The sequence below is a fragment of the Amblyomma americanum genome, chromosome 4, assembly GCF_052857255.1.
Source record: "Amblyomma americanum isolate KBUSLIRL-KWMA chromosome 4, ASM5285725v1, whole genome shotgun sequence".
NCBI classification, from domain to species: domain Eukaryota; kingdom Metazoa; phylum Arthropoda; class Arachnida; order Ixodida; family Ixodidae; genus Amblyomma; species Amblyomma americanum.
In genome coordinates, this window is record NC_135500.1 from 78,059,659 (window position 1) to 78,201,093 (window position 141,435).

Below are 141,435 nucleotides of genomic sequence, written 5' to 3' on the forward strand. Positions count from 1 at the left end.
GTCCTTCGAGTAGGCCAGGTAGAGCAGGAGCCTGGGCTGGAGGCCGGGAGTCCCCGGAGGGGAAAAAGGCATCAGCCAGCCGTTCTGCTAGCTCTTGGCAGGTGATTCCCAGGGAGACAGCAATGGCCAAGTGGGGCTTGAGTTGGATCCGAGGAGCCAGGAGGGAGCGGAAGAGCCGCCAAGCCCTGGCTGGGCTACGGGCAGTGATGAAGGAGGCACAGATGCCTTTCCAGGATTCGTTGCGGCGCCTGTTGTGTTCGCGTCTTCAGATGGCATCAAGACGGTTGTATGCCGTCCAGTCTTCGGCTCTGTCAGTGCCGAGGGCCCTTCTCTCTATCTGCCGTCGTTGGGCCCTTAGGTGCAGTAACTTGAGGTCAGGAATGGGCTGGACAGGGGGACTTCGCATGTGATGGTGGCTGCTGCCGCGCACCTTGCCACATGGGCCAAGACATCGCCCTGGAGCGGGAGGCTGCCGAGAAGGTCCCGGAAGCGGTCCCAATGGACAATTTTGTAGATGCGCCCATCCACCCTTCTTCCAGGCTTGGGACTGCGAGAGATGGGGTAGTGGTCAGATCCCCATGTATCAGGGGAGGGGCACCACTCGTAGACGCACCGTTGAGACACGATGCTCAGATCAATGCACGTGCGGACACCTCCCCTCCGGACAAACGTGGGAACGCCAGTGTTGAGGACGTGGAGAGAAGTGCCACGCAGGGCAGCGATGAGGTCACGGCCGTGGCGATCCGCTCTACGGGAGCCCCACTTCGGATGAGCAGCGTTGAACTCACCGCAGAGCAGGCAGTCACCACCTATAAGGCTGACCTATAAGGCAGATGATGTGGCAAGGAGTAGGCGTCCCATGGGGTTACGGGGCGCACATAGATACTTACAACAGCAGTGTCAACACCCCTGTGCCGAACTGACGCAGACGCACTCCATAGGCGCCACTATAGCATCGTCGACATTAATTTCTGCCTGGGGGGGGGCAGAGCGGACGAAGAGCTCTGGATCTTCCTGGTGGGTGTTGACGGTCGAGGCAGGGGTCAGCCGAGCACGTGGTCAGGAGGCATGTCGATCTGCTGTTGTATGGCACGTAGCCAGGAATGCCAATTTCCCCGGGGCAGAGGTAGGCCTCTTGAAGAGCCAGGACATCTGGGGGTGAGGGGTGAAGGACATCAAGGCGGCTGATGAGTTCCGCTCTGCGTGGTCGCAGGGCACGGCAATTCCACTGGAGAACCCCTGGACGAGGAGTCACCGATGGAGATCTAGCCATGATGAACTGGCTGTGGATGCTGTCCCTGAGCCACATTAGGTGGCGACTGGGACGCCGCGGGGAGGAGCAGCGTAATTAATGGCTTGGAGAGTAGCGGCCAAGGTCCGCGTCAGATGCTCGAGTTGCCCTCCTAGCTGGGCAGGGGGAATGTTGCTCAGAGGATAGGCAGGTCCGGAGAAGCTTTGGGGAGCTGCGGGCTGTTCTGCCGGTGGGGGTGGCAGGGGGGAAAAGCAGGAGTTGGCCGGGTTTTGAGAGCCTGGGCATAGGACCTCTCCCCTGTCTGGAGGTTGGCTCTGATGGCTCTCCGGGAGACAGGTTCTGTTGCTGCGTTGATGGCTGCTGCCACCCGTCGCTCTTCCTGCCAGCGGAGGCATGCTGGATAGTCAGCAGGATGGGCCCCTCCGCAGTTAATGCAGCGGGGTGCAGGGGAGTCACAGGGATGCCAACCATGTTGGCGTCCACAGCGGCGGCAGCGTTGGTTTAGGGTGCAGCTGTCCGTGACATGGTCGAGGTGGCCGCATCGACCTCACTGGATGGGGCGAGGAAGGGCCGGCGGACAGGCAGGCGAAGCTTGAATATTGCCACGTGGGGTGGCGGCTGTGGAGCCCCGAAGCGGATCTGGATGGCGCTGGGCGGGCCTCGACGTACACCCAGAATAGGCACGGAGGCCTCGATGGCTGCAGGGAGGTCAGAATCCCCAACATCAGCAGGAATGCCATGGACGAATCCCATGGAGGTGCCCTTGTCCGCGGCAGGTCGTGGGCGCACTGGTATACCGACGAGGCTGCGGGTGTGCAGAATGGCCTCCATTGCCTGAGTGGTGAGCACATCCACAGCGACTATATTACGTGCGGGGTTTACCCTCACGGAGGAGACTCCCGGGGTAGTGGAGAGTTCGGCGGCTATGCGGAACTTGCAGAGTTGCTGGAACGAGGAGCCCTTGTTTTGGGGGCGGAAGAGGATGACAGTCCCCACAAGGCCGTCCACTTTCTCGGGGGGAACGGGAGGGCGGCGAGGACGACGATGGCGCCCTCGCGGTACCTTCAAAATCCAACCCTCCTCAGTGTCCCCCTCTGGTGGGGGAGGGGGTACCTCAGATGTGGGACGGCTCGGCGATGGGTCCAGGGTGGGGTCCGCTGGTTGGTCCCCTGCTTGGTGTGCCAAGACCTCACAGCTCTCCTACGTGGCGTTGGGCGAACCGGAGTCCTGGGACTCGGTGAGCACAGGAGTAGATGGTAGCTGCGAGGAGGTGGAAGACTCCTCCAGGGAAGCGGAAGTCTCCTGAAGAGGCCTAGGAGTTGGGAGCTGACTGCCGGGCTGGGGCTCTGTTGGGGAAGAAGGGGGCTCGTGTCCCTCTAGCCTTTCTCCTTCTTGCGCTGCGGAACCGGGGCCGGCTCCGCAGTCCTCAGGTAGGCAGCTGCCGCCCTCGAGCGCAGTCTGGTCAGCGCTGCCCATGTAACGCAAAAAGAACTAGGTGAGGTCTAATAAACCTCTCAGCAAGACCACGCCCAAGTCTTTTAGACGTCTAGTTGTAGATGTTATCTAGCTGTGGAAAGCCTGAAGCCTTCCTGTAGCTGTGCTAACGTGACGCTAAAAGTTGGCTAATAAACATCTTGCAAGAACATTTCAAGCCCTGCCCTAGAATTCGTTTTTTTGTTATACATACATTATTTGGTGCATTCTTGCAACCAAGCAAGGTTTGATCCTGACCATATTGGCCATTCAGGCATATATGACAAATTTAGTCACGCGTACAGCCACCCACATCTCTAACGTGCACGATCGCTATTTTCCTTGCCGTAGCTGCGCCTTTGCATGAATCAAACTTGTGGATAGGTCAAGATTAGGCAAGGGCTTGGTGAGCCTCTGATTAGTCTTAATCTCTTCACAGGTGAACTGTTTTGTAACATGCAGGAGCGCAGAAAAATGGCCATCACACTAGCTAGTTAACGATTTGAGTGGCTGTACAATATCGGCACTTGTAAAAAATCCCAATTAAAATCATTTTGCATAAGAGCTTTTGAATACGCTATCCTGAAAAATAGTGTTGTCATAAGGGCTCCTGGCAAAGGTAGAACAGCTTTAGTCACAACTTATGTAGACATGCAAAGTAACTGAAAACTAACCAATACATGGCAAATTAATGACTTGACCTCTACAACCAGTGGAGCCATTGCTCTATGTGTGACTGATGGTAAGAAGACTATCACATCGCATTAACTTGTGTGAACAAAGATTTTATTGCCTAAAAGACTAGGCAAGAAGAAGTTCTAGACTTAATTAAAAGCACTGATGCAGAATTAGCAAGCTTGAACACAATAGATGCAGACTCCCACTTAATGCGAGATGCTCGTATCTTGGGCACCTCAGCAGTCCACAATGCAACAGACTTGCACTGGAGGCTTGCACTGCATGGTCCTAAGCAGGCACTGCCTTGGAAGAATCGGAATACCTGCATTAAAAAATGGGCACAATATAGTCATAGACAACAGTCTCACAGTAACGAGGTGCAACCCAAACAGGTGGAACAAAAAGCTGAAGCATATATTCCCTGATGGAATCTGCCTTTTTCACAAGGCCGATCTGTGCATGTGCTCCTGTCCTCCTCCAGCTCCCACTGGTTGAAAATGAACCACTGGCTCCTATCATGCACGAACAGTTTATGTTAGTGACAGGCATAGGCGACAGCTGTCAAGCACACTCATGCCACTCAGGTGCAGTTGGCACCTGGTGGAACCAGATCGCGGCTTCTCCAACGTGCGTTTGTTCTCAACCACTAGCAAATTTTTGCCACTTTCCAGAGGGTGCCACATCTTGTGAAAAAGGCAGATTGATCTATGCCTACTCCCCTGGCCTTTGTCTGTCTTGAAGAACATGAAGCTTGCTTCTGTTATATCTCTACCATCAGCCCATTTTCTACAATGCCCTTTCAATACATGGTATCTAAGGCTAGTAGCGGTTAAAAGGCCCAATTATTTTTCTTCTACTCTTTCCAAAACAATCTCAAGCAGAACTTTTAAGAATAGTGAGAGTAATACGCCATGGTCCTCAAGCCGATGGCATTAAAGTTCAAACTGCCAATCCCTTTCAGTAACATGTAAAACACAGCACCATAAATTACTTACAGAAATGTTTTTTATTCTCACTTCAGTACGAAGACTGCTGACTATACAACCAAGTTTTATGACAGCAAAAAAGCACTATTACAGAATAAACGAAGCCGACAAGCACTATTCTAAAAGACCTTAAAACACCACATGGAAAACCATCTGTTGTTGAGAGAGCAGAAAAATAGTTTTAGCAAGTATATGCATACTGTATGCTTATAAAAGCACTCTGGAACAGCCACTAGGCCACTCAAAAGATATTTACACACAGCAAATATCAAAGTGGCAAAAAAAGCTATCGTTTTGCGCATTCACTGCTGGATCGTTATAAAATGCTCATTAGAATTAGCAGGCAACTCTCCTCATTACAGCAGCACAATGGTGCAGGCCACTATTAGCCACAAGGAAATGAAGGCACAGAGCCGACAATACAACCCGATGCCTGCCTAGATGCGGAAGAGTGTGAATAAATAAAAATGACATGCATTTGAACCAGCTTACCAGAGAAATATTGACCGCGACTGCCATTCGTGAAAGACTTTTCTTGTTATTGTGTCCCTAGGAAGGCAACTTGCACGCATTTCAACAAAGCGATGTTTAGTATGCACAGCCCACAGGCAGATGCTACAAAGCACCAAGCATCACAGGTAGCCAGGTTTCATCATCATTTATTTATTGACCCTTAAAGACCCCTGGAAGGGGCATTACATAAGGGGGGGGGGGGGGCAGAACATCGAAAATACCAGGTCTTGACTATAGCTAATCATAAACACACAAACTGCTCTCTGCTGTTAACTGGAACTCGAGACAAGCATCTTGCTTTGCTGACATCCTGTTTAAATGGCTGAAACGACTACACTGGATGCAATATTCTTTTTATTTCATTTTCATTTTACACTGAGCAATTTTTTTAGATATTTCTTTTGTTTAAGTCAGCAATAACTAAAATGAACAAAACCAGGACACGTTTTAATTCTCTTCAATAAACTCTCACTATATCAAAACAAAAAAGAAACATATTTGAAGAAGCAAACCTGCCTTTTGTTCTACTTCATCGGAATGTAGTACAGCACACAACTGGATGTGACGCAGAGCTATCGGAAGTCACCAATTTGTCTGGAAATTTTTTTGAGAATTGCTTAAATTGCGAAGAACAGTATTAACCCAGTTCTTATGCAGTAGCAAATGGCAGTTAATTATGTGCTCTGTGGTACCCTACGTTCAGTTTTTTTCCATTTAGAAATTTAAAATCCCACTAAAACAATGCCTATTTTTCCAATGAACATGCACATGAGCCATGTTTGGTTTATTCCCCTTTTTACCCATGTAATTGCTTTAAATATTTTTTTTTCCAAGCACAGTAAAAGAGTGCAATTGGCTTACTAACGACAAAATTTTACAGCAATCTCTGGCGTCACTGACTAGAAGTCTAAGTTTTGCTAATAACTACTTCGTTGCTGTATTACGTTATATTTTTCCATTTGGTTTAAAACGCATTTGATACTGACTGGTTGAAGCTGTATGTTTCTTTATATTATTATTTTATTTTTTACTTCCAATGAGTGGTTGTTTATTATTGTTGCTTCTGATTATTGTCTGAACATTTGACACCTGTACTTCTATTCTTTTTCTCCTTACGTGCATTACGTGCAGACGTGCAAATTCGTGCTGTCTTTTCAGGAGGCGGCAGCGCGCCAGCAACTCAACTCACAGACGAGTTGGAGCGAGTTGGCGCTGCCGCGTCGCATATGTCGACGCGGGTGGAAAACCCCTTCGACAGTGACCGTGGGCGCCACGCAGTCACCCCCCCTATCAAAGAGCACCCCGAGCGTCGTCTCGTTGCTCCAGCCGATGCAAGTTGAGTCACTTGAACCGTCCAATGGTATGTACCTTGCAAGGGCAGCTTTTTTCTTTTTCGGGGGGGCATGTGGTGGATCGTAATGTGCTGGGCAAGCATAGTTGAGCAAAGGAGTTGTACCAACATCTCTCATCCAGAGAGGAAACCCTGTAAACATTAACAGCTTGCATAAGGTCTCCTCCAGATACAAGAAGATATCACCAAACAACCCAGCAACTCCCAACTTAAAGCAATCTTGGCCATAGATTTGAAGGAAGCCTTTGACAACGTGGCCCACGAGGCCATGTTTGTGGCGCTTTCTTCCACCAACTGTGGCATCAAGATATACAACTACATGTGGGTCTTTTTCCATCACCGTACGTACATTCTCAAATTCGCGATATGACGTACCCACGCCCGCAAATGGGCATACCGCAAGGAACAGTGCTCTCACCAACACTGTTCAACTTAGCAATGTGTCGCATACACAGAGCTTTACTCCTCATAGCAGATGTTCATTACACACTGTACGCCGACGACATAACCATACGGATCAACTACGGCTCTCCGGGGAAAATAGAGGACACCGTGCAACGTGCACTATAGATGAAGCCCAAGCAGCAGCTGCGAGCATCGTCTTGGAGTGCTCCCAGGAAAAGTTGGAGCTGCTTGTGCCCACCACATGCTGGAGACCCCCACCCATCAACCTACAGAACACAGGAGAATATATAATATAAAAGTACTGGGCCTACGCATGCAGCGAGATGGAGTGTGTGCGGCCACTGTTCAGCACTTGCTAAAGGTCTTGCTACAGGTCTTGAACATGGTGCGGCACATTTCTAATCGCCACTGAGGGCTTCATGAGACAGACATGCTGCGGCTGCGTGTTGCCTTACTCTTGTTGCCCCTTTGCTATCACGCACCAGACATTAACCTCTCAAAGGCACAGCACAACAAGCTCAACACCCTCATTCGCAAGACACCAAACTTGCAGTGGGAGTGCCAATCAACACAAGTACAGAGCTGCTAGACAAGGAACCATAACACTCTAGAAAAGCTTATCAGCACAAAGAAACGCACGCAGCAAATTAGACTGAACAGTACTGCACCAGGCAGAAGAATCCTGCAAACGCTGGGTTTCCAAGCCAACGACATTCCACTGCCTGCTACAAGCACGCTCAGCAAAAATGCCCGAGCACTACTCACAATAGCCCTCATAGCATGGCACGTGGACCCCCAACGAAACAAAAAACGCAGAGAACAGCGCATCGTGTACAACAGCAAGTACATTCAACAAGCCAACACATGTACACTAATGCTAATACTGTACATCAGTGTACATACCTGTACACCGATGCTGCCATCAACAGCGCAGCAGCAATACCCATTACCGATCACCACTGTACAATCACTCACACGCAAACTATCAAAAAGACGGAACCACAGTGGGTGGAGCTTGCCACCATCGTCAAGGCAATTCCCAACGCATAGCTCACACGCTCATCTCTCTGCACGAACCATGAGCACATCGATATGGATCTCGAAGACAACACTTCACTGCTATATCATCAAAAAAAAAGTACAAGGTGGCTTCGCGCATATTTTGCACTAGTTAATGTATGCGAATGTTGATGTTTTGATTTTGTGATAACTTGATTCTCTGCTGCATAGGCTTGAACACTGGCACAACGTCGTCAATCTCGATATTTTTTTTTTGCTGCTCGAGTGCTGTAACCTCTGCCTTTCTGCTCATGCAGGGATCATATCTGCATGGTTATGCTCACGGTGTCACACATGCTTTCATCGCAGTCTGTTTATAGCAGACAAAATAAATTTGCAGGTTTACTGCTTACATTTAGCCGTACAAGTGGCTCACAACACTTGTATGCACACTGTCCAAACATTTGACGTGTTGACAATGATTGCTCCCTCCTGGTAGCTTCTGTTTCATTATTGCACTGTGAAAACCACGAGGCGTGCACTTAAAATGCACATAATCCTTCCACTAGTATAGCATATGTGTCACCTGCTCCGCACTGTGCAAGTCGCTGTGGAAAACAAAGCTGTCACTAGACAGCAGCGCTTCATACATCAGGGTACCGAGCTCAAATTGGCAAATGGGTGCACTGTTGTTGGCAGCAGTGCCCTGTGCAATGCAGTATCAATACCACCAGCCAACTTTACCTATCAGGTAACTAGCAAAGGAGCCAGCTTAAGGAAATCCCAGAAATGTACTCCCATTCCTGCTGTGTGTTTACGGATTTCAACAGGGGTAGCCAGTGAATTGCTTCAACAGGATTACCATTGTATGAGTAAAAAATACAAAAAGAGAAATAGATGGGCTGTAAAGTGAAATATTTATTGCATTTAATAAAGCATATACATATTCACCAATTCCGCACAGTCCTTGATACTGTGTACTAGACAAGGTAAAGTGTTGCAAGTGCTTGTAGTTGCCCACTGTAGTGCAAGCATAGTTTGTGTTCACGCGTCTTCATGCATATGGTGATCACGAGTTGTGTTCAAAGCTAACAATTGCAAATGTTTTTGCAGATAGCATCTATCAGTGGGATAACCCGGCAAGTCCCAATAATGAAAGCAGCCAGGTGGCGTGCATTCAAGAACTACAAAATGAAGCCACCGCAGCTGAGGTCGAGTTATCAGCAGAAAGAGAACCAGCTGACCTGCAACCTGCTGTCCCGCAACTGGCTTCCCCATTACAGGCTGCCCCGTTGCAGGAAACCGCACAACACCCAGCTCCTGCACAACGCAGAATGCTTACAAAGAGGGCAGCTGTTGAAGAAGAGCTTAGCGCCCGCCTTTGCAGTGTCGATGAAGACAGGAAACGAAAGAGGAGGGAGCACCTGCTCAAGATGAAGCTCATGCGAGCTGAACATGCGCTTCATATGAAGCACTCAAAACAATTGCACGAGCTTGAATGTGCAACCAAAAAGGCTAAGCTCGAGCTACTAATGCTGAAAATAGCTGCCGTGAAAAAAGCCAGTAAGTAAAATGGCACAAATTTTTTATTTTCCATATGCATGCCGTGTTTGCTCTGCCACATTTTACGAAAAATGTTGCTGAATAATGCGTGAACGAGTTCTGAAGCCACTCGCCGAGTCAACGGGCTGTGGTCCTTGAGCTTGGGAAGCTGGGGAGGGCTGCTGAACATTGCATGTGCTGGGAGGCAATTCCTCACTTGGACGGCTGGTCAACGCTGGTCAAACTGGTTTTTCCTCCCGACCCATGACTGTGTGATGAATGGTGCAGGTGCGGCCCTTTGTCCGATTCATCAATGGCCTGGGCAGTCTTGCTAGCCCCAGGCCAGCCCTTTGAGCTTAGAGCAAACTACACGCTCTGCGCTGCTCAGAATGCACGTGGACAGGAAGCGGCGTTTGGCTGCGGTGGCTCTCGCTATTGTCATAGATGAAGTCGATGACGAGCACTCCACCTCCAGCACCTTCTTGCGGCTCTATCGCCTTTTTGTTGAAAACGATCTTGATTTAATTGCCATCCTGGAAACTACGATTGAGAGCGAAGAGCAAACTGATCGCATGGGGTCTTCATTTCGCACTTTGTACGACATATGTGTTTGCCATTCTATCGGCGCGTCGGGAGGCTGCGCTCTTTATATTCGAAAAAGTTTGGGTATTAATGTTGTTTCTGTTGCTGCTTTCGAAAGTGGTCGCCTACTTGTTGTTGATTTTTGTTTTTCGAATCTAAGTTGGCGTGTTGTTTGTGCTTATGCTCCGAATGCCGAGACTGAGCGCAGAACCTTTTTTGAAGGCCTTGAACCGCATCTAAATCGCGACAAGATTTTAATTCAGCTAGGCGACTTCAACTGCGTTTGTTTTCCTCAGGACCGAGCAAAAGCTTCGCGGATGAGGGATAAAAGTGCTCAGGTCCTTAATTCTTTTGTCGGTGACTGTAACCTTGAAGAAATCGGTAATTTCTACGCTTGCAATGCTCGCCCCAGATATACTAATTTTCAACGCGATAGCCACGCCAGACTGGACCGAATGTATATCTCTCTTGAACTTGTTCCACTGTGCTCTGGCGATGACGTTAAGCCCGTAAGTTTCAGTGACCATTGTTTAGTTATTGCAACTTTCGGCACCAAACAAAGAAGGTTACAATTTAAATGGCATGTGTGGAAATTCAACGCGAAACTTTTAGAAAAGGAAAATTTTGTAAAAGTGACACAAAAGAACTTGAAAAACTACTTTCAGCGCAGCCCTCCAGCTGTGCAGTTGAGTGGGAGGAGCTGAAGCAGCGAGGAAACGTTATGGCGATCGTAAATGCCAGTACACTTCGATATGCTGAGAAGCAAAAGGAGAAAGATATGCACAAAGAGGTTGATTTTTTGCTTAGCATGGATAGCTTTCATCCAGGTATGTACACGAGAGAAATAAAAGACGTGAAACGGCAGATTGAATGCCTTGACACTGAAAGGTACAAGGCAGCACTGATCCGGGCGAGGTCTGAAAAACTCTGGGCTGGAGAGACGCCAACAAAAAGAGCGCTGTCCGACGAGAAAAGAGGAGAAAGAAAAGCCCCGCCGTGGTGGCTCAGTGGTTAGGGCGCTCGACTACTGATCCGGAGTTCCCGGGTTCGAGCCCGACCGCGGCGGCTGCGTTTTTATGGAGGAAAAACGCTAAGGCGCATTGTGCTGTGCGATGTCAGCGCACGTTAAAGATCCCCAGGTGGTCGAAATTATTCCGGAGCCCTCCACTGCGGCACCTCTCTTCCTTTCTTCTTTCACTCCCTTCTTTACCCTTCCCTTACGGTGCGGTTCAGGTGTCCAACGATATATGAGACAGATACTGCGCCATTTCCTTTCCCCCAAAAACCAATTATTATTAAATTAATAACGGAGGCATCGTCACTAGTGAACCCGCTGAGATCAAAAACGTGATTGTAGAACATTACAAGGAATTGCTTGGCTAGAGACGCGAAGTGAAAGACGACTTCCTGACAGAGTTTTTGCACCAAATGCCAAAACTCAATGAGGAAGCCAGAACACGTCTCGAACAAGCAATAGACGAACTATCAATAGGAAGGTCGCCAGGACCTGATGGCCTAGGCGCTGCATTCCACAAAGCATTTAAGCTCCCTGTCGCCCACATTCTGCTCAGAGTGCTTGTCGAAACATATGAGAGTAAGCAAGTTCTACTATTATTTACCAGCTCGCACGTCGTTTTAATTTCAAAGTCGGAGGATCCAGAAAAACGCTTGTTGGTGGGGTATTGTCGCCGGATAAGCCTCACCAACGTGGATTACAAAATATACATGAAAGTACTGGCCAGAAGACTACAAAGTCTGATGACAAATCTAATTGGGCCACACCAGACGTGCGGCATTAAAGGCCGTAGCATCGCAACCGACGTACACGTTGTACGGACAGTTTTGGAATGCTGTGACGTGCTTTGTGCCCGTATGGCAATGATGTAACTGGACCTCGCCAAAGCCTTCGACCAGGTTTCGCATGATGCCCTGTTTCTTTTATTGCAACACTCAAACGTTGGCCGCGTCATTTTGGATGGCGTTAGAATGGCGTATGCGAAATGCACGGCGAGAATAATGGTTAATGGGGAGGTCACTGATAGTATTTGCGTGAGATCGTCAGTAAGACAAGGCTGCCCTCTGTCGTCCTTATTGTTTGCAGCCTATCTCGAGCCTCTCTGTTTGACGATCATAAATAACGACCGTATAAGTGGTTTTAGGCTACAGTCAGCGCATGTGAAAATACTAGCTTACGCAGATGACATTGCGGTTCGAAAAGAGAGTGTCCAAGAAGCTACAACTGTTGTGGAAAAATTTTGTCAACAGACAGGCTGCAAAGTGAACTGGGAGAAGAGTGCTGGGTTTTGGCACGGCGAATGGGACGTCACGCCTCAGCACTTTTCTCGTTTGCAATGGTCGAACTGGCCGACTCAGTATATAGGCGTGCCACTCGATTCATACCGTGATCCCACCGACTGGGGCGACGAAGCGGAGAGGGCACGAGAGAAGGCAAATGGGTGGCAAGGCAAGCCACTGTCAATGTTTTCACGTGCTTATGTGTGTAATGTGTTCCTTGTTGCCAAGGTATGGTATGTTATGAATGTGCTTTCCGCTGCTCGGGCTAGCATCCAGAAAATCAATCGCGTCTTTGCAGTTTTCACGAGGTCATCAACGTGGGAAAAATGTTGCAGAACAAATTTGTTTCTTCCAGTTAAGGCTGCATGGTGGGTTGGGGCTTGTGCATTTATTTTTGCGAGAGGTTGTTTCACGGTATTTTTTTCTTCGCGACCAGAGAGACGCCTTCTTGCGGACAGTCATCCAGACACGACTGCGGTGTCCTCCAGTGAGAATATGGGTGGCGCAGTAACAGGTTACATGCGCGAAGTTATCCTGTCGTACAGAATCTTGCACACGTGTTTTTCAATGGGCTACTTGAGCAATGTGTGTAAACAGAAATTCTATAAGGACCTTGTGGATGTGATGACTCCATTGCCAATGTACCGTTTACCACACCGTGGAGGCCCTGGATGTCTTAAAGCGTGTGAAAAAGATGCCAGTTAGACCCTCAGTTAAAACTTTCTTCTTTAATACTCTAGTTACACGGCCGACTTAACCGCGGTTAAGTTTGCCTCAGTTAATTATTAACCACAGTTGTGCGCTGTTAGACGGAGAGCCTAACCGCAGTTATGCCATTAACCATGGTTATCGGTAACTGAGGTTGGCTACCTCAGTAACGCGGCTAACTGACAAAATGGCTGCCACCATGTCGGCTGAGCTCGCAATGCCCGCTGCCACATCAAGTGAGCAGAAGCGTGTGAACTGGTCTGTTGCCACGACAGAAGCACTCATACGCATCTGGGAGGACAATCTCTCGGCTCTGCGGTCAAATACGCGCAATGCGAGACTCCCTGAACGAAGGCCTGCCGGTAGGCGAAGGGCCGTATTCAGGAAAACAGATCCGGCAGAAGCTGGAAAATCTCAATAAGCACTACCGGTAAGGACGAAAGCCATTTCATATAATGGTGTAGTTTACAGGCTATTTTAGTGCTTTTTAACGCTGGTATCCGGTGCGCTGCACGTACGCACAAACATTCGCCGTGCTGCACGGTGCTTCGTCCAGCATGACAGCTACTTTGCTGTAGAATACATAACTCTTTTTCTGGCTGACCTGTGATGTGCGCGGATCGTTACTGCCCTGAACTCGGCTCATTTGAACTGACCACTTGTATGTCTACTAACGGTAACCGCGTCAAGTGCATTGTTTTTCGGCAGCGTCTCCTGAATTGACTCCTATATCGTCCAATGTGATGTGCGCCAGCAGCACGTAGGTGTTTCGTTCTTGATGCTTTTTGGAGCGCATAGCATCGCATGCACCCGCCTGGCAGTGCGAACGTCGCTGACGTAGTTTGCACGCGCCGTATAATGACGATAAACGGGGTTAATGGTGAGAGTTTGCGCAACAGTAGAAGGTCCTGCCTCGAGCTAGCTTAGCTTGCTACGTTTTTCGCAGCCTGTCGGCGGTCGCGCGGTATTAGTCAATGCTCCGAGGCTGTATAGAACTGGTAGTCACTTTATATTTTCCGTCCCAAATTAACCGTAGCAACAGCAAAGTGGTCTCGACGTTAAATCAGGTACCTGCGCTAGCACGGTTGACACTTGAGATGTACTACTTGACCTGCTGAATGTGCTGACCAGCATGCTTGTCCTCCGATTCTGCAGCCTTTCAGTCTATACAAAGACAGGCGGGATATGTACTTCTTCCATATGGGTAGCTGATTCTTTCCTGTTTGTCTTTAAATGAAACACTACCCGCCTATAAATTTTCTGACGCAAAGTTTCATGGAATAAAACTACCTTTGTTTCTAGGAAGCTGAGGAGATCTAGCTCACGCACTGGATCAAAAGGCATTGAATGGCCATTTTACTGGCTGCTTCACTCTTTTCATGGAGCGCTGCTAGTGAACGACAGTAGCCTGGAGCAAGAAAGTGTAGAGGTAATCACTGCTTCAGAAAAACTCAGTCTGACAGTGCCTGCAAGCATGTGTATTTTCTTCACAAGTATTGTAATCCATCATGACTAGCAACGCTGCAACAAGGAAATGGTTTTTTTTCCTCGGCAAGATGACGTAGTATAGCCATCACAGCTATGTAGTTCGAAAACACTACACAACACAAATCAAGTGACTAAAACATTCAAAGGACATGTCTCATTCACTTTGTTTTATTACAGACAACAGAATAAACTCATCTTATTATGTATGCACTTTGCTCCAAAGCAGGCAGTGAAAAGAGAACATGAAAGAATTTAAACATGTTCAAGAGCCAACAAGCAAAGATTAGTTAGTTAGTTATATTGATTTTAATGGCGCAAAAGCAACTGAGGCTATGATGCGCCAAACACACGGTTAGAGCTTTTGTTAAAGGTTACGCTTTTTATATCTAAAGTTTGTATAAAACATTGGCTTCTCTGAGAAATTTAAAAATGCTGGAAAAATCAACCAGTGCTTGATCTCCTAAAAGTAACATGGGGTGTAGTGGGATGTATTCATTGTACAATGTTGTGAAATATTTTTTCCTCAGTTGTTCCAGTTCTTTGCATACAATTAAAATGTGGTTTACCGTGAGTTCATCGCCACACATTTCGCAGAGAGGTTTGCCTTTTTTTGTCAGTAAGAAGTTGTGAGTAAGGTGTGTGTGTCCAATGCGTAGTCGACACAAAATAACTTCTATGAAACGCTCCTGATGTGTACATGATCTCCATTCTCCCAAAACAGGTTTTATAGAATGTAGTTTGTTGTTTGTTTGTTCGTCCCATGCAATCTGCCACTTATTCCTGAGTTTACTGTGCAGTAATTTAGAAAAATCCCTCTGTGGTATGTTAACTTGTTTTATACGGCCAATTCTAGCTTGTGCTGCGCAAGCATCTGCTCTCTCATTAGCTAAAATTCCAACATGGCTAGGGACCCAGCAGAATATGATATGTTTTTGCTTTGTAATTTTAACTATGTTATGTATGATTTTTCCTATTATGGGTTCAGCAGCGTTTGTAGAATGCAGCGCTTTTAGCATACTCAGTGAATCGGTGTAAATGATGCTATTTTTTGTGTTTTGTTTTACTATTTGTTCTACAGCTACAAAGATGGCATAACACTCCGCAGTAAATACCGATGCATACTGTGGCAATCGTATCATTTTTTCTTTTGTTCCTTGAATTACTGCACTTCCGACATGACTTTCTGTTTTTGAGCCATCAGTGTAAAATTCGGTGTAAGTGTCATATTTTTCTTGTAATGCATAAACTCTTGCAGTATGTGCTCGTGTGGTATTTTCTCTTTGTTTACGTGTGTCAATGTGAAGTCACACACTGAAGGAAGGCTGTACCATGGTGGTAGATATTCATGTCTTTGTGCAATATTAGGTAGGGCGTCCAGCACTGCTAAGTCTTCACATTTATCTTCAAAGCGCATTATTAGTGGCCTGATAAAATGTGGTTTATTATTGAATAATCTCCTAGATGGGCACTTGGTAACAATGGGATAGCAGAGATGTTTAGGGAGAGAACGGGTTTTTAGGATGTACGTGCATGTTAGTGTGACTCTTCTATCCTCTAGTGTGGGCTCATTAGCTTCAACGTAAAGACTCTTTACCGGGGATGTTCTATAAGCTCCAGTTGATAGTCGTAGACCAAGGTTATGAACAGGGTCCAGTCTTTTCAAGTAGGATGCTCTTGCTGAACCGTATACTATGCACCCATAGTCCAGCTTGGAGCGTACCAGAGAGCGATAAATGTGTAATAGGCATGTTCTATCGGACCCCCACCGTTTTCGCGAGAGCACCTTTAATACATTGAGGGCTTGGGATGCTTTCTTTTTCAGGTTGTTAATGTGTGACAGAAATGTAAGTTTTTTGTCAAAAGTGACGCCTAAAAATTTATGTTCCTGTTTGACTGGCAGTGTGGTTTGATTCAAGCACAGATTGGGATCGACCTGTAGGCCTCGTCGTAATGAGAATAAAACAGCTATTGTTTTCTCAGGGGAGAACTTGAATCCATTTTTCTCTGCCCAAGCAGCCAGTTTATTTAGTGTGATTTGTATTTGTCTCTCGCAGGACAGTATGTTGGATGAAGTGTATGCTATCTGTATGTCATCTACATAAACTGAATACATTACGGACTTAGGTATTACTTTGGACAAAGAATTCATTTTTACTATAAATAGTGTCGTACTTAAAATGCATCCCTGGGGTACGCCATTCTCTTGGGTGAATGTCGTTGATAGAGTTGCTCCCAGACGGACTCTGAATGTGCGGTTAGTCAGGAAGTCGTTCAAGCAGTTCAGCATCCTGCCGCGGATCCCTAGATCTGCTAGGTCATGGAGGATGCCGAACTTCCACGCGGTATCATATGCCTTCTCCAAATCGAAGAAGACACCGATACAGTGTTGTTTGTGGATGAACGCCTCTCGGATGGTGTTTTCTAGGCGGACAAGGTGATCAGTGGTCGAGCATGCTTTCTTAAATCCACATTGATGTAAATCTAAGAGTCGACGAGATTCAAGTGTGAAGGTCAGTCTAATGTTTACTATGCTTTCGAAAGATTTAGCGATGCAGCTGGTGAGGGCTATCGGTCTGTAATTGTTAGGACTTGTTGGTTGTTTTCCGGGTTTCAGAAAAGGTACTATTATTGCTTTCTTCCACTCCTCAGGTATTCTGCCAGTCATCCATATTTTGTTAAAGAAGTTCAACAATGCCTGCACGGCAGCCTCAGAGAGATGGGCAAGCATAGCGTAATGCACATTATCTGGGCCTGTTGCTGTCTTTTTACCAGAAGATAATGCCTTAATCAATTCCTGGAGTGTGATGGGTTGGTTGTAGTCCTCGTTCATACCTGCTGCAAATGGAAGTTTTTGTTTTTCTGCTATTGCTTTGTGCTTCTGGAACGTGTTTGTGTAATTGGACGAACTGGAAACTTCAGCAAAATGCTCACCTAGTATGTTGGCCTGTTCTTCTAATGATGTTTGTGTCCCGGGTGTAGTCAATAGAGGAAGTGTGAAAGGGGTATGGTCACTACTGAATCTTCGAACCTTTTCCCACACTTTTTTTGAGGTTATTGAGCTGTTTATAGAGGACACATATTTCTGCCACGAGGATTTCTCGGCATTTCTCCGAACGAATCGCGCTCTGGCTTTGGCCCTCTTAAAGGAAATCAAGTTCTCCGCTGTGGGATACCGACGCAGAGAGCCCCAAGCTTTATTTTGTTGTTTTTTTGCCAATGTGCATTCTTGTGTCCACCATACTTTATGTTTTTTGTGTACGAGGCCTGTTGTTTGTGGTATGGCTAGTGTAGCGGCCGATATTATGCATGTAGTAAATTTTCCATTAATTTCGTCTATGCTGAGATCTTCACAAAATTCTTTTTCTAGTGTGGCACTTGCTGTAAAAAGTGACCAGTCGGCGAGGTGAAGTTTCCAGCGCCGTGGTCTTGTGGGGATGACTGCAGTAGACGATGAGAGGCTGATGATAATAGGTAGGTGATCACTTCCCAGGGGGTCATTTAAAACATCCCATTTAAAATCGGTAAAAAGCGATGGTGATGCGAAAGCTAAATCGAGAAAGCTCATTTTTGCTGAGCTTGGGCAACAATAAGTTGCTTTTCCTGTATTTAAAAGACAGATGTTATTTGAGAGGTTAAAATCTTCGATTGTTTGCCCCCTAGAGTCGCAGCGCTCGCTTCCCCAAAAAGGGGAGTGAGCGTTAAAATCCCCAACTACCAGATATGGCTCTGGAAGTTCATCTATCAATTCTTCTAGATCATGGACTGTTAATGCAAAATGTGGAGGAATGTATACGGAACAGATTGTTAGTGTTTTATAGGTGACGATGCTGACTGCAACCGCCTCAAGTTTTGTATTGAGCTTGATTTCTCGAGCAGGGACGCCGCTTTGGACGACAATTGCGACGCCTCCTGAGAGTCGATTTGCCTGCTCGCGATCGCGTCTAAAAGTTTGATAATGTTTCAGGATATGCACATGTTGTGGACCAAGATTGGTCTCCTGAAGACATAAAACTATGGGTAACATTGACCCTAAAATATGTGTTATGTCACTATAATTCCGCCTAAGTCCTCTGCAATTCCATTGAATTAAAAAAGCCATGCTTGTGTTTTTAAAAGAAAATGAAAGGAGATTTACTTATGTGGTGGGCCCGTTATGAGGGGCCTGTCTTTTTTTCGCTCAACAGAGCTGTTCCGCCGCTGTAATGGAGGCGGAGTGGGTGTTGTATCCATCACCTCAACAGAGGTGCTGGAGGACCGCGCAGCCGCGGTTGTGTTAGTTTCAGGCCTCTCCCGACGGGGGGAGGTCCTGCGGGATGCCGACCCATGGACCGGCGGTCCCTGCTTTGGCAGTGACAGGGCAGCTTTCGCCGACCCTGCCTGGGGCGTGGATGGCCCTGCCATAGGCTCGGTGGGAGCGGCCTTGGCAGGTGCCGGAGTGCTGTGCGGTGCTACGCCCCTGGGCACCACATCAGCGAAGTTTTGTTTTGCTGTGAAGGAGAATGTGTTTGTAAGCGCAAAACGCCTTCTCGCTTCTTTAAAAGAAATGTTTTCTTTGGTCTTTATGGTGATAATTTCTTTTTCTTTCTTCCAGGACGGACACGCCCTGGAGTATGCAGCATGTTCTCCTTCACAGTTTGCACAGCACAGGGCTGCGTCACATACATCAGACTGGTGATCGTTAGAGGCACATTTTGCGCAAGTTTTACGACCGCGGCAGCTCTGTGAGCCGTGGCCGAACCTTTGGCAGTTGAAACACCTGCGAGGGTTTGGTATGTATGGTCGTACATTGATTTTCAAATATCCCACGTCGATTGTGTCGGGCAGGGTGCTGGTGTTGAACGTCAGGATCATGTGTTTTGTGTCTATTTCCTTGTTGTCCTTCCGGATTTTGATTCGGTGGACATCTATGACGTCTTGGTCGATGAGCCCTTCGAGCATTTCTTTTTCAGTTATGTGAAGAAAATCATTTTCCGATATTACGCCTCGGACAGTGTTTAGTGAGCGATGAGGAGTCACGGAGACCGGGATTTCCCCTATGGATGTTAGGTTGGAGAGCTTAGAATGTTGGACATTGTCACACAGTTCGAGCAGTAAGTCGCCGCTGGCCATTTTTGACAGCTTATAGCCAATGCCTAGGGTTTCAGTCAAGCACTTTGACACAAGGAAGGGGGATATTATTCTTGCCTGTTTATCTTGTTGTTCACTGTGGATCACATGATATTTGGGGAAAGTTACTTTTCTTTTTTGAAAGAAGTTGTCTGCCTCGTTCCGCCCTTTTTTGAGAGAGCGATCGGGTTTTGAAAGTTGGGGAGCCATAAAAAAACTTTGTTTTTCGGTCATGGTGCCAGCCACCCACCACGGAGTCCAACAAGGGGACGGGACAGGAACTTGATAGCAAGTCCTGCCCACGCCAGCTGTACACCTCAACTATAACCAAATATGACGCAGCTCAGGGTAGTTGGTCACACAAGGTTAACCCTCGCCGCCAGGAAAAAAGGAAAAGCCAAGAAGCGAGTAGGATATAGGAGAGTTGTGAGACAGAGATAGGAAAGTGAAAGATGGAGAGGAGGATAGGAAAAGGCGACTGCCGATTCCCCCCGGTCGGGTCAGGCCGGAGGTGCCGTCTGCAGGAAGCTGGGGCCAAAGTGGTGTGTTGCCTCCGCCAAGGGGCCTTAAGGGTCCAAACGCTCGGCATCAGCTCAAGCACCAGGATCCCCTTTTCCCCGGACACGGCGATGCCACGCACGGCGAGGCGCGGGTGCTCGGGTCCGTGGTGATGCACAGTTCACCATCATCCCCTTGCGGGGATGTCCCTGCGGATGCTCGGGAACCCGCGGTGTCGCCACTCACCGTTGCGACGCCTGCAAGCTACAGGCGCCCCCCTGCGGGGCCAACAAGCAAAGAAAACCTGTGGGAAACGACAAAGTGAACAAGATGGAGTGATGCATAGCTCTGTGAAGTGGTTCCAACAAGCTGCACATGATTTGATTGTGTTTGAATGTCATCACACATAACACAATTACAACACACTGCACTGTGCGCTGTGAAAGATCTTTGCTGTCAGACTGTACTGATACTCTCCAAGACGAACAAATTGCGGTACAAGAAATGCATTGCATATTGGGACTGCATAACATTTTCTGCACCCCGGTTAATCCTAAATCTGCCCTTGTGTCCTGTTTTCAGAAGCTGGCCGCAGTTAAAGGAATAGGGTGCGAGTATTTGTATTTTCCAAAACATGTGGCAACCCTATTATATTACTTCATAGGTGTTCCTTAATAGGAGTTTAGTCTAATCAAGTATAATGTCAAATATTTCATAAAAGGAAGAATCCACACCAAATTTCCCATCATAAAATGGCTTGCGAGTTGGAAGTCGTCATTCTACCTCTTTTATCCTGCTCATTTCTCTGAGCTTTCTTGATAAGTTAAAAATCTGTATTTTGGGCCTTGCCTAGCAGCTAGGTTTCATATCCTGCAGTTACGTGGCATACATATTTATAGTTTTTAACTTTTGCTTGGTATTGGCAGGTTTTGCAGGAGCTGCTGACAATGCAGCAGCAAGCCGATGACCGGGCAACCAAGGCTGCCAGAGAAAGTACCGAGCTGAGAAAGCAGCTCTTGGAACTGCAGAAGGAAAGCAACGAGATTCAAAGAGGAATGCTTGATGTCATGAAATCGTACTTCACAGCAAATAAAAATCAGGAATGAAATAATCTGTCCCCTCTGAAATAAGTGATGTATTACCAACTGCGACAGACAGTGCAGCATGGTCAAATGCTTAAGCCGAATATTTTTTAACTACTACCGTCTAATTTGTCCGCATCAATAATGATACAGCACCCTCTTCAATATTTTAAACTTAAGAATGCTTATCACTGTCGTTTTATTCTGCAAACATTAAACAAGCCTTTGCCCAACATAAAACAAAATATTTTGTGGCCAACATTGTTAATAATTATACATGCTATACGACAAGCTATCAAAATTATAAAATGGGTAGGCAACTGAACAAGATCCAAGTTGTAAACCTCCAGAACCCTACAATGCCATTTTGCACAACATGACACAATGGTAGCACTGAATAAAACAGATACACATACATGCTGCAAGCATTAGGCTGAGGCCACGTCTCAATACTTTATGCGGTGTAATGAATAGGTATACTATGAAGTAGGCAGGTGCTTTGATTGATGGGTGTACCGTCACAATTGCATGATAAACTCTGCTGCAAAAGACACTACTTTTCATCATGCTATACAAATTGAGACAGTAGACATGAAAGTCCAGTGGGCGGCACGTCCTTTCTGAAGGCTGGCTTCAAGCAGTCGATTGAAAGGGTGTCAGTGTGCCCATGAATGTCGACAATGAAGAACTTCGATGTTCTTTTGAGTACATGGAAGGGGCCGTCGTAGGGGCGCTGAAGCGGCTTGCGGACAGAGTCTCGGCGAACAAAGATGTGCGTGCAAGTCGCGAGTTCGCATGGAACATGTGAGGATCGTCGAGACTGGCATCGGAGATGTGTCATCCTGAGATGGCGGCAAAAATAGCGGAGCTGTGTCACGTGATCGGTAGGGTCTGGACTTGTATACGAACCGGTAGATTCGAAAAATTCACCAGGGTGAGCTGAAGACAAGTTCTGCCGGAGTGCAACGACGATCTTGTTTCAGCGTAGCACGGAGGCTGAGCAGAACCAGTGGTAAGGAGGCGGTGCAGTGGGTGGTGTCGAGTTGGGCTTTGAGGGATGTTTTTAGCAAACAATGGAAGCGTTCGATCACCCGATCATGCTGCTGCTACACATGCAAGACCGTTCACTGTGAAGCAAGGTGCTTTGCAAGGGCATTTCTCACTGCCACCCCCGAAGGCTCCTCTTGACTGCTTGTGTAGGAAGGCTGTGGTCGTCGTCCATCCTCTAGACGAACCACATCCAGCCAGTTGGCGTCGCATCTGTCAGTCATTTCCTCACAAATATTGTGCAGTATGCAGCGGCAGCGAACGACTTTGTTCACATTGACAATGTCGCATTCAAGGCCCTTAAGCAGTATGCAAAAACGTGCCTTGAGCCGCCCGAAGGCATTTTCTACCACACGCCTGGCACTTGAAAGATGAATGTTAAATGCCTGCGTGGCAGAATCAGTAGTCCCAAAATGCGGGTATGGCTTCATGATGTTTTTTTGGAGTGAGAAGACTTGATCAGCCAGCAGCAGAGGTGAAACATGCACTCCTTCGATGGTTTTGGCTTCCATCTTAAACAGTTCTCTGCTCAGAAACTTTGGCAGTTTCGATTCTGCAAACACGCCTGCGTCATGGTTCCTCCCAGGAGATCCACTCTTTGTGTAAAGGAATTTGTACCTGTGGTCAGCAATAGCCAAAAGTATTACACTATACCACCCCTTATAGTTATGGTAGTCCACTGCATGCTCGGAAGGTGGACAGACTTCGATGTGGCAGCCGTCTAGTGCTCCAACAGCTTGAGGGAAGCCTGCAACTGTAAAAAACTGCTGCAGGTGTTCGGCCAGTTCGTGCATCCTCGGCATTCTCTCGTACCGAGGTTCGAGAAGTCGCACAACAACATCGCAGAACTCTTTAACAATGATGTTAACTGAGGAGGGACTGACTCCAAACACGTTTGCCACAGTTCTTTCTTCCGCGGAAGTCGCAAGACGATATACGGCAATTGCCACACGTTTATGCAGCGGTATTGCTTTCTGCATATTTCTGTCCAGCCTCCTCATGCGGTGTCACACATTTAAAATGTATTTAAATGTGCCTCTTGTCATTCTAAAGTTCTCCCTAAACCCAGCCTCTGGCAAGTGCGGAAGCGTTGCTTCGTACCATGAAGCTTCGCGCTGATACGCCCACACACTCCACTCGCGAGAGCACAGAACTTGCAGCCAGAACTTGGAGGCGCCGGCACGTATGTTCGGCTCGTTCTTGCTCGGCTTGCTTGTCTTCAAGTTCGCCAAGAATGGCGAGCTGTCGCAGACGTAGCTGCTGCATTTCCATTTGATAAGCGGCGAGCACAGCGAGGAACTTGCTCTCTTCCTCGCCGCCCGGCACAGGCTTGCTCTGAGCCATCGCTATATGCACAACTTCCCGCCGACGCACAGCACTGTAAACACTTCATGTAGTAAAATACACTTCAACCACGAAGAAAAGGATGGACTAGAATTGAAAATATACTTAAAACAGCAAAGTGCACTTATTATGACACGAGAAACAATCTGAAATTGAATAAAACGAAAACAGCGAGAAGCAAAACAAATAGCTCAAGGTGACGAGGCGATGGCAAGCAGCGAAGGAGGATTGCCTTGGCTCAAACATCGGCTACGGTGTCGACTGCGCCCCATGTTGAAAGACTACCTTCATGTTTTGTCTGAATTCGAACAACCTCGGGTAACAAGTTTAGATGCACAGGCGATACTAAGCTTAGTTCACAAAAAGAACTTCTTATCACAGTGTTTTGTTAAATGTTTTGTATATCACGGGAATAAAATGGGCCTTATAATTGTGTCTGGAGCAGCAGTCACGTGACCAGCGCCGAACACGCCCATGGGACAAGTTTTCGCGTGTAACACCGCCAAACTGAGGTTAGTGGTAACCAAGGTTATCTCCGCCTAACCATGGTTATGGTTAACCGCGGTTAAGTCGGCCGTGTAACTAGGATATAAGTTACATTCCAACACACTACCAGTTAAAACCTGGTTGCATGAAAAAGGTATATTCGTTCCTTGGACAACAAACTGCATTCTTTGCAAGAAGCCTTGAACAATAGAGCACGTCTTTCTGGACTGTTGGGACCCAATCTTTAATTGGGACGTCCTCAAGAAAACACTCAAAAAAGAACTTCCTTTAGACTGATATGGGATACGGTTTCTACCAGTTGAGAGTGAGGGCATTCCTTTGGATTTAATCATGCTCCTGGGCCTCCACAGCCTGTGGAAAACGAGGATGCAAGTTCGACATGCAGACCTCAAAACACGTCCTGTGCGCGAGAACTTCATTGAAAGTGTGGTGCTCCTTAGAGAAACATGTAGGGCACTACCCGATCCACCTTAGTGGATTGCCTCACTAGACGAACTTGTGTTTTTGAAGAGATTTTAAACCTGTCGTGATAGCCAACGTGTCGCTGTGGCGGTTTTAATATTTATGTGAAACTTGTTTTCTGTGAAACTTGCTCTTCTTAAAAAAAACCTGTTTTGTTTCTATGTCAAGATAGCCAATAAAGAAAAAAAAGCGTCGGCGGTTCAGTGGTAGGACACTCGCCTGCCACGCGTGTGGCCCGGGTTCGATTCCCGGCCGACGCATGTGTTTTTGCTTTCCTCGCTCACGGATTTTCAATGAGAGTTGGTCTGCTTTTTTTCTTTCCCTCTACTGTGTAAAATGGCGTCGGTGGTTCAGTGGTAGAATACTCGCCTGTCACGCGGGTGGCCAGGGTTCGATTTCCGGTCGACGCATGTGTTTTTGCTTTCGTCGCTCACGGATTTTCAATGAGAGTTCGTATATATATATATATATATATATATATATATATATATATATATATATATATATATATATATATATATATATATATAGTGATTATTTATTTAAAATAACAAAAAGGAAGGTAAAAGATGTTTGCTCACCCCGGCATCTGCCTTTTTTTTCCTTTCCCTCTACAGTGTAAAATACCATCGGTGTCGGTGGCTCAGCTTATCGCGAAAGCGAGGAGTATTGAAAAGAGCAAACTACAGAAGCTCGTGACAGCTGGAAAATGGAAAGGCACCAACCTCTCAGTTTTCGCCAGAGCTGCAGTCTGCAACCTTTTTTTTTATTAGCAAGCTCTGGTATGTGATGCAGGTGTTGCATTGCTCTCGTGTGAACATTAAGAAGCTACACCGGATTTTTGCGGTATTCATAGGGGCTTCCGAATGGAAACGTTGCAGGCGAACGAACCTATTTCGGCGGGTAGAAGGGGGGCTGGGGCTAGGGCACCTCAAAAAAGGCAGCTGGTGAACCGTTTTTTATTTTTTCGCGACGTCCTCAGCAAGAAAGTGATGACAAGGCGGAAAACGCGACGAAAGCCGCGGTCGAATCTCAGGAGAGTGTGGAGACCAACCACACCGATGCCGTGGACGTCAGCCAGGAAGCTGCTGGTCTATCAGCTGGGAAACGCTCCCATGAGGAGAGCGTCGGCGAGAAGCCGCAGCCTTGGATAGGTGGTGACGAGCCGCCGCCTAAAACAGCGGGGACTCGACGCTCGACGCTGAAACCCCGGCCGAACTTCTCTGCCGAATCCCGGAAGGCGGGGAAACCGCCTCCGTAGCTGCCCCATGAGGTTTCGTGCTTTGTTTTTTCCTTTGTTGTCGTGCAAAGTACCCAGCAGACAGTGTGCCTTGGTCCGGAAGGGCTGTCGAGGGACATCCGTGTGGTTTCCCGACGCCAGCACTCGGATTCCTTTATCAGCGACTATGTACACTGCATTCTGTGAGTTAAAAAGAGTGTTTCACGATTTGGTATAGTGGGCACTGTATGTCAAAGGCCTTTCATTCCAAGTGCATGGCGATGAAACTAGATACAGCTCTGCGCGTAGCTACTTTGAACGTCAGAGGCCTTTGTGCAAGGAGGCGCCAATGTCAGCTGAATCGCCTACTTGCTTACAACGTGCTTGATATAAAGGCTATCCAGGAGACGAAAATAGAAAGTGAGGAAGCTACTGATCGTATGGTGTCTCACTTTAGTCCAGTCTTCAGTGTTTGTGTTTGTCATTCTGTTGGCACCTCGGGCGGGTGCACTATTTTAATGCGCAGCAATCTAGGCATTGTTGTAGAGTCTGTTTCTTTTTTTTGCGCAGCAATCTAGGCATTGTTGTAGAGTCTGTTTTCGCATGTACCAAAGGACGTCTTCTTGTCATTGATTTCACTTTTTCTAATCTGTGTTGGCGAGTTATCTGCGTGTATGCACCAAACGTAGAATCCGAACGCCAAGAGTTCTTCAATCGTCTTAAATATTATTTTGTTTGTGACAGAATCCTGCTGGTGTTGGTGATTTCAACTGTGTTTGTGTAGCGGCGGACCGTATGAAGCGCTTGCCGGTGCGCGAAAAAACTGCTCAATTATTGAATACTATTGTACGCGAGCGACCATTGTTTAGAAGATATTGGTGAAATGTTTACCTACGGTAATAGCCCTTCCAGCGTGACAGTCATGCTAGGTTGGATAGGCTGTATGTATCTACGGGACTCGTGTATCTCTGCATGAACTATGAAGTTCAACCTGTTGCATTCAGCGACCACTGCCTCGTAATCTCAACCTTTGGCGCCAAAAAAACATACGTCCTTTAACTGGCACTTGTGGAAATTTAATGCTAAGCTGTTGGAAGACGAAGATTTCATAAATGAAACTACAAACGAACTGCACAGACTGTTAGAGACAGCCTGACAGCTTGGCTGTTCAATGGGAAGATTTCAAGGAGTGGGTGAAGCGTAAAGCAATAGAAAAGAGTTGTCTTAATAGGCACAAAGATAAGGAAAAGGAAACTGAGTTGAATGAGCAGTTAAAATTCCTGACCTGCATGGAAAGTTGTGAGCCCGGCCATTTCTTGAAAGAATTGAGGGAAGTAAAAAGCCACCTTGAAGAAATAGACACAGACAGTTACAAAGCAGCCGCCATTCGCTCTATGTGGACCGGTGAAACGCCAACTAAACGAGCATTGTCCGACGAAAAACGTTACATTCGCCAGAAAGAAATCACGCAGACAAGGCACGGGGCTGAAGTTTCTAGCGATACGAAAGTTATCCAGAAGGTTATAATGGACCACTTCAACGGCCTTCTAAGTCATAAGCGTGAGATGGATGAAGGATTTCTGGTTCATATTTTTGCCCCTATTGCCAGGACTCGAGGATGAAGTGAAGGTGCGCCTGAGATGCCCATTCGTGTCGGAGAAATTGAATCCGCAATAGATGAATTGCAAAGTGGAAAAGCACCTGGCCCAGATGGACTATGCACCGATTTCTACAAAGAATTCAAATGCATGATAGCTCCCTTTCTGCTAAATGTGCTCGCGGAGGCGTACGAGAGAAAAAAGTTCCGCTGTCTTTTACTACTTCAAACATTGTCCTGATACCCAAATCAGATGATCCGGAGAAGCGCTTTTGGTGGGCTCTTATCGGCCGATAAGCCTCACCAACGTAGATTACAAGATATATATGAACGTTTTAGCAAAGAGATTACAGGGCGTAATCAAAACATTGGTTGGACCGCACGAGACCTGTGGCATCAAAGGACGCAGTATCGCGACAAATATACACGTTGCACGTAGCATACTGGAATGTTGTGACGCCCTTGGGGAGCGCATTGCAATGATTCAGCTGGACCTTGCGAAGGCCTTCGATCGTGTTTCACATGACGTTCTTTTTTGCATTCTTGGTCATTTGAACGTGGGGCGAGTTGTAAGATGGCTTTTTAGTGCCGACTCCCCCATGGCATTGATGTCAAAACACTTACAGCAATCTGCATTTTGCTTGTGCGGATTCGACATAATCGGCGCAAGCCACTCTCGGTAGTTGTCGTTCAGCCACGACCTCTGAAATTTGCATTTTCCGGGCATTGCTTGTACGCACATTGACTGGCACACACTACGCTGCTGATGCACAAAATGTCACGATACCGCCGTACACGCACACCCAAGCCCTACACGTGCAATAAATCTCGCGATACAACCGCACTTATACCCCTGTCACACGGGCATTTCGAGGGCCCTCGAACCGATAGTCTATCGACTCAAAGGCGATCGAGCGCTGCCACACGGGCAGTTTCAATGGCGATCGAGTCAATAGCCTATCGAGTCAACGGAGTAGCGCAGAAATCCATCGAGATTTCGAGGGCCTTCGAGCGCTGCCCAAGGTTGCTAGCGTTGCTTCGAGCGGCGCCAAGCGCACTTTCGTACACGACACATCCACGGTGCAAAAACATGAACATTATTCGCATAAAATTTAATGCAAGCAGCCTGTAAAATTATTTTAAAATTATATTAGACTGGTTTTAAGTGCATTAATTTTGCGTTGCAGTCTTTGCGTTGCTTGCGTACTTAACGTTGACAACATGGCGGCACCCTGCCCGCCCGCTTCACAGCGATAACAGCTTCGTCGCTAATCCCTCAAAGCAATATCGTGTTCCAAGCTGTTGTATTCGCCTTCAATTTGCCCATTCTTACCCTCGCATAAAGTTTCAAGAGGCAAATAGCTCTTATTTTTCAGCTATCATGGCGATTTCCCACGTCTTAAGCCTGACGAAGCAGCGCTCCGAAGCAGTTGGACTGGCTTGGTTTTGGCTCGTCTTGTATTAGTGTGGCTATAGCAGTGTATGCATATGTCCGTCGCGTACGTGTAATTAAAAGGGTTTTGAACGACTTTCGCGTATGTCTGTATTTCAGCATTTAGTATACATTTATTAAATATTTTTGTTATTTTTCCAAAATCCAAAGTAGCGATTGTGGCGCCACACATCCGTGGCGTAAGACACGAGAACCATTTCAATGGCCATTGAGATTTGCCGTGTAGCAGCGGCGAGTTCGATGGCGATTGAGAATCTCGAAGACCCTCGACTCGAGGGTGATTGAAACTGGCCGTGTGACAGGGGTATAACACATGTGAGCGCTACGCGCGCACAAAATGTCGCAATGGAACTGCACACGCACGCAGAAGCGTTATGCGTGCACAAAACGTGACGATACAACTGCACACGCAAGCGCTAAACACGCACGAAATGTCACAATGGAACCGCAAGCGCTAAGCGCGCACAAAATGTCACGCTTCGACCGCGCAACCACACACACAGTGCCGGCCATTTATCTATTCAACTGGAAAGTACACAGGAATAGACCACATGCGTAGGGTGCCTCGAAGCCAGCGCCGCCGTCCAGGGTGGTGACACGCTTTGGCATGCGCCGCGCCGCCGTCTTCTCCGCGCTCGCCATCTTGGGGCAAGTCGCTTTTCGTGCCGCTGCTGTGGAGGGTTCGAAGCCGTGTTTTGCGCTGGATTCTGAGCTGATGAACTGCTTTAATTCACGAAAAATAGCATGCCAGGGTGTTGTGTTCCATTGTGTGCCGGCTCGGCGAAGAAAGGAGCGCGATGTTTTCGTTTTCCACGGGATGAGGGACGGAGAAAAATATGGGAGGCGAAAGTGAAGCGTGAGAACTGGAAGGCGAATGACAACGCGAAGATCTGCGAGGTAAGCCACAATGTCTGTGCTCTTTTTATGCATTATTAAAACTTCTTTTTTTGGCTAGTTTGTTCATATAGATAATGTAAAAAAATTTAGCGCGAACAGACAGAGACCACGAGGAAGATGAGACACACACACAAGCGCTAAACAGACACAGACCACGAGGAAGATGAGACACACACACAAGCGCTTGTGTTTGTGTGCCGTCTTTCTCGTGGTCGTTGTCTGCGCTAAAGCTTTTAGATCTTTTTCTAAATGTCGCTCACAGTTATGTGCTTTCAGTAGGAATAACATACCACACCGCTTCGCCCATCCGCTCGTAAGCACTGACTTTGTGCGGTTTGAATATATGTTTTTGCCTTGTTCACCAATCTCGCACTGTGCGCAACAGGAATTTTTGTGTGCCTTCAAAGCTGCAGCTCGAAGCCTAGTTAGAAACGTGAGTACAGCACGTGTTGCATCGCATTGCCTGGCATTGGAAGTAGCGCGCTTTGTTCTTGAGGCGGAGCATTTTGAATTACCAGTTATGTGAAGGCTTACAAGCTAAATATATGAATCATTGCGTCTTTTCACTTTCAGTGAGCTACACTGAACTTCCGTATCATTCACGGAGTGTCTCACGATGATCTTTACTCTCTCGCGATCGCACATTTTTTTTTGTTCAGAGCCGCGGTGAAAACACGTGAAGCAGGTGGACCCCGGTATTTGTCGAAGGAATGCGCCATTGTACTCTTTCAACAGCTGCCCTTTACACTCGATCTTGAAAGCTGGTAGCAGCCGTCGAGGCTTCCGGTTCACGCAGATTAAGGAGCATTCCCCTCTCCTTTTCAAAAAAGAATATAATAGAGGCTGACGGGTGAACCTCCCACGTGCTACCTACCCACTTTTGTGGCCAGAGTAGGAAGTGAAAATGCAGTCTATGAACAGGCAGTTTCGGTTGCAAAAACCTGCCTACGAGTCAGCCGTTCTGGAATTTTGCAAGTGGTCTTTTCGCAAGTGTTTAATTCTGCGCAGCACAAATAATAGGCCCCTTCACTTTCCTTTCCTAAAATTATTCACGGGAATAATTTTTCGAGGTATTTGCGATTCGCAACGAACCCAAAGTTAGGCCCTCGCGAAAATTAAGTCGTTTACAGTATATGGCTGGCAATTCGACTAGTCGCGAAGAAACTTCTATTGTGAACTGTCCGTCGCTTTAAGAAAGCGGTCGCGAGGAAGCAAGGTGCCTGCGCAGTACAGAAGTTCATCCCGAATACAGCTCTTTCTTCTCCATGTAATGACACATCGCGAGGCGAAGTGCACCGTTGTCAAACGCGCAAATACAGGTCCGAGGTTAAGCCAAATTTAAGTGAAGTTAAATTTGCCCGTCCGACACCCGAATTAGTGCTGTCGCTTGGTTGGCGTCCACAGAAATACTTCGTGATCCTGTGCTTGTAATATCGCACCGCTTCCTTAACGTTTTTTTATTATCTCATTTGTTTGCGTGCACACGACCAGAGGCGCGAAATGACAGTTTCATCGTCTCTCTCATTTTAGCGCCACTTCGAGGAAGATCAGTTTGAGGGCAACAGAATGGATGGACGGCGGCTCCTCAAGTCAACGGCTGTCCCGACGATGTTTGATTTTAGACGTAAGTGTTTGTCCCCATTCGGTTTGCTAGCCTAGTATCCGCATCAGATAATCTGAGGAGCACTAGAGCCTCGGATATGTTTAGGTACTGATGAATTAATTTCTTTCTTGCGCGAACAGCTGAGCCGAAGCGAAGAAAGCCGCCTGCACCGCGGCTTTTTCCTGGTAGTTCTACACCTGACGCTACAAAAGGCTCTTCGCCAACCCCTGAGACGACACCTGACCAGGAAGAGACCCTAGCGATGCCTGAAAACACGCGTGAAGATTCAGGAGAACAAATCGACATTTTCTCGCTGTCCACAAGTGAGCTGCGAAAAAAGCTGCAAGACGAAAAAAGAAAACGCAGCCAGTTAGAAGAAAGTTTGTTGCAGGCAAACAAAAAGCTGGAAAAAGCTGCAAAAAGAACAAAGCAGCTCGAAGAAAACCTTACAACGTTGACGGCAAATTTGAGCTTGCTAAACCAGGACCAAAAGGCTGCCTTGGAAAAGAAAAACCGGAAGAATTGCTCCTGGGGTGCCAACACGATCAAGAAGGCGCTACAGCTTAAGTTTGCATGTGGTTCGGCCGGCTACGACCTTTTATTGGAACAAGGGCAGCCGCTTCCATCTAGAAGGACTCTGTGCCGGAGACTGCAACACTTAACCTTCCTACCTGGTGTGCTAACAGAAATTCTAACTTTAATGGAAGCCAAAGTGGCTGCAATGTCTGAGATTGAAAGGGACTGCGTCCTTTTCCTAGATGAGCTGGAAATTCGGAGAGGTGTGGAGCTGGACCGTAGCAGTGACTGCTTTCTTGGCAAGACCACGCTCCCCGAAAGTGACCAGCCTGCCAACCATGCCCTTGTTTTCATGATAGGTGGTTTGAATACGAGATGGAAGCAAGTAATAGCCTACCACTACGCAGGTGCGTTTGTCAGTGGAGATAAGCTCAAAGACTTTGTCTTTCATTTAATACAGTTGTGCACCCAGATATCACTGCGCGTGGTATGTGTCACTTGCGACATGGGTAGTTCAAATCGTTCCATGTGGAGGTCACTGAACCTGTCGAGTTCTCGCAGTTCTGTAACTGTTTGTTCTGTGCCACATCCATGTGACAGCGAAAATGTTTTGTATTTCATGCCAGACCCTGCGCATGTGCTAAAAAATTTGAGAGGGCATTTGGTGCGAAAAGATGTGATGCATCTTAACGATGCCATCGTCGCAAGGTTCAAGTTGCCCAGCAATGAAGTGTCGATCGCGCATGTGGAGGCTGTTCTAAACCTCGACACAAACCAGTTGCAGGTCGCATCGAACTTGAGCAACATCCACATATCTAACGGTCATTTTACAAAAATGAAGGTAGGGATAGCGGTTCAGCTGTTTCGTGAAGTCCCAGCAGCGATTAGATATTACATCGAAATCGGGAAGCTGTCACCTGAAGCAGAAACAACTGCGTGGTTTTTTGGAGTAATTTTTAAATGGTTCACAATAATGACTGCTCGCCATCCCTCTGTCGCTCTCAGTTTGAAGAATGAGAGTAAATATGAGGAAGCCATTGCACATCTCAAACTCACAATGGAAGTCATCGAAGGCTTGGGAATAGGAGTAAGAAAAGTGTGGAAGCCAAGCCAGGCAGGGGTGCTCATGTCAACAACAGTAGTCCTGCAGCTGCACATCTTTCTGCTGAAAGAACGCCGGTACAGTTTTGTTTTGACTGGGAGGATGGTCCAAGATTGTTTGGAAAACCTTTTTTCGGCCATCAGAATGATTTCACCTGTGCCGAGCCCATACGACCTAAAAAATGCACTCAAGATTGTAACTGTCAGCCAGTTCCTCAAAGTTCCGAAAACTTCAGGCTACGACATCGATGACAGCACTTACCTGGTTGATTTTTTTTCGGCCGAAATCAAAGAAGTTCAGCACGAAGCTGAAGTGCACGAAGGACTTTCAGCATGTGATGAAATTGAAGCAATAGAGTCATTGACAAGAGCTGAAATCGACATCGTCGCTCACCTGGCCGGGTTCTTGGTAAGGCCCCTTGCGCTTTCCGCAAGGTCCTCCGCCCCGTGCACACGAATGCTTCTTTCTGAAGAGGTACGAGAGGAGCATACCCTAGTGCAGTTAAAAGAATATAATGCTGGAGCCCGTAACCTTGTATATGTGAGCGAGCAAGTTCTTGACTTTGTTTCTTCGTGCGAAAGTCTCTTTAAAAACCTATCGGAACAAAAAGACATCTGTCGTTTGAAGAGTCCAATGAAGACCATTAAATGCCTTATCGAACAAACCGTTCCCATTCCGGCGGTTGATTGCGCGGAACACCCAAATCTTATGAACAGACTGTTAGAGCGGTTTGTGACGATGCGCCTGCGCATTTACTTGCGTTGGCTAAGCCAGCCAGAAGAATCGGATGATGGGTACGGCAGCAAAACTGTCGCTGGCACAAACCTTGAATAAACTGTTTAAGAGATGTCTCCTCCTAGGCATGCAGCCAGAGGCAGCTTCAAGCGGTTGATGATTATTTTGAAATAAAATGCTTTGTACATCACCGTGTGGCAGGAGTCAAAGTTTGGTCTACTCATCACGGATAATCTTTTTCTGCTGCGTCTATTTTACTGTCTACAATAGACGACTGCGATGCAAAATATTTTTGATATGCGCGGCTGACTAAAACGTCAACTAGTTGTTCATCTGCATCAACAGACGCAGTTAAAGCCGTTTGCATGTCATGCACCTTATAAACTCCGTCATGTTCTGGCAGTACAAAAGGCATTGCTCTATAAAACAGTCACTTCAGTTAAAATAACCGCTTTGAGCATCTGAGAAGGCCAAAAAGTAAGTGCTGTCCTAGCTGCACAGTGGTCATTTGCTCTAAAAGCTGCGCTTGCAAGCAAACGCTAGCTTTTTTCATTTATATCACTAAGCAAAAAGTGCTCAGAACTGTGAGCACATATGCAGAAACCTTATACAGCTCAGCCTGCTAGCGAAAGCGCCTTCTAAAGAAGGATACCGGCCGACGCTCCGTAGCCCCGCATTTCAGCGCTTGCCCCAAGACGGCGCCCACGAAGGTCGTGTCTCCACCCTGTACGGCGCAGCGCTGGCATCGAGGCACCCTACCACATGCGAAATGCGCAGCGCCATCTCGTTCACAAGTTGAGAGCACGACCTACTCTATAGGCACCCTGCACCCGCCAGGCACCGCCACCGTCGACGCTGTGTTCAGCGCCCCTCACGGCCAGTTCCTCGTCCCTGTCAGGAAGGCTCGCCTCGCGACTTCGAAGGGATGGCGTCTGCCAGCGGCGTGCCGCTTATTGTAGAGGCGGGATTTCGCGCTATTCACGATGCGGAAAAATTCTTTAGAGGAGCAAACATCAAGAAAGGCACGAAGCTTTTTGAAGCAGGACACGTACACAACGTGAAAGAGGTGGTGTCGTGCGACGGGAGCGAAGTAGCAGCCCGGTGAATTGCGCAGACGAGCATCACTGCGCCACCGAAAACCATCAAATTAACGGTAAGAAATATTTCTATCTAATGTCTGTTAGCGCTGCGATCTTACTTTATTTTTTTTATGTAGCTATCTTCCAGTAGACAGCTTGTTGCCGCGAGCTGCAGTTGCAAGGCAGGCGTCGCAGGCAAATGCAAAAACGCTGCTGCCGTTGCCGTGTATTTGGAGCAGCGTGAAACGCTCTCTAAAACGAGCCAACCGCAAGCCTGGGGTGTCCCTACATTTAAGAAGGTTTACCCTAAACTTTCGAAGACGGCCAAGCGGCATAACATTGAAGGTAACTATAAAACTCCAGTTTTTGAGCAAACGGCGCAAACCTGACTTGATAACATTCCCGTTTGCAGCACCTTCGGTTTTCGATATGAAATTCCCTGTTGAAACTATCCCTTGAAATGATGTACCCGCTGTGTAATCTGCCGCTCATATTTTTTTCATTTTTTCAGCAACTGCTAGGTCGTTATCGCTGCAACACGTGCGTCAATATTTTGGGGATATCAAATGTCCAATAAACGAGCTTTTACAAGCAGAAGAGGATTAAAGCTGTGGTGAAGCGCCTGTGCGCACTGAAACTCCTGCCGGCAACGTAAAACTTTTTGACTGGGATTGTTCAGAAAAGGAGTACCCCAGCTACTTCATGCAGGATTCTTGCGGAAAGCTTGTGCTAAAAAAGCGGAATTTCACTGCAAGGTTTGTTTAATTTCTACACAGTTAGGACAAGTGCCCTGATTCTTCGACATTAGGATATGTGATTACTGTACTAAATTATCACCCAGTCTTTCAGATGTGGAGGCAAAGATTTATGAGGAATATGTTGCTGTTGCCCCTGAAAACGTGCCTTCACTGTCCAAAAAGACGCTGGACGACAAGGCGCAGTGGAAGCGAGCTAGGATTCCGCGCATAACTGGAACAAAGGTAAGCGATTCTTTGCTGCGCAAAATTTGGGCTTCCTCAGGTGTGAGCTCGGACGAGTTGCGAAGTCAATGACCGGAAATCGCAGGTGCAAGAAGTAGGAAGGGTTCCAAGAGATCCATTAGCATTCCTCGGCGTCTGTTGAATGTGCCATGAGTTAAAAACCTGTCTAGGAGGTAATGCAAGAGTCAAGCAAACGCCTTCCGCACGGGTTTGACCATTGTTAGACTAGAAACCGCGCGCGCGTGTTGGCCGTCGCGAAGGGTGGGCCCCGCAGTGGCACAGTCCTTGGAATGGCAGCTGCGGAGCCGAACGAGCTCCGCCGAGGGCCTTAAATTCCAAGTAAAACCCGCCGGCCACCAATGGTGGAAAAAAAACCCACCAAAAAAAGGGGATTCGGAGGACTCACTACGAAATAAAAGAACTTTCGCATACCAGAGTAAAAGGTTGGAAATAGCAGTTCGCTGTGAGCAAACAAAATTGTGATAATGTGAGTAAACTTGCCCTTGGCGCAGAAATATCGTTTTGGCTGCAAAATATTTATTCTAAGCTCTAATTTTCTTTTGCTGTTTCATGCCAGACAATTGGAACGAATTATTCCTCTTTACCGAGCGTATCATACAACTCCGTGTAAAAACGTCTACATTTAATGAACCCTGCAAAATTTATGAAGTGCGCTATTTGCTTTCTTTTCAGGCCTACAGAGTACTTTGCTGTCGGCCAGAAAATATTGACAGAAGAGCGAGGTCCCTCATTTTCGAGCAAGACTTCGGAGGGCCAACCGTGCGATACGGCATCGCGATGGAGCCCAAAGCCCGCCGAGCATTTGAGAATGAACACGGCGTTGAAGTTTCATTGTTCGGCCTGGTTGTTTCACGCAAGGAGTCGTGGTTAGCGTGCTCTCCGGACGGAATCTTTCTGTAAGTATATAATAATTTTTGTACAAGATATCACCTTTTTGCTATTTTGCCAGAACATCAATAACTTCAGGAGAGTTAACTGCTGGGCTAGTTGGTGTTGCATACTGAAAGATTTTGCGCCTGAGTCGGTATTGGTCCCTGTGGCTGAAACACTTTTGAAGAAGCTGAAGGCTGGGGTAAGCAGGGTAGAACCGAAGAAGAAAGAGTGGCCTGTTGTATTCCCATACATTCATAAGGTCACGCACGGCTTGAAAAAAGTCGCTAACCGGTATAATGTACTGATGGTACTCTCGGCTCCCCAAAAGCTTTCCCAGTTAAGCCGTCGCATTACTTGCGATAGGCAAAAGCTTGGCTGCCAGAAGAAACATGGCCAGCGTTTCGTGAAGTGTGCCACTAATGTGGTTTATGAAATTCCTCTGTCCTGCGGAAAATCCTATATTGGACAGACAGGGCGTTGTGTCAATGACCGGCTTAGGGAGCATGCACTAGATATAAAAAATAACGAAGGTGAGCGACTTGTGGTTCACTGCAGAGCCTGCACCGATTGCTTCCCACGGTTCCGTGAGGCGAGGATTTTGGGTAGAGGCAGGTGACAGACATCCCTAGAAACTCTGGAAGCGTTCTACATCAAGAAAGCGGGCCCTAACTGTGTTAGTGATACATCGGTTTTTCTTTGAGGCTGAGCGCAAGTTTTTATCGCGCCTAATCAGCTAGTGTTTTTTTCATGTTACCTTGTACGCATGCGCGGTGTTTTGTTTCGTGGCCTATATATGTCGAGTGCTTCACCCTCAATAAACAGTTGAAGTGTGCGCCCGTGGTGTCGTCTTCTTTCTGTGTGTGGTGTGTGTTAGGCGCAAAATCTTTCTTTCAGTATCAATAACTTCCATTGCTGCATTTGATTATTCTGTTCTGAAATGCAGGACGCACGAGAACGAGGCTGTGCTTTTGGAGATAAAGTGCCCCTTCAGTCGCAGAGGTCAGACGCTGACAACAGATCCACTTTTGCCATATTTGCAAAAGAACGATGCTCTGGAGCTGCGAAAAAAGCACACTTACTACGCTCAAATACAGATCTCCCTGTACGCCCTGGAGCTTCAACAGTGATGGTTTTACGTCTACACGGAAGCTGATTCCCTGACGATTAAAATTTCCCGGGATGAAGAATACCTCGCCGAAGCGATTCCGGTGCTCCGGGAGTTTTACTTCGCAAAGTACCTGACATGCTTGAAAGAATACTACAACACGTAATGGTGCAGTAATCCTTTCATGAAATATACTCAGTTTTTTCATGCTTTGTTTATTTACCAAAGAGTCAAAAACAGAGCTGTGCAATATGTACATACCGAGAAGTGTAATAAACAGAGTGTCTTATGAGACATTGCATTCGTTCCTTGCAAAAATTCCTGGCTTTAGGTTTGTTATCACAGCGACCACATGAACAATATCATCGACATACCCAGTCAGTTCATGAGGAATTCTTTGGGAAAGTATATTGAACGTTTTCAGCCTTTGGGTAACTCTTTCCACATGAATGCGGACAGACGCTGTCTCATACGCCGCATCGACTTCTGACTCCGTAAACTGGCACTCGTCGCAAATGGTGGCATCACAAGTGTCGCCTGGTGCACCCCAACGTCAGTGCGAATTCCCGGAAAGCCTTTGTCCGCTAGAATGACATCGCCAGGCTCTAGAAGGGATAACAGCTTGCCGTCCACTGTGACGGTCGCGTCCGAAGTCCTTCCGCCGTACCCTTCTGATACGAAAGTTATTGCACCATTCGGTGCGATGCAGATTAAATACTTCAGGGTGTACCTGCCCTTGTAGTGGGAAAACCACAGGTTGCGTGTCTCCACATCTGGCGGCATTTCGGTTTCTATTTCAGTACAATCTATAATAGCCCTGCACGTATCGTAGTGCCTTTTGAAGCTCGGCGGCATTGTGCGCTGCACTGCTAGTCGTGACGGCCAATAGATCCAGTCTTTCGTTGCTACTTTTATGTTCACAAGAACAGACTTGAATACCCTGGACGCCGTTGTGCTGTGCACGCAAAACAGTGAAGCGAGAAACGAAAACGGCAAGCCATGTTTCAGCTTCATCAAAAACAAAAGAAGCTTGTCCTCAACGGAAAGCTCCCTTAACCTTTGCGTTCCTGGCGGAAGAACACTTAGGAGCATCGAAAAAAGCTGAAATGACACCGCAGTGAAGGATTGCGGCGCAGCCTCATTACCATGGAGTGCCCTAAAACCTACAAAGTACGGCTGTTTCCGCAGAGGGCCCACGTTTTTGCCGCACAATTGAGCTGAATCACATGAGGTTCCGCGTTCAGCGGTGGTGGAAGTCCTGTGGTGCACATAGCAACTTGCGTTGCAATTTGATGTTGTCGAGATGAACGTAAATTCCCCGGAAAGGCATTCGGGCTCCATGTCGGTCATCGTGCATGCCTGCAATGCACGAAATACAAAAAAAGTAGCAGGTCAGCGGCTGCTGTTAACATTTTCCGGATTGCTTGCATACTGATCCTTTTCAAGATTCCGTGAGTCAACTTCCCTGCGTAGCAAAAACTCTACCATGAAGACGCTGCCTATCCTAGGAAGAGAAGTTGGGTGCAGCGCTAAGACATCTGTCCAAGCCGTACGCTGTGTATGCATTGACATGAATTGCCTTGGCGCACCCTTCCTTCGCGATTGCTGCGCGGGGAGAGTGAGTTGTACCTGCTAAGGAATGGCTTGGTAGAGCTGCACTTAACTACCTTTATCGCGAAAGCAACAAATTGCAGAAATGTGCAGGAATTATGTGTGTCTACAGCACTGCACCCTATTTTCTGTCCCCGGAACCGGCTTGGCTGCCATGGTGAAGTGGTTTTCTCTGCGCAAATAAGCTACCTCTCACAGTTTTGCAAACGCTCAATGCTGCTTTGAAGGAAAACCTACGTACAACGGCAAACTTCTTTTGTGACGCAGTTTCGTCACCGCCACTCGATGGAGAGTTGGCGTCAGGTGAAACTGCATTCAGTGGGCGAGGATCATCGTCGATCTGCTGATCATGCTTTCTGCTCTCTTTCCTTTCGCCTGCAAATATTATGCAACAAAACTAAGCGGAAGTGCAAAAATAAAAGAAATCAAGGTCAGTCGTCAAACGAACAGACGTTTCACTCACCGCCGCCAGCACAATGTATTAAAACAACTAAGCTCTCGACCAGGCGGAGCAAAAAAAAAGTATTGTGACACGCCGCTCTGAACGGGGAATAAATACAGCAGCGTAGTACATTTAAAATGGTCTAAGAGATGTGCAGCAAGACGACAGGAATGGAGACGTTCGAGATTGTGGCGAACACATATGATAGTTTTACAAGCGCACCTGCATGCACCCATGTGCCTGCTGTCGTTTTTCAGGCCAATTACGCGTTCTTGGAGAAAATATCTAGTCCCGAAAACACAACCACAAGTAAACATTAATGAACCCGAAGTTGATACATTTGTCAGCATACCTGTCATGACGCCCGGACGAACCACTTGTGCTTGCTTTTTTGTACGCTGATGGAAAGGTGCTTGGGTCGTAGGATGGGTGCCCTTCTTCATTCGATTTAGCATTGCTTACAAAATGCCTGCTGCATATTTTTGATTTCCTCGAAGGCATCCAATCCGTACCATCTTCGCTGCATAGTTCAAAATAACAACAAATATACATGATACTCCGCTACACGTTTGCAAGGAACGATGCTGCGGCGCTTTTTATCTATCGTCATATAAGTTCACGAAACTGCATCAAGACAGTGCCAAAAAACTCGATTTTTCCTGCACTGTAAAATTGCAACGAGTCCCTATGTCTACAGCATGGTATGAGAACAAGAAAAGGAGCTCAAACTTACTTTTGGCGACGAATAAGCCGAATCCAGCGCTCACGCCGTTCCGTCTCCCAGTATCGCGTCGGGAATCCATAAAACCTTGTCCCAGGCGAATTCAGATACGTGTTACTGCATCCTACTACACAGCAATGTGTCCTGCTGTTGTTATTAGCCATTTTGTGCTCGGAAAGGAGGCGCACAACTGCTTCGCGACGGCGCGCGCAACACAGCGCGAGCTGTCAGACTGCCCCCGCCTTCCTGACAGGGACGCGCGCGCCGCCGCCAGTGGCGCGCGCGTCGCGCTGGCTTGAGCCACCGCCCGATGTAAAGGGTTCAGCCGTATCCATCCATCCATCCATCCATCCATCCATCCATCCATCCATCCATCCATCCATCCAGTTAGATGCGCAGGGTGCCTACCTGCGCATGCGGCGCTGCTCCAGCGCCACATGCAGGCTTGGGTGGAGAACGAGGGGGTGTTAGGGGAACTACACAATGGGTTCCGGAAACAAAGGAGGTTGGAGGACAATCTATTTTCATTGACACAGTGTATAGAAATTGCGGAAAAGGAACATAGGCCCTTATTGCTAGCATTTCTGGATATTAGGGGAGCCTATGACAACGTTACTCAGGAGCATTTGTGGGACATATTGGGCACATTGGATGTGGAAAATGGAGTAATTAATCTTTTAAAAGATATATATAGAGGTAACAGAGTGCTCATAAAATGGGAAAAAAATGTATCAGGGCCTGTAGAGATACAGCGGGGGCTTAGACAAGGATGTCCTCTGTCCCCTTTGTTGTTCATGTTGTACCTGCAAGGTTTGGAGGCCAAGCTAGAGGGGAGCGGACTAGGTTTCAACCTATCTTTTTTCAAGCAAGGGGAATTGATTAAACAGTCATTACCGGGACTAATATATGCGGACGATATAGTGATAATGGCTGACAACAAGGAAGACCTGCAGAAGTTGTTAGACATATGCAGTACAGAGGGAGATAGATTAGGCTTCAAGTATAGTAAGGAAAAATCTGCAGTCATGACATTTAATGAAGAGGGCGGCGAGCATAGAATACAGGAGTTCGTGCTAAAAGTAGTGAATGAGTACAAGTATCTTGGGGTGTGGATAAATAACAGTGTTGAGTATCTGACAGAGCATGAAAAATATGTAATGAATAAAGCTAGTAGGAATGCAGCTGTCATGAAAAATAGGGCACTGTGGAATTACAATAGGTATGAGGTGGTAAGAGGAATCTGGAAAGGGGTGATGGTCCCTAGCCTGACCTTCGGGAATGCGGTCCTGTGTATGAGGCCAGATGTTCAAGCAAGGCTGGAAATTAGGCAACGGGGAGAAGGGAGGTTAGCTTTGGGAGCACATGGCAATACACCAAATCAGGGGGTACAGGGTGATATGGGATGGGCGTCTTTCGAGAGCAGAGAGGCTAGCAGTAAGATAGCATTTGAGGAACGATTGAGAAGGATGGAGGCAAAGCGGTGGGCTAGGAAAGTTTTCAGATACCTGTATATAAAGAATGTTGACACGAAATGGAGAAAGCGAACTAGAAAATTGACAAGCAAATATCTGGACAGCAGTAAGGGGGCAAATCAGCAATTATCGGTTAAAAAAAAGGTTAAAGGAACAGAGAGAGCTTTGTGGAAAACAGGGATGCTGACGAAATCGGCACTAGAAACATACCGGACCTTTAAACAGGAAATTGTCAAAGAAAATATCTATGATAATTGTAGGGGAAGTTCTTTGTTGTTTGAGGCCAGGACTGGAGTTTTGCGGACTAAGACGTATAGAGTCAGGTACCAGGAGATAGACACTTTGTGCATTGCGTGCGGAGAGGAGGAGGAAACAGCTGAACACTTGATACTTTTCTGTAAAGGGCTTCACCCTACAGTGGAAGGCAGCGGGGCTGACTTACCCAAGGCACTGGGGTTTAGGGATATTGAAGGGAAAGTGGATTTTAAGAGGTTAGAAGTAACCAAGCGAAGGTTATCTGATTGGTGGCTAAAAGCAAGACAGGAGTAAAATTTCACAAGACATGGCTAGGTGGCTTGAGCCACCGCCCGATGTAAAGGGTTCAGCCGTATCCATCCAGCCATGATTTGCTTTTGCTTGTGTGGTTTTTGTTAGTCTTCCAAACCGCCGCCGCGAACAGTGGCGCTAGTGCTCACCCCCACCCCTTGGCCGCCCGCACGCACGTGCGCGAAACAGTCTGTTAGCTGAGTGCGTGATGATCTGTTGGTGTGGCTAAATCTTGATTGCCAGATTCTATTTCAGTGACACTATGGTTCTCAGCCCCGTGGGCGCCGGCTTTCGCGTTTGCGGCTTCATGCACGATGGTTTACTGCTGCGTGCCGTTGTGCAAGTCAAGCGGCCGAGCATCAAGAGGAATTTCATTTCATGAGTTCCCCATGACCGATATTCGGAACCAATGGTTGAAAAACATCTCTCCGCAAGGCGAAGGTAAGTTACTGTGCTGCACTTAGCTTTGAAACATGCTTTTAATGTGCATTTCGAACGACGGCGCCCGCCGAGTGACGATCGAGCTTAGGAGCTCTCGTGCGCTCCAGCAGTCGAGTTTGCATTGCATTGAGTGGTACTCGGAACGTACCCTCGTAAAGTAATTAATTTATACCTATTTTCACGTTGTCCCTCTTTTTTTCCAGGGCCAGGGAAAGAGCCCTGGGTTCCAAGCGACCGAAGCAGGGTCTGCAGCCTTCACTTCAGGCCAGAAAACTATCGTGAAGGCCTTAAGTTGCGGAGGTTGAAACCTGATGCTGTGCCAACAGTTTTTCCCGCATTCCCTGTGTACTTGCAGCCATCACCAAAGCAGACGCGACGCCTACAGAAACGAAAATTTCCTGCATCAGCTCCTTCTGTGAGCGAGTCTCCTGGACATGTGAAAAATGACAGGTAAATACAATTCTTCTGCCGCATTTTTTTATCTATTTACCTGTAAAAACAACATATGCCGGTTCTAAATATGATGCTTAACTGTATAGCAGTCTGTTGCCGCTGGTGTAATAAAATTCGTTTGTTTATTGCATTTCAGGCAAAATGAATGTATTCCTGACACAGCTGCAGCAGAAGCACTAACCAGTGATGATGGAAACAACGAGGCTGTAACTGTTCAGAAATCTGGGAGTTCTGAACCTGCAGGAAAACCTCCGCCAGGAGCTCCAATGGAGCCTTCAGGAATGTCTTTGCTAGAGCCAATCCAAGAAGCCTCCTCTGGCCAGCTTTTGCTTCCCACCTTTCAGTTAGCTCCAGAAGAAGCACTGAGAAGCGACCTGTTGTTTTCAAAGCCGGCAGCTAAGGGAACACAAACGAGGCTCTCGGTTTCCCGAGTTTCAGAACTATTCAGGCAGGTAGCAACACTCTCGAGCAAATGCAGACGGCTTATGTCTATGTCTCATATATCGTTGGACACCTGAACCGCGCCGTAAGGGAAGGGATAAAGGAGGGAGTGAAAGAAGAGAGGAACAAATAGGTCCGTAGTGGAGGGCTCCGGAATAATTTCGACCACCTGGGGATCTTTAACGTGCACTGACATCGCACAGCACACGGGCGCCTTAGCGTTTTTCCTCCATAAAAACGCAGCCGCCGCGGTCGGGTTCGAACTCGGGAACTCCGGATCAGTAGTCGAGCGCCCTAACCACTGAGCCACCGCGGCGGGGAGAAGATGAATTGGCAACACAGCTTCTATGTTTTGTTTTTGTTGGCCTCTCCACTCATTACAGGTATGTTGTTTTTAGCGGTGTCAAAAGATGGCAGAAAATTCATGATATCTGTAAAATTTGCAACTGTTATGTTCTTTTGCAGGTTACCGGTTGGGTATTATTTTTCGAAGGCCCTAACTGGAGGACAACTAGAGATTCTTGCCCTTAAAGTAATGGCATCTGTCGAAGAGGCAGGTTTTCAGGTGGTGAGGCTAGTTGCAGACAACCATCAGGCAAACTGCAAATTTTTTTCAAGCTTGTCAGGTGGCCCTATCAAGCCTGTCATAATGTGAGTAGTCATTCAATGTTGCCTCATGTAACGCATATGTTGCTATTGTAATGAAGACGACGAGCATATGCGCAAGCCGCACGGTCATCGCCTGGTGCATGCTCCTGGCTCGATTGTAAAGAAGACGACGAGCATATGCGCGAGCTGCATGGTCATCGCCTGGCACACGCTCTCGGCTGGACTAGCTGATCCGCTGTTGGCCCTGCTCCCGTTAGGAAGCTTCTCAGAATAAACCCCACCTTACATTTGGTGGAGGTGCTGGGTAACGTCCTCTCGCCCTCGAACTCCGCAACCGAACGCTACCCCCTACCGCGATGCCTAACCACTGTTGTGATCCTTGGGCTGGGACGACCTAATCAACGGCAGATGTGGCCGTGACGGACCCACAGGCGGAGACTGGGAGGCGCCGTCCTTCGCGGACGTCCATATGCCGGACCCTCCCTTTGTTGTCCTGATTGCCTCGTTCGGCCTTCCTGCGGGCCTGTGGTGCGGGATCACTTTGGGGACGCTTCCGGGCCAAACCCGCCTTCCCAGAATGGCTGCGCGCTGGGCGCGCTGGCACAGGCTGCTACCGAGCAGCGGACTGGGAGAGGAGGACCTTGGTGTCCCGGCTGTAAGGAGAATACCCGGCTCGCCGACAGAAACTCCGAGCAGAGGGGAGTGGAGTGGTGTGTGTTCTGACTCTCGAGTAGAGTGGCCGCTCCGCCGGTCGGTCTCCGACCAAGTTTTTACGCTACCATGACAATGTAAATAGTGTACATAAAGTTCTCCCTTTTGGTCACCTTAAATCCGTCTCCGGACCGCTTCGTTCCTGTTCTGCCCGACAACGCCTGCTGAGCGACGGCATGCTTCCCGATCCACGACAACTGTTTGGCAGCGGCGGGATGGCCTGCGTGATGTCCTAACTCCGGTTTGGTGAGTGCATCGCCTTCTTTCCTTGGAGTCCTGCCAGGCTTAACGTTAAGTGCTGTTCTTCTTGGTAGGCAAAATTTTGTTGCAGAAGCCTGTTTGAATTTGAACCTTGCTTTGCACCAACTCTCTTGACAGAATAGCGATCACAAAAAAAAGGCAGTCATGGACTGGAGAAAGCTGCGGAAGACGGAGATGGTCTTGATATGTGGTGAATTGGGGATTGATTGTGGTAAATCCATGACAAAACGGCAAGTTGTCGACGCGATCCAAGAAGGCGGCTTCGAGGATGAGGAGATCGTAGAGTGTTGGGAGGACATAAAGAATAAAGCTGAGGAGGAGGAAAGAAAAAGGCAACATGAGCTTGAGCTAGAGAGCAAGCGACTGGAAGTGAAGCTAGCTGAAGCTGATGCGGAAAAGGCAAAAGCGGCTACGCCCAATGTTGAGAATAACCTTTCATCTAAGCCGGCAAAAATGAAAGATCTTTTGTCTCCTTTCAAAATGGGCGAGGACATAGGGTTATTTCTTGTAAACTTCGAGCGCACATGCGAAAAAAATGCAATCCTTCGCACCACCTGGACTCAACACCTCTTGACGGTTCTTCCTTGTGAGGCTGCCGACGTGCTGGCTCGGCTTACTAAAGCGGAAGTGGACGACTATGACAAAGTGAAGGCGACATTGCTTAAGAAGTACCGATTGTCGGCCGACGCTTTCCGTCGGCGGTTCAGAAACTCCGCGAAACAGCCCACAGAGTCCTGCCCAGATTTTGCGTACAATTTAAAGGCAAACTTAGTCGAATGGCTCAGGGCCGCAGAAGTTTATGAGGACCGCGACAAAGTTGTAGAACATATTTGCCTAGAACAGTTCTACAACTGTTTGAATGAGGAAACGCGGCTCTGGGTTCAAGATAGGCCCGAAAAGAAAAGCTTGGAGCGCGCCGCGGAGCTTGCAGAAGAATTTCAGGCCAGGCGCGACGGAGGGAAGGAAAACGTGCGGGCAGTCACAAAGCCATACAGGAATTCCGTGAATCGTCCATGGCGGTGAGAGGACCGAGCGACCCCCACGAAGGGAGATAAAGGGACACACGAGGGGGAGCACGGAAAAGGGCCCTTCGAGGGAGGCTACGCGGACAAAGAAAAGAAGCAAAAAGAGCGGGCGAAAGCCTTCGAGGTGAGGAAACCGCCAGTCTGTTTCCGCTGTAACGAGTCTGGGCATCTGGCGAGCGGTTGCCGAAAGGCAAAAGTTTTTTTCGCTCACCACCCTCGACGAGGAAAACATGCGCCTACTGGAACCGTATATGCGCGAAATGACAGTGAATGGGAGAGAGTGCCGCGTTCTACCAAAGCCACCTAGACTACTAGCAGGCCTGTTCACTCTCTCCGGCAAACCCTCTGACGTCACCCCACCTTGCCCTGACCTGGCCTGGCGCAAAAATCCCTCGAGCCAGCGGAGGCGCTGCTCCCTCGGACGGCTCAGTGAGGGCCACTCGGGCGAAGCGAGCGCCACCTAGCCTACCTCGCCACATTCTCTGCGCAGCGCGTTTCATCGCTTTGCCGGAAGTTTTTTCGTTTATCGATAGGTGGCGCTGAAAGAGTTTTTTTTTTTTTGTTGTTGTGTGAGCAAGCGAGGCATCAGTCGTCCGTCTTCCGCGCCACGTGCGTTTGGCGTGCATGTGCAAATATGGGTCGCTGTTGCGTGCCAAATTGCAGAGGCGGATACGATAATGGGCCCAAGGTGCGGCTGTTTTCTTTTTCGAGTGATCCCACACGAAAATCGCTTTGGCAGCGTGCCGTGCGGAGAGATGATGTCGACGTGTCGACCCTGAAGGATCCTAAGGCAAGCAGCGACTTTTCTTCTATTCTCATTCATGCTGAGCTGTTCTTTACAGAAGAGTGGTGTGGACATATGCGAGAAGCCACTCAAGCGTTACACTGCACGATGAGTTAAATGTTTGCTGCGGTAACTTTTCTCATGCCCGTCTTTGCTTTGTTTGGGGTGATCACACTTTGGAATCGGCACTAAGAGCGAGTAGAGTTTGCGTACGTACGGACACCTCAATGAGCGCTAGGGTCATGTTTTACAGACAAAATCTACAAAACTAGCGGTCATGCCAGGCCGATATTGGCATGCATGCATATTATTATGCATTATTTGCTAACAGCGCTTTTTTTGCTGTCATATGTACAGGTTTGTGAACGGCATTTCAAGCCTGAGCACCTGCGCACAACTTCAACTTACACGGATGTCGACGGACGAACTATAGAAGTGCCTATGAAGATAACTCGGATAACGTCTGACGCAGTTCCGACTCTCTTTCCTGACTGCCCAAGTTACCTGTCCGCTACAAGACAGTCACGAGAAGAACCTGAGGTGAAGCGCAGACGGAACGAAAATGCACAACTCCAAGAAGCCATTCAACAATCAGCAGCAGCTTTCGAGATGGAAGAAGCAATGAATAAGATACAGAGCTTGGAAGACATTTCTGCACGTCTCCAACGTCTGCATCAAAAAGATTATTGGACGAATGTGTGTTGTGATAAGTGCATAATATTTGCTCACCTTGAGCCAACAACACAAGCGCCAGAGCTCCTGGCATCAGTGACAGTGTCAGCCGATATGTGTGTTCGCGTGTTTTGGAAACATGTGCAGCTGGCATCAAATGAAGAGCTTGAAATCCCTGGTCAAGTTCTCGATTTTCGTGTCTTGGAGAGACTTCTAGACAATGTGCAGGGATACTGCACTGATCGAAGCCATCAAAAACAGGACAGAGTGAGTGCTGCGCTCAAACTGATTGTTGCTCTCCTTGATGATATTTCTGATGACGAGATAACAGAGCATGAAAGGGCAGACGCATTATTTTTCCTGAAAGAGCAGTTTGAACTCATGGGGAAGAAAAACAATGGTTGCAGGTATTCAGCTGAACTATTAGTTTTGTCTGCTGTGTTCCACACAATTTCACCCCATGCGTATAACTTTCTTCGAAGCAGTGGTAAAGTGGTGTTGCCTCACGCTACAACTATTAAGAGAGTTAGTGCAGCTCAAGATGTGAGTCCATCAAAAGAGCAAACTGAAGAAGGCTTCTTGAGGTACATGAAAAGACGAGCTGGTTTGCTTAATCCTCATGAAAGGAACATTGTACTGATGATGGACGAAATACACCTCCAGCAGTTTTTCGAATATAAAGGGGGTCATTTTACAGGAGCTGCTGCTAACTGTGCCAAGCCAGCAAAAACAGCTCACGTCTTTATGGTACAGTCATTACTGTCATCATACAAAGATGTTGCACACATACTTCCTGTGTCTAGGATAACTGCAGAGGAACTTCATCGTGTTCTGCGAGGAGTAATTATGAACTTGGAAGATGCTGGTCTTCATGTAGTTGCCGTCATTACCGACAACAACTCTATTAACAGGAAGGTAATGTCATTGTTTGGTCGAAATCATAAGCCACTAATTGTATACCCCCATCCAGCACAACAGCAGCTGCCTTTATTTCATATAATTGACACAGTTCATTTGCTCAAGTGCATTCGCAATAACTGGTTAAACCAAAAGACCTGTGACAAGTGCCTGTATTTTCCACCTTTTGAAAGTGAACAAGAACAGGGTGTAAAAATGCAACGGGCTTCATTCACTTCGCTAAAGAAGCTACGAAGCTGAACAAGACAGTGTTGTTAAGGTTGCGTATGGCCTCACTTATAAATCACTGAACCCCACGAACCTTGAGCGACAGAACGTGAAGCTCGCTATGAAAATCTTTAGCAGCTTCGTCTCGTCAGCTTTACGGCTTAGAGGAACTGAGCTGAAGCTAATTCTCCCTGAAGAAACGGCTGAATTTATCGACCTTGTTTTAAGGTGGTGGAACATAGTAAACGTAAAAACTCCCCAAAAGGGATGGAGACTGCGCGATCCTTGGCAAGAAACAATAAGTGCAATGAGTTGCAAGCAGATCGAATTCTTAGATAAATTTGCTACTTGGCTTGACAACTGGAAATCGAGAGGCATGCAGACAGGCACGCTTACCAATGAGACCCATTCCGCTCTGAGACAGTCAACGTACGCATTAATAGAAGTAGCACGATACTGCCTGGATGAACTTGGTTTTAAATATGTTCTTTTGGGGAAGTTTCAAACTGATGCACTTGAGGCAAGGTTTGGAAAGTACAGACGATTGTGTGGTTCGCATTACAATGTCTCAATAACTGAAGTGTTTGAAGCGGAAACAAAGATACGCATCCAAAACACACTACTGTTGAAAGATTTCACTGATTCATCTAAGGAAGAGAACGAGCCAGAGCCATGCCCTGAAGCTCTAATTAAAAAATACAAGGTTTGTTTATCTGACGCTGAAATAAAGAAACCGCGAAAGGACATGCCAGCTATAGTATATATAGCAGGTTTCTGTGCACATGCTGCGCTACGGCGTCAGCCTTGTGATGACTGTTTACTGCAGCTCACAATCAGAGAGAGAGAACTTCAGCCAAGTGACCATGTTCTAATCGATGATATGAGCAGAGGGGGTCTGAAATTTCCTCAGCCATTTGTTGTGCATACGGTATTATGTACAAAGACTGTTTTGGAGCAAGTGACAGCCAAGGAGTGCGAGCATTTATTTCATGCTGAAAGTAACCAGAGGCTGGTTCTACTAAGCATCATGAAGTTTCTGCTGGCTGATAGGGAAGATGTTGATGTTTGTGCAAATGGTCACTGTCCAGATCTAGTTCGTCACAATATACTGAAGCCTGCCATCAACACATTGCTAAAAAACTATGCAGCTGCTAGAAATGATGTCCTCACCAGAAAGCAGGTGCATGCTAAACAGAGAAAACTGATGACCCTCAAATGAATTTCAAAACAACCCCTGTAATGCTAGGCAACTGGCTTTCACATTGGTTGTATGTTGGGTTATGTTTGCATGGGGCAGAATACAAAAGTAAAGCATATGGCTTGCACATCGTTATATGTTGCGCATGTTTGTAATAAAATGTCAAGTTGTTTGCTCATTAGATGTGTCTCATTGCGAGTGACCATGGAAATAAACGTGTCATTTAACACCACCAACTGTCTTTTCATGTCATAATTGTGTATTTCTGTGCTGTATTTCTACTGATTTGTAAGCAGCCAGAAAAACTTCCACTTCCATGCATTTTCACCCCTTAGTATCAGTGGTTTATTAATTGCCCATCATTGGAAAGCTGTAATCAGCACCTCTAATTGTCACACAACTTGCTTCAAGTGCAAGCGACCCGCGTATGCTCGCGGGTCAGCGGCGGAGTTGGGCGTGTACAGGCAGAGCAGGGCCTGGTGTGGTGACGTCACGGGGCGAGTGGGGAGGCCTTCTCCCTAGTCTAGGTGGCTTTGGTTCTACGCGACTCCGCCGCTACTATGGACGTGGTGCACCCCGCGCTCGTTTCGCCGAAGGAGTTCACGGGCGAGTGCGCATGGATCAGGCAGGTGGCCCAAGAGGACAGTGTCTGTCTGCCTGTCGCGCGCGTCACCATTGAGGGCCCGTTTGGGATATTGCACACTGAAGCGGCGGTGTCGGCGATCTTGCCAGAGCAGTGCCCCTACCTCTTTTCAAACCGCTCGGAGGAGCAGTTGGAGACGAGGTGGTTGAGCTATGGGGATCGCTCCGTGCACGCGCTTACGCGTTCTAAAGCCCGCGAAATCGCAGCCCAGTTGAGTCATTCCGGGGAAGCGGAGAGGCATGCAACGGGCGAAAAAACTGTGCAGGTGGGCGCAGAGACCGCTCCTTTCGGAAATGAGACGCCTTCAGCGCCGTGTGGCGAGGCCATTGAGGAGTTGGAAATTTCGGTTCTGCCTCCCCAGTTGGACGGCTTTCCCGAGTTGATTAAGGTAGACCGACAGACCATCGCAGCTGAACAGGACAGCGATGCAACTCTCCGAGATTTGCATGATCATGTCGGTGAGGGACTGGGAAAGAAAAACGTCGCTCTGACGCAGCGCGCAGGAGTACTTTATCGGCAGTACAAAAACAAAAAAGGTGTGCACTACGACCAGCTAGTGGTGCCCCAAAAATATCGGGCAGGCCTTCTAAAGCTGTGTCACGGAAGCGGCTGGTCCGGCCATCTCGGCGTCAAAAAAACAAAGGCCCGGCTTTTAAGAGAATTTTATTGGCCAGGGTGCTTCAAAGATGTTGAAAGATTCGTCCAGACCTGCGACGCATGTCAGAGAGTAGGAAAATCCCACGATAAATGCAAGGCAAACAACCTGGACGTGCAGTGGAAGGGCCCCGCGCAGGTTGTGGAAAAACTGTCAGAAACGAACTACGCGGTAAAGATCCCGGGTAGGCGGAACGAGGTAAAGATCTATCACTGTAACCTCATGAAGCCCTATCGACAACGCGAAGCAATCGTCCAGCTTCCGCTGAATGCACATGAAGAGGTGCAAACAGATTTTGTATTTCCAGGCAGTGACATCCCCTCTTTTACTGGAGTTCTCGAGAGGATACGTGGTGATGCAGAGCTTACCGAACAACAGAAAGGGGACCTCCAGTAGCTACTTTCAGATTTCGAAGACATTTTCGCTGACAGGCCGGGAAAGACACTCCTAGTGGAGCATGATATTCAGGTGACCACCGACGAGCCTATTCGCTCCAGACCGTATCGCGTCTCTCCAAGGCAAAGGGAGATCCTTAATGCTGAGATCCACAGGATGCTTGACCTCGGCGTTATTGTGCACACGAAGAGCGGATACACGTCACCTATCATACTGGTAGAAACACCCGGGAAGGAACCACGGCCCTGCACCGACTACCTAAATCCTGACGAGATCACCGAAATCCCTCTAATGACGAGAGGTCAGGCAGCATCGGCAAGGTTTGCGAGCGGAAGTTTTCTCACTTTTTTCCCGGCCAGTTTTACCTTTTTTTGTTTTTGTCAATGATCGATTCACATTTCGCCACAGGTGGCATCAAGAACGACGCGTTCGGGTGACAAGTACTAGCGCGCACAGAATTAAAACCCGCACATCGAACTTTGAAAGCCTGGCGAAATCTCTGGCAAGACCAAGGTTCTTCTCAACTGCGGCCACCTCATACGGTAGAATGCTTTGCACTGGGTGCTAACCAGCATGAGCTGCATACAAGAAAATTGTGCATGCATGATGTCCTCTCCCAGTTTGTGTTAAACTATATTTTGTGCTGTTTAAATTGTAATGCTGGAATGATTTCATAAAGCAAATCGTTAGTTTTATTCTAATATATTGCATGGTTTTGTTGTATTCAAGGCAAAATGACAGAAGCTGAAGCTAGAAGAGAATTGTCAATGGCTCTTGGAAGTTCAATCTATGAGGTAATGTATAGGTGTTTTTCATGTAACATTTTTAGGCAATATATATATATATATATATCTTTTACAGGTTGGGCTTATAATACATCCGGAGCAACCATGGCTATGTTGCAGCCCTGATGGAATCCACGTAGCCAATGGAAACAAATGCCTTGTTGAAATCAAGTGCCCTTTCTCGCTGAAAGAAAACCACCGTTTGATTGACTATGAGCATGAGCTCAGCTTTGTCCCATATATTGAGTACAGCAATGGGCATTTGATGCTTAAGAAAGGACATGCCTACTACACGCAAGTGATGGTGATGCTGTACATTTTGAATCTAGATCATGCCCTTTTTTTTGTTTACTCACCACAGCACAGCATAACAGTCACTGTGAAGAGAGATGATGGCTTCCTAGCCGAGTACATACCGAAGCTGGAAGGCTTTTATTTCAAGCACCTTTTGAGGTTTCTCACGCATTGATTGAAAGACCTTCTGACACTGACAAATAACTGAGTCATTTTACAGCCTCATATTGTTGGCTATGGATTGTTGAAATAAATGGCTGCAAGTGGAATGAGTGATGTGTAACATTTAGTCTCCCCATGCACAACTACAAAACATAATGATAGTATGCTTTGCAATATGTCTTCACTAAGACCCACAGTGCAGTCTCATAGTGTGGCTGCAGTTTCTGTCGGGGGAAAAACCCCAGGTGGAGTCAGGCTTGCAGCCTTCACTCAAGGTGTTATTCCCTTTTGCATGTTTACAGGTGCAGCTTACTAGTAGCTGAGGTGCAACCTCCATATTTCAGTAAAAAGTGATCAAGAACCCTGGCACACTGCACACTCATCATTTGAACGCAGAAGCATGCTCGAGTCATTTTTCTTAAAATGCTCCATATTTTTATACATGTATCCTGTAAAAAAAAGCATTTCATAAACATCATGCAATTATGTTCCAACTCTTCTGGCAGCACTAACAGCAGGCATCCCTTGTATTTGCAGGAATAAAAAGCGAACACAAGATGGAGTGGTTATTGATGGTGGCAGATTCATCACTTCAACATATGACTGAAGTTTACTTTAAAAAAGAAATCGGTAAAGTTTCAATATTGCTTTTTTGGTTCTGCTTGTGACCTTCCTAAACAGCCATGAACTCCCTGAATTTTAAGCCACCTGAAATACCACTATAAGATGATGTGTGCATCAATTTGTTTCAATGTAAGCTAAACATATTCAAGCATACAAGTTTGATTTGCAAGTATGTATTTCATTGGAATAAACTTATGTTTGTGCCAGTGAAATGGAGTGGCTTTGACATATTTTGGTCAAAGATGACAAAACATGAAAGGAGAGGTTGGTGTTTAAAGGTGGCTACAGCTACTGCTTTCCACTTTAGAGAGATAACTACTATAACTGGCAGCACAACAAAACTGAAGTACCCACAAGCAGCAAAAACACGATGGCAGCAGAAAACTAACCTTAACAACAAATGCATTATAGATATTAAGAGAACCTGAGCAATCAATGAGCACAATTCAACAATTCAGTCGGCAGGGACATAAGAACTTGAGAATTAGCAAAAACATAAGAGGGGAACATATGAACACAAGGTTGCAGGCACAGACACATGAAAGCATTACTCTGTCACGAAGACAACAAGCAAAGACTCAGATTTTGAATAGACACAGAAAGGTGCAACCCAAAACTGTAACAAGGGCAAAAATGAATGTCGGAAATAACTCGGATGTGCAAGACAGGAGCCCATTCTCGACCTATCGTTGCAGACAAGTACCGCACTGGTCATGCTAGGTCAGCAAAGCCTCTCCAACAAACCCGCTCCTGTGTGGTTTTGACATCAACATAGCTCAAAATTAGCCTACAGCCCTCTTATACCTGCGTCTCTCAATACATATGCACACATCTGCAGCACAACACTCCGTATACCATACGATACTGGTCTTTCACACTGTACTCGAGAGCACCTGCAAAAGAAATAAGTGTATGCTAAAGAACCACTGCGGCATCCCTCATAGCTCGAGGCCACGTTGGCGCTCCGTGTTGGGAAATTTTGGAAAGGTCTAATCCTTCCAACATCCAGATCTTCTGGACGCCAGGGCACCTCTCAACGACAGGCAATGAGGCGGCCAACACAGCTGCTCGAGCTCTCCTCCTCCGAGCATCTGGCACGCAGCCTCTCTCTGACATAGTTGACAACCCCTCACCCTTACTAAGCTACGCAGAAATTACGGAGTACTATAAGATCACAAGAAGGGAATATCCTCTTCCTCACAAAACCCTAAGTAAATATGAAGAGCACATAATCAGGCGACTACAAACTAATACTCTGCCCAATCCTTACCTAATGAGTAAATGGTACCCAGAAACCTACAATTCGTCCTGCCCCTTCTGTGGAGCAGTTGGCACACTCTTTCACGCGGTTTGGGAATGTCAAGAAAACCCAGACTTGGACAGAAATCCCAATCCGACTCATGAGCGCTGGGAGGCAACCCTTCATAGCCACAGCCCACTCGACCAGAAATTGCTGGTTGAGAGGGGCCGGATTATGATGACGACCAATGGGTTCTCGTACTGAACCCACCCAGTTTTTGTGCTCTGAATAAATGTTTTTCCTCCTCCTCCTCCTCTGTGGGATGTAAACACAGTAAAACCAAACCAGCAAAAGAAATGTGATGCAGTCAGGCTTTCAGTCCCCATTTTTGTTAACCTGAGGCCATTTCGTGTTGATAACTGGGTTTTGAAGATTAACCAGAATGCAGCACATGCGCATTATTGAACTCAAATGAGGAATCATGTCCACGGCGACTCTTGTGTTCAAGACATTGAACAGCTTCAAACGCTGGATCACCCTTTCAACGTGTATCCGTACCTGCGCAACATGGTAGGTTTCCTGCAGTTCCTCACAGGTGAACTGGACATTCCCTTTCGAAAATGGGGGTAGAACAACAATTCCTTATTTCCCTTCAGCTGGTGCCTTAATTCCGGGAAATCCCTTACCAGCAAGTACTACATCCCCTGGCTCTATTCGGTCCAGAAATCCTGACTCCAGCGTGATGTGGGTGTCCGACGTTCGACCCCCATAGGCATCCGAGACAAATGTAATGCAACCATTTGGCAAAATTCCCACCAGGAACTTTAAGGTGTAGCCACCCTTGTAGTGGAAAAATAGAGCACGTCTCTGTTCTAGTGTTGGTGGTTGTTCTGTTCTAACCTCAGTGCAGTGTATAATAAAACGGCAACGTGGGTAGTGGCGCATGAAGCAAGCAGGCATTAATGCATCAACAGTCGCACGTGAAGGGTTTGGAATGAAATTCTGCAGTGCAGCCAACATATTGCTCAGAACAAAGTAGAATATTCTGCTTACAGCTGTACGGTGGAGGCCAAAAAGAACGGCAATGCTGGAAAATGAAGTTCCCAGTTTCAACCTCATCAAAAAAATTGCCAGCTTTTGAGCTACGGGCACATCGATTTGCCGGACAGGTATAGGAGAAATGACAGATAGACGAAAGCAAATTTTACTCTGCCTGCAATTTTTCTGCTGAGCTTCCCTTTTGATCTGTTCTGCATCTCTCCTCAGTGAAGTACTTTCTACTATGTTCCACCTCACTTAGCTAAGCCACGACGTAGTGTCCCGGTGATGCACGAAATACCTTGGGATGTCGCCGGGTATATCAAAGGGTATCAATTTGGGCTATGCTCCCATGACTGAATGTTAGTGCTGCGTCTAAGATGGTAGTTCGGATGTGTGGCTGGTAAGGAAGGCATTCTTTGGTGCACATTCCCAAACTGCATGGTTAAATGACTCGAATTTTTGCATCTCCTGTAGAAACACTATTCTGGAAGCTTTGGTTGTGCATTGCACTACTTGCTGGGGAGCAGGCTTTGTGGTGTGAAGAACTGATTTGAGCGAGTACCTATGCAGGAAAGGCTTGTTCATCATTTGGCTCTTGTCAGCACAGCATTTGACAGACATTGCTGTTGATAGCCAACATGTGGAAATACCTGCGCAAAACAGCCTTACGCATAATTTCTATGTGCCCACTAAAAAGCAAAAGAAATGTTTAAATACATCCATACAAAAGCGAGGTCTTACGCTTCAACTGAGGCAAGAATAGCACAGAATAAAAGTGTCAGCACTGAATAAAACATGCATAGTGCCTTGCTTGCATTGCCTGGAGGCTGTCAATGGATCAACTGTGTTTATGAAATTTCCAGTGTTTTTTGGCATTTTTTCCATGGCAGAAATGTGAGCAAATGGAAGCTTCAAAGGAATTGGCTTTGAAAAAAAAAGGCTGTCCTGGCTCTATTAAAGGGCAGAAAAGCATGCGAGACGCTGAATAATATTCATGAAGGTTTTGGAATTTGATATTAGGAAAAAACCAAAAATCAAATTTATTTTCCCTGCACTTTAGTCTTTCCTGCATCCTGGAAGAACATGAGGTGGTTCATATTAATCCAGGGCTCTCCAGTATGGCACATCTCATGGCCCATTTGTTGCTTTCGAATGTTAAACCCAAATACCATACCATTCCACACATACTATGTGCTCTCCCTGTAAGGGGCAATGCTAAGCTGCTCTAAATGACGCAAGTGCCTGCCAAATGCCCTCCATTCCATTTGTATTCTCCTGGCTATTTCACTGTCATGGTCCAACTCTACGGTCATTACTTGCCCAAGATGTATTCTCTTACAGTATACAATACTTTGCTGCCTATGTTTAACTGTTTGCCCCTTGCCAAATTGCTGGACGTGATTTCAGTTTTCTTCTTATTAACTTTTAGCTCTACCATTCTGCTTGAATATTGAGGCCCTGAGTCATGCACTGGGACTCCTTCCGAGTTACTTCGCTGGACAACAAGAGCAAATCGGAGGTTCCTAGGATTTCCTCCAATAATTTTTATCCCAAGCTCATCCCAGTCCAATCCTTTGACTCTTGTAAACATGCAGTGTATAGCATCAAAGAGCTTGTGTCGCCTTACCCTACACCCTTTCTAATTAGCTTTTTGGTACATTACTCTACACCCCAGACCTTGTTGTTCAATTTCCTCACACCCATTCATTCACTTTCTGGTGGAGAATTGTGGCGGCACAAGGATTTGAACCATGGGTCTCCTGCACGCGAGGCGGATGCTCTACCTCTGCGCCAGCGCAGCATCCACTGAACTGGCCATTATAGTGGCCACTGTCCTGCACCCTGAACGCCTAGTGGCATCGCTGATGCTCATCTGTATGCAGCAGTAATGAGAGAACAAGAGTAGCACACGAATTTTATTCAAGAAAAAGGCATTCAAACACAGCACAAAGCTCTTATACCTATGCTATTAGGAAGTGTTGTCAAAGTAAAGTGATGCAACTTGCTATCTTTAAGTGTGGTTGTTTGCAGAATCCTGATGTGTTGTATTGCCAGGAATATTTAGATAGTGCAAACTTAAATACATATGTGACCAGTGTTTCGACAAGAAAAAACTTTCTTTTTATAGTGAAAGGAGCAGTGTGCATGTGATGGGCATTGCTGAGGTGGTCAGAATTTATGCATACTATGGCATTTTCCCATTCTGGTAATTTTAATGTTTTCATCTAAACTGTGTGTCAACTTTGTACCACAAGGTTTCGTGGACTAAGTTTAACTTGCACAAGGTTAAGGGTGAGTATGTGCCTGCAGTATTTCACTTTTTTTTACCTCTAATTGAAAATTGTCTCTCGGTTTATTGAACATGCCTAAAGCTGTTACCTCACTTTGTTAACATGGACATTGCCATGTATCACACAGAAATGTTACTACTGAAAGGGTGACATCACGACACAGGACGTAGTCTCAAATTCCAGGTCTAGTACCTTGCCACAGCATCTTTCCTCTCTTTCGGAGTCATAGCATTCTAGAAAGTGTTTTCCAAAAAAAAAAATTACCTGGGCAAGCACTGGCAGCAGGAGTCTGAAGGTATTGCTGCATCCAAAGTGTTATATACTAGAATGATAGTCATTACACATAAAATCAGAACTGTCTTCAGTTTCCAACCTGCATGGACTCAGAACACTGGTTCCTCTAGCAAAGAAAAAGTAAACAATGTGCAAAGTGAGCACCCTGGTATAGTATGTGTGCTGTTCAAGAACATGAGGCAGTGTTTATCTGTTCAATAAAGGGGTCAGCTGGCAGGATGCTATAAATGTAATGGGTGCTTGTCACATTTGAGTATGGCTATGTTTTAGGATATGCATAAACACAGAGGGAAAGCTGTGAGCAGTTTTCAAAAACTATTTAGGATTCGCGCTGCACACAAAAAGAATGTCGGTGATGCATGGAAAACCCGCGGAAAGGGCGCGTTCACAAGCAGCCTGTGTACTTCTGCTTGTGAACGCGTCCTTTCCACTGGTTTTCCACGTACCATGCAGCAACCGGCCCAACAAGCTACGCTTCTTCAATAGAATGTCCGTGACAACTGCTAGTACCCATTCTTTTTTTTTACACAAGCAACAGTGTCCTGTGTGGAAGGTTATCTGTAGCACTGTTCCATTTAAGCTCCGTGTAGTTTTCATGCAAGAATTGATTGCTTCAGCCACAGCACGTATAAAAAGTTAAAAGTTCAAACCTGTTTTTAGCAGACCTGCCTTTTTTTGCTCTGCAATTCTTTATTTCTGAGCAAAGTGTGAATAGTCCACGAAAGAAAGTTGTGACCATTTGCATGTGTTTTCCTTCTTTTTTAGCAAGCACCTCAAGCAGATCACCGCTACAGAAACGACGCCGCATGGGAGAGGCGAAATTGGAAAAGGTGCTGTTAAATGTGCAGCGCAAAAACGAAGAATTTTGGGCGAAGCAAGCAGACATACAATTTCAACAACAAAAACAACTGCTTGCAGATGAAAACAAGCACATGCAGGAGCTCCTGCAAGGTATTTCCACCATCTTTTTGCAGGGCACACAAGCTTTAATGGGGCAGTTTTTTCTCAGCAAGCAGCATTGGTGGCATCCCTACAACATATGCCCAGCTTCCCACAATTTATGGGACCACCAAACATGAACTTGCAACACCAATTTCCACCACTGCCGCCAGCCACCAACACACCACCAACACCTAAACACTGAGGTGAACTACACCCGTGACCTTGCCACCTTTTTCAGTTTCCTTTAATCACTTCGAGAGTACAAAATAGCGACTGATGCCTCCTTAACGTAGAGCAGCAGTCGGACGCTCGACAGTAAACCAGGCCTACCGCGAGCTATGCGAAGCCGTTGTTGAACTCATGGAAGATGACTGGGTGAAGATGCCGACGCTGGACACCATGCCTGAACACATCAGGGAGTTCAACGCAGCATGCCAATTTCCGTAAGCAGTCGGAGCATTGGACGGCTGCCACTTTCCCGTGTCACCTCCCAAGGAAAACGCCGTGGACTACAGGAACTATAAAGGATGGTAAGCAACAATGCTAACGCAGGGGCCAGTTGGTTGATCATATCGGATACTTATGCTCTGCTAAAATACACAAAGGGACCAAATGACAGACACAAGTGCAAAACACACACTGCACTTGTGTTCGTGTCGTTTGTAAGCCTCCAATAGTATGGTAAACCCTCGATGCAGTTGTGAATTACTGACCTTCGGTGAAGGTTCATTGCAAGTGTCTACCGACGTGAGTGTCAAATTAACTTTGCGAGCAAAACACGTTTTCACTAAAACGGAGAGTTTAGCTAGTTGGTAAATACTACGGGGAATAACTGCACTGAGACGAGGGACAAAGAAGAAGCAGCAGCATCGGTCCTGTTGTCTTCTTCTTTCTTTGTCCCTCGTCTCAGCGCTGTTATTCCCAGCACGTTTTCGCCGCTAGTGTCAGGCAGTGTGTTGTCTCCTCATAGCATGCAGAAGCATATTGTACGCATTGTAATGTTATGCTGAAATCACTATTGCCATGTAATAACTATACTTGCATTGTGTCAATCATATTAACCCCATATTTTAACCCCCCAGGTGCAACATCATCCTGCTTGCCCTTGTAGACCACCGCTACAGGTTCCTGTACATACGAGTTGGATCGCCAGGCCGCTGCCATGATTCACATGTTTACAGTGGCTCCAAGCTAGAAAAAGCCGTGAATGGCCCTCTGTTCCGTCAGCCACGTGCCATCATGGGCGGCACAGCAGTGCCTCCGGTCATATTGTGTGATCAGGCATTCCCGCTGTCCACCAACTTGATGAAGCCATTCAGCCACCGCGCAAACCTGACCGATGACAAAAGGCTGTTCAACTACTGCCTGTCGAAGGCTAGGAGAGTAGTTGAATATGCCTTCGGCAGGCTGAAGGCCTAGTTTCGCTTCATCTTGAAGCGCATGGAATGCGCAGTCGAAAATTCCCGCCTGGCTGTTCGTGCGTGCTGCATTTTGAACAATGTGTGCGAGGAGTTTGGAGATGCTGTCCTGCAGCAGTGGCTGACAGAACTTGAAAACAATAATGATGGCCTCCAGCAGCCACAGCACAGCACAGATATTGAAGAAGGCACTGGCTGTGAGGCGAGGACGGCGCTCGTGGACGTCTTCAAGCATGGATGAGTTCACAGAGCCGGTGCGGCTGCTTACACCCTGCAGTGTACCGCGACTGTGATGTGTTTGACGGTCATCTGAACAGAAAGGCCCTTTTCAGGGCCACCACGAGTCTGTCTTCGCAGAGCCGAGGAGAGCACGTCTCTGAAACTGTTTGTTCCCTTCTCTAATCACTGTCTTTATTTACAACACGTCTAGAAGCAGACAGCTTATCTGCGTACCTGATCTTAAGGTTCACAGTATTGAAGTTTACCAACCACATTTTTTGCAGCAATCAAAAGCTCCTTACACAAATGCACACATGCCCGCCTGTGGAACCAAGAAACACGGCAGAACATTTGAAGGCCAAATCTTAGGGTATGAAACAGTGTTTTCCATTTAGTAGGTGGCATCTGCAAACCATGGCAGAGATGCAATGTTTTCTTGCCACCAGGGCACTCAGAAGCTTCGCAATAACAGAGATAGTTAATTGTAAAGCTATTGGCATCACACTGCTAACATTACAGCTAGAGGTGCCATGGCTGTATCTCAGAATCTCAAGAGTAAAGTGTAGATGATACAGCAGTTATTATAGTGGTAAGTTATACAATTTGGTTTGTTTCCAAAAGCAAGGAATTAAATGGTACAAAACAAGAAATTCGCTGCTAAAGGCCGTTCAACAAAGAAGTGTCCATCATACAGCACTTGGTCCTGTTCACAGGCACAGTATACCAGGTGTTTCAAGGAAGCTGATTAGCAATTTTTAAGATGGGTTTTTGAGATAATGCAAAGCTTTTTGCAGCACACTAATACCAGAGCTGGAAAACCTCAAAAAAACAGAATTCATGTTAACTAGTAGAGTGATTAACTGAATTGTAATACTTCACTTTTTAGCTCTTACCAAAAGGCCCCTTGTTGCAAGCATAGGTTTGTAGCTGACCGTTAGTAGCAGCCATATTCGTTCGTAAAATTCTGAAAATGTGGTTACCCTGGCCTCTGTGGCTCGCCAGAATCTGGCTACATTGTGCCAAAAGACGTTCTTTCAAACAGCATGCAGGCAAAATCTGTCATGCCACAGTGGTGATGGTAATCTTGTTTCTGCAGTACTAAAAACCGATATGGCTATTGCTAATGGGCGGCCACAAATCTTTAATCGCAATTAGGTGCCTACCGGTAATTGTGAAAAACTTACCTATTAGAATGTAGTTGTCGCTTTACCAGTAAACATAATTTGCCTATTTCAAAGCCTGCCAAATACTCCTTCTCTTCAAAAAGCTTCCCGTTAACTAAAAAACCCGCATCACTTTCTTTGCCGACATTCTTGGCAATACTGCTAAGTCTATTCACTTCTACTACATTGTGGCATGACAAATGTATAGAAAAAATAAAACGATTGCTTAGTATTGGTGTTGTTTTAGTGGCATCACCACTGTGTGCATAACAAAAATGTGGAAGCTGGTTTGCATCAGCTTAGTACGCATTGATCTTAACTAAAATGCAAAAATTAACTTGCAGGAAGCAACATGTCAAAATTGGTGCCCCAGCAAGTCTGGACAGAAATGGCAGACTTGTGGCATGCTGTTTGCAGTAGGCTATTGCTTAATGCACAGCATCTTGATATATGATTGGACATTACACTACAGTGTTGAGCTCGTCATGTTTGCACTGCTGACCTCTTTTGCCACATATCGAGGCCATGCTATTGTAATAAACACATACAAATTGGAATAACATATCATTTATTGGTTTACTTGTTGAAAACCTTTTCTAGGACATTAACTTATTTCTCTTGCAGAGCAATGTCTCTCTCGATGATCGTATTCTCTGTTCCTTGCTGCTTGCAAGGTCTGCCGCAACAGTTTCTGCTCTTCTAGGAGCCCTGTGTGCACTTCAGCCAGGGCACTCGTCCCCTTTTTCCTCTTCCTGGAAGGAGGCTTGGCTGCTGGTGTTGTGGCAGCCGACAATGCAGCTGGTGTTGCAGCCGACAATGTGGCTGGTGTGTCAGCCGACGATGTGGCTGCTGGTGTCCCGGCTGGTGGTGGTGGTGTTGGCTGCAATGACCCTGTGTCGGGGTCATCGCAGGGCAGGCTTTCTTCCATTTGTGAGGTGGTGGTGGCGGTTTTCGTGGTTTCGCCATGCTCCATTCGAAGAATTATCTGCGTGGCAGTCATACTATTAGGCAGGGCAAGAAAAGAATAGGCAGCTAAAGGTTCCTCTTGCAAAAAACCACAACTCACACTTCCATTCGATACTGGGTGGCCACACGTATATTACATTCTTCTTAAGTAACACACAAAAGTCACCATATTGATATGACTACGGTGAAATGAACACTGCTTTGTGCTGGTTCTCATGATGATTATGTAGGGCAAACCCTGTTATGCTGTGTTCACTGCTATTACTGTACTGGCAGTATCCTGTCATAAACTTCGTGGAGAAAGCTGTAAATAAAAGCGTTCCTGTGTAGACACACTTAAAAAGAGTTAAGGTGCAGTAGTTTCTACAGCTGTCATTCTTGATGGACGCTGACTGCCATTTGCATCCAACACTTACTAGTATTAACTTCAAAATAAGCATTTGCAAAGCACTATTGCAGAAAATGAGCAAATTTTATTTGTTCATCCACTACCAAGCATGCTGTGCGGCACTAATGGCTGCTAAAAGCTGCAATAAATACTTCGGAATACCTCTTCAACTATGGCGCTTTCCTGAGCCGAGGAGGGATCATTGGCCGGCAGTGACCCAAGAAATTGGTGTATACTCCAGAAGTATTCCCATGTGATGGCTCCTGAACCAGTAGTTCTCCTCAGCCACGATCTGAAAGTTTTATGAAAGGGCGAATGAGACAAGATAATAAAGAAAAGTGCTGTGATGATCAATGTGTCATTTGGTGCACCTCTACCCTACTGCACGTAAAACTGGGCTGGCTGAGCAAGCAATGTTCACTAACTGCGCTGCTGCAGAAGATGCGACAGTCTGCAGCGCAGTGAAAAAGTAAATGTTGCGTTACAAAGGTTGCCTCCAAAGCAACGCTGACAAGGCTGCGAACTTTTTACCGTGACAGACCGCATGCTCTTAAACCGCACGCACGGCAAAGTGACTTACCGGTACGTTTGTCCCAAGTTTTCTATCTTGTTCTGAACTTGGGCGCGTGTCCGGATGTATCTAGCTTCGCAGAGGCCTCGTGCGATCTCTTCGTGCACGCCGCCGTTCCTCTTCTGGCGACGCAAGTCGGCGAGGTGATCCTCCCATAAATGTATTAGCAGCGACGTTTCTCGCTCTCTCCACAACTGCCTAGGCGCCGACGCACTTTTCTCCGTTTCTGGTTGCGATGGCAACGTCATATCACAACAAAATAAAGATAAAAACAAAAGGTCCAGAGAGAAAAAATTAAGGGGGACGCAAAACACCTCGCATCAACTAAACGTGCAATTAAAGATAACGCGTTGGATAGAATCGGCGGGAAATATACGAAAAAAAAGCCACAAAAATTTTCAAAATTATCACGAACCGAGGACTCCGAGGGCTATATCAAAATGGCTGAGCTTTTCTTTGTGTTTGTTTCTCATGCACCATTGGTTACTGCGACAGAGAGTATATACGAAATTAATGCGCTGTAAACCAAACCCATACAATTTTTAAATAATTGTACAAGCTAATATTTTGCTGCTTGCATTAAACTTTAGGCGAATAATGTTTGTTCATGATTTTGCACCGTGAATGAATCGTGTACGAAAGTGCGCTTGGCGCCGCTCGAAGCAACGCTAGCAACCTTGGGCACCGCTCGAAGGCCCTCGAAATTTCGATGGAGTTCGGCGCTACTCCGCTGACTCGATAGGCTATTGACTCGATTGCCATTGAAACTGCCCGTGTAGCAGCGCTCGATCGACTATCGGTTCGAGGGCCCTCGAAATGCCCGTGTGACAGGGGTATAAGTTTTTCTGTGCGACGGTGTTTATTGCCCGCCGTTGATCATCCAACGCGGCGATGGTGTATTGCTGCGTACCGCTTTGCAAGTCGCAGTTGGGTAAGACTCAGGGCGTTCCTTTTCATCAATTCCCGAGTGATTCAGAACTGTTTGCAAAGTGGCTCAAAAACATCTCCAGAGAAAATTTCGTCTTCAACGACAAGTCGGCATCGAGTGTGGTTTGCAGCCGGCATTTCCTCGCGAGTGACTACGTTTCATGGTGCCGCATCAGAAAACTTTTGCCTGGTCCTGTGTCAACCGTGTTCGAGGAGTACCCGTGCTACCTGGTGCCCAGTGTGAAAAAGCCTCGCAAGGAGCCCGCAGACAGAACCTGTGTATCTGGTCGAAAGCCGCATAAGCACAAAGCGGAATCGCAAGAAAGCACGGACATTTCCAAGCTGCCAGACGACTATTCTGCTAAGAATCCTAGCATCTCTACTCAGACTATAAATAATGAGGCAAAGCGAGCAAGCGGGTATGTATCCCTGATTGGAAGGCTTCGGAAACAGGTTGCTTACCAACGCTCAAAATGTGGCAAGATACAGCAACAGCTTGACGCCGAAAGAATTGTCGCCTTCTATCGTGGGAACAAAAGGCATGCGTCAGTTAAGAGAATTGTTGGCGATGCCGGAAAGGGGGACAAAAAAGTCACCTTTCTTTTACATCAGATAGACAGCTATGGGCAGAAGCGACCAGCATATCCAGAAGAGGTAATAAGGGAATATGTTGTGTGGTGCTTTCTTTCGCCTAAAGGATATGACCACGCTCGGACGTCTCAGCTGCTTACACTTCCAGCTAAATGCACTCTTCAACGTTACGTGGGGCCCAGCCCAACGTCGTCAGGGATGAGTGCTGCAATGAGGGAAAGGTTGACGTATGAAGCCTCACTGCTGATTACCAAGCAGCATATGGCTACGTTAATAATTAACGAAGCCAGCATCAAGCCAAAATGCGTTTATGACAGAAAATCTGGTGCAGTGTTCGGCTTCCGAGACAAACCTAATAGTGACACGTCTTGCAGTTCAAAGGAAATCTTCGCAAATAGAGTCTTATGCTTTGTGCTTCATGGAATCTCCAGTTCTTACAGAATTCCCTGCTCGTACTACTTTACTAAGCAGCTCAGCAGGAGAGACCTATATGCGTGTACTAAAGAAGTGATAGCCGCAGTCGAGTCATGTGGCTTTTTGGTTGTGCGCATTGTGACGGACAATTATTCTTCTAACACCACGATGTTTAAGCTTATGGGCAATGGCTGCCTGTCGACAGTAGTGAAGCACCCACAGGATCCTCGAGTGATTTTCTTAAGCTTCGACCCCTGCCATGTCCTAAAAAACATCCGAAGCCAGTTTCTTGAACGCGAGCTGACAGACAGTTCAGGTGTCATCTGCGGGGAATTTGTACAAAAGCTTTACGAGCTATAGGAGGGGATGACTGTCAAGTTGGCATGCAACCTAACCCGCAAGCACGTCTACCCGACGAATCTAGAAAACATGAATGTGCTGCGGGCTGTGCAAATATTCTCGCCCCAGGTAATAGCAGCAATAGAGCACCTCCAAGAAAACGCAAAAGGAGACCCTGCCTTTTACATTTTTGAGAAAAGCTAGCTCCACAGTCCATTTCATGAAGACAGTCAAACAGTGGTTCGATATTCATGACACGACATATGCTGGAAGCGGTAAAAAGATGCCCATTACAAAAGCAGATGACACTCGCCTGCTGTGGCTAACCAGTGAGTTCACCTCCTATATGGAAGGCATACAACAGACTTCCAAAGCAGAAGGAAAAAGCGTTTTCACCGATGAGACCTTCGAAGCTCTGCTGTTCACTACAAATCCTACTGTACAAACGGTAGAATTCCTCCTGTGGAGAGGTATCAACTCCATTCTCACCAGGAAACTCAACAGTGACCCCATTGAGGCTCTCTTCGGAAAATTAAGAATGATGTGCGGAGGGAACGACATGTTGGACGCGAGAGCTGTAACGGCGGCACTTGACCACATTGCCAAGACTGAGTCTTCAATTGGCAGCAGAGTAAAGACACAATGCGTCGACGCCGAAGAAATGATTTCCACTCTGCCGCAAGCAGTCTGAAGAAATGAAGCATTGCAAGGAAACTCCTGTCACCTCATCGCCCTCTGTCACATACTCCGGTTTAACTTACGTCGCTGGATACATTCTCAAGTTGATCAGTGACTTTGGATGTGACGCTTGCAATATCCTTCTGCAAACTAGTGAGAGGACTGGTCCTCTCTACTCTTCTACAAGGCCAAGATTCCAGTGGACTGCGCTACCCAAAACCAGAGTTTGTTGCCCTCTTGGACAAGGTCGTATATTTCTTTGAAAAAGTTGTCTTGCACCTGCCACGCACAAATGTTCCGGAAATACTTCAAATCCTCATTCAGCCACAGCTTCAAAACTTGCCTTTGCTCAGTTTTTCAGAAGGAACCGACAACAGCCATGCCCTGAGGTCTGTTTCTTTGATATCTGAAAAATTTCTCAGAATGCTTCTTGTTAGCTACACCAAGAAAGTCACCGACAGGAATGACAAGCCAGCTAATTATGTGCATAAACCATCCAGGAAGCTTTTCAGACTGTGAACTTTTCTTCTTTTTGTTTGGTGCTCTTCTCACTTTCACAGCATTGTTCATGCCATTTTCTTTGATGGGAAGTTGATCACTCATGTACTAAACCGACTGAATCTGCTATAGATGTGCATCAGTCGCGATGCTATAGATATGTAGAGTGTTTCAGCCAACTGATATGTTCTGAACGTAAAACATATCGAAGTTATGGATCGTAGCGACCGAATTGGACACCTTGAATTTAGCTGTGAATAAATTTGTTTTCGTTTCTCTGAATCCGTCCAGCGTCATGAATTCTTGCTAAATCTGCTTTCGTGCAAAACAAAAACGGCAGCGCTTCAGATTTTAGGAGCTATATTTCATACGCTTCGGAATTCTTAGGAATCTGTCATATAAACGCTTCAGGTCGCTTATAATTCTACACACCAGTTAAAACCAGTCAGTAGGCAAACTGATTGCACGGTCTTTGCATAATGAATAGGGGTGAAATAACAGGACCTGACGGTTACCACTCAAGCGGGACAGACTTGGAGCGGGCGCGCGTTCTCCTTCCGCGTGAACGGCGGTCGCAGTGGCGGAGCAGTGGGGCAGTGGCGACCCCACCGCGGTGCGGTGGGAGGTGGAAACAGACCCCATTGCGAAGGCCATAAGAAGAGAAGCGCGCACACCCCTTGAGACTGGCCGTGCCCCGCCTGATGCCTTTCTGTGGCGCGCTGCGTGGAGGCGCGCGCGACGACGTTTGCCCGGCAAGGCGTCGAACCGGCCGACCCCGCCGGTGTGGGCAACGTTGGTGTGGGCTGCGAGCGGCAGTGTGTCCGTTTGGCAACGTTTGCGCTCGTATCCGCAGATGCATAGTGTTTGTGCACCGTGCTTGCAACCACATGAATCATGCCGCGCTGTTTCATGCCAGGTTATAAAAGCGGTTACGATTCTGTGCGATCTGCGGGAGAGAAGAGACTTTTCAGGCCGCCCCGCGACGCTGAACGCCTTCAACTATGGGAACGTGCAGTACCAAGGCTGGACAAAAAACTTTCAAGCTCATGTTCCGTTTGTGATCTTCACTTCCAGGATGACGACATTTTGAAGGTCTTCGAGCACAACATTTCCGGTGAAAAGGTCGCGATACCGCGTGACAAATGGACGCTGAAAGACAACGCTGTGCCTCGAAGTTCCCGAATTGCCCGAAGTATCTTTCTAAACCGACACGGAAACGTAAAGCACCTTCTCGCAGACTCTCTCCGGCAAAAAGCAAACGCCGAAAAGAACAAGGTGAGCGTACGAGTGCAGCATTCAGAGATAGCTACGACGAAACAGAAAACGGCGTGTCGCTCGAGGGTACTGAATCTTTGTTTGACATGCTGGCTCGGTTAGCCAAAGGGGGACAAAAACTTGAAGGTTGGTCTCTTGATGTTGCCGAACAAACGGCTCTATTGTACAAGCTCAGCATAAGAAACAATATTCCCCGCGTAGAAATGTCCGTGGCGCTGTCGGAAAACCTCGATTTCACCGTGTGTGCAAATGGTCTACTCGTGCCACGTAGTGTCTACGCCGGGAAGCAGGGCATTGATTTGAAGTCATTTGACGGCTTGAAGTGTTTGATACAGTATCTGAAAAAGCTGAGGCTGTGCCAGGGATGCCCTGCTAAATAGTACCCCAAAATCAAATCATCAGTGGTGTCAACAAAACAAGGTGAAACGTGGAGGCGCAACACATGCACTATATTGAGCCTTAATGCTACTTGTGCTCAATGCCGGACCTTGGACAAGCTTTTTTTGCAACGGACAAAGCAGCAAAAGGACTGCAAGAAAAAGCAGAGGGCCTGCTTGAAGTCGGTGCGACGCAAAGCAATTCGTGCAACCTCAAGGCGAGAAAAACTGATAAAGAAGAGCTTGTTTTGATGAAGCAGAAGCTTAGAGCAATCTCGGAGGAGACAACTTACAGCACCCTTGGCGTCCTTCCAGCCAGACAGCAGTTAGCCTTCAAGACAGGTTTCATGGCAGCGAAAGCAGTCAAGAAATGGGAGGTGGTATGATGCCGAGTGGCTGATGACATGTCTGCTACTGCACATCTAAAGTCCAAAAGCCTACACTTTAATTGCTGACATGCAGCTGCTACCGCTGCCATCAAAGGCTCGCCTTCACCAAATAATAAAGGGAATTCTATGCAAATATGGTTTCAACCAAGTTACACTGAACAGCATCAAAGGCCATTTCTGTGATAAAAGCCATCTAAGATGGCTAGGAGTATTGCTCCTTGATGAAATAAAGTTAAAGCAGGGTATCTCTTTCAATAAAGCCTCATGCAAGCTGGATGGATTCGTGGACTATGGCGACGTTACAGCACCAAATGCAAATCAACTTGCCGACCACGCATTGGTACTGATGTTCGTGCCTCTGTTTGAAGACTGGGTGCAACCATTTGCGACAAAAGGAGCAGCACCCGGAAAAGTTCTTGCAGAACTCGTAATGAGTGCTATCCTGGAACTTCACAAGAACAATGCGTCAGTCCTGGCTGTGATCGGTGACGGGGCTGGCAACAACTGATCTATGTGGAGCCAGTTTGGAGTGTCAGGCAAAATGGATGCACCTCACCACTTTATTGAGCATCCATGGGAGCCATCGCAAAACATCTACTTCTTATGCGATGTGCCACATATCGTCAAGTGTATCCGAAATCACCTGAGGAAGCACACCTACGCAATGGTAAAGATAAAAGCATGAGCAAATGTTCAGTGCAGTTTAACAGTTAGATTTTGTTTCTTCCAGGCAGGCGACCTTTGCATCAATTTCCGGCATTATGTGACCCTGTATGAAGCAGAGAAAAATAAGCATGTGCGAGTTGTGCCAAAACTGTCCGAAGCACATGATGCCCCTGATAACTTACGCAAAATGAGCGTCAGACTAGCTACACAGGTAGAACTTGTTTTTGTAAAAGCATGCTGCTTTTATTTTCTGTCCTTATATATCCTCCTGAGACCCGGCTATGGAGATTTTGTCCAATATATTGGACAAAAGTTTTTTGCGTCGGCAGAAAATATATCGGCAGAAAATACGGCTGTTCTGTCGGCCACAAAACCGCCTGTCCAAAAAAATAGACATCTAGTGGCGCCACCAGCGGCGCGGTATCAACATTGGCGAAGAGCAGTCCTTGTGGGATGTAGTCAAGATGGCAGCCTTCAGCAGCACAGCGTTTTACTATGGTGGCTGTAAGGGGAAGTGTGACGGGCGGGCGTAGGCGCGCCTTGCTTGGGAGAGCGCGAAACGCGATGAAAACATCGCGGAGCCGCTAGGGGCGCTGCAGTGCGGCTGGTGTGCCACGGCACGCAGACGACGCGCTGCTAAGCCAGGCGCAGCTGTATAGCTTGTTTTCTTTCCCACGTGTGGTGCGTGTTTTGCTCCGTGTGTGATCTCGCGTTTCTCTGGTGCTGGAATTTCGTGCATGAACACAGTGTGTAGTGTACCGAAAAAGGTCAATATGGCATCAAAAGCACGAACGTGCTTTGTACCGGGGTGCAAAAGTGGATATAGATCCTGCCCAGTGAAGGCTTCTCTTTTCCGAGCACCGATTGCTGCAGCGCGACGAGAACTGTGGGCTCGAAATATCAAGAGGGCCGACAAGGAGCTCACTTCAGACTGTGTAGTGTGTGAAAGCCACTTTGAGGAGAAGTTTATTGAAAGGACTTTTCGACATGTGATCGGCGGAAAGGTGGTCGACATTCCACGCGATAGGCCCCATCTCAAAGACGACGCTGCTCCCACGGTATTTCCGGACGCTCCCAAGTACTTCACAAAGAAAGCCCCGACCAAACGTAAGGAAAGAAATCTGTGCGAACAAAAAGCACCCTCTTCGAAACGAAGGAAACTGCACGCGGTAGCCGACGCGCAACTGCCAACGCAGCAAGACACTGATGATTCTATCGTGGCCGTTCCAGATGCACAGGACGACTCTCAGGAAGCAGATCTGCACTATTTTTGCGGAAATCTTAACTTGCCTGACGGCTGCTGGAGCAAGCTTCGCTTGTCGGCGGAGTCAGACACTGTTTACATCGGTGTCTGTGAGCGGGGTGGAGATAATATCGCACACATGCTGCTGCCAAAGTTGATAAAGTTTCGCCGGCAAAGGAACCAGGTGGGACCCGTACTTTGCTCTGTTTTTGTGCGAGGAAAGCTGCACTCGGAGTGCGTTTTCACGTCGTCAGCCGAGGCGCAAGCGGTCGTTGATCACACGCATTCACTGGTAATGTGTACAGGTAGCGGGATGACGCCGGCAAATACAAGGCGATATGTGGCGTTTGGGGCATCCTATTTTGCCACCAGCTGCACTCTGACATGCAAAGGGCAAGGTCCTTCCGTTCCTTGCAAGTATTTGAGAAAGTTGGTACAAAACCAGGTCTCACGAAAAAAGTTGTGTCGAATCCGTACTAACCGCCTAAAAAAGCATGCACATACTCGCCGTCGTTTGCAAACCGTCCAGAAAAAGCTGAGGAACACCACCAGAGAGCTGGAAGAAATGCGGTTAGCGAATAAAAATACGGCTACCGAGATTCTCAATGACCGCATCAAAGCACTGCCCCCAAAGCAACAGCAAGCTGTTATGACCTGCTTCAAAGCAGCGGCAAGAAAATCCACTTGCGGAATGAGATATGAGAAGGACTGGATCCTGGAATGTGTGCTGATGCGCATGAGGAGTCCAAAGCTTTATGAGCACCTGCGCAAGCAGAAAATTCTCATCTTGCCAAGCCGGACATGCCTCCAACGCTACATACAGAATTTCAAAAGTGGCTTCGGGTTCAACGAGAATGTATTCAAGGCCCTTGCTCTAGAAACTGGGGACATGGATATCAACGCTCGACATGGTGGCATTGTCTTTGATGAGATGAAGCTGTCCGAGCACTTTAGCGTCAATACGGCAGGTAAGCGCAGCACTTAACCAGTTGACCGCTAGGAGCTAGTATAAAGTATAACTGGTTTACCATTTGCTTGTGCTGTCATTAGGTCATTGTATACTACATGTCTACATGTTGTAGGTGCAGTTCAAGGATTCGTGGACCTGGGGAAGTTCACGCCGGAAGATGAAATGACAACTCCCGCAGACCATGGGATGGTGATGCTCTTTCAACCGTTTCAAGGTGTGTGACTGTCTATTCCTATTATATTTGCGTTTATCAGTGTGCACCGCAGATGTGTATATGCCCATTTTTGCAGCACACAAAATATGCCTTGAAGACACCTCTCACACCGAAAATACTTAATCAGTCTTCTACAAATGGCAGCAATTTTTGTTTCAAAATATTCGATCTATTGCCTATGTGGCATTTTTCTTTTGCAGGTGACTGGACACAAATTCTGGGTGTCTTTTCCTCGAAAGGCAACATTAAGGCGGAGATGCTGTCCAAGCTTTTACTTGAAGCAATTATACTGACAGAACAGGCCGGCCTTTTCGTTGACTTCGTGACCTGTGACGGAGCAACATGGAATCGCAGTATGTGGAAGTCATTTGGAATCACTGGTGAGGAACTGCAGGAACTACAATTTTCTTAGTGCGATACAGATGCATGCATACGAGATAGATGATCAGCACACCTAGTGCTTTCTCGTTGGATTGATGTCGTAAGCAGTTGGGATGATATGTGCCAGAGCCATAGTAGGCGAGGTGGTGATCAGTATGAATTTGCCTTTCAGCATCCTCTGGCCACATCAAATGCAAGACAACGCATCCTGTGGACGCCACAAGGGAGCTGCACTTCTGCTCTGACTTCCCTCATTTAGTGAAGTGTGTTAGAAATTCATTTGTATCTACAGGCTTCGCAACCCCAGACGGCCGTGCATGCATTCAGCACATAGAATGTGCATGGGAAAAAGATAATAATTCTCTAACATTAAAAGCAATGCCACACCTAACTAAGGCGCACATTCGGCCCAACTGTTTTGAAAAAATGAAAGTTAACTTGGCATTCACTTTGTTCAGTGAGGAAGTACTGAAGGGTATGTTCGTCTACAAAGCCCACTTGCAGCGGGAAACCAGTTCAGTGGCACCTACCGAGGAGCTTGTCAGGCGGATGAGCCGCCTTGTATCCACGATGACTTCGAGAACACCTCGTGAGGCACTGAGACCAACATCACAGCGTGTTGCTGACCTTGAGGCTTTCCTTGTTTTTTTGAATGACTGGGAAGCAGCAGCCAAGGGGTGTGGAGGAGGCTTTATCAGCAAAAGCACTGCAGAAGGCCTCCGAGTGACCATCTGCAGCGCATTATCCCTTCTCAATTATGTGACGTCGTTAGGCTTCAAGTACTTGCTAACATCAAGACTGAGCAAGGACAGGTTGGAAAATTTGTTTGGCATCATCCGACAATATTGTGGTACCAATGACCATCCCAGCCCTGGCCAGTTTCTGTTAACTGTAAATTGCCTGAGCTTCTATAACCTTGCGCGTCCACCTAAGTCCGGGAACTGCTCAGGAGAACTGGTTAATGCGCTCCTTGAGACACCAGGGCCTGAGCGTGATTACACTATTGGCATGTGCGAAATTATAGAAGACATGCTTAAAAGTTGGCAATATTGATGGCGCTGGCAGCGTGATTAAGTCTTGTCTGAGCAGTGACCACAGCAGCTATGTCGTCGAAGTGAGTGACAGCCGCCTCATATATTACATGGCTGGATATGTGGCGAGGAAATTCAGAAGGAAATATGCTTGTGAACAATGTGCCTCAAGCCTGACAATCAGCAAAGACGTGGCTGAGCAAGATGTCAATAGTTCTTACACTCAGCGCTTTGACAAGGGGGGCCTTTTGTACCCAGGTAGTGAGCTCGCCCGACTTGTTTCTGTGCTAGAGGAAGCCTTTACACTGTTCTTTTCCACGCAACAGCTGTACACTTTCAGCATTCATGATTTCGTGCAATTTTTGAGCAGTGTACACCTTGAGCAAGTTGGTTGTGAGGTGCATTGCAAAGAGCTGACAGCAAAAATTATTCAGTTCTTTGTGATCACGAGGCTGCATTTTTTCACAAAGTCATTAAATAAAGATAAAGCGCTGCAAAGGGAGCGCCAGAAGCACCTGAAGCTCAGAAGAGTTAAATAGGCTGGTGCAACTTTTCCGTGTTTTTTCCAGTTTTTCCTTCAAATAAACTTCACACCTTGTCCTGTTCATTGTTCTGTTGTGTTGAGCTTTCCTTATTTGTTATGATCCACATTTCTTACTCGATTTGAAAACCACGCAACACGCGGTGTTACCCACTTAGTTGTGTGTCGAGAATGCGTAATACTGGTAATACTCCTTACTTCTGTCTGCTGAGAAAGTACACTGTAAATAGCATGTAACGCCTGCGGATATTCCAAACTTCGTAAGTCGAGACAGGAAATATGAATGTACATGCAGAATTTACAAAACACATGGTGTAGCGGACCGAAAGCAAAGGGGGCAAATAAAAGCGTAGCACTATCGTCATCCTCCGCCTTCATCGGCGCAAAATCCGCCGCCGCAAAGCACACCAGCGTCCTGTAGCGCCACCTGTCGTCTTCATCGCTAATCTGAGCAGCCTTTCCCACCCCGGCCGTCACACTACCCCCTACAGCCACCATAGTTTTACGGCAGCGTGCGTACGAGTAAGTATCATTTCGCTATTTTCACGGTGGTTTCGGGTTTCACACGCAGATGTTGTGCTTTAATGTTCCAAGGATGCGCTGTTTGCAAACACAAGGGTAGAACCGCATCGGTTGTTTGTACAGGTGCATGAGATTGTGATGTCCAACATGTTGGACAACAGGACCGAGCCCACATTATTTTGCCCATTCGTTTCTTCTGGCGTGTTTTCATTCTCTTCTCCCTATGCCTGTTTTTGATGTCTCCTTTTTTTCTCATGAAGGCGCTATGATTGCAAATATTACAGGAAATCGACCACGCGTCAGTGATGCAACTGCCGAGCGAGTACTTGAACGAATTGCGGCCGGGCAATCGTCCGACCTGGATCTGTCCGACAGTTATGAGGAAGCTCCAGAAGACGTTGCTGTTTCGTCTCATCCAGAAGATTTTGAACCGGATCACGAAAGCAGTGACGACGAACCAGTGCAGACTGCAGCTGCTCCTCCAAAGAGGGCTGTGCTTTGGAAAATCAGTGACAGGTGAGGCTCACTATGCCAGGTCTAAGACTGGAATGTAGTTAAACTTTGAAACCGGATCTTTCCTTTGCTTCGGTTCATGAAACGCTTTTACGGAGCATGTTAGGGGCTTCGTCTGTGGTTGTAGTTTTTAATATTTTGTGGGGCGATTTTGCTGTATTAGTAAAATAGTACAATTCACTTCCAGATCGCCCCAAGCGTAGATGCCAGACTTCAGTGTCACCTCACACAACGTTGGAGAGCGAGCCTTTTGGAGACCATTCGAGTACTTTCAGCAGTACATTTCGGATGAAGTGTGGGAAATGATAGGAACAGCTATGAACACTGCTCATGTGGCCGAGACAGGAAAAAGCCTTGGCACAACACCCAGCAAGCTGAAAGCATTTTTTGCCATTTCAATCACCATGTCCTGTCTAGGTTACCCTCAGATCAGAATGTACTGGGCAAAGCGAACGAGAGTGCCTTTAGTGGGAAACAACATGACAAGGAAGTGTTATTTCACACTAAGGTTGCGTCTAAAAGTTGTGAATGCCCTCCAGGTAGATGACGATGTTAAAGCGCAGGACAGGCTATGGAGGATACGGCCACTAGTTGTGGAGGTGCTGAAAGGTTGTCATCGTCTTCCCCATGAAGAGCTTGTTAGTATTGATGAGCAAATGATTCCTTTCAGTGGGCGTACCCAACTGAAGCAATTTGTTCCCAGAAAACCCAATCCAGAAGGGTTAAAGAACTTTGTTTTAGCCAGCCCATCCGGCCTCATTCTTGATTTCGAGATATATCAAGGGAAAAAGTCACTTCTGCATCCCGGGAGCTCTGGCATGTGTGCAATTCTAAGTTCAATTAGTCTGCAGAATTTGAATGCAGCTGGTAATTTTCATTATGTAAGTTCAGAAGAAGGACCACAAGGAGAATATGAATTTTCGAATGTTTCATATGCTTCAGGTTGCATAAAAGGAGGAGGGCTAGGGCATCGTCTGCCTCAGTAATGCCAAAGCAGGCATCTGCCACTGTTAGCTAAAAAGACACGGCATCAAGCACTGAAGAAGACACCTCTGAAACGGATCCCGTGAATCAAGAGCCATCCAACCTGGAGGTACTTTGCATGGCTGTTGACGCTGCACAAAAAGACAAGGTAAGCAACCGGGATGGGCATGGAACAATGATGCTGCCATTCTTTATTTTGATGCAAAGCCGTCTCTGTGTACATGTTACATGCAGAGTTTAAGTGTGAAATTTCAGCAGTTTACTGCCTGCTCTCGTTACTGTAAATTAAAGTGTTTAACCTCTAATTTATGTATATGCATCTCACTGCAGTGCAGGTGACATAGCTGTCCAGTTTTATGACTGATACCTGTTTTTCCTTTTCTACGCAGTCTTGCCAAACCGACGACATTGCAAGATGTTCCGGCACATTTTCGGTGTTCCTGTGTTCGGCACGAGGCAATGAGGCGTACACTTAAGTCAACCACAAAATTGTTTGCGACGTGGAAGTACAGTGCAAGCCTGCAGAGGTTTCCCACCAGTCTGGTAGAGACAGCAGGACAGCTTGCTTCACAGGATACGACAGTGTCCAAGCATGTGCAGCTGCCATGAAGGATTTGTGCGGCGTGTCCCCGACATATATGCCCTCCTGGTTAGCATAATGCCCCGTTCTGCTGAGCGAACTTGTGATGTGCCAATAACCGATAGGCTTGTGCTGTTTTTGATGAAGCTTAAGATTGGGATCGCTTACTCATCTCTTGCAGTGCTTTTCTGCGTGTCCAGGAACACAGTCTCTCGTCATTTTAAGAGTGTTCTTAAAACACTTAGCATTGCCACGCAGAAGTGGATATATCGCCCTCCTGATCATGTCATTAGGCAGACAATGCCAAATTGCTTTAAAGTTCACTACCAGGACTGCTCGATGATAATTGATTGTACAGAAGTCCGTACAGAACAACCGTACACTGTACAGCAACAGCGTGTGCAGTATTCACTTTACAAAGAGGATATACTCTGAAATTTCTTGTTGGAATCACGCCATGTGGTGCAGTCTGCTTCTGCTCAAAGGCATACGGAGGCAGGTGTTCAGATTCCTTTATTGCAGTGGATTCTGGGTTTCTAGACCTAGTGCAACCAGGCGATGTTGTGATGGCCGATAAGGGGTTTCCGGGTATAAAGGCAGGCCTTGAAGAGGTACGGGCTGTATTAGTGATGCCCCCATTTTTGCAAGGTCAGGGCCAATTTTCTGAAAGTGAGGTACATGACACGTAGCAAATTGCACAGGTGCGAATTCACGTGGAAAGAATTATCCAGCGTATAAAGATGTTCAACATCCTCAACACACGCATACCCACAGAGCTGATTGCAGTGATGAGCGACGTATTTCATGTCTGCTGCGTCCTGGCAAATCTCCAGCCGCCTATTATAATCTCCGGACAGTGAGGTTTGAAGTGCTGCACCGTCTACAATCAGCAGACCAACGCTATATTCTCATTTCTACACATCTTTTTATTCAAACGAAAGTTTAATCGCACTCTCGTGGACTTGACAAGGGTTGAGAGCAGCCACGTAAAGTAAAAGTCCTCCAGTGCTCGCACAGCTGAACATAGGAAGTCATCGTCTTTCTCTACAATGATGGTGATGTTTTGTTGTTCTGAATAAACAAAAAAAAACATTCATTGAGATTACACACATACATTAACAGTTGCACCTGTGTGTAATATCGGTGACTTGCAAGGAGCGTCAATTTGCCATTCTTGTACTTAATGCACGGCACAAATGTAACCTCCTGCTCTACATCAATGATGTCACTGTTCCGTCTTGAAAACGGGCACTTTATCTCTAAAAGGCAAACACCCTTTGCCGTTTCAAAGAGCCCGTCAGGGCTTCCGCAAAGCCACGACTGGGCTGTATGGACCACAAGTCCAGTCTGGAAAAAGAAATATTTTTCTGAAGCAAATCAAAATAGAAAAAGTACTTTTCTGAAGCGTATGTCCCACAAGTACAGAATTAATACAAATAATGCAAACGCAGACATAAAAGTGCAATGGTCATGTGCAAATATGAAAGCAATGAGGCTACCAAATGTGAAATCACAAATTTTTAAGTCAAGCAGGTTGTACACGTGTAGCTTACCTCTAACACATCTGCACAAACTTTCTCCTCAAAGTTCTTGCGTGCCCCTGACTCCATTTTCATGCCTGAAAAGTAACTTTCAGTCAGCCCAACGTGCAATGTTGTGATATTGGAAAACGTACCATATGATGTGGCCTCCGAGCAGAACCCTCGACAATGCAGAATTGTCTTCAAGAGGTCTTGAGGAGGCTTCCTTGTTCTCAGTATCATGTGTGCTTGTGAACAAGTTATTCTAAATCTTCTTTCTCTGTGCCACCTGTTATAAATTTTAACAGGATAATTAGGAGATAAGTTACATTTCAACTCTCCAAGGTGACATATGAACAAGGAGGTGAAGCACCTACCTGTGATTATTAGCCTGCCCCTTTGTCAGTGCACATAGGTGCAGAGCACTTAAGCATTTTATGTTCTTGGCGTAGTACGCTGCCACTTCTGCTGGCATTTCTTCTTCGTACTCCTTTTTTAATTATTATTTTTGGAAACTTTGCTGTTACCATTAAAGAGTGCAGAGCCTTTTTTGGTTCTTGCAAAAGACTCCTGAGTTTTTCTATTTATTCTTCAAGTACTACTTTATCTATGATATCTTGCAAGACTGTCTTGCATGCACTTTCATCATTTTCATTTTGTGCTTTCTAAATTCTAGACATTGGACATTGAATGTCAGGGAAGTGCTTTATCAGAAAGCTTGGGTCCAACGGTTTGGGAGGCTCTCCACCACCAACATGTGGGTGCTTGTTAGCTGAAAGAAAATATGCAGGTGCATTAGCTGAAATAAAGCTGGGGCATGCTTTGTGGAAACAGACTGAAAAGCACAAGCATTATTGTCTTCTACCACTGCGTAACAAGCAATAAGTTTCTTAACTAATGCCGAAATGTCGGGCAATACATAATAAAAATAGGTACATTTTACTTCCATTACTTCAGCAGTGAAATGCAATGCTTACCACCAAAAAGTTCTTCAATCGACGCTTTATCGTCCACACGGGCCTTTTTCGCTGCCATGGTCTTCCCCACCTCTGCATCTCAGATGTGCAGGAGATGTCGTCGTGCATGTTGACATGCAGCGCGACAGACGCGCAGTGTTTGCAAGACCCTGCAGCGCCGTACCTGCAACTGCAAAGTCCAGCTTGCAGTTCGCGGTCATTCTTGTTTATCTGCGGTGAACACAATGTAAATGCAACAGTTGACACAAACTATGATCGCCAAACTAGCCACCCAACAACAAGAGAACGTTCGCACGTGATGCCCGCATATTATGATTAATTACGTTCCCACCGCGCAATACCTTTACAAACCCTCCTAAGAGACTTGAAAACTCCACTATGTAAGGCAATCATATTCCTGAAAAGCGATGTTGTTTATTGGTGCACATGATAATGTCGCTGAAACCAGCCTCACGGAGATTTGAAAAGCGGTTCGCGAATCCACATGCTACGAACGATACAAAACGTGCACCGCCGACAGCGGGGTCCGTATTCAGCAGTGGCTGTTGCCATGTTAAAAATGCCACAACTTTACTCACGTGCAAAGAAACGTCGTAAACTTGTTTCCATTGTTGAGAGCGGCACTTCGCCCGCACGTTCACGCCGTCAACTTCCGTCACAGAGGAAACCTGTCCAGCGTCGTACAACTTCTTCCCGCTCGTCAGAGAGGCGGAATGAAAATATTCTTCTGTACCCTTAATGGGCCTAAACCCCGCTAAAACCACCTGGGACATATCAGAGGGTCGTGCCGACCGTGGATGCAACACGAAAGCGGACGCTGGCCGTGCACACGAAGGCGAAAAGAGCAAGTGGGCAGCTTGCGCCCTGCCGCCCCCGCCGGCTCAGTAAGGCGGAATCTGCCACGGCGGCGCTGAGCGCGGCGCTGCTCCGTAGCGCCCTCTGACCAGTGTACGGAGCCTATAGTGCTTTTTTGCTGTCATAAAACTTGGTTGTATAGTCAGCAGTCTTCGTACTGAAGTGAGAATAAAAAACATTTCTGTAAGTAATTTATGGTGCTGTGTTTTACATGTTACTGAAAGGGATTGGCAGTTTGAACTTTAATGCCATCGGCTTGAGAACCATGGCGCATTACTCTCATTATTCTTAAAAGTTCTGCTTGAGATTGTTTTGGAAAGAGTAGAAGAAAAATAATTGGGCCTTTTAACCGGTACTAGCCTTAGATACCATGTATTGAAAGGGCATTGTAGAAAATGGGCTGATGGTAGAGATATAACAGAAGCAAGCTTCATGTTCTTCAAGACAGACAAAGGCCAGGGGAGTAGGCATAGATCAATCTGCCTTTTTCACAAGATGTGGCACCCTCTGGAAAGTGGCAAAAATTTGCTAGTGGTTGAGAACAAACGCACGTTGGAGAAGCCGCGATCTGGTTCCACCAGGTGCCAACTGCACCTGAGTGGCAATGGTGTGCTTGACAGCTGTCGCCTATGCCTGTCACTAACATAAACTGTTCGTGCATGATAGGAGCCAGTGGTTCATTTTCAACCAGTGGGAGCTGGAGGAGGACAGGGGCACATGCACAGATCGGCCTTGTGAAAAAGGCAGATTCCATCAGGGAATTTATGCTTCAGCTTTTTGTTCCACCTGTTTGGGTTGCACCTCGTTACTGTGAGACTGTTGTCTATGACTATATTGTGCCCATTTTTTTAATGCAGGTATTCCGATTCTTCCAAGGCAGTGCCTGCTTAGGACCATGCAGTGCAAGCCTCCAGTGCAAGTCTGTTACATTGTGGACTGCTGGGGTGCCCAAGATACGAGCATCTCGCATTAAGTGGGAGTCTGCATCTATTGTGTTCAAGCTTGCTAATTCTGCATCAGTGCTTTTAATTAAGTCTAGAACTTCTTCTTGCCTAGTCTTTTAGGCAATAAAATCTTTGTTCACAAAAGTTAATGCGATGTGATAGTCTTCTTATTATCAGTCACACATAGAGCAATGGCTCCACTGGTTGTAGAGGTCAAGTCATTAATTTGCCATGTATTGGTTAGTTTTCAGTTACATTGCATGTCTACATAAGTTGTGACTAAAGCTGTTCTACCTTTGCCAGGAGCCCTTATGACAACACTATTTTTCAGGATAGCGTATTCAAAAGCTCTTATGCAAAATGATTTTAATTGGGATTTTTTACAAGTGCCGATATTGTACAGCCACCCAAATCGTTAACTAGCTAGTGTGATGGCCATTTTTCTGCGCTCCTGCATGTTACAAAACAGTTAACCTGTGAAGAGATTAAGACTAATCAGAGGCTCACCAAGCCCTTGCCTAATCTTGACCTATCCACAAGTTTGATCCATGCAAAGGCGCAGCTACGGCAAGCAAAATAGCCATTGTGCACGTTAGAGATGTGGGTGGCTGTACGCGTGACTAAATTTGTCATATATGCCTGAATGGCCAATATGGTCAGGATCAAACCTTGCTTGGTTGCAAGAATGCACCAAATAATGTATGTATAACAAAAAAACGAATTCTAGGGCAGGGCTTGAAATGTTCTTGCAAGATGTTTTTTAGCCAACTTTTAGCGTCACGTTAGCACAGCTACAGGAAGGCTTCAGGCTTTCCACAGCTAGATAACATCTACAACTAGACATCTAAAAGACTTGGGCGTGGTCTTGCTCAGAGGTTTATTAGACCTCACCTAGTTCTTTTTGCGTTACATGGGCAGCGCTGACCAGACTGCGCTCGAGGGCGGCAGCTGCCTACCTGAAGACTGCGGAGCCGGCCCCGGTTCCGCAGCGCAAGAAGGAGAAAGGCTAGAGGGACACGAGCCCCCCTCTTCCCCAACAGAGCCCCAGCCCGGCAGTCAGCTCCCAACTCCTAGGCCTCTTCAGGAGACTTCCGCTTCCCTGGAGGAGTCTTCCACCTCCTCGCAGCTACCATCTACTCCTGTGCTCACCGAGTCCCAGGACTTCGGTTCGCCCAGCGCCACGTAGGAGAGCTGTCAGGTCTTGGCACACCAAGCAGGGGACCAACCAGCGGACCCCACCCTGGACCCATCGCCGAGCCGTCCCACATCTGAGGTACCCCCTCCCCCACCAGAGGGGGACACTGAGGAGGGTTGGATTTTGAAGGTACCGCGAGGGCGCCATCGTCGTCCTCGCCGCCCTCCCGTTCCCCCCGAGAAAGTGGACGGCCTTGTGGGGACTGTCATCCTCTTCCGCCCCCAAAACAAGGGCTCCTCGTTCCAGCAACTCTGCAAGTTCCGCATAGCCGCCGAACTCTCCACTACCCCGGGAGTCTCCTCCGTGAGGGTAAACCCCGCACGTAATATTGTAACGGAAAACAGGGAGACAGGTCGCTAACCAGCAGAATACAGCAAGCAGCCAGCCAGCCAGCGCGAGACACTTCAACGTCTTCGAAGACACTTCAGCGCCACCTGAGAACACCAGGTGGCATTACTCCCCCTCCAAAAAAAAAGAAAAACAAAAGCGGGGTTGCAGTATGGGCAGTGGAAAGAGAAAAAAATAAAAACAGCACAAGCACACAAAAATGTACAAGGGAGGTGGGCGAAGGTGTCCCACGCGAAAACTAGCAGAACACTGAGCGTACTATCCATTACCGCGTGAAGTAGGGTTTCATGCGGACAACGTGCACAACCTCAGAGCGGGGTGGACGACGCTGAGGCTGCACAGTCCCGTCAGGAAGAACTTCGTAGGTCACTTCGGTGACGCGGCGCAAAACTCGGTACGGTCCAAAGTAACGGCACATCAGTTTTTCAGACATGCCTGGGCGGCGTACCGGGGTCCACACCCAAACTTGGTCTCCCGGATGGTATTCGACGTGCCGATGACGGAGGTTGTAGCGGCGTGCATCCGTGCCCTGCTGCCGCTGAATGTGAAGACGGGCAAGTTGACGTGCTTCCTCGGCGCGCTGAGCGAACTGCTCGGCGTCTGGCGTGAGTGGGTGGTCATCAGTGCTGCATGGAAGCATTGCATCCAGCATCGTCTGAACATCACGTCCGTAGACCAGACGAAATGGTGTAAATCGGGTCGTCTCCTGGGTGGCCGTATTGTAAGCGTATGTGACGTACGGGAGAATCTCGTCCCAGGTTTTGTGCTGCGAGTCTATGTACATTGCGATCATGTCGGCGATCGTTCTGTTGAGTCTCTCTGTGAGCCCGTTCGTCTGTGGGTGATAGGCAGTAGTTTTGCGATGGTTCGTGTGACTGAGCTCGAACACGTCGCGCATGAGCTGTGCCGTAAACGCCGTACCTCGATCAGTGATTACGTGGGACGGTGCGCCATGACGCAGCACGATTTGTTGCATAAAAAACTGGGCGATCTCAGATGACGTACCGCGCTGCACCGCTTTAGTTTCCGCATACCTTGTTAAATAGTCGGTCGCGACTATGATCCATTTATGACCGGCCGATGACACAGGGAATGGGCCCAGAAGATCGATGCCGACTTGATCAAAAGGCGTCCGAGGGGGTTCAATAGGTTGGAGCAAGCCCGCTGGCTTGAGAGGAGGCGCCTTACGACGTTGGCAATCGCGGCAGCCTCTGACGTAACGCTGGACGGCGTGAGAAAGTTTGGGCCAATAATACGCCTGGCGCACGCGTGCAAGTGTGCGGGCAAAGCCCAAGTGGCCGGAGGTCGGCTCATCGTGACAAGCAAGAAGGATATCGGCGCGGAGATCTGCCGGAACGACGAGGAGGTGCGCTCGGTCAACAGTGCTGGAGTTTTTCTTAAACAAAATGCTGTTCCGGAGACAGAAGGCCGGCAGGTTTCTAGAAAATTGTCGGGGTACGACAGAAGCTCGGCCCTCCAGATAATCAATGATAGGTCGCAGGTCTGGGTCAGCTCGCTGGCGGGTCATTAGGTCTAAGGCGCTGACAACTCCAATAAAACCACTCTCGTCCTCTATGCTATCATCCGCTAACCCGACGGGCGCGCGAGAGAGTGCGTCAGCGTCTTCGTGCGTCTGGCCAGATTTGTGCACAATGGTGTAATCGAATTCTTGGAGGCGGAGGCTCCATCGGGCTAGGCGCCCCGATGGGTCGCGAAGATTTGCAAGCCAGCACAACGAATGGTGGTCGGTAACTACTTTGAACGGGCGGCCGTAGAGGTACGGACGAAATTTCATGGTTGCCCACATAACCGCAAGGCATTCTTTTTCTGTGGTCGAATAGTTTGTTTCAGCGCGAGAAAGCGTGCGGCTTGCATACGCGATGACCCTTTCCACGCCACCTTGGTGTTGGACGAGTACGGCGCCGAGGCCGACGTTGCTCGCGTCGGTGTGGACTTCGGTTTCAGCCTCTTCATCAAAGTGCGCAAGAACAGGGGATGTTAGCAGTCGTCTGCGCAGCTCGACAAAAGCCTCCTGCTGCTCGGCAGCCCACACGAACTGTGTATCATTGCGCCTCCACCAAAATATGTAACGGAAAACAGGGAGACAGGTCGCTAACCAGCAGAATACAGCAAGCAGCCAGCCAGCCAGCGCGAGACACTTCAACGTCTTCGAAGACACTTCAGCGCCACCTGAGAACACCAGGTGGCATTATAGTCGCTGTGGATGTGCTCACCACTCAGGCAATGGAGGCCATTCTGCACACCCGCAGCCTCGTCGGTATACCAGTGCGCCCACGACCTGCCGCGGACAAGGGCACCTCCATGGGATTCGTCCATGGCATTCCTGCTGATGTTGGGGATTCTGACCTCCCTGCAGCCATCGAGGCCTCCGTGCCTATTCTGGGTGTACGTCGAGGCCCGCCCAGCACCATCCAGATCCACTTCGGGGCTCCACAGCCGCCACCTCACGTGGCAATATTCAAGCTTCGCCTGCCTGTCCGCCGGCCCTTCCTCGCCCCATCCAGTGAGGTCGATGCGGCCACCTCGACCATGTCACGGACAGCTGCACCCTAAACCAACGCTGCCGCCGCTGTGGACGCCAACATGGTTGGCATCCCTGTGACGCCCCTGCACCCCGCAGCATTAACTGCGAAGGGGCCCATCCTGCTGACTATCCAGCATGCCTCCGCTGGCAGGAAGAGCGACGGGTGGCAGCAGCCATCAACGCAGCAACAGAACCTGTCTCCCGGAGAGCCATCAGAGCCAACCTCCAGACAGGGGAGAGGTCCTATGCCCAGGCTCTCAAAACCCGGCCAACTCCTGCTGTTCCCCCCTGCCACCCCCACCGGCAGAAGAGCCCGCAGCTCCCCAAAGCTTCTCCGGACCTGCCTATCCTCTGAGCAACATTCCCCCTGCCCAGCTAGGAGGGCAACTCGAGCATCTGACGCGGACCTTGGCCGCTACTCTCCAAGCCATTAATTACGCTGCTCCTCCCCGCGGCGTCCCAGTCGCCACCTAATGTGGCTCAGGGACAGCATCCACAGCCAGTTCATCATGGCTAGATCTCCATCGGTGACTCCTCGTCCAGGGGTTCTCCAGTGGAATTGCCGTGCCCTGCGACCACGCAGAGCGGAACTCATCAGCCGCCTTGATGTCCCTCACCCCCAGATGTCCTGGCTCTTCAAGAGGCCTACCTCTGCCCCGGGGAAATTGGCATTCCTGGCTACGTGCCATACAACAGCAGATCGACATGCCTCCTGACCACGTGCTCGGCTGACCCGTGCCTCGACCGTCAACACCCACCAGGAAGATCCAGAGCTCTTCGTCCGCTCTGCCCCCCTTAGGCAGAAATTAATGTCGACGATGCTATAGTGGCGCCTATGGAGTGCGTCTGCGTCAGTCCGGCTCAGGGGTGTTGACACTGCTGTTGCAAGTATCTATGTGCGCCCCGTAACCCCATGGGACGCCTACTCCTTGCCACATCATCTGGTCAGCCTTATAGGTGGTGACTGCCTGCTCTGCGGTGAGTTCAACGCTGCTCATCCGAAGTGGGGCTCCCGTAGAGCGGATCGCCACGGCCGTGACCTCATCGCTGCCCTTGTTACGTCTCGCCTACAACGCGCGGTATAGCCGGCGCGGATGCAACGGACGCCGCGGCTTCGTTCATCGCGGCCGCAACGCCTCCCGCCAAGCGCGTCCAGGCATGTTTCAGTGCCACGTGTCGTCGTGCGTGCGTGTGTGTGTGTGTGCATGTTTTGCCCACGCTTGTCAAAGCGCGGCAGCCGGGGAGAGGAGCTCCCCAACTGGGAGGCGAGGAGGTCTGACCGGCGCCGGCCTGGCGGACGCGCCCGTCACGTCTGGACATGTCGAAGCGACGCCGTATCGGATGACTCTTCCCAACTCGTTCCCTCTTGCCCTCGACTCCGATGGTATAAAACGCCGCTGCCCCGGACGCCGAGAGAGACTTCGATTCCTTCCTTCGAGTAACGTGGTCGCCCTGACCGGCTGCTCTTGTGAGATGCCAGAATAAACAAGTTGTTCTGTTGCCAGTCGACTCATCCTTTGCCGGGACCTTCGGATGTTTCCAGCTTTGCCGGGACCTTCGGATGTTTCCAGCTGTGCCCCAGGCCGCCAGGCCAACGCTACCCTTGGGGCTTGCAACCCAAATGCAACAACTGGTTGCCAGCGGTGAGATCCCGACAACGGAGGCCAGCAGCGAAGATATGCGTTCAACTGTATGCTGAGCAGCACAACGACCATCCGGGAGCAGTGCAACGAGCCCTGTGTGATGACTGGTTGCCTGCAGCGGAACGACTGCGCTGAATTCTTGGCTGCGAGGTTTGGTGAGTGCGGGACTTTCTTCTTCTGAGTTTTGCCAGGCTTTTGTTAGTGTCAGAAACAGAGCTGGTAATTGTGTTGTCGTTGCTGCCGGGTTAGTTTGCGGCAAGACAATAGTAGGCAGTAGAGAAAGCAGCATTCGGAGCAGCCATGGATTTGAAGTCGTTGCGCAAACCGAAATTGCTGGAGCTTGCAAGAGAGTTGGGTCTGGATGTCTCAGACAAACTCAGAAAACCAGAACTGCTAAGGGCTATTCTTGAGTTGGAGGCTGAGGATGACGAGCTGTCGGAATGCCTTGAGACCATTGAGGAGAGGGAACAAAAAGAAAAAGAGAAAAACGAGCGCGAACGTAAAGAGCAAAAAGAGAAAGACGAGCGCGAACGTAAAGAACAAAAAGAGAAAGAGAAAGAAGAGCGCGACCGTCAACACGCTTTGGAAATGAAGCGTCTCGAGGTAGAGATGGAACGCGCTCGTAATGGAAGTCAGGCACACGGTGCAGGAGAACGGGTATCGTTCAAAATGACTGACCTGATGCGGCCGTTTAAGCTTGGAGAGGACATTGGTTTGTTCCTGGTTAACTTTGAGCGAACGTGCGAGAAGCAGGGGTTCTCTCGGGAAACGTGGCCACAGCGCTTGCTCACTTTGTTACCCGGCGAGGCGGCCGACGTAGTCGCTCGCTTGAAGAGAGAGGAGGCAGAGGATTTCGACCAAGTGAAATCAAGTCTGCTAAAAAAGTACAGGCTGTCAGCGGAGGCGTTCCGTCGGAAGTTTCGGGAAAATGAAAAAGGCAGAAATGAGTCATATACAGAGTTTGCCTACAGGCTTATGTCAAACATGCAGGAGTGGCTCAAAGAAGAGAAAGCGTTTGGTGACCACGAGAAAATTCTGCAGTGTTTCGTGCTGGAACAGTTTTATAGTCGGTTACCTGAGAACGTGCGGTACTGGGTCTTGGATAGGCCAGACGTTAGTACAGTGGCTAAAGCCGCCGAGCTAGCCGAGGAGTTTGTGACGCGTCGGGCTCGCGGAGCTAAGGACGGTCAAAAGGGTGAATTTGGCTCCAAGTCTGAGAGGCCGAAGTTCACACCCATGAGAGCAAGGGGGGACACACGTAGTGCGGATGCGAGTGAAAGCAGTCCGACCGAACGTAAGGAGACGGCGGCAGCCGAAGCCGAACGCAGAAAGCGGTTCGAGAGGAGGCAAGCGCGCGTGTGTTATACGTGCCAGAAGCCGGGTCACTTTTCGGCGCAGTGTCCAGAAACAAAAAGAGAAGTCGTGTGTTTGTCATTATGTAGCACTGACGAGAACATGAAGCTTCTCGAGCCTTACATGCGAGACTTCCTCGTGAACGGGAAAGAGTGCCGAGTGCTTCGTGATTCCGCAGCTACAATGGATGTAGTTCACCCCTCTTACGTAGAACCCGATATGTTCACGGGCGAGCGCGCATGGATCAAGCAAGCCGTGGAAGCTCATAGCGTGTGTCTGCCCGTAGCAAAAGTGCTTATTGAAGGACCTTTCGGAGCAATTGAGACGGAGGCCGCAGTGTCATCTATGCTGCCCCCCCAGTACCCGTACCTATTTTCGAACAGGTCCGATCACCTCCTGCGCGAGAAGGGGCTTTTGTTTGGTGAGGCTAGCGTTCAGGCCTTAACCAGACCGAGAGTTCGGGAGCTCGCTGCAAAGGCGGTGGTTGCGGGGCCGACGTTGTCGAACAATGAAAAAGGGTCGGAGGCGCAGCAAGCTGATATTCAGAGCACGTCCGAACTGAATAAAATTGAGCCTGTAGCGCTTAAGGCACCAGGTACTGGAGAGGAAGCGCCCGACACGGGAAAGTTAGAAGAGCTATCTGCAGATTTGCTCATCGCGCCTACGTCCGATGGACTTAATAGGTTGCTAAAAGTCAGCCGGTCGGCTTTGATAGCCGAGCAAAAAAAGGATGGCAGCCTAGAAAACATGCTCTGCAATGTCAAGGAAGGTATCGCCAAGAAAAATGTTCGTTTTGTGGAAAGAGGTGGTGTCTTGTACCGGAAGTATCTAGACCGCAGGGGAGTCGAGTTCGATCAGCTGATCGTGCCTCAGTGCTACCGTCAGGATCTGTTGCGCTTGTCGCATGGCGGTTCGTGGTCCGGTCACCTAGGAGTTAAGAAGACTAAGGACCGTCTCTTGCAAGAGTACTATTGGCCAGGGTGTTTTCGTGACGTAGAAAACTTTGTGAGGACATGTGACACCTGTCAGCGGGTTGGCAAACCAGGGGACAAATCGAGGGCGCCGTTGAAGTTGGTACCTATCATTACGGAGCCTTTTAGACGGCTCGTTATTGATACAGTGGGACCTCTGCCGGTAACAGCCACGGGGTACAGACACATTTTGACTGTGATCTGCCCAGCGACAAAGTTCCCTGAAGCAGTGCCGCTTAAAGAACTCAGCTCAGTTGAGATAGTCAATGCACTACTGTCCATATTTGCGCGAGTTGGTTTTCCTGCGGAAATCCAGTCAGATCAGGGCACAGTGTTTACCAGCGCTTTGACGACAGCCTTTCTCGAAAGGTGTGGGGTAAAGCTGTTACACAGCTCAGTGTACCACCCACAGTCGAATTCCGTTGAGAAGCTCCACTCCGTCATGAAGCGCGTGTTGAGAGCATTGTGTTTTGAGCAACAAAGTGATTGGGAGCTGTGTCTGCCTGGGGTGATGTTTGCATTAAGGACCGCGCCGCATGCGGCTACGGGGTTTTCGCCAGCTGAGCTGGTGTACGGTCGCTCGCTGCGGTCTCCGCTTCGCATGCTTCGAGACTCGTGGGAAGGCAGGGGCGACGACCCAGTCGTGGTCGAGTACGTGCTTAGTCTCCTCGAACGCTTAAGAAGGGCACAGGAGTTGTCAGGTGAAGCAATGGCAAAGGCCCAGCAGAGGGCCAAGGTTTATTATGACCGGACAGCCAGGGCCCGTCGTTTTGAGGTGGGCGATGAGGTAATGGTATTGCGCACATCGCTAAAAAACAAACTCGACGTGCAGTGGGAGGGCCCAGCACGGATTGTTCAAAAACTGTCGGATGTTAACTACGTGGTGAGTCTGCCAGGAAAGCGGAAAGCACAGCAAGTTTACCACTGTAATCTGCTCAAACCCTATAGACAACGGGAAGCAGTGGTGTGTATGATGGTAAACGTTCCCGAAGAGCTTCCGGTCGAGCTTCCGGGACTAGGCTCAGTGACGAACAGGGAAGACACTGATCAGGTCATTAGTGACTTACTCAGTAAAGCACCGCTGTCGCCTGAGCAGAAAACCGAACTACACCAACTCTTACAAGAGTTTCAAGGTCAGTTCTCTGAGAGGCCTGGTAGGACTTCTGTCCTTACTCATGATATAGAACTTACCTCGCCAGAGCCAGTACGATCCAAGGCGTACCGGGTGTCACCCCGCCAGCGCGATATTATGGAGGCTGAGGTAAAGAAAATGCTACAGCTCGGTGTTATTGAGGCGGGTGAGAGTGATTATACCTCCCCTTTGATTTTAGTTGAGGTACCGGGCAAGGAACCTCGTCCTTGCGTCGACTACCGCAGGCTTAATTCCATTACTAAGGATCAAATTTATCCGATCCCTAACATCGAGGAGCGCCTTGAGAAAGTTAGTAGCGCTCAGTTTATTTCCACCCTAGATCTTGTCAGGGGTTATTGGCAGGTTCCACTTACAGAAGAGGCTAGTAGGTATGCGGCGTTCATTTCACCAATGGGAACATTCCGTCCTAAAGTTTTGAGTTTTGGTTTGAAGAACGCGCCATACTGCTTTTCAAGCCTCATGGACAAAGTGTTGCGGGGACAGGAAGAATTCGCTTTACCGTATTTAGACGACGTAGCGATATTCTCCGCATCCTGGTCTGAGCATATGGCACACTTGCGGGCAGTGCTAACCCGCCTGCGCGAAGCGGGCTTGACAATCAAGGCTCCCAAGTGCCAATTAGCACAGGCCGAGGTTGTCTACCTCGGTCACGTGATTGGACAGGGTCGTCGCCGCCCCTCTGAAATAAAGGTGGCCGCTGTGCGAGACTTCCCGCAACCGCGCACGAAGACCGATATTCGGTCGTTCTTAGGTGTCGCCGGCTACTATCAGAGGTACATCCCCAGGTACTCCGATATCGCGGCTCCCCTGACGGATGCTCTAAGAAAAACAGAGCCCCAAACAGTCGTCTGGAGCGAGACAAAGGAAAGAGCTTTTAGCGCCCTAAAGAGCGCCCTAACAAGCCAGCCTGTGCTACGATCGCCAGACTACACAAAAGGGTTCGTTGTTCAGTGCGATGCTAGTGAGCGAGGCATGGGCGTTGTACTGTGCCAAAGGGACAATGGAGAAGTGGAACACCCCGTCCTGTATGCTAGTCGTAAGCTGACCTGTCGTGAGCAGGCGTACAGCGCCACCGAGAAAGAGTGTGCGTGTCTCGTGTGGGCCGTTCAGAAATTGTCATGCTACCTAGCCGGCTCGAGGTTTATCATTGAGACGGATCACTGCCCTCTCCAATGGCTGCAGACCATCTCTCCCAAAAATGGCCGCCTCCTGCGCTGGAGCCTCGCTTTGCAACAATATTCCTTTGAGGTGCGTTACAAAAAGGGGAGTCTCAACGGTAACGCCGATGGCTTAAGTCGAAGCCCCTAACGTAGGAATCCGCCTCAAAGTTGTTGATTACTGATGTTTTCTTCCTGAGGCAGGATTTTTAACATATTGCTTTTGTTTAGTGTTTCAAAGTGATTATGTGCTTTCTAGTGCAATTTTCCAATTTGTGGACGCGTTCTGAGTGCTGCTTGACTACTGTAAGGAACTAGGCAGTAGTATAAAAGGGGAAAGAGCCTGGCAGAGCTTAGTGAGGGTTGTCTCGTGCTTGCTGACTGAGCGGTTGCGTTTCGGCGTAGTTCTAACGCTTGCTGGGAACGAGCACAAAAATGGCAACTCTCCTGAAGTGACTTTGCAGTGCCCTGTGTGATCCTGAACCTGAGAACGAGGCCTTCTCTGTGCGCTGCGCTCAAGCAACGTCGAGGGACGATCGGTTTCGATTACGAGCATCATCGAGCGACATCCCTCTGGACAGCGGATGCAGTCCCCTGACCATCGGGATCTCCTTCTCCCGGCGGGGCGGTCTGTTACGTCTCGCCTACAACGCGCGGTATAGCCGGCGCGGATGCAACGGACGCCGCGGCTTCGTTCATCGCGGCCGCAACGCCTCCCGCCAAGCGCGTCCAGGCATGTTTCAGTGCCACGTGTCGTCGTGCGTGCGTGTGTGTGTGTGTGCATGTTTTGCCCACGCTTGTCAAAGCGCGGCAGCCGGGGAGAGGAGCTCCCCAACTGGGAGGCGAGGAGGTCTGACCGGCGCCGGCCTGGCGGACGCGCCCGTCACGTCTGGACATGTCGAAGCGACGCCGTATCGGATGACTCTTCCCAACTCGTTCCCTCTTGCCCTCGACTCCGATGGTATAAAACGCCGCTGCCCCGGACGCCGAGAGAGACTTCGATTCCTTCCTTCGAGTAACGTGGTCGCCCTGACCGGCTGCTCTTGTGAGATGCCAGAATAAACAAGTTGTTCTGTTGCCAGTCGACTCATCCTTTGCCGGGACCTTCGGATGTTTCCAGCTTTGCCGGGACCTTCGGATGTTTCCAGCTGTGCCCCAGGCCGCCAGGCCAACGCTACCCTTGGGGCTTGCAACCCAAATGCAACACCCTGCGTGGCACTTCTCTCCACGTCCTCAACACTGGCGTTCCCACGTTTGTCCGGAGGGGAGGTGTCCGCACGTGCATTGATCTGAGCATCGTGTCTCAACGGTGCGTCTACGAGTGGTGCCCCTCCCCTGATACATGGGGATCTGACCACTACCCCATCTCTCTCAGTCCCAAGCCTGGAAGAAGGGTGGATGGGCGCATCTACAAAATTGTCCATTGGGACTGCTTCCGGGACCTTCTCGGCAGCCTCCCGCTAAAGGGCGATGTCTTGGCCCATGTGGCAAGGTGCGCGGCAGCAGCCACCATCACATGCGAAGTCCCCCTGTCCAGCCCATTCCTGACCTCAAGTTACTGCACCTAAGGGCCCAACGACGGCAGATAGAGAGAAGGGCCCTCGGCACTGACAGAGCCGAAGACTGGACGGCATACAACCGTCTTGATGCCATCTGAAGACGCGAACACAACAGGCGCCGCAACGAATCCTGGAAAGGCATCTGTGCTTCCCTCATCACTGCCCGTAGCCCAGCCAGGGCTTGGCGGCTCTTCCGCTCCCTCCTGGCTCCTCGGATCCAACTCAAGCCCCACTTGGCCATTGCTGTCTCCCTGGGAATCACCTGCCAAGAGCTAGCAGAACGGCTGGCTGATGCCTTTTTCCCCTCCGGGGACTCCCGGCCTCCAGCCCAGGCTCCTGCTCTACCTGGCCTACTCCAAGGACTTTCACCTCGGGAAGCAGACATAACCTCTACCTGCACTGCACCCTTCACCTACCGGGAGCTCTCTGCAGTACTCAACTGCTCCAGGCGACACACAGCACTAGGCATAGACAGCATCACTTACCAGATGTTACGTAACCTCGGCGAGGACCACCGGACAACAAAAATGAAACATTGCTGTTCCATCTATGCATTTCCTGTTTTCACTGAACAGCACTGAAATACAGCCCGAAAGTCCTAATTGCAAATGAAGGATTATTTTTGGTTTTATGCTTATGAGTGCAAAGCTACTCTTGACATGCCTTTCCATTCACCTATTGCATGGGCAGCTCTGCAGCTTCTAGGATACTGAAAGCCATATTTAACGGCTGTCGGCAGAGAATGGCCCTAGATAAGTGCCCATCAGTGGATAGTGGAGCGAGAATATTTGCTGTGGGAGAGATTTCATCATGCCTTTCAATGACTAATAGGCACAAGGCACGATATACTTGAAAATAGGGGGGGACAAGTTATGTCGACAGCATGTTACATGCAACTTTCACCTGCCTTAAGTCATTAATTTCTATACTGAAAGGCCTCCTATAACCCTGTCACATGGGCACTTCTAAGGTCTTGGAAATTAAGGTCCTTTGCCGCAAAGGTGCGTGATGCGCATCTACATGGCAAAGCGTCGAGACCTTTGCGAAAAAGGTCCATAGCCGCAAAGGCGGCCGTCAGCGGCCTTAAAGTTGCTTAAAGGAGCAACCCAGACGGCAGTGCCAGCTAACGAGCTCAAAGAATAAAAAATTGACGCAATTTTAAGTTTTGAAAATTAAAAAATATATATTTTATCCTATTTAATGGTTAATTTTGCGTTACAGTGCACTTAACCGTAGAGGAGGCTATGACTTAAGACATCTACACTGCTAAGAAAGGACTTGAACGCATTTCAGCAGCCGTATTGACATATATATACTTGCGCTTCTCGCTTTGCTGTTTCTTCTTCGTTTGCTTTTTGTTGTGTGCGCATTTTTTGTTTGCTTGTTTTCTGTTTGCCCGCTCATATATAGTTGAACTCCTTTATATATTTATAGTGATTTGTTTTTAACCTTATTTAATTTTAATTTTGCAGACAATTTTAATGGAGCCAGGAAGTATTGAGGCCTCTCAGTGCAGAGCAAAAAAAACATCGAGAGGACCGCGCGCCCACTTGCTGGAGTGCTAAACTTGGGCTCTTATCTGTCTCTGGGAAGACCACCTCTCAGAACTGCGCGGTGAGAGACGGAACGGGCCCGAGGCCATTCAAATTCACTGGCCGAACAAGGCATCGTAAAGACAAAGGAGCAGGTGCACTCCAAAATAGAAAACTTGACAACAGAATATCGGTGAGTAGTGAACATAGCCAAGAGCTACTTTTATATACACCGCGGCATTATATTAGATCGCTAAGTGTTGCGAAGTTTTGTGCTATGATAACTGCGCGGCAGCTTTCAAAACATGCGACAGGTGAGGCATAGTTTTGACTCACATTATGTGAGAGGGGCTGCTGCATTGGGTTGGTGGCAGCTTCTGGCTTTTCACACAACGCACAGTGTGCGAAAATGCGTACTTGCCTTGTTTATTCAATAGCAGCAGTTAAAATGAGATGCTCTTTTGACTACCCGAGTGTTGGGAACGTAATGCTCATGGGACTCTGTTTGCAGGAGGTGGTCACGAAAGCACACTAGCCAAGGTGCCCTACCCTGGACATTCTACTGGGAGCTGCACAGACTTTTGGGAAGCCTGCCAGTAAATGACCGGTGTGACAGAGATGAAGACCGAAAAACTTTCCTTCTCTTGGGTGTTAAGAGACTTTCACTCGTGTTTGGTGCAGTTAAAAGAAGGAATATATAGTTGCCCGTTCCCTTCACGACAAGAAGACGATGAGGAATGGTGTCTTAGCTCTCTGGTGGAACAAAGTAGCTGCCAACCTGTCAGTACAGTCGAAGAGGTAATTTTCTTGGAAGAATATGAATCTCCATCTGCAAGTACGACTTCCAAACCTTTGAAATCTGAACAAATATAAATGCCAGGCTAATAAGTAGAAAACTGCTAGTGGGAAAATTCAGTGCCCTTTATTCAAGCCAGAACTCCCACTAGATTTTCAGACTGCTCAATGGGGATGGAATTGCATTGGTTCGAGTCTGAAGCTACACTGCACAACAAACCAGTGTTCATAAGTTGGTCATCGAAGGCTTTGTATAGTTTATTTTGGATGATAACGCCTTTACATATGTTATGACATGAAGGTGAATCAAACATATGAATGCAAAATTGGTAAATCAGCCGCCTTGATGTCCCTCACCCCTCACCCCCAGATGTCCTGGCTCTTCAAGAGGCCTACCTCTGCCCCGGGGAAATTGGCATTCCTGGCTACGTGCCATACAACAGCAGATCGACATGCCTCCTGACCACGTGCTCGGCTGACCCCTGCCTCGACCGTCAACACCCACCAGGAAGATCCAGAGCTCTTCGTCCGCTCTGCCCCCCCCCCCCCCAGGCAGAAATTAATGTCGACGATGCTATAGTGGCGCCTATGGAGTGCGTCTGCGTCAGTCCGGCTCAGGGGTGTTGACACTGCTGTTGCAAGTATCTATGTGCGCCCCGTAACCCCATGGGACGCCTACTCCTTGCCACATCATCTGGTCAGCCTTATAGGTGGTGACTGCCTGCTCTGCGGTGAGTTCAACGCTGCTCATCCGAAGTGGGGCTCCCGTAGAACGGATCGCCACGGCCGTGACCTCATCGCTGCCCTGCGTGGCACTTCTCTCCACGTCCTCAACACTGGCGTTCCCACGTTTGTCCGGAGGGGAGGTGTCCGCACGTGCATTGATCTGAGCATCGTGTCTCAACGGTGCGTCTACGAGTGGTGCCCCTCCCCTGATACATGGGGATCTGACCACTACCCCATCTCTCTCAGTCCCAAGCCTGGAAGAAGGGTGGATGGGCGCATCTACAAAATTGTCCATTGGGACCGCTTCCGGGACCTTCTCGGCAGCCTCCCGCTCCAGGGCGATGTCTTGGCCCATGTGGCAAGGTGCGCGGCAGCAGCCACCATCACATGCGAAGTCCCCCTGTCCAGCCCATTCCTGACCTCAAGTTACTGCACCTAAGGGCCCAACGACGGCAGATAGAGAGAAGGGCCCTCGGCACTGACAGAGCCGAAGACTGGACGGCATACAACCGTCTTGATGCCATCTGAAGACGCGAACACAACAGGCGCCGCAACGAATCCTGGAAAGGCATCTGTGCTTCCCTCATCACTGCCCGTAGCCCAGCCAGGGCTTGGCGGCTCTTCCGCTCCCTCCTGGCTCCTCGGATCCAACTCAAGCCCCACTTGGCCATTGCTGTCTCCCTGGGAATCACCTGCCAAGAGCTAGCAGAACGGCTGGCTGATGCCTTTTTCCCCTCCGGGGACTCCCGGCCTCCAGCCCAGGCTCCTGCTCTACATGGCCTACTCCAAGGACTTTCACCTCGGGAAGCAGACATAACCTCTACCTGCACTGCACCCTTCACCTACCGGGAGCTCTCTGCAGTACTCAACCGCTCCAGGCGACACACAGCACTAGGCATAGACAGCATCACTTACCAGATGTTACGTAACCTCGGCGAGGACCACCGGGCAACAAAAATGAAACATTGCTGTTCCATCTATGCATTTCCTGTTTTCACTGAACAGCACTGAAATACAGTCCGAAAGTCCTAATTGCAAATGAAGGATTATTTTTGGTTTTATGCTTATGAGTGCAAAGCTACTCTTGACATGCCTTTCCATTCACCTATTGCATGGGCAGCTCTGCAGCTTCTAGAATACTGAAAGCCATATTTAACGGCTGTCGGCAGAGAATGGCCCTAGATAAGTGCCCATCAGTGGATAGTGGAGCGAGAATATTTGCTGTGGGAGAGATTTCATCATGCCTTTCAATGACTAATAGGCACAAGGCACGATATACTTGAAAATAGGGGGGGACAAGTTATGTCGACAGCATGTTACATGCAACTTTCACCTGCCTTAAGTCATTAATTTCTATACTGAAAGGCCTCCTATAACCCTGTCACATGGGCACTTCTAAGGCCTTGGAAATTAAGGTCCTTTGCCGCAAAGGTGCGTGATGCGCATCTACATGGCAAAGCGTCGAGACCTTTGCGAAAAAGGTCCATAGCCGCAAAGGCGGCCGTCAGCGGCCTTAAAGTTGCTTAAAGGAGCAACCCAGACGGCAGTGCCAGCTAACGAGCTCAAAGAATAAAAAATTGACGCAATTTTAAGTTTTGAAAATTAAAAAATATATATTTTATCCTATTTAATGGTTAATTTTGCGTTACAGTGCACTTAACCGTAGAGGAGGCTATGACTTAAGACATCTACACTGCTAAGAAAGGACTTGAACGCATTTCAGCAGCCGTATTGACATATATATGCTTGCGCTTCTCGCTTTGCTGTTTCTTCTTCGTTTGCTTTTTGTTGTGTGTGCATTTTTTGTTTGCTTGTTTTCTGTTTGCCCGCTCATATATAGTTGAACTCCTTTATATATTTATAGCGATTTGTTTTTAACCTTATTTAATTTTAATTTTGCAGACAATTTTAATGGAGGCAGGAAGTATTGAGGCCTCTCAGTGCAGAGCAAAAAAAACATCGAGAGGACCGCGCGCCCACTTGCTGGAGTGCTAAACTTGGGCTCTTATCTGTCTCTGGGAAGACCACCTCTCAGAACTGCGCGGTGAGAGACGGAACGGGCCCGAGGCCATTCAAATTCACTGGCCGAACAAGGCATCGTAAAGACAAAGGAGCAGGTGCACTCCAAAATAGAAAACTTGACAACAGAATATCGGTGAGTAGTGAACATAGCCAAGAGCTACTTTTATATATACCGCGGCATTATATTAGATCGCTAAGTGTTGCGAAGTTTTGTGCTATGATAACTGCGCGGCAGCTTTCAAAACATGCGACAGGTGAGGCATAGTTTTGACTCACATTATGTGAGAGGGGCTGCTGCATTGGGTTGGTGGCAGCTTCTGGCTTTTCACACAACGCGCAGTGTGCGAAAATGCGTACTTGCCTTGTTTATTCAATAGCAGCAGTTAAAATGAGATGCTCTTTTGACTACCCGAGTGTTGGGAACGTAATGCTCATGGGACTCTGTTTGCAGGAGGTGGTCACGAAAGCACACTAGCCAAGGTGCCCTACCCTGGACATTCTACTGGGAGCTGCACAGACTTTTGGGAAGCCTGCCAGTAAATGACCGGTGTGACAGAGATGAAGACCGAAAAACTTTCCTTCTCTTGGGTGTTAAGAGACTTTCACTCATGTTTGGTGCAGCTAAAAGAAGGAATATATAGTTGCCCGTTCCCTTCACGACAAGAAGACGATGAGGAATGGTGTCTTAGCTCTCTGGTGGAACAAAGTAGCTGCCAACCTGTCAGTACAGTCGAAGAGGTAATTTTCTTGGAAGAATATGAATCTCCATCTGCAAGTACGACTTCCAAACCTTTGAAATCTGAACAAATATAAATGCCAGGCTAATAAGTAGAAAACTGCTAGTGGGAAAATTCAGTGCCCTTTATTCAAGCCAGAACTCCCGCTAGATTTTCAGACTGCTCAATGGGGATGGAATTGCATTGGTTGGAGTCTGAAGATACACTGCACAACAAACCAGTGTTCATAAGTTGGTCATCGAAGGCTTTGTATAGTTTATTTTGGATGATAACGCCTTTACATATGTTATGACATGAAGGTGAATCAAACATATGAATGCAAAATTGGTAAATCAGCCGCCTTGATGTCCCTCACCCCTCACCCCCAGATGTCCTGGCTCTTCAAGAGGCCTACCTCTGCCCCGGGGAAATTGGCATTCCTGGCTACGTGCCATACAACAGCAGATCGACATGCCTCCTGACCACGTGCTCGGCTGACCCCTGCCTCGACCGTCAACACCCACCAGGAAGATCCAGAGCTCTTCGTCCGCTCTGCCCCCCCCAGGCAGAAATTATGTCGACGATGCTATAGTGGCGCCTATGGAGTGCGTCTGCGTCAGTCCAGCTCAGGGGTGTTGACACTGCTGTTGCAAGTATCTATGTGCGCCCCGTAACCCCATGGGACGCCTACTCCTTGCCACATCATCTGGTCAGCCTTATAGGTGGTGACTGCCTGCTCTGCGGTGAGTTCAACGCTGCTCATCCGAAGTGGGGCTCCCGTAGAGCGGATCGCCACGGCCGTGACCTCATCGCTGCCCTGCGTGGCACTTCTCTCCACGTCCTCAACACTGGCGTTCCCACGTTTGTCCGGAGGGGAGGTGTCCGCACATGCATTGATCTGAGCATCGTGTCTCAACGGTGCGTCTACGAGTGGTGCCCCTCCCCTGATACATGGGGATCTGACCACTACCCCATCTCTCTCAGTCCCAAGCCTGGAAGAAGGGTGGATGGGCGCATCTACAAATATGTCCATTGGGACCGCTTCCGGGACCTTCTCGGCAGCCTCCCGCTCCAGGGCGATGTCTTGGCCCATGTGGCAAGGTGCGCGGCAGCAGCCACCATCACATGCGAAGTCCCCCTGTCCAGCCCATTCCTGACCTCAAGTTACTGCACCTAAGGGCCCAACGACGGCAGATAGAGACAAGGGCCCTCGGCACTGACAGAGCCGAAGACTGGACGGCATACAACCATCTTGATGCCATCTGAAGACGCAAACACAACAGGCGCCGCAACGAATCCTGGAAAGGCATCTGTGCCTCCCTCATCACTGCCCGTAGCCCAGCCAGGGCTTGGCGGCTCTTCCGCTCCCTCCTGGCTCCTCGGATCCAACTCAAGCCCCACTTGGCCATTGCTGTCTCCCTGGGAATCACCTGCCAAGAGCTAGCAGAACGGCTGGCTGATGCCTTTTTCCCCTCCGGGGACTCTCGGCCTCCAGCCCAGGCTCCTGCTCTACCTGGCCTACTCCAAGGACTTTCACCTCGGGAAGCAGACATAACCTCTACCTGCACTGCACCCTTCACCTACCGGGAGCTCTCTGCAGTACTCAACCACTCCAGGCGACACACAGCACTAGGCATAGACAGCATCACTTACCAGATGTTACGTAACCTCGGCGAGGACCACCGGGCAACAAAAATGAAACATTGCTGTTCCATCTATGCATTTCCTGTTTTCACTGAACAGCACTGAAATACAGTCCGAAAGTCCTAATTGCAAATGAAGGATTATTTTTGGTTTTATGCTTATGAGTGTAAAGCTACTCTTGACATGCCTTTCCATTCACCTATTGCATGGGCAGCTCTGCAGCTTCTAGAATACTGAAAGCCATATTTTACGGCTGTCGGCAGAGAATGGCCCTAGATAAGTGCCCATCAGTGGATAGTGGAGCGAGAATATTTGCTGTGGGAGAGATTTCATCATGCCTTTCAATGACTAATAGGCACAAGGCACGATATACTTGAAAATAGGGTGGACAAGTTATGTCGACAGCATGTTACATGCAACTTTCACCTGCCTTAAGTCATTAATTTCTATACTGAACGGCCTCCTATAACCCTGTCACATGGGCACTTCTAAGGCCTTGGAAATTAAGGTCCTTTGCCGCAAAGGTGCGTGATGCGCATCTACATGGCAAAGCGTCGAGACCTTTGCGAAAAAGGTCCATAGCCGCAAAGGCGGCCGTCAGCGGCCTTAAAGTTGCTTAAAGGAGCAACCCAGACGGTAGTGCCAGCTAACGAGCTCAAAGAATAAAAAATTGACGCAATTTTAAGTTTTGAAAATTAAAAAATATATATTTTATCCTATTTAATGGTTAATTTTGCGTTACAGTGCACTTAACCGTAGAGGAGGCTATGACTTAAGACATCTACACTGCTAAGAAAGGACTTGAACGCATTTCAGCAGCCGTATTGACATATATATGCTTGCGCTTCTCGCTTTGCTGTTTCTTCTTCGTTTGCTTTTTGTTGTGTGCGCATTTTTTGTTTGCTTGTTTTCTGTTTGCCCGCTCATATATAGTTGAACTCCTTTATATATTTATAGTGATTTGTTTTTAACCTTATTTAATTTTAATTTTGCAGACAATTTTAATGGAGGCAGGAAGTATTGAGGCCTCTCAGTGCAGAGCAAAAAAAACATCGAGAGGACCGCGCGCCCACTTGCTGGAGTGCTAAACTTGGGCTCTTATCTGTCTCTGGGAAGACAACCTCTCAGAACTGCGCGGTGAGAGACGGAACGGGCCCGAGGCCATTCAAATTCACTGGCCGAACAAGGCATCGTAAAGACAAAGGAGCAGGTGCACTCCAAAATAGAAAACTTGACAACAGAATATCGGTGAGTAGTGAACATAGCCAAGAGCTACTTTTATATATACCGCGGCATTATATTAGATCGCTAAGTGTTGCGAAGTTTTGTGCTATGATAACTGCGCGGCAGCTTTCAAAACATGCGACAGGTGAGGCATAGTTTTGACTCACATTATGTGAGAGGGGCTGCTGCATTGGGTTGGTGGCAGCTTCTGGCTTTTCACACAACGCGCAGTGTGCGAAAATGCGTACTTGCCTTGTTTATTCAATAGCAGCAGTTAAAATGAGATGCTCTTTTGACTACCCGAGTGTTGGGAACGTAATGCTCATGGGACTCTGTTTGCAGGAGGTGGTCACGAAAGCACACTAGCCAAGGTGCCCTACCCTGGACATTCTACTGGGAGCTGCACAGACTTTTGGGAAGCCTGCCAGTAAATGACCGGTGTGACAGAGATGAAGACCGAAAAACTTTCCTTCTCTTGGGTGTTAAGAGACTTTCACTCATGTTTGGTGCAGTTAAAAGAAGGAATATATAGTTGCCCGTTCCCTTCACGAGAAGAAGACGATGAGGAATGGTGTCTTAGCTCTCTGGTGGAACAAAGTAGCTGCCAATCTGTCAGTACAGTCGAAGAGGTAATTTTCTTGGAAGAATATGAATCTCCATCTGCAAGTACGACTTCCAAACCTTTGAAATCTGAACAAATATAAATGCCAGGCTAATAAGTAGAAAACTGCTAGTGGGAAAATTCAGTGCCCTTTATTCAAGCCAGAACTCCCACTAGATTTTCAGACTGCTCAATGGGGATGGAATTGCATTGGTTGGAGTCTGAAGCTACACTGCACAACAAACCAGTGTTCATAAGTTGGTCATCGAAGGCTTTGTATAGTTTATTTTGGATGATAACGCCTTTACATATGTTATGACATGAAGGTGAATCAAACATATGAATGCAAAATTGGTAAATCAGCCGCCTTGATGTCCCTCACCCCTCACCCCCAGATGTCCTGGCTCTTCAAGAGGCCTACCTCTGCCCCGGGGAAATTGGCATTCCTGGCTACGTGCCATACAACAGCAGATCGACATGCCTCCTGACCACGTGCTCGGCTGACCCCTGCCTCGACCGTCAACACCCACCAGGAAGATCCAGAGCTCTTCGTCCGCTCTGCCCCCCCCCCAGGCAGAAATTAATGTCGACGATGCTATAGTGGCGCCTATGGAGTGCGTCTGCGTCAGTCCAGCTCAGGGGTGTTGACACTGCTGTTGCAAGTATCTATGTGCGCCCCGTAACCCCATGGGACGCCTACTCCTTGCCACATCATCTGGTCAGCCTTATAGGTGGTGACTGCCTGCTCTGCGGTGAGTTCAACGCTGCTCATCCGAAGTGGGGCTCCCGTAGAGCGGATCGCCACGGCCGTGACCTCATCGCTGCCCTGCGTGGCACTTCTCTCCACGTCCTCAACACTGGCGTTCCCACGTTTGTCCGGAGGGGAGGTGTCCGCACGTGCATTGATCTGAGCATCGTGTCTCAACGGTGCGTCTACGAGTGGTGCCCCTCCCCTGATACATGGGGATCTGACCACTACCCCATCTCTCTCAGTCCCAAGCCTGGAAGAAGGGTGGATGGGCGCATCTACAAAATTGTCCATTGGGACCGCTTCCGGGACCTTCTCGGCAGCCTCCCGCTCCAGGGCGATGTCTTGGCCCATGTGGCAAGGTGCGCGGCAGCAGCCACCATCACATGCGAAGTCCCCCTGTCCAGCCCATTCCTGACCTCAAGTTACTGCACCTAAGGGCCCAACGACGGCAGATAGAGAGAAGGGCCCTCGGCACTGACAGAGCCGAAGACTGGACGGCATACAACCATCTTGATGCCATCTGAAGACGCGAACACAACAGGCGCCGCAACGAATCCTGGAAAGGCATCTGTGCCTCCCTCATCACTGCCCGTAGCCCAGCCAGGGCTTGGCGGCTCTTCCGCTCCCTCCTGGCTCCTCGGATCCAACTCAAGCCCCACTTGGCCATTGCTGTCTCCCTGGGAATCACCTGCCAAGAGCTAGCAGAACGGCTGGCTGATGCCTTTTTCCCCTCCGGGGACTCCCGGCCTCCAGCCCAGGCTCCTGCTCTACCTGGCCTACTCCAAGGACTTTCACCTCGGGAAGCAGACATAACCTCTACCTGCACTGCACCCTTCACCTACCGGGAGCTCTCTGCAGTACTCAACCGCTCCAGGCGACACACAGCACTAGGCATAGACAGCATCACTTACCAGATGTTACGTAACCTCGGCGAGGACCACCGGGCAACAAAAATGAAACATTGCTGTTCCATCTATGCATTTCCTGTTTTCACTGAACAGCACTGAAATACAGTCCGAAAGTCCTAATTGCAAATGAAGGATTATTTTTGGTTTTATGCTTGAGTGCAAAGCTACTCTTGACATGTCTTTCCATTCACCTATTGCATGGGCAGCTCTGCAGCTTCTAGAATACTGAAAGCCATATTTAACGGCTGTCGGCAGAGAATTGCCCTAGATAAGTGCCCATCAGTGGATACTGGAGCGAGAATATTTGCTGTGGGAGAGATTTCATCATGCCTTTCAATGACTAATAGGCACAAGGCACGATATACTTGAAAATAGGGGGGGGACAAGTTATGTCGACAGCATGTTACATGCAACTTTCACCTGCCTTAAGTCATTAATTTCTATACTGAAAGGCCTCCTATAACCCTGTCACATGGGCACTTCTAAGGCCTTGGAAATTAAGGTCCTTTTCCGCAAAGGTGCGTGATGCGCATCTACATGGCAAAGCGTCGAGACCTTTGCGAAAAAGGTCCATAGCCGCAAAGGCGGCCGTCAGCGACCTTAAAGTTGCTTAAAGGAGCAACCCAGACGGTAGTGCCAGCTAACGAGCTCAAAGAATAAAAAATTGACGCAATTTTAAGTTTTGAAAATTAAAAAATATATATTTTATCCTATTTAATGGTTAATTTTGCGTTACAGTGCACTTAACCGTAGAGGAGGCTATGACTTAAGACATCTACACTGCTAAGAAAGGACTTGAACGCATTTCAGCAGCCGTATTGACATATATATGCTTGCGCTTCTCGCTTTGCTGTTTCTTCTTCGTTTGCTTTTTGTTGTGTGCGCATTTTTTGTTTGCTTGTTTTCTGTTTGCCCGCTCATATATAGTTGAACTCCTTTATATATTTATAGTGATTTGTTTTTAACCTTATTTAAATTTAATTTTGCAGACAATTTTAATGGAGGCAGGAAGTATTGAGGCCTCTCAGTGCAGAGCAAAAAAAACATCGAGAGGACCGCGCGCCCACTTGCTGGAGTGCTAAACTTGGGCTCTTATCTGTCTCTGGGAAGACCACCTCTCAGAACTGCGCGGTGAGAGACGGAACGGGCCCGAGGCCATTCAAATTCACTGGCCGAACAAGGCATCGTAAAGACAAAGGAGCAGGTGCACTCCAAAATAGAAAACTTGACAACAGAATATCGGTGAGTAGTGAACATAGCCAAGAGCTACTTTTATATATACCGCGGCATTATATTAGATCGCTAAGTGTTGCGAAGTTTTGTGCTATGATAACTGCGCGGCAGCTTTCAAAACATGCGACAGGTGAGGCATAGTTTTGACTCACATTATGTGAGAGGGGCTGCTGCATTGGGTTGGTGGCAGCTTCTGGCTTTTCACACAACGCGCAGTGTGCGAAAATGCGTACTTGCCTTGTTTATTCAATAGCAGCAGTTAAAATGAGATGCTCTTTTGACTACCCGAGTGTTGGGAACGTAATGCTCATGGGACTCTGTTTGCAGGAGGTGGTCACGAAAGCACACTAGCCAAGGTGCCCTACCCTGGACATTCTACTGGGAGCTGCACAGACTTTTGGGAAGCCTGCCAGCAAATGACCGGTGTGACAGAGATGAAGACCGAAAAACTTTCCTTCTCTTGGGTGTTAAGAGACTTTCACTCGTGTTTGGTGCAGTTAAAAGAAGGAATATATAGTTGCCCGTTCCCTTCACGACAAGAAGACGATGAGGAATGGTGTCTTAGCTCTCTGGTGGAACAAAGTAGCTGCCAACCTGTCAGTACAGTCGAAGAGGTAATTTTCTTGGAAGAATATGAATCTCCATCTGCAAGTACGACTTCCAAACCTTTGAAATCTGAACAAATATAAATGCCAGGCTAATAAGTAGAAAACTGCTAGTGGGAAAATTCAGTGCCCTTTATTCAAGCCAGAACTCCCACTAGATTTTCAGACTGCTCAATGGGGATGGAATTGCATTGGTTGGAGTCTGAAGCTACACTGCACAACAAACCAGTGTTCATAAGTTGGTCATCGAAGGCTTTGTATAGTTTATTTTGGATGATAACGCCTTTACATATGTTATGACATGAAGGTGAATCAAACATATGAATGCAAAATTGGTAAATCAGCCGCCTTGATGTCCCTCACCCCTCACCCCCAGATGTCCTGGCTCTTCAAGAGGCCTACCTCTGCCCCGGGGAAATTGGCATTCCTGGCTACGTGCCATACAACAGCAGATCGACATGCCTCCTGACCACGTGCTCGGCTGACCCCTGCCTCGACCGTCAACACCCACCAGGAAGATCCAGAGCTCTTCGTCCGCTCTGCCCCCCCCAGGCAGAAATTAATGTCGACGATGCTATAGTGGCGCCTATGGAGTGCGTCTGCGTCAGTCCAGCTCAGGGGTGTTGACACTGCTGTTGCAAGTATCTATGTGCGCCCCGTAACCCCATGGGACGCCTACTCCTTGCCACATCATCTGGTCAGCCTTATAGGTGGTGACTGCCTGCTCTGCGGTGAGTTCAACGCTGCTCATCCGAAGTGGGGCTCCCGTAGAGCGGATCGCCACGGCCGTGACCTCATCGCTGCCCTGCGTGGCACTTCTCTCCACGTCCTCAACACTGGCGTTCCCACGTTTGTCCGGAGGGGAGGTGTCCGCACGTGCATTGATCTGAGCATCGTGTCTCAACGGTGCGTCTACGAGTGGTGCCCCTCCCCTGATACATGGGGATCTGACCACTACCCCATCTCTCTCAGTCCCAAGCCTGGAAGAAGGGTGGATGGGCGCATCTACAAAATTGTCCATTGGGACCGCTTCCGGGACCTTCTCGGCAGCCTCCCGCTCCAGGGCGATGTCTTGGCCCATGTGGCAAGGTGCGCGGCAGCAGCCACCATCACATGCGAAGTCCCCCTGTCCAGCCCATTCCTGACCTCAAGTTACTGCACCTAAGGGCCCAACGACGGCAGATAGAGAGAAGGGCCCTCGGCACTGACAGAGCCGAAGACTGGACGGCATACAACCATCTTGATGCCATCTGAAGACGCGAACACAACAGGCGCCGCAACGAATCCTGGAAAGGCATCTGTGCCTCCCTCATCACTGCCCGTAGCCCAGCCAGGGCTTGGCGGCTCTTCCGCTCCCTCCTGGCTCCTCGGATCCAACTCAAGCCCCACTTGGCCATTGCTGTCTCCCTGGGAATCACCTGCCAAGAGCTAGCAGAACGGCTGGCTGATGCCTTTTTCCCCTCCGGGGACTCCCGGCCTCCAGCCCAGGCTCCTGCTCTACCTGGCCTACTCCAAGGACTTTCACCTCGGGAAGCAGACATAACCTCTACCTGCACTGCACCCTTCACCTACCGGGAGCTCTCTGCAGTACTCAACCGCTCCAGGCGACACACAGCACTAGGCATAGACAGCATCACTTACCAGATGTTACGTAACCTCGGCGAGGACCACCGGGCAACAAAAATGAAACATTGCTGTTCCATCTATGCATTTCCTGTTTTCACTGAACAGCACTGAAATACAGTCCGAAAGTCCTAATTGCAAATGAAGGATTATTTTTGGTTTTATGCTTATGAGTGCAAAGCTACTCTTGACATGTCTTTCCATTCACCTATTGCATGGGCAGCTCTGCAGCTTCTAGAATACTGAAAGCCATATTTAACGGCTGTCGGCAGAGAATGGCCCTAGATAAGTGCCCATCAGTGGATACTGGAGCGAGAATATTTGCTGTGGGAGAGATTTCATCATGCCTTTCAATGACTAATAGGCACAAGGCACGATATACTTGAAAATAGGGGGGGGACAAGTTATGTCGACAGCATGTTACATGCAACTTTCACCTGCCTTAAGTCATTAATTTCTATACTGAAAGGCCTCCTATAACCCTGTCACATGGGCACTTCTAAGGCCTTGGAAATTAAGGTCCTTTTCCGCAAAGGTGCGTGATGCGCATCTACATGGCAAAGCGTCGAGACCTTTGCGAAAAAGGTCCATAGCCGCAAAGGCGGCCGTCAGCGACCTTAAAGTTGCTTAAAGGAGCAACCCAGACGGTAGTGCCAGCTAACGAGCTCAAAGAATAAAAAATTGACGCAATTTTAAGTTTTGAAAATTAAAAAATATATATTTTATCCTATTTAATGGTTAATTTTGCGTTACAGTGCACTTAACCGTAGAGGAGGCTATGACTTAAGACATCTACACTGCTAAGAAAGGACTTGAACGCATTTCAGCAGCCGTATTGACATATATATGCTTGCGCTTCTCGCTTTGCTGTTTCTTCTTCGTTTGCTTTTTGTTGTGTGCGCATTTTTTGTTTGCTTGTTTTCTGTTTGCCCGCTCATATATAGTTGAACTCCTTTATATATTTATAGTGATTTGTTTTTAACCTTATTTAATTTTAATTTTGCAGACAATTTTATTGGAGGCAGGAAGTATTGAGGCCTCTCAGTGCAGAGCAAAAAAAACATCGAGAGGACCGCGCGCCCACTTGCTGGAGTGCTAAACTTGGGCTCTTATCTGTCTCTGGGAAGACCACCTCTCAGAACTGCGCGGTGAGAGACGGAACGGGCCCGAGGCCATTCAAATTCACTGGCCGAACAAGGCATCGTAAAGACAAAGGAGCAGGTGCACTCCAAAATAGAAAACTTGACAACAGAATATCGGTGAGTAGTGAACATAGCCAAGAGCTACTTTTATATACACCGCGGCATTATATTAGATCGCTAAGTGTTGCGAAGTTTTGTGCTATGATAACTGCGCGGCAGCTTTCAAAACATGCGACAGGTGAGGCATAGTTTTGACTCACATTATGTGAGAGGGGCTGCTGCATTGGGTTGGTGGCAGCTTCTGGCTTTTCACACAACGCACAGTGTGCGAAAATGCGTACTTGCCTTGTTTATTCAATAGCAGCAGTTAAAATGAGATGCTCTTTTGACTACCCGAGTGTTGGGAACGTAATGCTCATGGGACTCTGTTTGCAGGAGGTGGTCACGAAAGCACACTAGCCAAGGTGCCCTACCCTGGACATTCTACTGGGAGCTGCACAGACTTTTGGGAAGCCTGCCAGTAAATGACCGGTGTGACAGAGATGAAGACCGAAAAACTTTCCTTCTCTTGGGTGTTAAGAGACTTTTACTCGTGTTTGGTGCAGTTAAAAGAAGGAATATATAGTTGCCCGTTCCCTTCACGACAAGAAGACGATGAGGAATGGTGTCTTAGCTCTCTGGTGGAACAAAGTAGCTGCCAACCTGTCAGTACAGTCGAAGAGGTAATTTTCTTGGAAGAATATGAATCTCCATCTGCAAGTACGACTTCCAAACCTTTGAAATCTGAACAAATATAAATGCCAGGCTAATAAGTAGAAAACTGCTAGTGGGAAAATTCAGTGCCCTTTATTCAAGCCAGAACTCCCACTAGATTTTCAGACTGCTCAATGGGGATGGAATTGCATTGGTTCGAGTCTGAAGCTACACTGCACAACAAACCAGTGTTCATAAGTTGGTCATCGAAGGCTTTGTATAGTTTATTTTGGATGATAACGCCTTTACATATGTTATGACATGAAGGTGAATCAAACATATGAATGCAAAATTGGTAAATCAGCCGCCTTGATGTCCCTCACCCCTCACCCCCAGATGTCCTGGCTCTTCAAGAGGCCTACCTCTGCCCCGGGGAAATTGGCATTCCTGGCTACGTGCCATACAACAGCAGATCGACATGCCTCCTGACCACGTGCTCGGCTGACCCCTTCCTCGACCGTCAACACCCACCAGGAAGATCCAGAGCTCTTCGTCCGCTCTGCCCCCCCCCAGGCAGAAATTAATGTCGACGATGCTATAGTGGCGCCTATGGAGTGCGTCTGCGTCAGTCCGGCTCAGGGGTGTTGACACTGCTGTTGCAAGTATCTATGTGCGCCCCGTAACCCCATGGGACGCCTACTCCTTGCCACATCATCTGGTCAGCCTTATAGGTGGTGACTGCCTGCTCTGCGGTGAGTTCAACGCTGCTCATCCGAAGTGGGGCTCCCGTAGAGCGGATCGGCACGGCCGTGACCTCATCGCTGCCCTGCGTGGCACTTCTCTCCACGTCCTCAACACTGGCGTTCCCACGTTTGTACGGAGGGGAGGTGTCCGCACGTGCATTGATCTGAGCATCGTGTCTCAACGGTGCGTCTACGAGTGGTGCCCCTCCCCTGATACATGGGGATCTGACCACTACCCCATCTCTCTCAGTCCCAAGCCTGGAAGAAGGGTGGATGGGCGCATCTACAAAATTGTCCATTGGGACCGCTTCCGGGACCTTCTCGGCAGCCTCCCGCTCCAGGGCGATGTCTTGGCCCATGTGGCAAGGTGCGCGGCAGCAGCCACCATCACATGCGAAGTCCCCCTGTCCAGCCCATTCCTGACCTCAAGTTACTGCACCTAAGGGCCCAACGACGGCAGATAGAGAGAAGGGCCCTCGGCACTGACAGAGCCGAAGACTGGACGGCATACAACCATCTTGATGCCATCTGAAGACGCGAACACAACAGGCGCCGCAACGAATCCTGGAAAGGCATCTGTGCCTCCCTCATCACTGCCCGTAGCCCAGCCAGGGCTTGGCGGCTCTTCCGCTCCCTCCTGGCTCCTCGGATCCAACTCAAGCCCCACTTGGCCATTGCTGTCTCCCTGGGAATCACCTGCCAAGAGCTAGCAGAACGGCTGGCTGATGCCTTTTTCCCCTCCGGGGACTCCCGGCCTCCAGCCCAGGCTCCTGCTCTACCTGGCCTACTCCAAGGACTTTCACCTCGGGAAGCAGACATAACCTCTACCTGCACTGCACCCTTCACCTACCGGGAGCTCTCTGCAGTACTCAACCGCTCCAGGCGACACACAGCACTAGGCATAGACAGCATCACTTACCAGATGTTACGTAACCTCGGCGAGGACCACCGGGCAACAAAAATGAAACATTGCTGTTCCATCTATGCATTTCCTGTTTTCACTGAACAGCACTGAAATACAGTCCGAAAGTCCTAATTGCAAATGAAGGATTATTTTTGGTTTTATGCTTATGAGTGCAAAGCTACTCTTGACATGTCTTTCCATTCACCTATTGCATGGGCAGCTCTGCAGCTTCTAGAATACTGAAAGCCATATTTAACGGCTGTCGGCAGAGAATGGCCCTAGATAAGTGCCCATCAGTGGATACTGGAGCGAGAATATTTGCTGTGGGAGAGATTTCATCATGCCTTTCAATGACTAATAGGCACAAGGCACGATATACTTGAAAATAGGGGGGGGGACAAGTTATGTCGACAGCATGTTACATGCAACTTTCACCTGCCTTAAGTCATTAATTTCTATACTGAAAGGCCTCCTATAACCCTGTCACATGGGCACTTCTAAGGCCTTGGAAATTAAGGTCCTTTTCCGCAAAGGTGCGTGATGCGCATCTACATGGCAAAGCGTCGAGACCTTTGCGAAAAAGGTCCATAGCCGCAAAGGCGGCCGTCAGCGACCTTAAAGTTGCTTAAAGGAGCAACCCAGACGGTAGTGCCAGCTAACGAGCTCAAAGAATAAAAAATTGACGCAATTTTAAGTTTTGAAAATTAAAAAATATATATTTTATCCTATTTAATGGTTAATTTTGCGTTACAGTGCACTTAACCGTAGAGGAGGCTATGACTTAAGACATCTACACTGCTAAGAAAGGACTTGAACGCATTTCAGCAGCCGTATTGACATATATATGCTTGCGCTTCTCGCTTTGCTGTTTCTTCTTCGTTTGCTTTTTGTTGTGTGCGCATTTTTTGTTTGCTTGTTTTCTGTTTGCCCGCTCATATATAGTTGAACTCCTTTATATATTTATAGTGATTTGTTTTTAACCTTATTTAATTTTAATTTTGCAGACAATTTTATTGGAGGCAGGAAGTATTGAGGCCTCTCAGTGCAGAGCAAAAAAAACATCGAGAGGACCGCGCGCCCACTTGCTGGAGTGCTAAACTTGGGCTCTTATCTGTCTCTGGGAAGACCACCTCTCAGAACTGCGCGGTGAGAGACGGAACGGGCCCGAGGCCATTCAAATTCACTGGCCGAACAAGGCATCGTAAAGACAAAGGAGCAGGTGCACTCCAAAATAGAAAACTTGACAACAGAATATCGGTGAGTAGTGAACATAGCCAAGAGCTACTTTTATATACACCGCGGCATTATATTAGATCGCTAAGTGTTGCGAAGTTTTGTGCTATGATAACTGCGCGGCAGCTTTCAAAACATGCGACAGGTGAGGCATAGTTTTGACTCACATTATGTGAGAGGGGCTGCTGCATTGGGTTGGTGGCAGCTTCTGGCTTTTCACACAACGCACAGTGTGCGAAAATGCGTACTTGCCTTGTTTATTCAATAGCAGCAGTTAAAATGAGATGCTCTTTTGACTACCCGAGTGTTGGGAACGTAATGCTCATGGGACTCTGTTTGCAGGAGGTGGTCACGAAAGCACACTAGCCAAGGTGCCCTACCCTGGACATTCTACTGGGAGCTGCACAGACTTTTGGGAAGCCTGCCAGTAAATGACCGGTGTGACAGAGATGAAGACCGAAAAACTTTCCTTCTCTTGGGTGTTAAGAGACTTTTACTCGTGTTTGGTGCAGTTAAAAGAAGGAATATATAGTTGCCCGTTCCCTTCACGACAAGAAGACGATGAGGAATGGTGTCTTAGCTCTCTGGTGGAACAAAGTAGCTGCCAACCTGTCAGTACAGTCGAAGAGGTAATTTTCTTGGAAGAATATGAATCTCCATCTGCAAGTACGACTTCCAAACCTTTGAAATCTGAACAAATATAAATGCCAGGCTAATAAGTAGAAAACTGCTAGTGGGAAAATTCAGTGCCCTTTATTCAAGCCAGAACTCCCACTAGATTTTCAGACTGCTCAATGGGGATGGAATTGCATTGGTTCGAGTCTGAAGCTACACTGCACAACAAACCAGTGTTCATAAGTTGGTCATCGAAGGCTTTGTATAGTTTATTTTGGATGATAACGCCTTTACATATGTTATGACATGAAGGTGAATCAAACATATGAATGCAAAATTGGTAAATCAGCCGCCTTGATGTCCCTCACCCCTCACCCCCAGATGTCCTGGCTCTTCAAGAGGCCTACCTCTGCCCCGGGGAAATTGGCATTCCTGGCTACGTGCCATACAACAGCAGATCGACATGCCTCCTGACCACGTGCTCGGCTGACCCCTTCCTCGACCGTCAACACCCACCAGGAAGATCCAGAGCTCTTCGTCCGCTCTGCCCCCCCCAGGCAGAAATTATGTCGACGATGCTATAGTGGCGCCTATGGAGTGCGTCTGCGTCAGTCCAGCTCAGGGGTGTTGACACTGCTGTTGCAAGTATCTATGTGCGCCCCGTAACCCCATGGGACGCCTACTCCTTGCCACATCATCTGGTCAGCCTTATAGGTGGTGACTGCCTGCTCTGCGGTGAGTTCAACGCTGCTCATCCGAAGTGGGGCTCCCGTAGAGCGGATCGCCACGGCCGTGACCTCATCGCTGCCCTGCGTGGCACTTCTCTCCACGTCCTCAACACTGGCGTTCCCACGTTTGTCCGGCGGGGAGGTGTCCGCACATGCCTTGATCTGAGCATCGTGTCTCAACGGTGCGTCTACGAGTGGTGCCCCTCCCCTGATACATGGGGATCTGACCACTACCCCATCTCTCTCAGTCCCAAGCCTGGAAGAAGGGTGGATGGGCGCATCTACAAAATTGTCCATTGGGACCGCTTCCGGGACCTTCTCGGCAGCCTCCCGCTCCAGGGCGATGTCTTGGCCCATGTGGCAAGGTGCGCGGCAGCAGCCACCATCACATGCGAAGTCCCCCTGTCCAGCCCATTCCTGACCTCAAGTTACTGCACCTAAGGGCCCAACGACGGCAGATAGAGAGAAGGGCCCTCGGCACTGACAGAGCCGAAGACTGGACGGCATACAACCATCTTGATGCCATCTGAAGACGCAAACACAACAGGCGCCGCAACGAATCCTGGAAAGGCATCTGTGCCTCCCTCATCACTGCCCGTAGCCCAGCCAGGGCTTGGCGGCTCTTCCGCTCCCTCCTGGCTCCTCGGATCCAACTCAAGCCCCACTTGGCCATTGCTGTCTCCCTGGGAATCACCTGCCAAGAGCTAGCAGAACGGCTGGCTGATGCCTTTTTCCCCTCCGGGGACTCTCGGCCTCCAGCCCAGGCTCCTGCTCTACCTGGCCTACTCCAAGGACTTTCACCTCGGGAAGCAGACATAACCTCTACCTGCACTGCACCCTTCACCTACCGGGAGCTCTCTGCAGTACTGAACCGCTCCAGGCGACACACAGCACTAGGCATAGACAGCATCACTTACCAGATGTTACGTAACCTCGGCGAGGACCACCGGGCAACAAAAATGAAACATTGCTGTTCCATCTATGCATTTCTTGTTTTCACTGAACAGCACTGAAATACAGTCCGAAAGTCCTAATTGCAAATGAAGGATTATTTTTGGTTTTATGCTTATGAGTGCAAAGCTACTCTTGACATGCCTTTCCATTCACCTATTGCATGGGCAGCTCTGCAGCTTCTAGAATACTGAAAGCCATATTTTACGGCTGTCGGCAGAGAATGGCCCTAGATAAGTGCCCATCAGTGGATAGTGGAGCGAGAATATTTGCTGTGGGAGAGATTTCATCATGCCTTTCAATGACTAATAGGCACAAGGCACGATATACTTGAAAATAGGGTGGACAAGTTATGTCGACAGCATGTTACATGCAACTTTCACCTGCCTTAAGTCATTAATTTCTATACTGAAAGGCCTCCTATAACCCTGTCACATGGGCACTTCTAAGGCCTTGGAAATTAAGGTCCTTTGCCGCAAAGGTGCGTGATGCGCATCTACATGGCAAAGCGTCGAGACCTTTGCGAAAAAGGTCCATAGCCGCAAAGGCGGCCGTCAGCGGCCTTAAAGTTGCTTAAAGGAGCAACCCAGACGGTAGTGCCAGCTAACGAGCTCAAAGAATAAAAAATTGACGCAATTTTAAGTTTTGAAAATTAAAAAATATATATTTTATCCTATTTAATGGTTAATTTTGCGTTACAGTGCACTTAACCGTAGAGGAGGCTATGACTTAAGACATCTACACTGCTAAGAAAGGACTTGAACGCATTTCAGCAGCCGTATTGACATATATATGCTTGCGCTTCTCGCTTTGCTGTTTCTTCTTCGTTTGCTTTTTGTTGTGTGCGCATTTTTTGTTTGCTTGTTTTCTGTTTGCCTGCTCATATATAGTTGAACTCCTTTATATATTTATAGTGATTTGTTTTTAACCTTATTTAATTTTAATTTTGCAGACAATTTTAATGGAGGCAGGAAGTATTGAGGCCTCTCAGTGCAGAGCAAAAAAAACATCGAGAGGACCGCGCGCCCACTTGCTGGAGTGCTAAACTTGGGCTCTTATCTGTCTCTGGGAAGACAACCTCTCAGAACTGCGCGGTGAGAGACGGAACGGGCCCGAGGCCATTCAAATTCACTGGCCGAACAAGGCATCGTAAAGACAAAGGAGCAGGTGCACTCCAAAATAGAAAACTTGACAACAGAATATCGGTGAGTAGTGAACATAGCCAAGAGCTACTTTTATATATACCGCGGCATTATATTAGATCGCTAAGTGTTGCGAAGTTTTGTGCTATGATAACTGCGCGGCAGCTTTCAAAACATGCGACAGGTGAGGCATAGTTTTGACTCACATTATGTGAGAGGGGCTGCTGCATTGGGTTGGTGGCAGCTTCTGGCTTTTCACACAACGCGCAGTGTGCGAAAATGCGTACTTGCCTTGTTTATTCAATAGCAGCAGTTAAAATGAGATGCTCTTTTGACTACCCGAGTGTTGGGAACGTAATGCTCATGGGACTCTGTTTGCAGGAGGTGGTCACGAAAGCACACTAGCCAAGGTGCCCTACCCTGGACATTCTACTGGGAGCTGCACAGACTTTTGGGAAGCCTGCCAGTAAATGACCGGTGTGACAGAGATGAAGACCGAAAAACTTTCCTTCTCTTGGGTGTTAAGAGACTTTCACTCGTGTTTGGTGCAGTTAAAAGAAGGAATATATAGTTGCCCGTTCCCTTCACGACAAGAAGACGATGAGGAATGGTGTCTTAGCTCTCTGGTGGAACAAAGTAGCTGCCAACCTGTCAGTACAGTCGAAGAGGTAATTTTCTTGGAAGAATATGAATCTCCATCTGCAAGTACGACTTCCAAACCTTTGAAATCTGAACAAATATAAATGCCAGGCTAATAAGTAGAAAACTGCTAGTGGGAAAATTCAGTGCCCTTTATTCAAGCCAGAACTCCCACTAGATTTTCAGACTGCTCAATGGGGATGGAATTGCATTGGTTGGAGTCTGAAGCTACACTGCACAACAAACCAGTGTTCATAAGTTGGTCATCGAAGGCTTTGTATAGTTTATTTTGGATGATAACGCCTTTACATATGTTATGACATGAAGGTGAATCAAACATATGAATGCAAAATTGGTAAATCAGCCGCCTTGATGTCCCTCACCCCTCACCCCCAGATGTCCTGGCTCTTCAAGAGGCCTACCTCTGCCCCGGGGAAATTGGCATTCCTGGCTACGTGCCATACAACAGCAGATCGACATGCCTCCTGACCACGTGCTCGGCTGACCCCTGCCTCGACCGTCAACACCCACCAGGAAGATCCAGAGCTCTTCGTCCGCTCTGCCCCCCCCCAGGCAGAAATTATTGTCGACGATGCTATAGTGGCGCCTATGGAGTGCGTCTGCGTCAGTCCAGCTCAGGGGTGTTGACACTGCTGTTGCAAGTATCTATGTGCGCCCCGTAACCCCATGGGACGCCTACTCCTTGCCACATCATCTGGTCAGCCTTATAGGTGGTGACTGCCTGCTCTGCGGTGAGTTCAACGCTGCTCATCCGAAGTGGGGCTCCCGTAGAGCGGATCGCCACGGCCGTGACCTCATCGCTGCCCTGCGTGGCACTTCTCTCCACGTCCTCAACACTGGCGTTCCCACGTTTGTCCGGAGGGGAGGTGTCCGCACGTGCATTGATCTGAGCATCGTGTCTCAACGGTGCGTCTACGAGTGGTGCCCCTCCCCTGATACATGGGGATCTGACCACTACCCCATCTCTCTCAGTCCCAAGCCTGGAAGAAGGGTGGATGGGCGCATCTACAAAATTGTCCATTGGGACCGCTTCCGGGACCTTCTCGGCAGCCTCCCGCTCCAGGGCGATGTCTTGGCCCATGTGGCAAGGTGCGCGGCAGCAGCCACCATCACATGGGAAGTCCCCCTGTCCAGCCCATTCCTGACCTCAAGTTACTGCACCTAAGGGCCCAACGACGGCAGATAGAGAGAAGGGCCCTCGGCACTGACAGAGCCGAAGACTGGACGGCATACAACCATCTTGATGCCATCTGAAGACGCGAACACAACAGGCGCCGCAACGAATCCTGGAAAGGCATCTGTGCCTCCCTCATCACTGCCCGTAGCCCAGCCAGGGCTTGGCGGCTCTTCCGCTCCCTCCTGGCTCCTCGGATCCAACTCAAGCCCCACTTGGCCATTGCTGTCTCCCTGGGAATCACCTGCCAAGAGCTAGCAGAACGGCTGGCTGATGCCTTTTTCCCCTCCGGGGACTCCCGGCCTCCAGCCCAGGCTCCTGCTCTACCTGGCCTACTCCAAGGACTTTCACCTCGGGAAGCAGACATAACCTCTACCTGCACTGCACCCTTCACCTACCGGGAGCTCTCTGCAGTACTCAACCGCTCCAGGCGACACACAGCACTAGGCATAGACAGCATCACTTACCAGATGTTACGTAACCTCGGCGAGGACCACCGGGCAACAAAAATGAAACATTGCTGTTCCATCTATGCATTTCCTGTTTTCACTGAACAGCACTGAAATACAGTCCGAAAGTCCTAATTGCAAATGAAGGATTATTTTTGGTTTTATGCTTATGAGTGCAAAGCTACTCTTGACATGTCTTTCCATTCACCTATTGCATGGGCAGCTCTGCAGCTTCTAGAATACTGAAAGCCATATTTAACGGCTGTCGGCAGAGAATGGCCCTAGATAAGTGCCCATCAGTGGATACTGGAGCGAGAATATTTGCTGTGGGAGAGATTTCATCATGCCTTTCAATGACTAATAGGCACAAGGCACGATATACTTGAAAATAGGGGGGGGACAAGTTATGTCGACAGCATGTTACATGCAACTTTCACCTGCCTTAAGTCATTAATTTCTATACTGAAAGGCCTCCTATAACCCTGTCACATGGGCACTTCTAAGGCCTTGGAAATTAAGGTCCTTTTCCGCAAAGGTGCGTGATGCGCATCTACATGGCAAAGCGTCGAGACCTTTGCGAAAAAGGTCCATAGCCGCAAAGGCGGCCGTCAGCGACCTTAAAGTTGCTTAAAGGAGCAACCCAGACGGTAGTGCCAGCTAACGAGCTCAAAGAATAAAAAATTGACGCAATTTTAAGTTTTGAAAATTAAAAAATATATATTTTATCCTATTTAATGGTTAATTTTGCGTTACAGTGCACTTAACCGTAGAGGAGGCTATGACTTAAGACATCTACACTGCTAAGAAAGGACTTGAACGCATTTCAGCAGCCGTATTGACATATATATGCTTGCGCTTCTCGCTTTGCTGTTTCTTCTTCGTTTGCTTTTTGTTGTGTGCGCATTTTTTGTTTGCTTGTTTTCTGTTTGCCCGCTCATATATAGTTGAACTCCTTTATATATTTATAGTGATTTGTTTTTAACCTTATTTAATTTTAATTTTGCAGACAATTTTAATGGAGGCAGGAAGTATTGAGGCCTCTCAGTGCAGAGCAAAAAAAACATCGAGAGGACCGCGCGCCCACTTGCTGGAGTGCTAAACTTGGGCTCTTATCTGTCTCTGGGAAGACCACCTCTCAGAACTGCGCGGTGAGAGACGGAACGGGCCCGAGGCCATTCAAATTCACTGGCCGAACAAGGCATCGTAAAGACAAAGGAGCAGGTGCACTCCAAAATAGAAAACTTGACAACAGAATATCGGTGAGTAGTGAACATAGCCAAGAGCTACTTTTATATATACCGCGGCATTATATTAGATCGCTAAGTGTTGCGAAGTTTTGTGCTATGATAACTGCGCGGCAGCTTTCAAAACATGCGACAGGTGAGGCATAGTTTTGACTCACATTATGTGAGAGGGGCTGCTGCATTGGGTTGGTGGCAGCTTCTGGCTTTTCACACAACGCGCAGTGTGCGAAAATGCGTACTTGCCTTGTTTATTCAATAGCAGCAGTTAAAATGAGATGCTCTTTTGACTACCCGAGTGTTGGGAACGTAATGCTCATGGGACTCTGTTTGCAGGAGGTGGTCACGAAAGCACACTAGCCAAGGTGCCCTACCCTGGACATTCTACTGGGAGCTGCACAGACTTTTGGGAAGCCTGCCAGTAAATGACCGGTGTGACAGAGATGAAGACCGAAAAACTTTCCTTCTCTTGGGTGTTAAGAGACTTTCACTCGTGTTTGGTGCAGTTAAAAGAAGGAATATATAGTTGCCCGTTCCCTTCACGACAAGAAGACGATGAGGAATGGTGTCTTAGCTCTCTGGTGGAACAAAGTAGCTGCCAACCTGTCAGTACAGTCGAAGAGGTAATTTTCTTGGAAGAATATGAATCTCCATCTGCAAGTACGACTTCCAAACCTTTGAAATCTGAACAAATATAAATGCCAGGCTAATAAGTAGAAAACTGCTAGTGGGAAAATTCAGTGCCCTTTATTCAAGCCAGAACTCCCACTAGATTTTCAGACTGCTCAATGGGGATGGAATTGCATTGGTTGGAGTCTGAAGCTACACTGCACAACAAACCAGTGTTCATAAGTTGGTCATCGAAGGCTTTGTATAGTTTATTTTGGATGATAACGCCTTTACATATGTTATGACATGAAGGTGAATCAAACATATGAATGCAAAATTGGTAAATCAGCCGCCTTGATGTCCCTCACCCCTCACCCCCAGATGTCCTGGCTCTTCAAGAGGCCTACCTCTGCCCCGGGGAAATTGGCATTCCTGGCTACGTGCCATACAACAGCAGATCGACATGCCTCCTGACCACGTGCTCGGCTGACCCCTGCCTCGACCGTCAACACCCACCAGGAAGATCCAGAGCTCTTCGTCCGCTCTGCCCCCCCCCAGGCAGAAATTAATGTCGACGATGCTATAGTGGCGCCTATGGAGTGCGTCTGCGTCAGTCCAGCTCAGGGGTGTTGACACTGCTGTTGCAAGTATCTATGTGCGCCCCGTAACCCCATGGGACGCCTACTCCTTGCCACATCATCTGGTCAGCCTTATAGGTGGTGACTGCCTGCTCTGCGGTGAGTTCAACGCTGCTCATCCGAAGTGGGGCGCCCGTAGAGCGGATCGCCACGGCCGTGACCTCATCGCTGCCCTGCGTGGCACTTCTCTCCACGTCCTCAACACTGGCGTTCCCACGTTTGTCCGGAGGGGAGGTGTCCGCACGTGCATTGATCTGAGCATCGTGTCTCAACGGTGCGTCTACGAGTGGTGCCCCTCCCCTGATACATGGGGATCTGACCACTACCCCATCTCTCTCAGTCCCAAGCCTGGAAGAAGGGTGGATGGGCGCATCTACAAAATTGTCCATTGGGACCGCTTCCGGGACCTTCTCGGCAGCCTCCCGCTCCAGGGCGATGTCTTGGCCCATGTGGCAAGGTGCGCGGCAGCAGCCACCATCACATGCGAAGTCCCCCTGTCCAGCCCATTCCTGACCTCAAGTTACTGCACCTAAGGGCCCAACGACGGCAGATAGAGAGAAGGGCCCTCGGCACTGACAGAGCCGAAGACTGGACGGCATACAATCATCTTGATGCCATCTGAAGACGCGAACACAACAGGCGCCGCAACGAATCCTGGAAAGGCATCTGTGCCTCCCTCATCACTGCCCGTAGCCCAGCCAGGGCTTGGCGGCTCTTCCGCTCCCTCCTGGCTCCTCGGATCCAACTCAAGCCCCACTTGGCCATTGCTGTCTCCCTGGGAATCACCTGCCAAGAGCTAGCAGAACGGCTGGCTGATGCCTTTTTCCCCTCCGGGGACTCCCGGCCTCCAGCCCAGGCTCCTGCTCTACCTGGCCTACTCCAAGGACTTTCACCTCGGGAAGCAGACATAACCTCTACCTGCACTGCACCCTTCACCTACCGGGAGCTCTCTGCAGTACTCAACCGCTCCAGGCGACACACAGCACTAGGCATAGACAGCATCACTTACCAGATGTTACGTAACCTCGGCGAGGACCACCGGGCAACAAAAATGAAACATTGCTGTTCCATCTATGCATTTCCTGTTTTCACTGAACAGCACTGAAATACAGTCCGAAAGTCCTAATTGCAAATGAAGGATTATTTTTGGTTTTATGCTTATGAGTGCAAAGCTACTCTTGACATGTCTTTCCATTCACCTATTGCATGGGCAGCTCTGCAGCTTCTAGAATACTGAAAGCCATATTTAACGGCTGTCGGCAGAGAATGGCCCTAGATAAGTGCCCATCAGTGGATACTGGAGCGAGAATATTTGCTGTGGGAGAGATTTCATCATGCCTTTCAATGACTAATAGGCACAAGGCACGATATACTTGAAAATAGGGGGGGGACAAGTTATGTCGACAGCATGTTACATGCAACTTTCACCTGCCTTAAGTCATTAATTTCTATACTGAAAGGCCTCCTATAACCCTGTCACATGGGCACTTCTAAGGCCTTGGAAATTAAGGTCCTTTTCCGCGCAAAGGTGCGTGATGCGCATCTACATGGCAAAGCGTCGAGACCTTTGCGAAAAAGGTCCATAGCCGCAAAGGCGGCCGTCAGCGACCTTAAAGTTGCTTAAAGGAGCAACCCAGACGGTAGTGCCAGCTAACGAGCTCAAAGAATAAAAAATTGACGCAATTTTAAGTTTTGAAAATTAAAAAATATATATTTTATCCTATTTAATGGTTAATTTTGCGTTACAGTGCACTTAACCGTAGAGGAGGCTATGACTTAAGACATCTACACTGCTAAGAAAGGACTTGAACGCATTTCAGCAGCCGTATTGACATATATATGCTTGCGCTTCTCGCTTTGCTGTTTCTTCTTCGTTTGCTTTTTGTTGTGTGCGCATTTTTTGTTTGCTTGTTTTCTGTTTGCCCGCTCATATATAGTTGAACTCCTTTATATATTTATAGTGATTTGTTTTTAACCTTATTTAATTTTAATTTTGCAGACAATTTTAATGGAGGCAGGAAGTATTGAGGCCTCTCAGTGCAGAGCAAAAAAAAACATCGAGAGGACCGCGCGCCCACTTGCTGGAGTGCTAAACTTGGGCTCTTATCTGTCTCTGGGAAGACCACCTCTCAGAACTGCGCGGTGAGAGACGGAACGGGCCCGAGGCCATTCAAATTCACTGGCCGAACAAGGCATCGTAAAGACAAAGGAGCAGGTGCACTCCAAAATAGAAAACTTGACAACAGAATATCGGTGAGTAGTGAACATAGCCAAGAGCTACTTTTATATATACCGCGGCATTATATTCGATCGCTAAGTGTTGCGAAGTTTTGTGCTATGATAACTGCGCGGCAGCTTTCAAAACATGCGACAGGTGAGGCATAGTTTTGACTCACATTATGTGAGAGGGGCTGCTGCATTGGGTTGGTGGCAGCTTCTGGCTTTTCACACAACGCGCAGTGTGCGAAAATGCGTACTTGCCTTGTTTATTCAATAGCAGCAGTTAAAATGAGATGCTCTTTTGACTACCCGAGTGTTGGGAACGTAATGCTCATGGGACTCTGTTTGCAGGAGGTGGTCACGAAAGCACACTAGCCAAGGTGCCCTACCCTGGACATTCTACTGGGAGCTGCACAGACTTTTGGGAAGCCTGCCAGTAAATGACCGGTGTGACAGAGATGAAGACCGAAAAACTTTCCTTCTCTTGGGTGTTAAGAGACTTTCACTCGTGTTTGGTGCAGTTAAAAGAAGGAATATATAGTTGCCCGTTCCCTTCACGACAAGAAGACGATGAGGAATGGTGTCTTAGCTCTCTGGTGGAACAAAGTAGCTGCCAACCTGTCAGTACAGTCGAAGAGGTAATTTTCTTGGAAGAATATGAATCTCCATCTGCAAGTACGACTTCCAAACCTTTGAAATCTGAACAAATATAAATGCCAGGCTAATAAGTAGAAAACTGCTAGTGGGAAAATTCAGTGCCCTTTATTCAAGCCAGAACTCCCACTAGATTTTCAGACTGCTCAATGGGGATGGAATTGCATTGGTTGGAGTCTGAAGCTACACTGCACAACAAACCAGTGTTCATAAGTTGGTCATCGAAGGCTTTGTATAGTTTATTTTGGATGATAACGCCTTTACATATGTTATGACATGAAGGTGAATCAAACATATGAATGCAAAATTGGTAAATCATGCTAAGTGCCATGTAAAACATATCAGCAGGTGATCACAGCTCTGTTACTGAGGTGTAACGGACAGAGGCTCATTTCAGTTGTAACACTCTTATAACGGCAGACAAAAAGATAAACCTTTACATACGTTATGACATGAAGGTGTATCAAACATACAAACGCAAGATTGGTAAATCATGCTAAGTGCCAAGTTAAAAGATATCAGCAAGTGACCACAGCCGTTTTGTACTGAGGTTTAACGGACAGACTGACAGAGGTTCATTTCAGTTGTAACACTCTTGTGACAGCAGACAAAAAGATGGTTTACCACTGTAAACATATATATGCTTTCATGGACAACACTTATCAGAGCACTGAAGAGTATAGCTTGTGGGTTATTTGTTCAATTTCTTTGCGAGCAAGTGCTTGACCTCCTGTTAATGTTTCGTCATTGTTTCGAACCCTCTTCATACAGATTACCTTCACCATGGAGACTGGCGATGTACATGAAAGCTCATTTGAGCTTGAAGCAACGGCTGAAACAGCTGACACATCTGCTGCTGCAGAAGACCCTGCACTACAGCATCAACCACACTTGCGGGGCACAGTAAACACTGCCACAGTTGTGGCTAGTACCAGCCGCGGAAGCGACCACTCTTGGCAGCTCAAGAGACCCAGCAATGTCTGCTAGAGGAGCAGCGACTCCTGCGGCAGGATCTGAAGGACTACAGAGCAAAAGAGCTTCGGCTCCGTGAGCGACAAGTGAAGGCTGAAGAAGACCTCATTCAGGTGCTGAAGGCTTTCCTGAACAAATGAAATGCATAAATCTCAGCTTGCATCTATGTACATGCTACTATTGGGCCACAGACTGTGTGAAAGGCACAAGGCAGTGTTGTGATACAGTACTGATAGCTGTGCAAGTTTAACAACAAAGCGACAAAAAGTGCCTCATAAAAGGCACGGGCAGAAGAACAAGGCAAAATTGACATGCACTGTCTTGCGCTAGCAATAACTAATCGTGAAAGTACTGATACTGTATACAAAAACATTTATTCACACAAGGCGCATATCGAAACATATAAAAATATCAGTGCTTGTGTGTCTTGCACGAGGTTAACCATGTCCAGATCATGACCCGTCAGAAATCGCCTTGAAGGAGTGCTTCTCACACCAACGAAATCAGGTGCAAAATCCCACTGACGTCAGTTAATTAACCTGGCTGTTCAGACATCTAGGTTAAGAAGTTGACGTGACTGGTGTAACCCATTCCGATTTTGTTTGTGCAAGCAAACCACTCCTTCACAAAGGTTTTCAATGGAAGGTAGCAAGACAACTAGACCTGCTGTGGTCCCACACAGGCATCAAATGCTACCTAGGATTAGGTATGCTGCTTAGAGGTACAAAACATGGGCAGCACTGGCAGCACACTTCGTCATGTTCAGTGCCCTTCTACTGCAGCTGCTGAAAGTAATGCTCAAGAGCTGCACGAACACTAGCCCCACCATCAACTTCTAACATGCTCTCCAAAAAATTCATTCAGGAGAATAGGGTATCGCAGAGGTGTATTCCATGTACCACCTTTACTGTAAGAATGAATTCCATATTGAAAATAATTCCAAAGTCCATCATGTATCCTCTATAGGCAACCCGCAATAGCCAGGCGGCGCGGCGCCACTGTCGCGCTGCTTTCAGCGCCGCCACCATGTTTTTTTCGATACTGGGTAGGGCGGAAGCTCTTCGTGGCGTATGCTCCCAGTACGAATTTTAAAATGTCTGTGGTTTTATATTGCGGATTCAAGCCTACTGATGCCATCGATGTGTATTTTCGGCGACCGTAGCTCGAAAAAGGACGTCGCCTTTACGAAAGCAACCATGTGCACTCAGTGAAGGAAACGGACGGCACCGAAATTTCGGCGAAGTGTCAGTCTCAACAGGGCAAACACGTGTACGACGTTCAACTTGAGGTGAGTTAAACGTGGGCTTACTTGCACCCTCATGCATGCTTCCTCCCAGTGAGGTTTCTTTAAGACACACTTGTTGCTTTTGCTTGGAGACGAACCTTAGAGGCTGTGGCACTGGAGAAAAGTTGCAGCAGTGGTTTGTTTGCATAGTTGCAGTGGCGGTTCGCTTGCGATCTGCGAGTTTGTGTCATCATTGCAACTAAACTCACGATTTTCATTCGCAGCTGGTGCCTGGAGGACGACGAATTCTGCAAGGGAAGTGCAGCTGCCGCTACGGCATCCTAGGCGATTTTAAGCACTGTGCAGCTGTCGCTTTGTACATAAACCTCCATGAAGACGCTCCATGAACAGCTGGGTTCTCTTTTCAGGTGGGCGTCCTCCTCCATCCTGAGCAACCATGGCTTTGTGGAAGTCCTGATGGTATTTTTTTTAGCATCCAGATGTCTCTTGTACAAGTGGCCTGCAGGCTTAGGGAAAGCCATCAAAGCCTGCTACTAACGATAAAACGTCGTTCGGAGAACTCTTTGGAGGTATGGTATCACTGGGGCACTGTTTCGTCAATATCGCGCTGCAGTTTTTCTATTTCCTCTAGTGCATGTGTAAGCAACCGTTTTGCCGCTTTGTATTGGTACCTGATCTGGAAATTAATTTTTATAAACATAAAGGGACAAAGTTTAGATGCACGGGACCTGCGAATATGTGAATTTTTTCCGTAGTGTGTAATTGAAAACACAGTAAACAGTGGTGGATGTACTGAAAGAATTGCTTCTGTCGAGCCCAGACTGGACTTCCAAGCAACGACACAGCGAGCCTCTTTATGGCTCCCGTGGTATCCAGCTGTTTCCAGCTGAATTCAGGTTGTTTATAATGTTAGGGCAGTTTAGTGCATGACCTTGCTTTTTCTGCAGTACTTTAAGTTTTTGGCCGTTTTTTTCCTGCCGGTACTGTGGCACAATTGCTAAACTAATTGCCCACTCCCACCTTTCTGTTCACTTCTTGCAAAGTACCTTGACGCATGCCACTGCATGTAACTGACTCAGTATTGCAAGTGCCCATTTTTAATGTGCCACTATAGTTCTTGTTTTTCCTATTTCCAGACAAGACTAGCCCCTTTGTTGGAAACAGGCCACCAACAGAGTTCTCACCATTTCACATACATGAATATTTCAGTGCAATTGGTTTGCCCTTCACTGAGGTGTTGCAACAAATGCAAAAGAGCGAGGCCGAAATCATTTGTTCCGAGATTGTCGACGATGGCCTGCAAGCAGCAGTCGCAATTTCACAGCAAAAGCGCATTGACGCATTAATTCAGCCGTCATGCAAACCGCTGCATATGCTTGAAGTGTCGGGCATCTTTCCAACTGTACGCATAACACCAAAAAACCACCTGCAACAGCTGACAGCCGAGGAAAGGGTTTTTTTACAAAGCCCGCGTTGTATGCCAGTCAGTGCGTGAACTCTGTGCAAACCATTGATCAGCCCAGTTGCCAAAGGTAACACCGCTGCGTTGTGTCGGACATGCTGCATGACCTTGTACAGTGTACTCCCTACTTGTTTGGTTCTTTACATGCTTCCAGGTGGCACGAAGAAAGAAAACTACACATCAGCAGTACAACTGCACACTCCATTCTTCGCACCCGACGTGGCCCGGAACAGGCCCTTGCTAGCATACTGCAGAAGAGGCATTTTTCTTCAGAAGCTACACCATATGGTACGTAAAACACATTACTGCTTTGCTTTCGAGTGTTGCTTTGTTTTAGGGCTGCGGATGGAGCGAGAAGCAAGGAGAGACTTCGAGCAACATCATGGTGTTGAAGTCACTAAGGTAAGCAAACATTTTATCCTTGCTTAAATATTGTGTAACTTCAGTCATAAGCAAATAGAAGGCACCTTTTTGACAAAGCGGTCAAGTATTGTTCAGAGGCCTTCATAAGCTAAGCAGGATGCAATGGTACTAATTCAAACAGTTGGTGAACAGCTGGGTTCTCTTTTCAGGTGGGCCTCCTCCTCTATCCTGAGCAACCATGGCTTTGTGGAAGTCCTGATGGTACTTTTTTAACATCCAAGGAGACATGCTTGCTAGAGATTAAATGCCCGCATAAGTGCAGAGATAAGGACATTCTAGATGCGTCAGGAAACAGTGCTGTTGAGTATTTACAGTGCACTGGCAGCCAGATGATGCTCAAGAAGTCGCATAGATACTACACACATGTGCAAATCTTCCTGTATCTACTTAATGCGAAGGAGTGTTTTTTCTTTGTTTATTCTCGGAAACAAAGTGTCACTGTTCCTGTTAGCAGAGACGACAATTTTCTCCAGCAGGCTATTCCAGTCGTGGAAGATTTTTACTTTAAGTGGCCTTTGCCCGCCCTTGTGAAACAGCAAAATACATGAATTTTTGTTGTCAGCACGAAAACACTTTTGTATTTATTCAGCACGTGGCATTGAGAATTCTAAAGATTGTAAAGTGCAAGCGAAAAACAGCAAAGGAGCACCCATGTTTTGTACAAAAGCTACAGAAAGCAATGATTGATCATTTCTTTTAGTGTAAGGACACTTTATGGAATAAAGCACACATTTCACTGAACTTGCATTCTTGGCAACGTGCAGAGAAACAAAAGCACATATATACTGTAGGTTCCCGGAAGCATACAATGCTACCTCGAAACCTTGGTTGTTACACCTTGATTGTGAGTGATTAAACTTCTGTAAAAGAAGTTTGGACAAGCATATCCACATAGTCAACACATCATCAAACTACATCCACTGCAGCACAAGGCTGGACTTTTCCCACTGACATCAATTTAACCTTTAGCAGGAGGAGCGGAAAGTGGGAAAGGGAACAAATGTAAGTTACTGATACCCTAGCTGAGGAAACGGTCAGGTCCCGTAATTAAAAGGGAACATATCTGATGGTCCCTTTGGGTAACTGAGTGGATGCCAAAGGAAAACAAAAAAGGCAGGAAGCATCGGGAAGGTGGACGAGATTAGGAAGGTTGCGAGGACAAAGTGGCTGCAACTCAATTAAGGTGCCTTGAATATCCACCACCCTAAAAAAGTGACCCAGGGACTGGTAAAAACAGAAACCCGCCACGGTGGCTCAGTGGCTATGGCCTTTGGCTAATGATCCCAAGGTCCCCGTTTTTCGCATTTTGATTGAGGTGAAATACAAAAGCACGCCCGTGTTGTGCAATGTCTGTATACTGTACCCCAGGTGGTCTAATTAATTTGCAACGCTCCACTACAGCATCCCGCAATACCCCGTGTGTTGGCTTGGGTCGTTAAAACCCACAATTTACAATTTTTATGATTGACAAAAAAAGTGGTTGAACCTGGCTTGTAAAAACACAGTCAATCAAAGCAGGGTGTCATTAAAAAAACTCATTGGGAGTAAAAAAAGATACACTACTGTTACGTTTCGCCTACGAAGCGCGGTATAGCCGGCGCGGATGCAACGGACGCCGGGGCTTCGTTCAAAGTGGCGGACATTTTGGCCCGTTCAGCGCTGCCGCAATGCCTCCCGCCAAGCGCGTCCAGGCAGGTTTCAATGCCACGTGTCTTCGTGTGTGCGTGTGTGTGTGTGCATGTTGGTGCCCACGCTTGTCAAAGTGTGGCAGCCGGGGAGAGGAGCATCCCTTCTTCGCTTCGTCAATGGGACTGCCCTTCTGACTGCGCTCAATACTACGTCGGAGCCCATTCTTCTGCGCGCTGGTACTAAAGTGCCTTCTGTGTCTACCATTCAACCTGTCACCGTTCTTTCCTCGCCACCATCCAGCTTCGCCATTTCGTCCCATCCTTCTTCTCCGGCAGCTATTTCCGCTACTATCAGCGACGATCTCACGCCTGCTCAAAAAGCAGAATTGCTTGCCCTCTTGAACAAACATGCCGCTTCTTTCGATACCCAGTCGAAAATTTTGGGCCAAACATCGGCGGCTACGCATCGCATCCACACTGACGGTTCGCGCATCATTCTCCGCCGCCCGTACCGTGTGTCTTCTAGTTAACGCAAAAATAATTCAAGATAATGTCACCGACATGCTAAAGCGCCGCATCATACGACCTTCTTCAAGTCCTTGGTCCTCACCAGTCGTGCTGGTACAAAAGAAGGATAATTCTGTACGCTTTTGTGTCGACTATCGCGCCCTCAATAAGATCACTCGAAAGGATGTTTATCCACTTCCTCGGATTGACGACGCCCTCGACTATCTCCAAGGTGCTCAATTTTTCTCTAGTCTTGACCTCCGATTCGGCTACTGGCAAATCCCCATGCATGAAGAGGACAAAGAGAGGACAGCTTTCGCCACGCCAGATGGCTTATATGAATTTAACGTTATGCCGTTCGGCTTGTGCAATGCTCCGGCCACGTTCGAACGCATGATTGACACCGTACTCCGCGGGTTGAAATGGAAAACTTGCCTCTGCTACATGGATGACATCGTAATTTTCTCCTCGACTTTTTCTGAGCACCTTGCCCGCCTCGATGAAGTTCTAAGTGCTCTTTCCGTGGCTGGACTTCAGTTAAACACAAAGAAGTGTTGCTCTGCTTCTACTTCTATCAAATTTCTCGGACACGTCGTTAGTCGCAGAGGCATAAAACCAGATCCTGATAAAGTTGCTGTGTGTGGAGAAATAAACTTTCAATTTCAATCTTTGCAAAACAAGAACTCGATCTGCACACTCTCAGCATTCATAGAAGCTCTGAGTTATTGTCCTGTGCGGCCGACATCGCAATTAAATCAAATCAAACATACTGGCTCCCACCTTTTTTTTTTTTAACTGATCTCTGAAATGAGGAGTCAGCCAATCTGTGGAGTGCCGTTGCAAATGGTGCACTAAGTAGCCCTCTGTGCCTGACATGTGGTGTGTGTGAGGATCTTCAACACTTAATCTGCGGCTGTAAAATCTTTGACAACCACTGCAAGGCACTGTCAAGTGCTTTAGGACTCCATCAGGATGGCCCTGTGCTCTTGGGCCATGTTCTTGGACCCTGGAGTAATGTGGCTTCAGCTGCACGAGGGACAAAAGCAGCATTAGTTTTTCTTAGAGACATGGCTTTGGTGGACACCTTTTGATAATCATGTATGCTTGTGAACGCATGGGTGTAGAGTATGCTTGATTTCACCTTTTCATTTTTTTTTTATTCACCCTCTTCTCTTCTTTCACCCTCACATGGAGTAGCATGCTAGGCTAAAAACCAGGCAGACATCTCCTGTATTCACCTCTCCTGTTCCATTAAAGTTCTCCTCCTCCTCCTGTATTCATTAAAGTCTCTCCTCCTTGTCCCTGGGGGTACTCGTACCCCTCCTGGCACAGTGGCACGGCAGTTAAGCAATGCGCCACTGCCCTGTGATGGCAGGTGCTCTCAGCAATGGGCCTTGTGCACCCTAGGCTGCTCTTCCCAGGCAACCAATAATTAATTTAACTGCCACCTGACATAGTGTAGTGGCACTATCTGGTGGGCAGGTTGTGATGTCGCCGCAAGGTCGGGGATCTAAGTGGCTACCCTGCCTTCTGGGTTGCTCTCTGGGGAACAACTGCCACAGCTATGCCCATGATTTTTCGCTCACAATGCCGACACCAGATTTATGGATAACGGGGCCTTTAACACTCTCACGTTAAAATTCTGAGCTGGCATTTGGCATTGTATTGAGTGTATGCAGGTTCTTGCTGCCAAGAAAATAGGTGTCGCTCACCAAGTCACCCTCTTGCCATTATGTTCAGATGTTTAGGTTTTTATTATTTTTACGATAATGATGCAAAATTCCAGCTTTAATGAAGTGCACATCCTGTGTCTGGTATCCATCTTTTTATGCTTAAGATGCCATTGCACTTCAGGCATGCTCAAGGAAACATGCCTGTACGACAAGCTCGAAAAGATCACGCAAGGCCATTGCTTCATTATATATCAAGATCCGGATTATCCTCGAGAACCTTACTCCTCAAGCCATTTGGGGAATCCAAGCTTCAGGCTCACCAGGCCTGGCTCAACAAAAGTGAGCACTGTATGTAGAACAGAAGAGTGGAGATTTGGGAAGGAGGCCACAGAGTTTTCACTTCTGGATTTCCCAAAAAATAAAAAGGTCAGGTGGCAAAAGATTGGTCGCACGTACAGGGTGGCTACACTACTGTCAAATGCCCACACCTGCCTGTATGAAAGTCAAGTTCCCAGTATTTTAATGCAGACCCACCAGCCCTTGACTAGTACCTGGTGGCATTTTCTTATTAATTCATGTCCATATCACTCAGATTGGCTTACCGAGTAACAGGAGAGAAATGCATGACTATGGTGAGAGTCAAAGGCAGAATGAAACTGATAAGGAGGGTGAGGAGTGGTGTCGATGGAGCGAAGAAATACTTCGGTTGAAGACTGACCAGGTGTTGAGAAAGTGGGCTGAGCCTGGTAATGGCAAAGGTGAAGTGCGGCATATCATCACTCTCCTCGCGGAAGATGAGAGACTTGATGGGTTCAATACTGCCAAGACATTTGCCAAGGTGCAATGCCGTAGGGAAGGAAAATTGGTTGGAGACCAAAAGTATGTAGAGGCCAGCGGATACAGTCAGTACAGCGTATGGCAATGGAAGACACTTGTGGTTCAGAGAAGTAGAAAAGTCCTGAAATTGGCATCTTTACCTTATTTAATGAGCAACAAAGTTTTTTGTCAATTACAAAAATCGTAGGGCTGGTGTCCACAAGTGCCATGATAGAAATACCCTCCACAAAAATTTCAATAAGATAAGCAGGTGATATATGAGGCCTTTGAAAGTTCAACGGGGGCGCAGTTCTCCCCCCAGGAACTGTGGCACCTAGTTTTTCTCCTGAGTAGTGTTGGGGCGACGTCACATAGGTGAGATGAAGTGGTGTCTCAGTGAATGTGAACGGTGTAGTGCTAGAGAGTGGAGAGTGTCGAACGCTCAGGGAAAAAGGAATGACTCAATGGTGGCTCAGCAGGTACGGAGTACCCACTCGTGGAAGGCCAGTATGTGGGAGCTTGAGGAGGTGGTGTTGATACTGGCAAATGATGACGGCAAAGCCGCACCACATGACCAGGCAAGCCGCAAATGTAGCAAATAGGCCGGCTGTCAGCGGTACGCCAGGGTTTGCCGACTCATGGAGCCGGTTGAAGATAAGGAGCCACCATTCGCACAGGTACTGGACGCAAAGGATGGGTAGGCTGCCGAGGTTTGGAGATGACTTTAGCGTACGTCAGCGGAGCAGCAACAGGTGGCAGCGGACGGGCGACGACGTCGGCATATGTCAGCGGAGCCGCGATAGGCAGTGGCGGATTGGCAGGCGGAAGAGCCTCAGCAACCTGCTCTTCAATGGCATGTCGGAGAGCTGGAGCCAAATTTGGTGGTGGCTTTGAAGGGCTCAGTTAAAGGGAAAGTTGACGCACCACTGATTCACGAACACAAAGTCTTTTATCGCTTGCAGCAGCGAGGACGTGTCGGCCCAGCAAGAGACTCAGCCTGCCTGGGGTATTGATGTGTCAAGCTCTGCTGCTTGCACAGCTCTTCGAAGCTTAGGCACAAAGTAACGACTTCACCATCTGAAAGGTGTCATATCAATGGCCTTCAAGATGTGTTTTATCTTGTCAGCTTCTGACATGCGGAGATTTACACGTTTGTGTAAGTCGATGACCTCTTTGATATATCTTGTAAAACTCACCTACCTGCTGCGACCTTTCACACAAGCGTTGTTCGTCATGAAGCTTCTCGACTGACGGACTACAAAAGACTTCTGAGAAATTCGCCTTGAAGGCAGACCAAGTAGAGATGTCCACCTCACGGTTCCAATACCACAGGTTAACAACGGCGGTAAGATAAAAGATAACGCTAATGAGTTTGGTCGCATCGTCCCATTTGTTGTAGAGATTCACCCGTTCGTAAGATGTGAGCCAATCTTCTACATCATGTTCACCTGTCCCGCAGGTGAAGGAAGCCGGCACAGATAACAGCACGGCCCACTTGATGTTGTACGTCCTCAGGCATCGGAGGTGTCTGGAGAGTATGGCTGCGGAGTTCCAAGGCTGTTAACTGGCACAGGTAACAGCACAGCCCACTTGATGTTGTATGTCCTCAGGCATCGGAGGTGTCTGGAGACTATGGCTGCAGAGTTCCAAGGCTGTTAACTGGCACAGATAACAGCATGGCCCACTTGATGTTGTTGTCCTCAGGCATTGGAGGTGTCTGGAGAGTATGGCTGCGGAGTTTCAAGGCTGTTAACCGGCACATCCAACAAATATAAGAGGGGGTTTATTTCAAGGAATTGGGATGATGGGAGTAACAACGGGAACAGTTTCAGAACGATCTGGTCGAGCACAGACAAACAAATTCAATTCTTTACAAACTGAAGTTTCTTTTTTTTTGCCATGCATGCAGTATCTATGTCCTCCCAAGATGTGCTGTGCATGACGGATGCGGCCTGATGCATGAGCTCGAACAACTCCCTTGTTGCTACACCATGTGCTCTTATTTACAGTTCCTTTACTTCATTGCTTGCATGAATGAAGCGGCACAAAGCTGATGTTAAACAAATGAACAAGGAAAGAAGAGTGGTGACCGAACATTGCGAGTCATTGACCACAGCATTGACTTTGACGAAACTCTGCTGGAGACTAAGCCACACCCACACAGGAGGCTCCTACTTTAGCCATAGCACAATCAAAAGACATGGGGGAATGCTTACTGTTCCCTCAGAACACTTGATTTTTCCTACACCTATGGTTTGTGTTCACTGACCCGGTGGCTGACTACACAGGAGCTTAAAATCAGTTGCTGGGTGAGTTGGTATTTCATGCTTACATTCACAGCGCAAAGACTAACACGGCGCTTTGTGGTGTCTCCCCTCGTGTCCGAAAAAAACGGCACTTCGTGGTGTCCCCCCTCGTGTCAGTGTTCATCTTTGCACTGTGAATGTAGGCATACAGGAGCCTTCTTTTAAAAAGCCAAGCTGCAACTCGCCCACAGTCACACCTGATAAAGGAACCGCGCAGGTTCCGAAACATCATGTTACCTCAAATTTGGGTCATTCTTTTCTGACTTAAATTAAGTTTGCTTTCTCAAGCAGACAGACCTCTGATGCATGTTTTCTTAGAGTCTCTACCACAAGCTGCATGCTGGCCTACAAGTAATTGAACAGCAACTCATGATGGTCCTAATGAGTGGCAGTACTCATAATGACAATTGTAATTTCTCGGTAGACTCATTCGTATTCCTGTGGGGTCACCAGTAACACTGTCACATTCTGTTCACAGGCACTTTCAATAGTCTGAGTCAGCTCAGTCCAGGCAAGCAGCCTCTTTCTGCTGACACAATAGCTGCAGTGCACAACTGAAACTGTCAGCAGGAGAAAGACTTGCAAGCTGCAAAGTTACATTTGCACAAATACATTCAGAGATGTCTCCCCTCTGAACTAGGTGCCAACAAAACTTGCAATCAGTCACAAGGTTACCAAACACATTTTTATTCCTTTAACAGAAGAGATTCATCTCTCTGCAAGGTTGACGATTGCCAAAACTGGCAAGAACATGTGCAAGCCTGTGCTGACTGGCATCGTTTTCATCACAGCACTTGCCCTACACCTCCCAGACTATTACCTCAAGACAGGACTTTTATGTTCACTGTTGAATAGGTCTGGATAGGATGCACTAGGGAATCTTTTCTCAATGCTGCACTGCAAGAATCCTGTGCCCAGGCCCTCTGAATTTCAATCTGCACTACGAGCAACAAAAATGGTCCACTTTACAGACACAGCAAGCATGGCAGCTATAAGGATGAGGCTGGATTTTCTTCAACTGGGTCAGACGCCGAAAATGCAGCACCTGATCAAGAAGTAAACACATAATACATCCTCTTTCTGGATAACATACCGTGCTTGAGTGTTCGAACAGCAATCATTAGATTACCTAACAAATTACACTGTATACACTGTACAGAAAAATTTGCCACGTGGCTCCACAGCCGAATGACTACCTTTTATGGCAAATTTTTTTTTATAACTGACCAAGCCTCTCATTCGAGGCCACACTGAGATAACTGCACAACGTATTAACTGCACCAGCAAAACTGCACTTCATGAAGAACAAGAACTTTCCTTGTTTCCAAGTGACCTGCAGCAAATGCTCCAAAAAATCTGCATGGCATGTCTCACGTTTTTCAGTTTCATATACTCTAAATGATGCCATAGTTCGGAGATACAAGATCAAAAAGTTGGCAAATGGCGACCTTCTTTTTGGAAGTTCTATATAGCCATTAGTATGAGACGGCGTCACTGGTGACGTCCTTTGGAGACATTCCAGTAAGAATTAGACCATGCAGCTCTCTGAATACCTTTTGTGCAGTAATCACAAACAATGACCTGAAATACGTCAGTGAAGAACTACTGGAAGGACTAAAATAGCAAAATATCACGGTCATTTCATATGCACAAACTGAAGTCCACACTTGCAGGTTTACAGAAACACTGCTCCGAGACAGGTGCATGAGTTGAGATTCCAGAGATTTACCACTGGAATGGATTGCCTCACCACTGAAACGAGTGTTTTTAGGAGGCTTACGTTTCAAGGAACCTACGCTTCACACAGGTGGCTCATAAGCTGGAAACATGGCCATGGGATGCCCCATCCTAGACTGGAAGTATGTGGCCTCATTTCCAGGCTCATGGGTGTAGTGATATTCAAGTCATATAGTTCCAGGCTGAGAAATCCTTACTGCCATATTCAATAACAAGAAAAGTATGAGTATAAGGAAAGTATAGGAAAAGTTTCAATAACTGCACTTAAAGCTGTATTATGAAAGCAGCCCTTTCATTAATAAGTGCCATGGGAATGAGGCTAAGCAGTCATTTATGCACATCCGATAAATTTACGAATGAATAAACAACAGAAACGCTAGAATGTTTCTAAAAATACATAGTACAGTTATCAGCTAACAGAAGAAGCTGTTCAGGCGAACTTAAGTGAACTATTTCTCTGGCCACAAGTATGCCTGTCACTATACGGTCTCCTCGATTTGGCTGCACTTTCTGCAGCTGTATTATGAAAGCAGCCCTTTCATTAATAAGCGCCATGGAAACGAGGCTAAGCAGTCATTTATGCACATCCGATAAATTTACAAATGAATAAACAGCAGAAACGTTAGAATGTTGCTAAAAATATGTGGTACAGTTATCAGCTAAAAGAAGAAGCTGTTCAGGCGAACTTTAGTGAACTATTTCTCCGGCCACAAGTACGCCTGTCACTATACGGTCTCCTCGATTTGGCTGCACTTTCTGCACCAGTTCATGGGTACTGCACTCTGCCGCTAAATTTGGTGAGCACAGCACGCGCCGACTTTGATTTGACGTCGTGCAGGCCTTCTGGTGTGCGAGTTCTCTGCACGCTTGCAAGCTCGCCATTGGCAGTTCACATCTGCCTTGTACTTCACACTCAACATTCCAATTAAATTAAACATAATTTAGGCACTGGGTCCCAGAACTTTTCCTACTGTTTTTTCAACTAGGAGTACCCCTAGTAGCACAGATTGTTGCTATAATGTTGCCGAACTGTTGAGCACATTGCATAACGGAATGGCATTAAGAACTTTGTCTCATGTTCATAATGTAATATTCATTTTCTGGCATTGAAAATATGTTGGAATAATATGGTCAAATATGAGCAAGTTTTACAGCATGCAGAAACGTTGCCATAACAGAAGCGCCTTCAACACTGCTGTTGCATCAATATTTGAATAAATTATATTTTTGCCGAAGGTACTTGCACATCCTGAGAAGGATCGTTTAAATGTATCAGCAAATGCCTGGTGACCAGCACAAATGCACACATTGTGTTACTGAAAAAAAAAACTGCACCGCAACCTTATGAGATTGTAAATGGTAAACCGTGCCTTAAAGTTCATTACTGTTTAGAATGTAAATTGTGGGGGAACAAAAAAGCGCTTTTACAGAACACCAAACTAGAAAAAGAACTTAAATAAAACCAAAGCTGCAAAATTGATACGATCGTTGTAAGTATCAGTCACCCTGACCAACATAATCAGGGAGAATGGTACTTGTGCCTCCCCATATGCATAATAAATGATTCAGACATTACAGTTTCTTAAAAGCACAACATATCAATTTGATTGTAGTACAGACATGCATCATTCGTTCAGCGACAAATTTAGAGCTTTCCAAGCAACCAACATGGGTCGACGACAGCCGACGACAGCCTGGCTGGAATTAAGAAGTTGGTTTAGATGGTTATAAAATACTTATAACAGGTAATTGAAGGTCAAATACAGTGACACAGTAGACATCCAAGGAAGGACAAACATAGTCAGGCATGGTAGATGGATAGGCTGAGTAGCATAATTAAGAAATTCAGATTTGTACGGTGGAAGCAGTCACAAATTAAACACAATTGAGTATTAGGGAGGCCTTCATCATGCAATTAGTTTGGCCTATGATAATTATTAATGGCTGTAGTGTGGTCATTGTAGACACTGCGCACTTTTTGCATAAGTCACTCGTAATATGAGTATTCTTAGCAGGCAGCACCACGATTTCCCCTAGGTTCATGCAGTGATGTGGCTCCCTTTCATATTTAAGTGCTGCCAAGCTGCACAAGACTGGAGAAGCAGATGGCCGAAGTGAACATCACACCTCGTAGGTGCGACAATTTTCAATCGATCACGTGCAAGCAGATCTTGTCGTCTGCTCGCCATGGATGCCGTGGAGGGATCGAGTCCTCGCGTTTATGTTTTGTGTGCGGTCACTTTCGTGCCTAAGACTTAGTCAGCCGTGGAGTTAGCCATGGTCGATGACGATGGCATCGCATACTTAGAGAGTAGTTCTACTCTTCCGACAGTGAATATGAGGTGACCAACTCCGTGCTAGTCTTTTGCCGCAACTCACTTGCTTGGACTGACTGCAGCCGAACTCTAAAGTGTTATAAAAGCGTGGTTGCAAACTACTCCAATTTCAAATTCACGAGGCTCTTTATAGACTCTCTAGAGAGACAACTTTCGGCACGCTTCAAGGCCCCTGCATATTTTCCGCAACCTAAAGGAGCGAAACAGCAAATCATTGCAGAGGATCCGCCTCGCTCATTTAGCTATTGAAAAACAGTGATTAAAAAAAAACACTGTCCTTCGGCACCACCAGAGGACTTCCCCGCTGCTTAGCGCTAGCCCCGGCATCCCCGTAGCTGCAGAAGAATGGCCAGGCAGTGGCGAACCAGCAGCATCTGCCTGCATGCTTAGCGCAGCAGGCACAGATACCAGCGCCAGCTGTAGCAAAACACGTACGGAGTCTTCCTGCTGCAGTTTGCCAGCAGGCCACACACCACTGTTGCACCGTAAGTTTCATGTGAACTCGCACGCACACGGACGGCCTGTCACAATATGGCAGCTAGGACACCAAACACAGAAAGTTACCTGCTGTCGCGTAGGTTTCGCCGCCATTTTCTTGCAGAATGACATCGAATCTATCAACGGTGAAGGAAGCTAAGACCTTCCTCAATTCCCCTTCAATATTTATGAGCTAACATGTGTCATCTGCTGAAAGCTGTCTGCACGTGCACAACTTTTCTGCACCTCCTTCTCGGCTGGTGCTGTGGTTCCTTGCACCAAAACGGCACCATGGCTGCACCCAAATCAATCGCAGACAGCGGTGTAGAGGGCACTATGAATTGAGGGCTTTGGTGCAGCGCACCATGAACCGGTGCAGGCGGTGCTGTGACCCACAGCTGAATCAAATGCAGCTAATGCTGCCATGGTCAAAAAATATGGTCATAAATTTTATGGTCATAAAATGTCTGCATATTGAAAAAAAGTTGCTAATATTGCACCAATGTGGCAACCATGTTTCTGGCAGTGTTACTGAAATGCAGTTTTGTGAGGTCATAAGCCATGTTTTGGTAACATTACAGGACCACATTCTAACAATGTTGCAGCAACATAGTGTGCGACCAGGGACTTTGCAAACTAACCCCCCAATGCATAAATGTAAATTGGCTCGCGCTTAGGCTTGGCTTGGGGAAGTACGCCCAAAGTACTGAGCTAACTTCAAAACGCCAAAGTCGGCATTCGCGTTTCATAGATGCTTCGGCTGACTTGCTTCGTCAAGACAAGCGCTTGATTGAACGCGAAGGCACATTGCTCGTCTGTGACTGAGATTAATGAACAATGTATTATTTTGTATGCATTGTACGCAAAGAAAACTATGCATTTCGCTTAGCATTTATATATGAACTCAGTATACGAGTTGGTTATGCAGAAAAATGCCAACAACGAAAAGTACATATCAGTGCTGCCTGCCGCTTTCACCCGAATGATGTGATGTGTTTGGTTGGCAAACTGCACCACAGACAAGCCAAATCAAGTCGCGAAGTTCAACAAAGCGTGCCCGTGCCATTCCGTCTCAGAGGCAACTGCAGCAGCATTTGCGAGTGCATCGTTGATGCGCGATTTTATTTGCCGACTCGAAAATGTCTCTGCTGTCGGCGTCATCGCAAGAAGATGTCCCTTCCCAGCGGAGGGCAGCGCCTCGCTTTATTCCACAGGAGAAGATGCTGATCATCGATTTGGTGAAACAATTTAAGCGCATACTGGAGCGCAAGAAAACCGAGGTGGCCACCCTGGCGAAGAACACAGACTTGGATTGAAGTAACCAGGCTGTATAATTCGCAACATGGAGTGACCCAGCGCGACCCCAGCCAGCTTAAAAAATGCTGGAACATGAAACAAAAGTTCAAAGATGAGCTCGCAAGGCAAAAGAGGGAAAGCCACAAGACAGGTATGCGAAGCTTGCAAGTCGTGCACGAATACCTCGTTCTGCATGCTTTGTATGCCATGGATAAGTGCGTGAAAATTCTGCTTGCTTTGCATAAACAAGGCTGCAAGCAGCAGGCACGCTCGGAATCACACTTTCTGCAAAGTGTACTGTTGCTACTTTATTCACGATTGTAGACCACGACATATTGTATAATGTAGGTCGTGTTGCGGATACATGCAACCTGTGTTAATCGTTCCAGCAGTGCTCAAGCAATTTTAAATATCGTGCCGCACCAAATTTAAAATGGCGTGGACATCGTGCTCTTGAGGCATTATGCCGTGCGATCTACAGTCGCGTGATATTCTCGCCCAAAAGTCCAGGAGGCTGCATATAGAGCAAACGACCTTTACTGGTTCCTGATGCTGTTGGGTAGGCACTTTCGAGTAGCACAAAAATGTACCGAAAACACACACTGGTGTGGCCTGGATAGTTTTTGTGTGGGACGAGTTTAGGAACAATTCGTAACGAAGTAAAAGCAATGGTGAAAAATCTTACAATGGCACTTTTTGTATTCATTAAAACTGGCTTTTCTCTATGCTAATAGTTTTTTTTCTATTTAGGAGGAGGACTAGCAGCACCCCCCGCCCAACTCCCCAGAATGAGTAGGTGGTGGCCATTGCAAGCCATATTGCCACCCAGATAAGAAATGAATACGTTTCAGATGGGGCAGTTGGCTTGCCACCTGTGGAAATGTTACCAGTTGTGCGGCTTCTGCAGTCCACAGTAGATGGATCT

At 47.9% G+C, this 141,435-nt stretch overlaps 7 protein-coding genes, 2 long non-coding RNA genes, 2 other non-coding genes and 4 pseudogenes across 13 annotated transcripts; 12 read left to right on the forward strand and 3 right to left on the reverse strand.

The window, feature by feature from the left end:
* Positions 1-24,507: 24,507 nt before the first annotated feature.
* TRNAG-GCC (transfer RNA glycine (anticodon GCC)) lies at positions 24,508-24,578 on the forward strand. Its single transcript has one exon. It is a non-coding gene; the product is annotated as a tRNA-Gly (tRNA).
* Positions 24,579-24,657: 79 nt separating this feature from the next.
* On the forward strand, positions 24,658-24,728 carry TRNAD-GUC (transfer RNA aspartic acid (anticodon GUC)). The gene has a single exon. It is a non-coding gene; the product is annotated as a tRNA-Asp (tRNA).
* A 4,447-nt stretch (positions 24,729-29,175) lies between these two features.
* Positions 29,176-33,597, forward strand: LOC144129587 (uncharacterized). Its single transcript, XM_077663717.1, has 4 exons — positions 29,176-29,484; positions 31,015-31,108; positions 31,228-32,010; positions 33,566-33,597. The coding sequence occupies exons 1-4, from the start codon at positions 29,332-29,334 to the stop codon at positions 33,595-33,597; spliced, it is 1,062 nt and encodes a 353-aa protein (XP_077519843.1). The 5' UTR covers positions 29,176-29,331.
* Positions 33,598-35,142: 1,545 nt separating this feature from the next.
* On the forward strand, positions 35,143-37,790 carry LOC144128057 (uncharacterized). The gene is made up of 4 exons (XM_077661115.1): positions 35,143-35,274; positions 35,361-35,499; positions 36,193-36,416; positions 37,337-37,790. The coding sequence occupies exons 1-4, from the start codon at positions 35,222-35,224 to the stop codon at positions 37,518-37,520; spliced, it is 600 nt and encodes a 199-aa protein (XP_077517241.1). The 5' UTR covers positions 35,143-35,221; the 3' UTR covers positions 37,521-37,790.
* A 124-nt stretch (positions 37,791-37,914) lies between these two features.
* Positions 37,915-40,540, reverse strand: LOC144128061 (uncharacterized). The gene is made up of 4 exons (XR_013313672.1): positions 40,285-40,540; positions 39,904-40,071; positions 39,351-39,484; positions 37,915-38,857 (listed from the first exon to the last, which is right to left on the reverse strand). It is a non-coding gene; the product is annotated as an uncharacterized LOC144128061 (long non-coding RNA).
* A 6,266-nt stretch (positions 40,541-46,806) lies between these two features.
* LOC144128054 (uncharacterized) lies at positions 46,807-48,845 on the forward strand. Its single transcript, XM_077661112.1, has 2 exons — positions 46,807-47,021; positions 47,373-48,845. Exons 1-2 carry the CDS (start codon positions 46,866-46,868, stop codon positions 48,843-48,845), a joined length of 1,629 nt encoding a protein of 542 aa, XP_077517238.1. The 5' UTR covers positions 46,807-46,865.
* A 3,135-nt stretch (positions 48,846-51,980) lies between these two features.
* On the forward strand, positions 51,981-52,699 carry LOC144128062 (uncharacterized). Its single transcript, XR_013313673.1, has 2 exons — positions 51,981-52,246; positions 52,434-52,699. It is a non-coding gene; the product is annotated as an uncharacterized LOC144128062 (long non-coding RNA).
* A 7,038-nt stretch (positions 52,700-59,737) lies between these two features.
* On the forward strand, positions 59,738-60,796 carry LOC144129588 (uncharacterized). The gene is made up of 2 exons (XM_077663718.1): positions 59,738-59,820; positions 60,460-60,796. Exons 1-2 carry the CDS (start codon positions 59,738-59,740, stop codon positions 60,794-60,796), a joined length of 420 nt encoding a protein of 139 aa, XP_077519844.1.
* Positions 60,797-62,346: 1,550 nt separating this feature from the next.
* Positions 62,347-64,500, reverse strand: LOC144128056 (uncharacterized). Its single transcript, XM_077661114.1, has 3 exons — positions 64,112-64,500; positions 63,694-63,823; positions 62,347-63,162 (listed from the first exon to the last, which is right to left on the reverse strand). Exons 1-3 carry the CDS (start codon positions 64,348-64,350, stop codon positions 62,782-62,784), a joined length of 750 nt encoding a protein of 249 aa, XP_077517240.1. The 5' UTR covers positions 64,351-64,500; the 3' UTR covers positions 62,347-62,781.
* A 3,451-nt stretch (positions 64,501-67,951) lies between these two features.
* On the forward strand, positions 67,952-70,764 carry LOC144129589 (uncharacterized; annotated as a pseudogene). Its single transcript, XR_013313921.1, has 2 exons — positions 67,952-70,257; positions 70,321-70,764. The product of XR_013313921.1 is annotated as an uncharacterized LOC144129589 (transcript).
* Positions 70,756-72,487, forward strand: LOC144128055 (uncharacterized). The gene has a single exon (XM_077661113.1). It carries the CDS (start codon positions 70,994-70,996, stop codon positions 72,482-72,484), a length of 1,491 nt encoding a protein of 496 aa, XP_077517239.1. The 5' UTR covers positions 70,756-70,993; the 3' UTR covers positions 72,485-72,487.
* A 91-nt stretch (positions 72,488-72,578) lies between these two features.
* On the forward strand, positions 72,579-76,455 carry LOC144129590 (uncharacterized; annotated as a pseudogene). Its single transcript, XR_013313922.1, has 6 exons — positions 72,579-72,683; positions 72,884-73,063; positions 73,237-73,322; positions 75,137-75,158; positions 75,443-75,674; positions 75,859-76,455. The product of XR_013313922.1 is annotated as an uncharacterized LOC144129590 (transcript).
* LOC144129591 (uncharacterized) lies at positions 76,243-78,095 on the forward strand (annotated as a pseudogene).
* Positions 78,096-78,211: 116 nt separating this feature from the next.
* LOC144130193 (uncharacterized) lies at positions 78,212-79,247 on the reverse strand. The gene is made up of 4 exons (XM_077664184.1): positions 79,133-79,247; positions 78,911-79,044; positions 78,789-78,853; positions 78,212-78,306 (listed from the first exon to the last, which is right to left on the reverse strand). The coding sequence occupies exons 1-4, from the start codon at positions 79,228-79,230 to the stop codon at positions 78,280-78,282; spliced, it is 324 nt and encodes a 107-aa protein (XP_077520310.1). The 5' UTR covers positions 79,231-79,247; the 3' UTR covers positions 78,212-78,279.
* A 46,449-nt stretch (positions 79,248-125,696) lies between these two features.
* On the forward strand, positions 125,697-131,021 carry LOC144129592 (uncharacterized; annotated as a pseudogene).
* Positions 131,022-141,435: the final 10,414 nt, after the last annotated feature.

Bases quoted from the DNA above. Each gene is read 5' to 3' on its own strand.
- LOC144129587 (XM_077663717.1), top strand. From the start codon at position 29,332: ATGCCAGGGTGTTGTGTTCCATTGTGTGCCGGCTCGGCGAAGAAAGGA. The intron at 29,485-31,014 runs GTAAGCCACAAT...CTCTCATTTTAG, and splicing joins ACAACGCGAAGATCTGCGAG to CGCCACTTCGAGGAAGATCA. The intron at 32,011-33,565 runs GTGCGTTTGTCA...GTCTCCTCCTAG, and splicing joins AATAGCCTACCACTACGCAG to GCATGCAGCCAGAGGCAGCT.
- LOC144128057 (XM_077661115.1), top strand. From the start codon at position 35,222: ATGCAGGATTCTTGCGGAAAGCTTGTGCTAAAAAAGCGGAATTTCACT. The intron at 35,275-35,360 runs GTTTGTTTAATT...ATTATCACCCAG, and splicing joins AAGCGGAATTTCACTGCAAG to TCTTTCAGATGTGGAGGCAA. The intron at 35,500-36,192 runs GTAAGCGATTCT...CTTTCTTTTCAG, and splicing joins CGCGCATAACTGGAACAAAG to GCCTACAGAGTACTTTGCTG.
- LOC144128054 (XM_077661112.1), top strand. From the start codon at position 46,866: ATGGGTCGCTGTTGCGTGCCAAATTGCAGAGGCGGATACGATAATGGG. The intron at 47,022-47,372 runs GCAAGCAGCGAC...TCATATGTACAG, and splicing joins CGACCCTGAAGGATCCTAAG to GTTTGTGAACGGCATTTCAA.
- LOC144129588 (XM_077663718.1), top strand. From the start codon at position 59,738: ATGGAAGATGACTGGGTGAAGATGCCGACGCTGGACACCATGCCTGAA. The intron at 59,821-60,459 runs GTAAGCAGTCGG...TTAACCCCCCAG, and splicing joins AACGCAGCATGCCAATTTCC to GTGCAACATCATCCTGCTTG.
- LOC144128056 (XM_077661114.1), bottom strand. From the start codon at position 64,350: ATGACGTTGCCATCGCAACCAGAAACGGAGAAAAGTGCGTCGGCGCCT. The intron at 63,824-64,111 runs GTAAGTCACTTT...TAAAACTTTCAG, and splicing joins AACTTGGGACAAACGTACCG to ATCGTGGCTGAGGAGAACTA. The intron at 63,163-63,693 runs GTATTCCGAAGT...ACTGCCACGCAG, and splicing joins AAAGCGCCATAGTTGAAGAG to ATAATTCTTCGAATGGAGCA.
- LOC144128055 (XM_077661113.1), top strand. From the start codon at position 70,994: ATGAACACAGTGTGTAGTGTACCGAAAAAGGTCAATATGGCATCAAAA.
- LOC144130193 (XM_077664184.1), bottom strand. From the start codon at position 79,230: ATGCCAGCAGAAGTGGCAGCGTACTACGCCAAGAACATAAAATGCTTA. The intron at 79,045-79,132 runs GTAGGTGCTTCA...AATTTATAACAG, and splicing joins GGGCAGGCTAATAATCACAG to GTGGCACAGAGAAAGAAGAT. The intron at 78,854-78,910 runs GTACGTTTTCCA...GTTACTTTTCAG, and splicing joins CTCGGAGGCCACATCATATG to GCATGAAAATGGAGTCAGGG.